Source organism: Bubalus kerabau, chromosome X, assembly GCF_029407905.1.
Source record: "Bubalus kerabau isolate K-KA32 ecotype Philippines breed swamp buffalo chromosome X, PCC_UOA_SB_1v2, whole genome shotgun sequence".
Lineage (NCBI taxonomy): Eukaryota > Metazoa > Chordata > Mammalia > Artiodactyla > Bovidae > Bubalus > Bubalus kerabau.
The window spans coordinates 93,080,217-93,224,395 of NC_073647.1; the positions used below are offsets into that span (position 1 = coordinate 93,080,217).

General features: G+C 45.1%; 2 protein-coding genes across 4 annotated transcripts; one reads left to right on the forward strand and one right to left on the reverse strand.

The window, feature by feature from the left end:
• Positions 1–16,240: 16,240 nt before the first annotated feature.
• On the reverse strand, positions 16,241–96,165 carry NHSL2 (NHS like 2). 2 transcript variants are annotated; one of them, XM_055563515.1, is made up of 8 exons: positions 95,768–96,165; positions 37,575–37,730; positions 34,585–34,712; positions 34,083–34,278; positions 32,160–32,291; positions 28,477–30,804; positions 26,307–26,439; positions 16,241–25,426 (listed from the first exon to the last, which is right to left on the reverse strand). In XM_055563515.1, exons 1-8 carry the CDS (start codon positions 95,808–95,810, stop codon positions 25,102–25,104), a joined length of 3,441 nt encoding a protein of 1,146 aa, XP_055419490.1. In that variant the 5' UTR covers positions 95,811–96,165; the 3' UTR covers positions 16,241–25,101. The 2 variants fall into 2 exon arrangements, with proteins under 2 accessions (XP_055419490.1, XP_055419491.1); XM_055563516.1 differs by lacking the exons at positions 32,160–32,291; positions 34,083–34,278; positions 34,585–34,712; positions 37,575–37,730.
• RTL5 (retrotransposon Gag like 5) lies at positions 37,895–42,386 on the forward strand. Of its 2 annotated transcripts, none has more exons than XM_055563517.1 (2): positions 37,895–39,788; positions 41,975–42,386. In XM_055563517.1, the coding sequence occupies exons 1-2, from the start codon at positions 38,216–38,218 to the stop codon at positions 42,205–42,207; spliced, it is 1,806 nt and encodes a 601-aa protein (XP_055419492.1). In that variant the 5' UTR covers positions 37,895–38,215; the 3' UTR covers positions 42,208–42,386. The 2 variants fall into 2 exon arrangements, with proteins under 2 accessions (XP_055419492.1, XP_055419493.1); XM_055563518.1 differs by having other exon boundaries at positions 37,895–41,530; positions 41,975–42,110.
• Positions 96,166–144,179: the final 48,014 nt, after the last annotated feature.

Genomic DNA, 144,179 nt, shown 5'->3' on the forward strand with positions numbered 1-144,179 from the left:
ACCAGAAAATTACTAGAACTAATCAATGACTATAGTAAAGTTGCAGGATATAAAATCAACACACAGAAATCCCTTGCATTCCTATACACTAATAATGAGAAAACAGAAAGAGAAATTAAGGAAACAATTCCATTCACCATTGCAACGGAAAGAATAAAATACTTAGGAATATATCTACCTAAAGAATCTAAAGACCTATATATAGAAAACTATAAAACACTGGTGAAAGAAATCAAAGAGGACACTAACAGATGGAGAAATATACCATGTTCATGGATTGGAAGAATCAATATAGTGAAAATGAGTATACTACCCAAAGCAATCTATAGATTCAATGCAATCCCTATCAAGCTACCAACAGCATTCTTCACAGAGCTAGAACAAATAATTTCACAATTTGTATGGAAAAACAAAAAACCTCGAATAGCCAAAGCGATCTTGAGAAAGAAGAATGGAACTGGAGGAATCAACCTACCTGACTTCAGGCTCTACTACAAAGCCACAGTTATCAAGACAGTATGGTACTGGCACAAAGACAGAAATATAGATCAATGGAACAAAATAGAAAGCCCAGAGATAAATCCACGCACATATGGACACCTTATCTTCGACAAAGGAGGCAAGAATATACAATGGATTAAAGACAATCTCTTTAACAAGTGGTGCTGGGAACTCTGGTCAACCACTTGTAAAAGAATGAAACTAGAACACTTTCTAACACCATACACAAAAATAAACTCAAAATGGATTAAAGATCTAAACGTAAGACCAGAAACTATAAAACTCCTAGAGGAGAACATAGGCAAAACACTCTCTGACATACATCACAGCAGGATCCTCTATGACCCACCTCCCAGAATATTGGAAATAAAAGCAAAAATAAACAAATGGGACCTAATTAACCTTAAAAGCTTCTGCACATCAAAGGAAACTATTAGCAAGGTGAAAAGACAGCCTTCAGAATGGGAGAAGATAATAGCAAATGAAGCAACTGACAAACAACTAATCTCGAGAATATACAAGCAACTCCTACAGCTCAACTCCAGAAAAATAAATGACCCAATCAAAAAATGGGCCAAAGAACTAAATAGACATTTCTCCAAAGAAGACATAAAGATGGCTAACAAACACATGAAAAGATGCTCAACATCACTCATTATCAGAGAAATGCAAATCAAAACCACTATGAGGTACCATTTCACACCAGTCAGAATGGCTGCAATCCAAAAGTCTACAAGTAATAAATGCTGGAGAGGGTGTGGAGAAAAGGGAACCCTCTTCCACTGTTGGTGGGAATGCAAACTAGTGCAGCCACTATGGAGAACAGTGTGGAGATTCCTTAAAAAACTGGAAATAGACATGCCTTATGATCCAGCAATCCCACTGCTGGGCATACACACTGAGAAAACCAGAAGGGAAAGAGACACGAGTACCCCAATGTTCATCGCAGCACTGTTTATAATAGCCAGGACATGGAAGCAACCTAGATGTCCATCAGCAGATGAATGGATAAGAAAGCTGTGGTACATATACACAATGGAGTATTATTCAGCCATTAAAAAGAATACATTTGAATCAGTTCTAATGAGGTGGATGAAACTGGAGCCTATTATACAGAGTGAAGTAAGCCAGAAAGAAAAACACCAATACAGTATACTAACGCATATATATGGAATTTAGAAAGATGGTAACAATAACCCTGTGTACGAGACAGCAAAAGAGACACTGATGTATAGAACAGTCTTATGGACTCTGTGGGAGAGGGAGAGGGTGGGAAGATTTGGGAGAATGGCATTGAAACATGTAAATATCATGTATGAAATGAATTGCCAGTCCAGGTTCGATGCACGATACTGGATGCTTGGGGCTGGTGCACTGGGACGACCCAGAGGGATGGAATGGGGAGGGAGGAGGGAGGAGGGTTCAGGATGGGGAACACATGTATACCTGTGGCGGATTCATTTTGATATTTGGCAAATCTAATACAGTTATGTAAAGTTTAAAAATAAAATAAAATTAAAAAAAAAAATAAAAAAAAAAAAAAAAAAAAAAAAAAAGAAATAACAATCACAAAAGATAAAAGGGAAGATGGCAAAAAAAAAAAAAAAAAAAAAAAAAAAAAAAAAAAAAAATGGATTAAAGATTTAAATGTAAGACCAGAAACTATAAAACTCTTAGAGGAAAACATAGGCAGAACAGTCTATGACATAAATCACAGCAAGATCCTCTATGACCTACCTCCTAGAGTAATGGAAATAAAAACAAAAATAAACAAGTGGGACCTAAGTAAACATAAATGCTTTTGCACAGCAAAGGAAACTATAAACAAGGTGAAAAGACAACCCTCAGAATGGGAGAAAATAATAGCAAATGAAACAACTGACAAAGGATTAATTTCCAAAATATGCAAGTAGTTCATGCAACTCAATACCAGAAAAACAAAAAACCCAATCAAAAAGTGGGCAGAAGGCCTAGACAGACATTTCTCCAAAGAAGACATACAGATGGCTAAGAAACATGTGAAAAAATGCTCAACATTGCTTATTATTTGAGAAATGCCAATCAAAATCACAATGAAATATCATCGCACCAGTCAGAATATCATACCCCAGTCAGAATGGCCATCATCAAAAAATTACAAACAATAAATGCTTAAGAGGGTGTGGAGCAAATGGAACCTTCTTGCACTGTTGGTGGGAATGTAAATTGACACAGCTACTATGGAGGAAAGTGTGGATATTCCTTAAAAAACTAGGAATAAAATTACCATATCACTCAACAATCCCACTACTGGGCATACACCCTGAGGAAACCAGAAGTGTAAAAGACACATGTACCCCAATGTTCATTGTAGCACAATTTACAATAGCTAGGACATGGAAGCAACCTAGATATCCATTGGCAGGTGAATGGATAAGGAAGTTGTGGTACATATACCCAATGGAATATTACTCAGCTATAAAAAGGAATGCATTTTAGTCAGTTCTAATAAGGTGGATAAACCTAGAGCCTATTATACAGAGTGAAGTAAGTCAGAAAGAGAAAAACAAATATCATATACTAACACATATACTTGGAATCTAGAAAGATGGTAATGATGAACCTATTTTCAGGGAAGCAGGGGAGACACAGACATAGAGAACAGACTTATGGATATGGGGGGAGGGGAAGGAGAGGGTGGGATGAAAGGAGAGAGTATCATGGAAACATATATACTACCATATGTAAAATTCTTAAAGAGATGGGAATAGTAGACCACTTGACCTGCCTCCTGAGAAATCTGTATGCAGGTCAAGAAACGACAGGTAAAACTGGACATGGAACAATGGACTGGTTCTAAATTGGGAAAGGAATACATCAAGGCTGTATATTGTCACCCTCCTTATTTAGCTTATATGCAGAATGAAAGTGAAAGTCACTCAGTCGTGTCTGACTCTTTGCGACCCCATGGACTATACAGTCCATGGAATTCTCCAGGCCAGAATACTGGAGTGGGTAGCCTTTCCCTTTTCCAGGAGATCTTCCCAACCCAGGGATCAAACCCAGGTCTCCTGCATCGCAGGCAGATTTTTTACCAGCTGAGCCACAAGGGAAGCGCATATGCAGAGTACATCATGCCAAATGCCAGGCTGGATGAGGCACAAGCCAGAATCAAGATTGCCAGGAGAAATATCAATAACCTCAGATATGCAGATGACACCACCCTTATGGCAGAAAGTGAAGAGGAACTAAAGAGCCTCTTGATGAGGGTGAAAGAGGAGAGTGAAAAAGCTGGCTTAAAACTCAAAATTAAAAAAACTAAGATCATGGCATTCGGTCCCATCCCTTCATGGCAAATAGATGGGGAAACAATGGAAACAGTGAGAGACTTTATTTTCTTGAGCTCCAAAATCACTGCAGATGGTGACTGCAGCTGTGAAATTAAAAGACGCTTGCCCCTTGGAAGAAAAACTATGACAAACCTAGACAGTGTATTAAAAAGCAGAGACATCATTCTGCTGACACAAGTCCATAGAGTCAAACCTATGGTTTTTCCAGTAGTCATGTATGGATGTGAGAGTTGGATCATAAAAAAGGCTGAGCACCAGAGAATTGATGCCTTTGAGCTATGGTGTTGGAGAAGACTCTTGAGAGTCCCTTGGATTGCAAGGAGATCAAACCAGTCAATCCTAAAGGAAATCAATCCTGAATATTTGTTAGAAGGGCTGATGCTGAAGCTGAAGTTCCAATACCTTGGCCACCTGATGCGAAGAGCCAACTCATTGGAGAAGACCCTGATGCTGGGAAAGATTGAAGGCAGGAGGAGAAGGGGATGACAGAGGACAAGATGGTTGGATGGCATCAATGACTCAATGGACATGAATTTGAGCAAACTTCAGGAGATGGTGAAGGACAGCGAAGCCTGGTAAGCTGCAGTCCATCAGATCAGAGTCGGACACAACTGAGCGACTGAACAACAACTATATGTAAAATAGATGGCTAGTGGGAATTTGCTCTATGACTCAGGGATCTCAGATCAGGACTTGTGACTACATAGAGGGGTAGGACAGGCTGAGAGGTGGGAGGGAGGTTCAAGACGGAAGGGACATATGTATACCTATGGGTTATTCATGTAGATGTATGGCAGAAACCAACAGAATATTGTAAAGCAGTTATCCTTCAATTAAAAATAAATAAATAAAAATGTTAAAAAAATAAATAGCATATCAAAAAAGGCCTATTAGTAATGTCTTATGTCTTTTGGGAAAAAATACTTCAAGAAATGCTAGAAGTTTTTTTGTTTTTTTTTCATGTTGCAGTATAATGGGGTGAAAATAACAGAATTTTCAATTCAGATAGATATGTACTCAAATCTTGGTTCTGTGCCTCACTAGCTGTGTGATCTTTGGCAAGTTAATTTGCTTCTCTGAGATTCAGTGTCTTCATATTTTAATGACAGTAACAATAAAAGACTTTGGAGTTAGCTGCATTAAACTAGATAAAGTAATGCACTTAGTATAATACATGTAAAGACATATCACTAAATAAATGTTAGTTTCCTTCCTTCCTATTATCATAATTATGATTTTTACTTAGTGGTGCTTAACAAAGTTTATTCAATGGTTTCCATGTTAAGGGATACTTGAGTCACTTCCAGATTTGTTCATATAACCTTTCCTTCCTTTGCATGATTTTCCTAGCACAGATTCCCAGAAGTAAGATTACTAAGATGGTATGAGCATTTTACAATTTCCTGATGCATATTGCCAGATTTTATTTTAATGGGATCGTGTTTTTTCATAGCATCAGCAGCCAGTAACTCCAGGCTTCAATTTGGTACTCTTTCCAGCCTGACATATTGTGATTTCTTCTGCTTCCCCTCAATTTTTGCTACTATGATAGGCAAAAAATGGCCATTCAGTTTTTAAAATCTTGTATGTCTTATCTCATTAAAAAAGAGTATGCATTTCCTCATATGTTTGCCTTCTAACAGGCTTCCCTCATAGCTCAGTTGGTAAAGAATCTGCCTGCAATGCAGGAGACCCTGGTATGATTCCTGGCTTGGGAAGATCCCCTGGAGAAGGGATAGGCTACCCACTCCAGTACTCTTGGGCTTCCCTTGTGGCTCAGCTGGTAAAGAATCTGCCTGCAATGCTGGGGACCTGGGTTTGATCCCTGGGTTGGGAAGATCCCCCGGAAAAGGGAAAGGCTACCCACTCCAGTATTCTGGCCTGGAGAATTCCATGGACTGTATAGTTCCCTGGGCTCGCAAAGAGTTGGACACACTGAGCAACTTTCACTTTTACTTTTCCTTCTAATAGTATTCCCATCTGTTTGTGCCTTCACTTATTTTCCTCTCATGTAAGCACATTCTTGTCATGGGTGCAAAGACCCAGAATGGTGGCTCTCAGACCTGCTTGCAATGCCTCCTGTGGAGCAGGGGTGAATAGGAGTTGGTGCTGTGGTCCACTCCCTTTGGAAATTTGGCAGCTTCTTTTCTGATTTGCTGCCTGCCCTATCTCTTTCCTATACTCCTTTTCCTGCAGCTTTTGTCTTAAATTTCGTGCAACTCAGAATTGTATCCTGAGTCTTTAAAAATGTTCTTATTGTAAAATATAACATACAGACATGCATACAGAAAAAAGTGTTTAAAACAAATGTATAGTTTATTTCTATGCTTATAATAATAGCTATAAGCGAACACCAGTGTAACTACTACTCAGTATCCAAAACTAGAACTTTGCCAGAACTCTAGAAGCCTCTCCTGTGTTCTCACCAATTACAGTTTCAGTTCAGTTCAGTTCAGTTGCTCAGTCGTGTCCCATTCTTTGCAACCCCATGAACCGCAGCATGCCAGGCCTCCTTGTCCATCACCAACTCCTGGAGTCCACCCAAACCCATGTCCATTGAGTCGGTGATGCCATCCAGCCATCTCATCCTCTGTCGTCTCCTTCTCCTCCTGCCCTCAATCTTTCCCAGCATCAGGGTTTTTTTCCAATGAGTCAGTTCTTTGCATCAGGTGGCCAAAGTATTGGAGTTTCAGCTTCAACATCAGTCCTTCCAATGAACACCCAGGACTGATCTCCTTTAAGATGGACTGGTTGGATCTCCTTGCAGTCCAAGGGACTCTCAAGAGTCTTCTCCAACACAACAGTTTAAAAGCATCAATTCTTCAGCACTCAGCTTTCTTCATAGTCCAACTCTCACATCCATACATGACTACTGGAAAAACCATAGCCTTGACTAGATGGACCTTTGTTGACAAAGTAATGTCTCTGCTTTTTAATATGCTGTCTAGATTGGTCATAACTTTCCTTCCAAGGAGTAAGAGTCTTTTAATTTCATGGCTGCAATCACCATCTGCAGTGATTTTGGAGCCCAGAAAAATAAAGTCAGCCACTGTTTCCACTGTTTCCCGATCTATTTGCCATGAGGTGATGGGACCAGATGCCATGATCTTAGTTTTCTGAATGTTGAACTTTAAGGCAACTTTTTCACTCTCTTCTTTCACTTTCATCAAGAGGCTCCTTAGTTCTTCTTCACTTTCTGCCATAAGGGTGGTGTCATCTGCATATCTGAGGTTATTGATATTTCTCCCGGCAATCTTGATTCCAGCTTGTGCTTCCTCCAGCCCAGCATTTCTCATGATGTACTCTGCATATAAGTTAAATAAGCAGGGTGACAATATACAGCCTTGATATACTCCTTTTCCTATTTGGAACCAGTCTGTTGTTCCATGTCCAGTTCTAACTGTTGCTTCCTGACCTGTATACAAATTTCTCAAGAGGCAGGTTAGGTGGTCTGGTATTCCCATCTCTTTCAGAATTTTCCACAGTTAATTACAATTTACCCTTCCTCTTATAAGAAGCCATTCTCTTAACTTTATAACAGTTTCCTTGCTTCTTTTACAAGTCTTTTTTAAAATCATCTATCTATGTATCCCTAAAGAAGAGTTTAGTTTTGTTTATTTTTGTACTTTATCTAAATGAAATAATACTGTATGTGTTCCTTTGTGCCTTACTCTTTTGTGTTTGTTTGTTTTTAAGGTGCATGGCATGTGGGATCTTAATTCCCTGACCAGGTATTGAATCTGTGCCCCCTGTACTGGACTGAACTGAACTCCTGTACTGGAAGCACAAATTCCTAATCACTGGACCACCAGGAAACTCCCCTGTGCCTCGATTCTTTTGATCAACTTTTTGTCTGTATGTTCCATACATGTTCTTGCATATGCCTATAGTTTAATTATCATTGCTGTATAATATTCCACAGTTTATTCATTCTCCTTTTGATGGACTGTTTGGTGGTTCCAGTTTGGGGTGTTACATGCAATGCTGCTATGTATTTTCTGTATATATTTTGGGAAAGATAGGCACACATTTCTGTAAGATGTATAGCTAGAGTGGAATTGCTGGGTCCTGGGGGATGTGTACCTTCAAGTTAAATAGATAATTACAAACTATTTTCCAAAGTGGTTGAAGCAATTCCAATCCCCACTGCTGCTGCTGCTGCTAAGTCACTTCAGTCGTGTCCGACTCTGTGCGACCCCATAGACGGCAGCCCACCAGGCTCCCCCATTCCTGAGATTCTCCAGGCAAGAACACTGGAGTGGGTTGCCATTTCCTTCTCCAATGCATGAAAGTGGAAAGTGAAAGTGAAGTCACTCAGTCGTGTCTGACTCTTTGCGACCCCATGGACTGCAGCCTACCAGGCTCCTCCATCCATGGGATTTTCCAGGCAAGAGTATTGGAGTAGGGTGCCATTGCCTTCTCTGCCAATCCCCACTAGGGGTGTATAATAGTTTCTATTTCTATACCTCTTCCTCAACCCTATTTATTGTCAGACTTGAAAATATTTTGCCATAAGATTTAGAAAACTATTATACATAGAATCTTTTCTTGATCTTTTCTGCTTCTATTAGGTCATTACCATTTCTGTCCACTGTTGTGCCTGTCTTTGGATGAAATGTCCCTTTGAGATTTCCAATTTTCTTGAAGAGCTCTCTAGTTTTTCCCCTTCTGTTGTTTTCCTCTATTTCTTTGTATTGTTCATTGAAGAAGGCCTTTTTTATCTCTCCTTGCTATCCTCTGGAACTTGAGATGGAGATCAAGAAGAGATGGAAAGAATACACAGAAGAACTGTACAAAAAAGATCTTAATGACCTGGATAACCATGATGATGTGGTCACTCACCCAGAGCCAGACATTCTGGACTGTGAAGTCATGTGGACCTTAGGAAGCACTGCTGTCAATAAAGCTAGTGAAGGTGATGGAATTCCAGCAGAGCTATTTAAAATCCTAAAAGATGATGCTATCAAAGTGCTGCACTCAATATATCAGCAAATTTGGAAAATCTAGCAGTGGCCACAGTACTGGAAAAGGTCAATCCTCATCCCAGTTCCCAAGAAGGGCAGTACTAAAGAATGTTCAAACCACCAAACAATTGCACTCATCCCCCATACTAGTAAGGTTATGCTCAAAATCCTGCATGCTAGGCTTCAGTATTACATGAACCGAGAACTTCCAGATGTCCAAACTGGGTTTAGAAAAGGCAGAGGAACCAGAGGTAAAATTGCCAACATTCGCTGGATCATAGAGAAAGCAAGGGAATTCCAGAAAAACATCTATCTTTGTTTCATTGACTACGCTAAAGACTTTGACTGTGTGGATCATAACAAGCTGTGGAAAACTCAGAGATGGGAATATCAGACCATCTTACCTGTCTCCTGAGAAACCTGTATGCTGGTCAAGAAGCAACAGTTAGAACCTTGTACAGAACAACTGACTGGTTCAGGATTGAGAAAGGAGTCCAACAAGGTTGTTTATTGTCACCCTGTTTATTTAACTTATATGCAGAGCACATCATGAAAAATGCTGGGCTGGATGAGTTACAAGCCGGAATTAAGATTGCCGGGAGAAATATCAACAACCTCAGATATGTGGATGATACAATTGTAATGACAGAAAGTGAAGAGGAACTAAAGAACCTCTTGATGAGGATGAAGAAGGAGAGTGAAAAATCCAACTTAAAAATAAACAACTAAACTTAGTTTTCTGTACAGCAGAAACTAACACAACATTGTAAATCAACTACACTTCAATAAAATAAAATATATTTTGCAGTCTGGTGGGTGTGAAATGGTATGTTATTGTGCATTTGTGTGTTTTACAGCTTATTGAGGTATAACTGATGTACACCAAACTATATGTATTTAAAGTGACAGTTTGATGAGTAAACATCTGTGAAACCAGAACAACAATCAATATAATGAACATACCCATCACCTCCTAAAGTTCCACTGCCCCTTGGTAATCTATCGCCCCTCAATCTTCATTTCTCTCTTAGATGAGGTTAAGCATATTTTAATGATTATTGGATATTTGGAGTTCTTTTATCATGAGTCTATACAGGTCCTTTACCTATTTTTTCTATTGAGTTTTCTTTTTATTACTAATTTGTAGGCGTTCTTTGTGCATTCCGAGTACCGATCTTTTTAAGTGTTGCAAATATCTTTTCTTTTACTGTGGCTTTCGTTTTCACTCTTTAAATGGTTTCCTAGTTTTAAAATAGTTGAATTTTATCAATTTTCCTTCATGGTTAGTGGTTTTGTATCTTATTTAAGAAATCTTTCTCGACTTTGAGGCATGAATATATTTTCCTTCATTATCTTCCAAAAGCTTTATATTCTTGCTGTTCATATTTAGGTTTTTGTCCACTTGGAACCAATTTCCTACTATGGTGTGAGGCTCACTTTTTATCACGTGAAATAAATAACAGAATGATAGGCTTCTAAGTATTTATTGAGCCCTTACAGCAATTAATAAAAATAAAGAATGAAGAAATACAAGAGATATTTATGTGGTAGAATCTGCAAAGCTTTTTGAATGTAGCTTATCGAATGTAAGAAGAGACATCTATGAAGGTGTCCAGGCCCCTGACTCATGCAAATGAGTGGATGATGACATGATTCACTGAGGAATGAACCACAAGAAGAAGGGCAATAGGTGTGACTGAGACAGCCCAGGGCAAATCTGTAAAGGAGAAGGAGGGGAAAGTCTGAAATACAGGCCTGAGGACTCCAACTCAAGAATGGAGGCTACTGAGAACAGCATGGAGGTTCCTTAGAAAACTAAAAATATAACTACCATTTGATCTTGCAATCCCGCTCCTGGACATAAATACAGAGGAAAACTTGGTCTGAAAGGAAACACACACTCCAATGTTCATTGTAGTGCTGTTTACAATTGCCAAGACATGGAAGCAACCTAAATATCCATTGACAAAGGGATGGATAAAGAAGATGTGGTATGTATATACAATGGAATATTACTCAGCCATTAAAAAGAATGAAATAATGCCATTTGTAGCACCATGGATGGACCTAAAAATTTTCATGCTGAGTGAACTAAGTCAGACAGAGAAGGAGAAATATTGTATTACATCCCTTATATGTGGAATCTAAAAATAAATGATACAAATGAACTTATTTACAAATCAGAAAGAGACTCACAGACTTAGAGAATGAATTTATGGTTACCAGGGAAAGGATGGGGGAAGGGATAGTTAGGGAGTTTGGGATAGACATGTACACACTGCTGTATTTAAAATGGGTAGCCAACAAAGACCTACTATATAGCACATGGAACTCTGCTCAATGTTATGTGGCAACCTGGATGGGAGGGGAGTTTGGGGGAGAATGGCTACATGTATATGTATGGCTGAGTCCCTTTGTTGTTCACCTGAAACTTTTGCAACATTATTAATCCACTATGCTCCAACACAAAATAAAAATTAAAAAAAAAATAAAGTGGAGAGAGAAGCAAGGGAAATTGCAAAGGAGTGCTCAGGTAAGTGAATGGGGAAACCAGGAGAAGGCAATGTCAGGGAGGCCAAACGAAGAAGCTTCTATTTTAAGAAGAAGCTTATTGAGAAGAAGGCGGTGCTCAATGTACCAAGTGCTTCAAAGGTATAAGGCAGAACTGAAAGCGTCGCTGGACGTTTTTGACATGGAGTTCTTCAGTGTCCTCAGGACAGCATGTGGACGTGGCGGAGGGAGGAGGGTAGAACTCAGATCACAGAGAGTTGTGAGAGGGTGACACATGAAGAACAGAGCTGGGCAGTGGTGACAGTTCTTTCATGATGTTAATTTTTTTTCTTGTTCAATATCTATTGGTTTCATATTTGTTGGTTTGATATTAAGCAAAACCAAAGAATAGATAACTATCCTTAGGAGAATTTGAGGTGTTATAATTTTAAAATATGTAAGTAAAATGACTTCTCATAAATTGCAAATGTTCACAAAATATTATTTCACACAGCAGTGCAGAGTTGAGACTTTTGACTCATGAAGGATCAAAAATTAAGATTTGTTTTCATTATCAATTCTTGAAAGAAATAAATTAGTCATGAATGTAGTTAATATTAAAGATTATCCTATCCTGATTTTTTTTAAGTTGAAGTATAGTTGATTTACAATATTGTGCTAGTTTCCAGTGTACAGCACAGTGATTCAGATATATGTGTGTGTATATAAACATATATATATATATACACATAACACATAATACATTCTTTTTCACATTTTTTTCCATTATAGGTTGTTACAAGATAATGAGTGTAATTCCCTGTACTATACAGAAGGACCTAGTTGTTTATCTATTTTGTGTATAGCACTGTGTTTCTGCTGATCCCAAACTCCTAATTTATCCCCTCCCCTTCTTTCCCTTTGGTAACCATAAGTAAGTTTGTATGTCTTTGAGTCTGTTTCTGTTTTGTAAATAAGTTCATTTTTATCATGATGTTAATTTAAATGACAGGAGATGAGACAAGGGATGGTAGCTGAGAAGTGATGTGAAGTTGAGGAAGAGTTATGTTTAGGATGGAGAGATATGGCTGTCTCTGTTCCATCCAGGAGTCAGGAGAAAGGAATCCCAGGTTACTGTATGACCTCCACATTGCCTTGTTATTTCCGGAGAGAGTGACCACTCCACCCAAAAGGCCACACTATCTCAGCTGATGGCTTTGCTTCCTATTTCACTGAGAAATTTGAAGTAGCCAGAAATGAACTTCCTCAGGCTCCTATATTCACACCAGTCCATAAAACCTGTGTTTATGCCCAAACACTCTGCTTTCTGTCCTGTTACTATGGAAGAACTCTCTTCACTCCTTATAAAAAGCCAGCCAACCCTTCTTCCTGTGTTCAGGGTATTATTCACTCTCACCTTTTCTTTCTTTTTTAAAAAATTTTATTGACATGTGGTTGATTTACAATGTAGTATTAGTTTCAGGTGTACAGAAAAGTGATTTAATTATACATATATGTATGTATTACATATACTATGTATATACAAATACATTCTTTTCCATTAGAGGTCATTGCAAGACATTGAATATAGTTCTCTGTGCTATATGGTTAGGTCTTTGTTGAGTATCTATTTTATATATAGTACTGTGTATCTGTTAGTGCCAGACTCTTAATTTATACACCCCCTTTCCCTTTTGGTAACTATAAGTTTGTTTTCTATGTCTATGAGTCTATTTCTGTTTGGCATCATTTTTTTAGATTCCACATATAAATGATATCATGTGATAGTTGTCTTTCTCTGTATGACTGACTATCACCCTCACCTTTTCAATGGCTCTGCTGCATCAACAGGGCTGTAGAGTGAACTAGTCTCAGCAGTGGCCCCAGTGGACTGTAAACTCCACGAGAAATGGGCACACTATCTGTGTTGGTCACTACTCTACCCTCAGCACCTAACACCCTGCCAGGCAGATTGCTGTTGTTGTTCAGTTGCTCAGTCATGTCCAAATCTTTGCGACCCCCTGGACTGCAACATGCCAGGCCTCCCTGTCCTTCACTATCTCTCAGAGTTTGCTCAGACTCATGTCCATTGAATTGGTGATGTCATCTAACCATCTCATCCTCTTTTGTCCCCTTATCCTCCTGCCTTCAATCTCTGGTGGCCAAAGTATTGGAGCTTCAGCATCAGTCCTTCCAGTGAATATTCAGAGTTGATTTCCTTTAGGATTGACTGGTTTGATCTCTTTGCAGTCCAAGGGACTCTCAAGAGTCTTCTCCAGCACCACAGTTCAAAAGCATCAATTCTTCGGCACTCAGCCAGGTAGGTAGAAGGAGCCTGTTACATTTTTGCTGACTGGATGAATAACAGAAGTGGCTGGGGGAGCACACAATGTTTGAGCCGTCTCAGGTGCTTGATAGATGCTGACACCATTTTATTCCTGGTATCTATGATGGATTGATCCATTTGCATCTATGACATGCCCTCAGAGAAAGTTTGCTAATGGGCATGAATGAGGTTTGTGAAACACCAAAGGCCAATTAAGGCTACTGGCATGTATCCTGAAATGGTGACAACAATTTAAGAGCTATATACCTCATCAGATGAACTGTAATCTGTCTGAGGTAACAGGAAATAAGAATTTGTGTGTTTTTTTAAAAGATTTATTTGGCTGTGCGGGGTCTTCATTGTTGTGTGCAGACTTTCTCTATTTGTGGTGAGCAGAGCCTACTCTCTAGTGCTCAGGCTTCTCATTGCGGTGACTTCTCTTGTTGTAGTGCATGGGCTCTAGAGCTCAGGCTCAGTAGTTGTGGTACAGGGGATTAGTTGCTCCATGGCATGTGGGATCTTCCTGGACCAGGGATTGAACCTGTGTCCCCTGCATTGGCAGGTGGATTCTTAACCACTGGACCACTAGGGAAGTCCCAGAATTTGTGTTTAACCTGCACTGTGCTTGTGAGAAAGACACCTGTGATGGATACAGAACTGTGTCGGCCAGATCCCCCTTCAAGGGCAGATGTTGCTCCAGCTGCTGGGAGTGCTGTCAGCCAAGAACTTTCTTTAGCTGTCCCCCACCTTTGGGGACTGCCTCTGCTGGAGAAAGTCATCTCACCCAAGGTCAGGCCCTTGGTGGGATGGCCCCATAGCCAGAGACTGACTGAAGCAGGGTGTGAAAGCCTGCCTTTGGCTTGTGCAGGACAACTCTGAGGGGTCATATTAGTGCCAGAGCTCTCTGTAGAGTCAGCCAAGGCTATCCGGCGCCTGCATTGCTGCTCTTTTCTCCTTCGGCCTAAGCCTGTTTCTTTCCCTTCTTTCCCACAGATGTCAATCCCCTGGACATTTCCTAACAAACATCCCACACACCAAACTCCATCTCTGAGTCTGCTTCCCAGGGAGCCCAACCACAACAAGGTGTCGCAGGCTCAAATGCCTTCAGGAGCCTGGCAGGTGATATAAATTAATGAAGCTAGTTGGACTTCATATAACAGGGAGTGGTGGGGAACTGGGTAAAGTGAAGACTTTGTGTCCCATCTACATTTTGAAAAATTAAAAACCAACATTAAGTACTCTGCTACTGCTGCTGCTGCTAAGTCACTTCAGTTGTGTCTGACTCTGTGTGACCCCATAGACGGAAGCCCACCAGGCTCCCCGGTCCCTGGGATTCTCCAGGCAAGAACACTGGAGTGGGTTGCCATTTCCTTCTCCAATGCATGAAAGTGAAAAGTGAAAGTGAAGTCGCTCAGTCGTGTCCGACCCTCCGCGACCCCATGGACTGCAGCCTTCCAGGCTCCTCCGTCCATGGGATTTTCCAGGCAGGAGTACTGGGCAATGTATAAGAACTCAATTCAGTCTGTGGGCTTCCTGTTGGCCTGTATGACCTGTGCTTTAAAGGTATGCTCTCTCTTTGGTTATACTGGTATATTTAAAGTATTTAAAGGCAAGTATCTCTTTGCCTTTAACATGTAGTTTGTGACTTTGGTCAATGTGGATCAATCCCTCAAAGCTTCCCCAGCTCACGGTGGGGGGTGAAAGGGGGCCCAGACCCTGCTGGGATCAACACTAGCCGGAACCACAGGGTCTCATTGAGGTACTGCGTCCCATGAGGCCCACATCGAGTCAGCCTCCTTCTCTGACCTTGGTCTTAAGTCTTGATACCTGCTATTGTCTGAGAGTAGCCCTGGCCCTTCTTCCTTCCCCTGTAAACTTCCTAGGTTGTTTCCAGCTCTGCGGTGTCTTTTCGGAAGATCAGTCAGTGGTATCAGGGGAGGTGAGCTAGCACGGGGACTGGGAAGACAAGAAGGCTGGTTGCAAGGGCCTCACCCTTAGAGGCCTGGGCCAACCGGGACCAGAGAACAAAGTTTTGGATGGGACTTGACCCATGAATATAGCTGTCACCACCAGTATAGTGGGACCATTCCCTTCTTGAGGGAGGAGGTGATCTGAGCCATATCTGGTCTGCATTTTTTGCTCCCAGTCCTGATTCACTCTAATCTGCCCCTGCCGGGTGGCTTCATTGAGCCAAAGAACAAAGAGGGAGTGCGTGCCCTGAGCACAGTTGCTATGGCAACCTCCTCCCCTCAGGAGCCTGGTGACTGCTGCCCACTTCAGCAGAGCTGTGTTTGTCTGAGACCCCTTGTTGCTTCCAGGAGTAGTTGAATGAGAATCCCTGAGACAAAGTCCTCAAGCATGGATTCCCTGCCCATATAACGTAGATTCACAGATGGATGGGTTATGTTTCTATAAGACACTGTCCTGCATATCTGTTTTGGGCTCTCGGGGGTTTGTGAGAATCAAAGCTCATATTTGTGGGCCCCATACTTGTGTTGTTGGGAAAAGGTACTCACAAACTAGGCTTAGCATCTGGATAAACGAATCATTGCTACAATGAGAACCAGAGGATGAAACAGAAAATTATTTTAACAGAAAAAATTTATTTTAAGAAGACACAAACAGCTCTAGCTATATAAAGAATACAGTTCAATTGCTGGTAGCAAGCCAGTAAGGAATGCTTTTTTTTTTTTAAGGAAAAAAGAAAAAGAAAGAAAGACAAATAAGACCCTTTGTAATATCACCCCACAGAGGGCTCCCTTCCATTCTGTGTTGTAATTCCAAAAAGACTGGGATGACACTCTTCTCCTAGTGTATGTTGCTTCTTGAAATTTCAATCCAGGGATACATTCTCATCACTGGGGGAATTGCCTCATCACTGTCTTTCAGTTTAGGATATTGGTCTGCAAGTTCCTGTCTTCCTTATTTTTCTAGAGCGCATCACACCCACTCAGTAAGCACTGAATGGTAAGCACTAACTTAACAAAAGTCCTCCTGACTGCAGAGTACGACTAGCCAATCCTCCTTCATCATTTTGTTTTTGGCAAGTGTGCTACTTTTGCTGCTTTAGAGTCCAGGGTACAAGCCTGGTTCCCTCAAGGCTGGAAATCCTAATCAAAATGCAGAAAGGAACTGTTTCATGAATGCTTTTAAATAGGGAAATCCTAAAGTTACTAGTGTCTCTGGTCTTTTAAAAATGTAGATTTTAGTAAGTGGGTAAATCCCTGGGCTCAAATGACAGAAAGCAAACTAAAGGTCCCCAGAAACAAAGTTCTTAGATTTAAAAAATCCTGCAGCCTGAGAAATACGTCTAAGTGACAGAATTCATAAAGGATTAAAGTCCTAGCTCTCTGTATGTTGGCTGTCCAAAACTGCCCCAGAGGAGTATCTTCAAATGGCTTCCTGGGAGAAGTGAGCATAAGCCAGTGGAAAGGAGGTTTCAAAAGACAAGAAAAGGGAAATGTCTCAGGAGCCCCCACTATCCCCTACTCCTTGGCCAGCCCCATCAGACCTGGAACTGGACCAGAGAACTGATGAGAGAACTGGACAGTGTATGTGTGTGTGTGTGTGTGTGTGTGTGTGTGTGTGTAAGATACACTAGCAAATGGGACCTTCACAGTCCAGGTGGCGAAACCATGCTGTTCTCATACACAGGCACATAACTTGTTATTCACTGGTATCCTCCAATATTTATATGAGCAAATGTGAAAATGTGAAACTGAGCTTTACACACCCAAGCAGCATGAGAGGTAGAGACAGGAGTGAGATGAAGAGAGATGTGGAGGAACTTTAACGAATCCTTTTAGAGGTTCAAAAAACAGGAGGTGGCAGTGTGCTGAATGCCTGCTGGCTGTGGTGCTGCATTGGGCATCCCAAGGAGCCTATTCCTGGGGCTGGGGGTCAGGGATGCAGGCGGTTTAGGCAGGGGAAAACTGTGGACATAGAACACCTTCCATACCTCACTGGTTTCATTGCTGGGGCTGAGTCTAGAACAAGTCCAAATCACATTAAAATGGGCACATGGACATTTCAGATTTTGAAACCAGCCATTAGAACCAAGAGAGCTGGTGATTTCCCTAGGAAACTGTAGACTGAACTGGAATCTCATGACCCGGGCCACCAGACTTTCCAGAGATGGCCCTGAACATGTGAGGGAAGTATTGGGCACAGTGGGACTGGTGACCAGGGCCAGGGGTCCCCGATCATAGTTTGGAATGAACGAAATAAGAAAACTCAGAAAACCATTCTTTCCTGCCAGCTTAACCCACACTCGAGGAAGCAGAGGCACATTAGATAACCAGTACAGGAGATCTGGAGAAAAGAATGAGGGTTCTACACTGAGGTAGTCAGAGAGAGAGAGGGGGACAGAGACAGAGACAGACTAAGAGAGTCTATGAAGGGCATCTGTCAGAGAGTACTGGTTGGCATGTGCAACGCCTTTCCACCCACCTCTGTGCGGGTGAGTCTGACATTGTGGTAAATGGAAGGGCAGTGTGCACATCACGCAGCACACAACCCAGTCATCACGTGGGTCACAGAAATGTCCGACCCAGGGGTCAGGAAACTATGACAGGCAGGCCAATTTCAGTCTGCAGCTTTGTATGGCCCAAGAGCTAAGAATAGTATTTACATTTTTAAAGTGTTGTAAAGCAAGCAAACAAACACTAACAAAGAAGAAGACTATGGTACAGAGACCATCTGTTCCCTGCCCACAAAGCCTGAAAGAGTTACTATCTGGACCTTTATGGTAACAGTCTGTCAAGCCTTGGTCTAGATGAAGAGGAAAATCCCATCAATCTCTGAGTATTCCTGAAAAGGGAAACCAGAGCAGGTTCAGGAGAAGGACTGGAACAATGGGATAACTGAAAACACCACTCCATCTGATGAATACTGCCTGCAACTCCACTAAACCACACTAGTGAGGTACACATGAGCTTTGGAAGGAAGCCTGAGAATAGCTAAAGAGAGAGTCATAATAAGGAACATTAGGCAAAGCATGTTCTGGAAAACAAACAGCATGCAGAGCTCAGTACGGATGAGAAAATTCGGTTATGTTTGATAAAATTGAGATAGAGTTTGAGCCCAGGGATTGATAAAATATCAAGAAGTTTCTAGAACACAAGTAAGTATCTCATGAGCATCTAACAGTCTGAAACTATCTTGTAAAGTTTAATAAGGGAAGAATAAAGTAGATTCTAGGAAAGTCTATATTGGTTTGCCCTACTTTAAATAAATACCAGTTACAAAAGTTCACACTGAAGAAGAAAATAGAGGCATTAGGGATATGGACAAGAGCATTTTTCATTTTTCAAAAGAAGATGCCCTTCTGTAAGAAGCTTATCTCTTAAAACATGGAATTTGATCTACAAAAATTCAGTTTTTCAAATAACTCTTAGAGAAAACATCCACTGTAAAGAGTAGGGCACATATATTTAATTTGGAGGGAAATGAATGTTTCTATACTAAAAATCAGATTTGTCTTTGGATTCACGAACATTTTCCTTAAAGCATATGTATTATTCACTGACATACCTGGGAAATTCATGTGTCATAATAGTAGAAGCCAGCTGTGGGTCTTCCATAAATGCAGTGACTTGGATGAAAAAACACTGGGCCCAGAGGCAGGAGAACTGGGATTGAGGCTGGGCCTGCCACTGCATGACTTTGCGTAAGTTATTTAACTTTCTGGGCCTCAGTTTCCTCATCTGTAAGAGGAGAGGTTGGTCCCTTTCAGCACTAACATTCCATGACTACAGATAAATATAGAAATAAGATCAATACAACAATCTAAAAATAAGAAATAATCCCCAAAGTAAGCTCTGGAGTCAGTAGAAAAAAGTAGCAATGAAATATAATAAAAAGAATTAAATTTTAACTACTAGCCAGAGTAAATATATCTCATTTAAAAATTAATGAAAAGATTTGTAATTTACAATTGATTAGGAGAGGTAAGAACATACATGTTGCTATTTCTTCACCATCATACATATGGAGGAGATGAGTGTCTGGTGACTTGTACAATGAGCACAATGCTGCGTTTGCATGCAGAACATTTTGTAAAATTGGACATTAAAAAGAGCTCAACACCACATAAGGAATAAAGAAAGAGTAGTTAACTAGTTGCTGCAGTTCAGATTTTTTTTGCAGATTTGTTGATATCAAATTCCACAAATATGCAAAATCTTAAAAATCAAATCTACTTCTATAAGAACCTCCCTAGAGAATAGCCACCACAGGGAAGATAGACATTTAAGGGTCGGCAGTATCAAACAAATGTAACACCTTTTATTTTTCCTATTTGTGGATTAAAAAATTGTTTTTAAACCAAAAACAGGCCAGATGTGCTGGCTAAGTCAAATCAAAAGTTTCTGCAGGTTGAGCAAGTAGTTGATTCAATATGATAATTACTTAACACCAAATAAACATATTATCTGACGAACATGATAACGTAAGTCACATGGCCGGAGATTGATCACTTAATGTAATGACAGCAGAAAAGATAGGAAAGGCTAGAATCATTTGGAGTCGTGGCTATAGTGACTCAGGAGCTTGAAGAAGTAACAGCACTAGAACACACACACACACACAGACACACACTATTCGGATACTGCTGCTGCTGGTCCTGGGACCATGCTTTGAGAACCACTGGGCTAGATTTTGGGCTTTACTGAACAGAAGTAGATACCTATTTCACATAACTCATTACTTATGCAAATTTTTTTTGCTAAACTTATTAAAAGTGCCTCAAATGTGTGCCTATGACCATTTCCTACTGTATTCCTCTACAAAATGTTTCAGATTATTAAAAAATTTATTTCGTATCCTTGCTAAAATCCTTATCATTTTTGCCGCCCTTTCACAAAGTTAGCTCTTTGCATCTCTTTCTCACTCTCTCAACATTTTAAATCCGTAATAGTTTAGTCACTTATAGCTGAAATACACACAAAGGCTTTGGAAGGACCGTACTCTGGAATAGATCTAGTCTCATTCTCACACCAAGAGGAAGTGGTAGCACAAAACACAGATAAGGGTTGGGGCCGAGGCTGCGTGCAGTAAAGTTGCACCTTGAAGAAGTTTAATAATCACCACTGATACCAGATGGCTGACATTGATCTGGCACTTATTGGACAGTTTCACCTTTCATAAACAAGACACATTTTCACAAACTCTTTAAGTCCTTGTGTTTTTTACTCAAATGATAAGTAGTACTAATTGCATTTGTGTAAAAATGTTAAGGTACAACAAGAATTATCTAGGCCTCCTAAATGTCTTGAGTAGCCATTTCTGAGACTCCGTTGGTAGAAACCATACTGAACAGCACTGAGAATCAGGCGAATTTAATTGACCATCAGCAATTTACTCAGATAGTTCCAGGAGATTAAGGTATTTTCTATATTTAGGAATTAGTTATCAGTGAATTTGACCTTTCCATGGTGAAAAATATACTTCTGTAACTGACAGATGCCTACAATTCTACAAGTAGAACATCATTCCTTTGGCTTAAGGCTTTTTCCCTGTTAAAATGCAAGTGACCCTCCAAAGAGGTTTCAATAAGCCTTATAATCTCAAAGTAAAGGAATTTATTCCTTTCCTGAGAGCATGCTTTCCTTAGCAAGGAAGAGGACAAACGAGGAGGCATTCAGGAGAGTTGGTACCAAGCAAGGTCTGCGGGGAATGGAGCAGAAAGAGGAGACAAAGGATGCCAATGACAGACCTCCAACTAATTCACTATTTTGCTGAAGGGCTGTCTCTGTCAGTATTCCTACTGAAATGAGTGCTAACTTGCCACTTGGAGCAGGTTACTTAGAAATCAGCCATGTTTTCTGATAATATTGAAGAGTCTTTGATGTATAGGCATACAAAGGTTTAGAACCATGGAAAAATTGATGGCAATGAAACATTTGGTGCAACAACAGATAGGGAGTTACCCTCCCCCCTCAAATCAGAAGAACCGTACATGTCCATAGGAAGAAGTTAAATTGATATTTCTTTACAGAGTGCAAATTGCAAGGCCGGGATTAGGGTAAGGCACTTACATGGCCCTGAGAGTGGGTGCCTCCTTAAATTTTGCACCCCAGGTGCCTCACTCACCCCACTCTAGCCCTGGCCCTGGCAAATCATATTAAAGTGAAGGCTGGCCATTGTGTTACATACTTGGTGATAATCGAAGGCTGCACTGGAGAACAGAGCACTGACTATGAACTTGTCCTTTTAGGGAACAGTTTGTTGATGAGGAAGAGAGCAGGTGCCTGGACAGATCTGCTCAGACTGATGGGTCTTGTGGGATCACAATCTGACCTGTGTCACTGGAGAATTAAAATGGGTGTCTGGTGACACTCCTGTTATAAGAGCCTTGCAGACTCTCCTCTGTCTTTGCACATTCAAGGTAATGTTTCCAGATCAACTGGTTGATTTGTGGTCAGTAAGCTAACATGAGCTTTTTTGCTTCCTATGATCTTGCCTCCTTAAAGGGTGAGCTGTTGGCCAGGGATGTAGTTCACAGGAATGCCTACTGAGGGACATGTTGGGGCCAGGTGGGAGGCCCAGGTGAGAGACTGAGGCAGGCAAAGGACAAGAGACAGCAGCAAAGATTCCTGTTGTGCTGAGAATGACTTGCTCTCCACACTCAACCTTTGAACCACAAACACATAATGAATACCCACCAAGGGCAAAGTGCTCTTAGCTACCGATTAACCTCCTCCCCTGGGGATGACTCCCTCTACTCCTGACTAGACAGAAGTCAGTCCAGCAGAGAACCCTGCTGCTATTAGTTGGAATCAGAGGAAACAAAGGGACAGAAACAACTTGAATTGGAAGTTGATTTCCTGGGGCTAACTTCATTTCATCTGAATCCCTTCTGTATTCCACCTTCAAAAATTATTATTTTTATTCACACTAGTAATAGTGGCAACAGTGGGTTTTCTGAAAGTCTTACTGGAAGGGGCTTTCTGCCTCTCTTCCCGTCTCGGCAGAGTAGGTGCAGAAGGCAGCAAAGACTGCAGCTTGTGCCTGGATGGGAGACAGTTGGTGTTATGATAAACAAGGGGAAGCAAAACGTTGAGTGCTAGGACTAGGAGAGCTGTCTGGTATGATGTTCATCAAAGATTGATAGAAATGCTATAGTTTGGTTGTTTGTTTAGGACTACGTCCACCTGTTGCAATATTAAATGATTATTACCAGCCTTCATTGTTACCTCTGACCACGCCATCTCTGCCCCGAATCCTTTTCTGCTAATAGGAACAACACTGGGTATTGGAGGGCCATAGTGAAGATGTATAAGACTTTCTAAAAAATGCAGGCATGCAGAATATTGCAGAGGAAAGCAAGGCTTAGGGTTATTGAAAAACGTCAAGATGTCTGGGTATTCAGCTTTAGAATCTTTGGGGAAAACCACCAGAGGGGAGAGACAAAAGTAGCAAACAAGAAGCTTCCAAAAAGTCAGCAGAAGTAACAAGTCTTATACGATGTGAGTCTCATACTCTGTTTTATAGCTCATAATGGTTCAAGAGTACAGGGCCCCGGCAGTCTTTCACTTTTGTTAGGCAAAAGAACGAACACTCCATTTCCCCACAGAGGAAAATGTTTCTGTCCTTTGACATTCTGAGTCGAGGGCAGACAAGTGTGGTATTTGTATATAAATTAAGGCTAGGAATGAATCTTATTTTACTTTAGGCAAAACCTCTGAAATCTGGTCAGGGCCTTTGAACCAACTAGTAGACAGCAAGGGAGTGGATGGGCCTGGTCTGCACTCAGAAGTCTAGAATTCAAAACTGTACCAACCAAGGGTCCAGGCCTAGGCCTTCTATGTGAGAGGCCCAAGTCCCATCAGCACTTAGTCTGGTTTTCCAGCTGCTCTGTCTGCTGTGTGGGCAGCTGGGCTAAAGGGTTTGCTTCTTATTGAGACCTATCAAAATCAAGATCTGCTTGTCTCTGGGGGGACGTTTCCACATCCCCCAAGAGGTTGACCAATGAATCTGTTGGGTGGGGGGGGCGGTGAAGGAGGAAGAGGTCAGGATACTGTCTTTGTGAATTTCATTTGACTTTCTTTTTTCCCTCTTGGGAATGGTGGACAATTAATTTTCCATTATTGGTCAGCTAGTTTTCTTTGTTCAAAGCTGTCTGTTTTCCCCCTCAACCTCTCAGAAACCAGACATATGAAAATCAAATGAATCACGGCTCTTGCTTTTCTTAGAAAATTGAACTGACAAGAATAGTTAATGTCTATAAGCTTTGGCAGGGGGTAGGGGGAAGGGGTCACAATGATTGTTCTGGTGCTCTGTCAGCATCCCATTTAACAAAGTTCTTACTTTCTCCCCTAGCATGGTTAATTGAAAATTGGTCAAACAGCAGAACCTAAATGGCAAAAAGTAGCCCTTTTTAGGGGGTTATGGACCATAGTAACTTGCAAGGCTGCCTTTCAGATTTTCGCTCTATCCTTTTAGTGTGTATGTTCTTGGGAACAGAGGAAGATCTCCTTCAAACAAAATCAAACCAACCACAAACCACAATCTGAACTGAATGGTGGTGGGCAAGTTACACTTACTTTCTCTCCTCCTTGAGCCTCTGAGGATGCTCTTCCTTCAGCTAATGACTTCCTGTAATGAATGCTATATGCAAATGAAACCAGAGTTCTTCAAATGCAGCATGAGCTGGGCACAGACACTAGCTATCGTTGGTGGCAGACACTTGAAGGATCTCAAAGTGCATGTGTGAGTTACCTTGGGTAGATGTGAGTGAACAAATGGCTGCCTTGTTTGTTGACTGAGATTGATTCATCCAAAGCAACCCAGTTCTGACCTTTTCTAGCAGAGGAGTGAGGAGGGGGAGGTCTATATGTTTACTGAAACTCATCACCCTGATCTCCGTGTAGACAATCAAACTGAAAAAGGCATGAAGTTCAGGACAGAGTCACATTCATATTTTGTACTACAAAAGCCATCCAATCAACCCCATGCCGAAATAAACGCACACCTGCAAACCTCTCATGAGAGAGAGTTATACTGTGGTTGAAGAGGCATTAGAGTCCTTCTGTTTCTCCATACAAGGTCATCAGGGCCTTGATGGGAAAGTGAATAATGAGCATTGGCACCCTATATCCCCTGGGATTGGCAGCCCTCAAACTGCTCTCTCACTGTGCCCCTCAGTGACAGGAGCCAGGGATGGAGCAGCTTGGTGATTGATTAAAGAGATGGCACATGTGCCCTTGCATCTGAGAATTTCTTCTAAGTGCATACCACTGGGGGAAATAAGGAGAAAATCGGTACTCAGTAATGGCAAGATTTTAAGTATGAAAATGTAAAATGTCTGAAGATGATTAAAGTGCCTGATAAATTTAGTTCTAGATGTGGCCTCTCTCCTGCTGTCCAGAGTGTAAGTTAACATCAAAGAAATGCAGGCTTTTTTGTTATGTTCTTTTTCAAAACCTTCTTTTCCTCTTCCCCCTTCTCTACTCAAGTTTAGTAACTAAACCTTGCTTGCTGAACCCAGGGCTTAGGTACTGGGGTTATCAGGGGTTTTGTAGTCTTTTGAAAATTGTGCAATAATTCGCCGAGCCAGTGGGTTAGTGGTCTTCAGCAGTTCGGCTGCTGAGGGGCGGGACCTTGGAGTTGCCTTGCTTCCCTTCTTCTGTAGCAAGGCCTTGAAATCATCATTTCTGCCAGCATCTAGGTTGGCACTGCCGCTTGACCCTGCAGAGGCAGCCAACTCACTGACCGGAGACTCAGGTGGGTTCCTTACTGGTGAGTGGGAGCTTGGTCTGCTGCTGCCAGCAAAGGTCTCACCAGGTTCCTTCCAGCCAAGCAGCTTTCTTTTGGACCTAAATAAGAGAAAGTGTGTTTTCAGTGAATTCATGTGCAAACATTTCCTAATGCTTCATATAGTGTCACGAGTGTCGGTGACATGATCTGGGAATGTCCATGCAACAGCTTTGTGAGCAGTTGTACCTCCAGCTTTCTCTCTCTCTGCTAAGTCCTCAGAGTTCCTCGTCTGGTCCCGTCCCTATACTCCTTTCAATGTCCACATCTGGAGTCACTGGGCCTGTGCCTGCAGGCTCAGTCCTGCCCAGGTTCTGGGACTCTGGGACCAATGAAGAATTTAAGGAGTCAAGGCTAGTACCTCAGTGACTCTGAATCAAGACAGCCTGGGAGCTGATCCTGTTATGAACTTGTGTTCCAACTCCAGTAACTAGGCTCTTTCCAGTTTCCTCACTATTGAATCCCTGCTTTGTGCCCCGGTCCAATAACTGGGTCCCCATGTGGTCATTCTTTGCTTATAACTGGGTCCCCATGTGGTCATCCTTTGGCTAAGTTCCTGCTCTGATGCTCAGCCTGGTGTCCCACTTTACTTTTTGATGAGGTTTTTTTTTTTTGGGGGTACAGGAATTCTGTGAAGGGTTAAATGTCTCTGACTGTAGGCAGAGCTGTGAGAGAGCAGATGGAGCCACAATAGGCCATGTGGTTGCTAAGAGACGAGGGGCCTCTCACTCCGCACCTGGTCCTCCCTTCCCTGCCTGCCCCTCCTCCACTTCACCCGAAGATGTCAGTGAATCAGAGACGTGAGGCCCTGCACTGTGTTCACATACGTGGACATCTGAACTTAGTCTCCAGTTTCCAATCTAATGCTTAGAGGTAGCAGTTTTTCTTCTGGTATAAGGAGGGAAGGCAATTATAGTGAGAATTAAAGAAATTGGTCCAGACCTGTGGATCACAGTAAATAAATCTTCAGTTGTACGTGAAGCCACAAACACATCATCATCATCTTCTGCAATCCATTCGGCTGTTTTATCACTGATTACACTTTTTTCTTCGGTGCTTGGTTCCATCAAACTCCCTAGGCATAAAAACCAGAAAGAATTATTTTGACCACAATCATTAGGACAAAGCACATTCTCAGATGTATTTTATCTGATGTTCAGAGCAACTCTGGGAGGGCAGCAGGGCAGAAACTTGTTGTCTGCATTTTGCAGAGAACAAGATGTTCCCAAGGTTAGTGATTTGGCCTGCACAATGTGGAGGGAGTGATGAAGACCAGCCTGGCTCCCTGTTTTCTCATGCCTTTTCCATTACAACAATGCTTAGGTTGCCTGAGCAGTCTCTTGTTTTAAATGTATCATTTTTAAAACTGGAGGAGCTGAGAACAATCTAAAGCAATGACTCAACCAGTGGGTGGAAGTGGGACCTATCTGAATCTCAGAGGGAGCCTGTGGAGTTTGAGGAAGCAGATTCTAAAATTACCTGTGGCTTTGACTTGTTTGCTTGTTTTAGTTACAATGATTTAACTTATGTCGAAAATCCAAATCAGCTTAAGGAAGGCCATAAGATTTTGATGTTTGTGTTAAGGGTTTCAAAAAGGATGAGAAACACAGATGAACCTGGAGGACATTATGTTAAATGAAATAGCCAGTCATCAAAAGACAAATACTATATAATTCCACTTATATGTGGTCCCTATAGGAGTCAAATTCATAGAGACAGAAAGTAGAAGAGTGGTTGCCAGGGGCTGCAGGGAGAGGATGATGGGGAGTTATTGTTGACTGGGTACTGACTTCAATTTTGCAAGATATAGAGAGTTCTGGAGATGGATGGTGGTGATGGTTGCTGCTGCTGCTGCTGCTGCTAAGTCGCTTCAGTCGTGTCCGACTCTGTGCGACCCCATAGACGGCAGCCCACCAGGCTCCCCCGTCCCTGGGATTCTCCAGGCAAGAACACTGGAGTGGGTTGCCATTTCCTTCTCCACTGCATGAAAGTGAAAAGTGAAAGTGAAGTCGCTCAGTCGCATTCGACTCTTAGCGACCCCATGGACTGCAGCCCACCAGGCTCCTCCGTCCATGGGATTTTCCAGGCAAGAGTACTGGAGTGGGGTGCCATTGCCTTCTCCGGGTGATGGTTGCACAACACTATAAATGCGCTTAACACCTACTGACCTGTGCACTTAAAAATGGTTGCATGCATGCTAGGTTGCTTTAGTCATGTCCGACTGTTTGCAACCCTATGGACTAGAGCACACCAGGCTCCTCTGTCCATGGAATTCTCCAGGCAAGAATACTGGGAGTGGCTTGCCATTTCTACCTCCAGGGGATCTTACTGACCCAGTCATTGAATGCATATCTCTTATGTCTCCTGCATTGGCAGGCAGGTTCTTTACCACTAGTGCCACCTGGGAAGCCCTCAAAATGGTTAAGATGGTAAATTTTACATTATATGTATTTTACCACAGTTAAAGCAAAAAGAGACAAGAAAGAAAAAAAAAAAAAACCAAAAGGATATGAAATATCATCCAGCTTGGTCTTATGGTTCCAGGCAGAGATAGGCTCAAACCATCCAAGAAAGTGAGCCCCCTTTCCTCTAGAAAACACTAAGAGAAGCTGCTGGTGGTAAAATATTACACTGCTTGAAGCCCGCCAGTCTGCCATGGCACTTGAACTCAGACTGGGAGGGTACTTAGTCCCATGCATGAAACTAAATTTAGTGGAAGCTGGTGAAAAGTGCTGTCTAGTGAGATGGAGAGACGGTTCTTAGGGCAGGAGGTGCCTGCCTGAGGAGGAAGATGGGTTCCTAAGGTCTTAGGGTGCTGAGACCTAGGTGATTTCATTAGCTCACCACTGGGGGTTCCAGGGTAGACTGTTCCATACTGTCCCATACTCCACTGATTGCTGTGGAGATCCCCCCGACCCCCGGATCAGTCCTGATCCCAAGGGCAGTGAGACCAATTTAGAGTAACTCAAACCTCAAGAGGTGTCCACTCTTGATTTGGTCGCCCTGGGATCAGGCTCATTATCTGGGGGCGTTTGCTTCTGCCTCTGGCACCCCATCCTCACTCTTGTCTCTTCTGGGATTGAAAGGAAAAGCCCACAGACACTTTACTAACCTGGAGGACTTGCTTCCCTTTCGCTGTTGGACTGTGGCCTTGAGGTCATCCTTGTACCAGCAGATGGCAGGTGATCATCAGTTGGGAGACACTTGGCCTCTTCCTCCAGGGTGATGATGGGGCTGAGGGGCAGTCTTGGTTCAGTCACATAGGCCTCCGCTTGAGCCGTGGGTGAAGTGAGAGGCAGGTACAGCACGCTGGGCTTTTTTGGTACAGGAGGTGGAATCTTGCCTTTCTTTTTCTCAGCTTCTTCTTGGCTCTGGAGGCTAATTCTTTCAGGCAGGGCTCTCCCCTTAGGGCCCTCATCCTCCATACTTCCCTGGGGAGGTTGCTGTGTTCCTGAGAAGAAAGCACCAGAGGAACTGGCAAAAGGCGTGAAAACAAGAGATGAGGGTGCTGTGGACTCCCCTGGGCTTCTGCTCTCAGGGAAGCTGGAGGACTTTGATTTCCGCACCACTGTGTAGATATCTTGAGGGAGTGGCCTTATGTGCTGAATTGAGCTCTTGGGAGTCATAGCCAAGGTAGGCGAAGTTAATGGGTACTCCTCGGGGACAGATGGTGGCTTGTGGACTAAGCTTGCAGGCCTTCGGGCCAGAGGGGGCTTCTCGGCTATGGGAGGTTTCATCTTCCTCTCTGGCAAGGTGAAGACTTCAGCTCCTGATTCCTCAGCATAGTCAGGGCTCTCAATGTCATCTTCCAGCTCAGACTTGCTGACTGACCTCAGGCGAACAGAACGTAAGTCAGACTGAGTAACCATAGGCATGATTGGCTGGTTGGGGCTAGTTTTCTGGGCCAGCTTGGCCCCCAAATTTGTGTCTGAGTGATGCTGGCTCACCTTGTTTTTGCTTCGGATTGAGATACTCATCCCAGACAGATCCAGGTTGGTTGAAGAGGTCAATGGTAGGTCAAACGATAGCCGTGACTTGGACATTTTTTCCATTGGTGATGTTGGGGGTAGTGATGACTTCCTCTCAGGTACCACTGGACGCACCCGGACACTGCTGCTTGGAGGGGGCAAGTGGCCCAGGGTCAAGGACATGGAGACAGTGGGTGTTGGCGTCTCTGACTGGCTGGAGTATCCACTGGAGGGTGACATCAGCCCAGTAGGCCTTCCTGGAGAGGATACCTCCCTGGCCTCCACCTCGATGGAAAGCTGGGAAGGCGTCGTGGCTCTGGAAGTGGAAGGGGAGGCAAGAGACTCTGAGCTGCCCTGAACTTGGGTGCACTCAATGACTGTGGTGCCAGTGGCGGTGCTGGAGCTGGACAAGGACTGGTAGGTGTCACCAGACTTCCAGTCAGTAAGATACCAGTGATGGGCGAATTGTGTACCTTCTGGGTCTTTGAAGGTTGGCACAGCTGGGTGACCCTGAGTATCTGGGTGGGATGAGTGATGTCCTTGGTGTTCCAAGGAGAGACAAAGGCTCCTGGGCCTCTGGTCCTTGGGTAGTACTGACCCACCTTCCGGCAAGAGGACTGGTTCATCTTTGACCAGTGAGACACTGCGAGTCGGAGGGGAAGGCTTCTTCTTGGCCTTCTTGAGTGAGATGCTCTTGGACCTCTGCCTTCTGTGATGGGCCTCCTGTTGGGCACTGAGGGAGGCAATGTTGTCAGCACTGTTACTGCCCTCAGAACTCGTACTGGCATAAGGTAGGGCACAGGCTTCACTGGCCTTCTGCTCCTCCTCATAGTCCACATCCATGGTACCTGTATCTGTGGGTACAGACAGTGACCGCTCCCGGAACCTGCTGGCCCCACCTGGGCCTGTCTCCAGCCTTGAGGTACCACCGGTCAGAAGGCCAATCTTGGAGGGTCGCTCAGATACTTGGCTTCGTTGAGTAGGATGCTGAGAGTAGCCAGCAGGCCCACTGCACCCTGCTGGGATATCACGAGTGACAAAGAGGGTAGCAGCCTCCTTAGGAACAAGAGGTGGCAGTGTGTGCAGAGAGACCCAAGAATTCCCAGAGGAAGGATTTTTTCCATTTTCATTGACTTGACTGCTCTGAGCGGTGGCACTTGGAGTCACATAGGTAAAAGCATCTCCCTTCCAGGAAGCAGAGAATGTCGATTCTGTTGGTCCATTGCAAGAACCAGGAATGCTGTACATCATCCCCATGCTCTCCATTCCAGGGGGTTTTGTGGCACCCCATGCCTGGGGAGGTTCTTCCGGATGACTAGAAGGATTTCTTAGTACTGGTGAGGTGAGATTTGGGAACCGAGCTTCCTGACCAAGTGCAACTCTTCCATGAACACTTTCTGGAACTGAATGGCTGGGCCTGATGTCTGAGGTGGTGGAGTGGGCCACACTGCCTGCTGGGCTGTTGCTGTGACCTGGAGGAGGTAAACACAGAATGTTAGTGGTGTGGTTAGGGATCCCCCAGCAGCAGCTGTCACCAAAGAGACGGGATCACCAATTTTTTGTCAAGAAGCATTTGCCAATAGCTTGGTCAGAATTCCTTGGTTCTTCCTTTCCATAGTTGAGGATGCTGGGGAAGTTGAGTCCTTACCCATCACCACACGGTGAGGCACAGGGTGCCCTTGAATTGTCCAGATGGCTGCCAAAGACTTTCCAGCTTTTTAAAATATATATATATATTTTTTTTAATTGAAGGATGATTGCTTTACAACATTGGTTTGATTTTTGCCATACATCAACATGAATCAGCCATAGGAGGGAGGTTCAAGACGGAGGGGACATATGTACATCTCTGACTTTCCCGCTTTGAATATGCCTTTCGGAGCTGAAGTAGCATGTGGGACAGCCATGGTCTTTTTTCCCCCAGGTTTTCACCCCAGGCTCAGGAAGCCACCACAGACAGCCCTCAGCATTCACCTCTCCAGAGATGAGAGCAGAGGCTTTCAAACTGATAAAGGACAGCAGTGTGACCTTCAGTTCCAGCAGCACGTTGGGAGTATGCCACAGCTGAAAAGTTGTTTGGTTGCATTCTTGGCTTTTTAGATTGCCAACAGGAGAAAGTGAGGATAACTTACAATGTGAGGAAACCATTCAGATGTTGAAAACCCCCAAAGGTTTTCTCATATACATAACAATTATTACTGTTATGAGGATGACTACTCTTATGATAATTTATAATAACGGCCACTGTTTACTGAACACATACTATGTACTGGGCACATGGTAGGAAAATTACATACAATAACTCTAATCCTCATGACCACTCCATGGGTTGGAATCATCATCCCCACTCACAGATGAAGAAGCTGAGGCTCAAAGAGGTTAGGGAACTTGGCTAAGGCCTCACAGTTAGTAAGTGGAGAGGCCAGAATTTGTATTCACATTTCTCTGGTCTGTGCTCTTTGGATGGCATTCATTTAATGGCAGTAATGGTTGTGTGAAGATGCTACTTTTAGTGATGATTTCCTTCTTTATCCACCTAAAGTTGACATATATAGCTATATTCTACTTATAATGGGAAACAATAACATAACAAATTTATTAGCCTGGAGATCTCCTGTCCATTTTCAGTTGCTGCCCTGTAAGCCTTGTTACAAAAGGCTTTTGGTTATCCTTAATTACTATTAATATATTGCCTTTTTCAAGATGTCCAGAGTCCCCCTCTCCCCCAATCACTCCTGTTGTCTGTCACAACAATAACACTTAGGTTGCAGAAATGGTAAGAGTGAGCAAGGGAAAAGGTTTGGGGGATCAGCTATGGTGGGGTCACCTTGGTCTCGCTGGGAATAGTTAGAGAATCCAATAATGGTCCGCCTCCGCCTCAGGGTGGACTTGGGGTTCACGGCTGTCTCTGTGTTAAACAACGAGTGTCGCAAACTTGCATGTTTATCAAACTGCTGCCCTGTAGCCAAAATAAAGACACTTGGGTGCATCCTGGTTTCTGTTCACAGTATGGTAGAAACTGGCCTGAAGTAGAGAGAAGGGATGATGGCAGTAGCGATGAGAATGAATAGCATTCAGGCAGGTGACCCTTCTTCCCCATCCCTCCCATCTTGGCCCTGGGCACGCGCAGCTCCAAAGCATGCATGCTGAATTTCAGAGGTCCACCCTGGGGTCACCTCTGAGTCTTAGGTGGCTGAGAGCTGTGGTTTTCAACCCTGGTTTTATATCGAAATAAACTGGGTGGCTTTTCAAACTCTAACAACTGGACCCCATCTCAGAACACTTAACACTCTGGGAATAGGGCCCAGGTAGAAGCATTTTCTCAGACTCCCCAGGTGACTGTTCAGATGTACAACCTGGGGTGAGAACCCTTGAAGTGGAGAGACAGGTTGAGACTAGATGTTGTTTGATTGCAATCTTTTCTCAAAAAATGCTGTAACTTGGGCCAATGAGTGTCTCCAAGCAATTGCCCCATCCCGGCATCCAGGAAGCAGTCAGATAAACCTGCCCTCCAGCCCCCTGATCACATTTGATCAAAGTTGGCCCTGCATGGTGACTGAGATCTACTTTTCTCAAAGCACTGGCTCAGCCTTTGCTTCTGTGGAATTGCTAGGGCAAGGACAGGGTGAGGGCAGTGGAGTGAAGTTTGCTGCTTCCCACCACTGTCTCTCTTACAGCGGCTGGCTAACCAAACCCTCCCCTCTCAGTCCCATGAACACATAGGTACCCGCCTCCCCAGCAAGTGGCTCTGTGGACAAATCACAGGGCCAGCCTCATTGAGGGCAAGGTAGAAGTTCAAAAACAAAGTGCCCACCATCACTGTGAGCTTTTCGTCTCAGCCCTCACACTTCTGGGTATATCTCCTGAGGCTCTGGGCTCTGTTTCCTGCCTGATTTCCTGAGATGACACCAGTGGCATTGGATGACCTCATATCCAGGGAGTATCACCACCTGTGGCCAGAGCTGTCCTTATCATCTTCATCAACTTTTTCCAGCACACCACAGGCCAGTGCTGGCGCACAGGGTGCCTCTGGTCCCCTTGGGTTAGGAGGTCTTGATCTCATCAAGTTGTTGGCCCTATCTCCTGAAATGGTTGACATTCCTCCTCTTCCACTTATAGCTGGTGAAGTGTGGTGAATGAATTAATAATGGGCACGGTAGAGGGTTCCACATGCCCCCAGAGAAAAAGCCAGCTGAGTTGTATACAGTATTTTTCCCATCTCAAGGTAGTACCGGGTTCCTCTTTGATCTTACACAATAGGAGGAGGCCCACCCCCACTAGGAGACGGAGTGACGACTCAAAGTGCTGCAAGGCCCTTGGTCTGTGCTCTGTGTCTGATCTTACTATTTACCACCAGCACCCTGAACCCCACACATCCCCTGAAACTCCTATCTGTGTGCTCCAAACCCAGCTTCTGGCACAAGTTTTCTTTCCCCAAACCAAACATAACTCATACACTCTTAAGTTTCCACAATGCTCCAAAGAGCACACAAATTCATAAAGTTTTAGAGTTTTCTGATAAGAGAGTTTCCTTTGCCATCAAATGGTCTCAGTTAGCGTGGCAGGGCCAGTAGAAAGTGAAGAAAGAGCATGCCTCCATTCCCTGGTGAGATCCACGATCTTGACAGTGCGGGGTGAGCCAGTAGCAAAGAAAGTCTTGCTCCCTCCCCCAGCACCCAGTGCATTTGGACAGGATGATCTATAGTTGGCATGGAGGGAAGCGAACAGAGGTGATGCTAAGCAACTCTACCGGAGACGTTGATGGGCACGATGTCAGAGTGTGTGGGGCAAGACTGAAGCCACCGCTTCTCCTCTAGGATGGGCAGAGGAAAGGGGCTATTCCAGGCAGCTTGCTTGTCGGCTGTGGTAGGCAGGCTCAGGGAGGCCTCAGGGGCCCTCACACCCTGCATGGTAGTCTCATCCTCGCTCAGCTGCCATTTTGTGGGCTGTTGGGAAAGAAGGTGATGGGAAGGGTGTGCTTCCAACTGGAGATGAGCTGTGCCCACAGGATGGCTGTCTAGGCAGGGTGGTCAGAGGCTTCATCTGGGAGGCAGGAAAGCGTGGATAGGCTGCCAGGCCAGATGCCTGCTGTGTAGGGCCCACCTCAGTGGGGCCTCAGGATGGCTCTGCTGGTGAGCAGAGGTAAGTAGCAGCTTCCAGTGGGTAATGAAAGTTGTTTCAGGTCCCCCGTCAAAGGGTGCAGGGCAAGCTCTGCATGCTGGCTCTCCCAGGTGGGGGAAGAGGCAACTCACCATCAGTACAAACTCCAGACGCCTGGCAGACTGGAGCCTTGGGCTGGGGGTGGGCTCAGGGGCCTCATCAGCAGAGCGGAAGGTCTGCCCCAGAAGTCTGGCCTCCGAGTACTGTTCCTCATATTCTTCTGAAAAACAGCACAGTGGATACACACTCTAGGGAGCCACGGCCAAGTGCCAGGCTGGGGAAGGACCACAAGCTGGGGGCTCCTGCTCTAGCTGCCAGGTCTGACTCTCATTGTTTCTTTAAGTTAGTTCCCAGCATCTGAGCCTCTGGATTCAGGAATGGAAAAATGCCTACTTCCTACGAGGAGAAAAGAGAGTCAATGGATTTGAGTTGTGCTGGTTCGGGGACTAAGCCTTTGTCTCCATGGCCCCCATGGTAAGTGTTCAACTCAGGGAAGAGGCTCAGGATGCAGATGCCTTTGGCCACTCTTTGCTCCAAGGCCCTCTCTTTGAAGCCCTTCAGCTCTCTAGGTTTTTACGCAACTCTACCAGGGACATGACCTGTGTGAAGCACAAAGAAATATGCCTTGGGAAGTCCAATGTTGAACATTTCCTTGGATGCCGAGAACTCTTACCTCAGCCTCTAAGGGCTTGGTTCCCTGCACCTTAGCCCCACTGTGGTGGGGGGCGATGTCAGTTCCAGCGGGGCTAAGGTGAAAGAGAGGGAAGGCGGAGGTAGTGGCAGAGGAGAAAGAGAAGTTTGGGGGCATTGTCAGGGAATAACAAGGATGCAGAAGATTTGAATGGGTTTTATTTAAGTGATGGATTCAATGAATGAAGGAAGTGAGGCTAAAGAACCAACAGTCAGAGCTTGCACATTTGAACAGAGACTTGAAGAATCATAGAAACTTGGAGTCAGGAGGGGCCTCGAGGGTTCTCTGGTCCAATGTTTCATTCTGGGCTCCCATTTCCTCCTCAGCAGCCCTTCTAGGTGTTTCTTCAGCCTCCACACACACCTGCCTGCAGAGACTGAAAGCAGCCTTCCTCCCAAGGTGGCTCATTCCATCCAAGGACAGTTGGGGCTGTCAGGCGTATGGAAAGTTCTTCCTTATCTTGAGGTGAAATCTACCTCCCCCTAGGTTTCCACCCACCTGTCCTCATTCTGCCCATGGCGGTAACACAGAGCACACTGACTCTTTCTGCATGGCAGCTCCTCTCATCAGAACACAAGGCTCACGGTGTCCCTTGGAATCTTGCTTCTCTAAGCTTGCCACTGCCCTGGCAGGGAGGTGGGGTTCATGGCTGTTGTCCAGTTTTCTATTCTCCATAAAAGTTAGCCTTTGTTGGTAATGCATAAATAACAGCTGGTAAGACCTCTTTTCGCTTTTAATGTTCATTCAACAAATGCCCTCCTGCGGATGCAGCCCTACGCCAGGTGCTCCCGGAAACCTGAGAGTTCTAAGAGATGTGATCTTTTACATTGAGAAGCCCAGTATGGTTAGGTGGACAAAATATATACCTGGGATTAGCAGAAGAATGAGTAAATGAACAAATGAGTAAATGAATGGAAAATCAGTTCATAACTATACAAGTCCTTTTGAGCTGGATGGTACAAAGGGCCTTGTATGAGTGCTTAGGGAGGGAATGATGCAAAGTGCAGAACTAGCGTTAAAGGTCTTCTTGGAGTCAGCAAGCATAGAACTTGGAAGAAAGTGTAAGGATTGGAGTGAGGAAGAGGGAGGAAGGGCTTCTCTGTTTGGAAAAGAGCCTGGAGTGGGGCAATGAGTGCCTGGAGGGTATAAGGAGCTTGTGACTAGCACTGGGGTTTTATTTGTATTTTTTTCTTCAGATCTAACTTACCTACAGTAAAGTACACAAATCTTCAGTGTGCAGTTCAGTGAATTCTGATATATGCATGCTCCTTGTAATCTCCATCCAGATATTTGCAGCACCCTAAGAGTTTCTCTCATAGCATTGAGTTTTAATCCTCTTGCTACTTACATTGGATAAATCCCACTGGTCAATGTGTATGTTTTTCATATTTTAAGATCTATTAGGGACCACATTGTTTTTTTCTTTACGTTAATTTTAACATTGTGTCTAGATCAGTCTGTGTTCCAAAGGACACCAATCAGGAGTTGATGTTGCATTTTATCAGTATCATTTTACCCAGATGCCAGATACTGTTGCTAACTGGTTTAGGAACACCTTATTTTTAATTCTCACAAGATTCTGCCATGTGGGGAACTGGAATCCCCATTTTAAAGATGACGGACTAATCTGAGGCTCAGAGAGATTGGGTAATATGCATAATGCCACACAGCTAGTTAGGTGTGGGATTCAAATCAGATTCTGGCTCTGTCTGATTTCAAAGTATGGGTTTTCTCACTCCACCTGGTGCGAGCAGTCTGACTGCTCAGGTGTTATGACTGGGATGTTTCTCTGGTTGTGTGGACCCAGATTTGTGTACAAGGTGCTCATCAGTATACCTCAAAGACACTGAGTTGGGAATTGGGAATGAGATGAAGTCTGAGTGCTGTGTATTGGGCTTACTTGGTGAGGCAGGAGTGACCCAGGAGACACATGAACAAGGCTATTTCAAAAGCAGAGAGAGTGAAGCCCAGAGAGGGAGACCCTGCTGATGTCTCATTTGTCTTCGGGTGCCAGAATTCCAAAGGCTTGGGTGATGTGGCAAGAGAAGACCTGAGGGTATGTGGACCCACATTCTTCGGAGTCTCTCATCTGGTGTTCTTCGTAAATGACTTGACTCATGGCTCTGTCTCGGCCTCTGTACCTTTTCCCCCAGAGACAATGAACTGAAAAAAAGTAAGGGGGGAGCAAGGGCTGTAAACAGCCTTAAAATTAGGGTCTTTTGGAGTCAGTAGTTTGGAAGGTGAAAGATGACAAGTGTGTCTGTTGTTTTTCAATAGGTTTTCTACTATTCTCTCTTTTTCTCTCGCGGGTCCCTGTCCTTTCTTCGTCGCCTCCCTCTAGCCGCTGCTGGGCCCGTGGCCTCTGGCCGCAGCCCCCCTCCCTCTCAGTACCTTGCAACAGGCTCTGGAGATTGAGCTGCGCCTCGCGAAGCAGCTCCTCTACACTCGGGGGCCTGCCCGAGGAGAGGAACACGTTCACTGGCTGTCGCCATGACGACCTCGAGTGGGCAGTCGCTGTCGCATTTTCCCGACCCGAGTTAGCTGCAGCTAGGGAAGGAGAGAGGCAGTGAGAGGCGCTGCCAAGCGGGGGGGCGGGGGGGTTTGAGGGGGGCGGCACGCAGCGGCCAGTGGGCTCCCGCGGTTCCCTAAGACCCGCCCTTGCCGGGGGTGGGGGGTGGTGGCGCGGGCCGCGCTTAAAAGGCGGGGACGCGCCAGCCGCAAGATTTTTCCTCGACAGATCGTGCCGCAGTCAGTTCCCTACCTCGCCGCCAGCCTCCACCCGCCCGATTGCCGCCTCGCTGCCTCGCCGCCCGCCTCCTACGCCTGGCGCCTCCCGGCTCCCGCCGCCGCCCGCCCTTTGCGATCCCCGGGACGAGGTAACGCGCCCCGGGCGGAGCCTCCAGGCCCTCCGAGCTCGCTCCAGTGGGTGTGGCTCGGCCCCCCGCGCGCCCCGCCGCGGCCCCCGGCTCCTCTCACGGCCCTATCTCCCCATCCCACCCCTGCTCACAGCCCCAGAGCCCCGGCTAGTCCTGATGTCCGAGGCGGCCGGGAATCTCAATAGCCTCCGCATGGCGAACGTGGCCCTGCGAGAAGAATTAAATGCCCTTCGCGGGGAGAATGCCAATCTGGGCCTTCAGCTCGGCAGAGCCCTGGCCGAGGTCAATTCCTTGCGGGGCAATGTCTCGAGCTACATGCGCTGGCCGGTCCCCGGGGTGCCCGCCCTTTCTGAGGAGAACTTTGAGTTCCCGCTCAGTGAGATCGACGCCACTCCCGAGGGAGAACTGCCCTTCCTGTGCTGGCCTCCCCCGCGCACCGAGCCCGAGTATGCCCCGGACGAGCTGTTGATTAGCGTGATCCAGGATTGCAGTACTTCCGGCGCACCCACCGACCCACCCCCGATGCCCAGTCCACCCCTGCCGGCGCTGCCCCCGCCTCCGGCCAAGGAGCTGCCCCCGCAGCCTCTTCTGCCGCCGCTGGAGCGGCCTGAGATAGAGCCCTTCTCGGGGGACCCAGTCTACCTGGCTGAATTCTTGATGCAGCTAGAGACTTTCATAGCCGACCATGAGGATCATTTCCCCGGGGGCGCTGAGCGGGTGGCCTTTCTGATCTCCTTTTTCGCTGGTGAAGCCAAGGACTGGGCCGTCTCAGTCACCCAGGAAGGAAGCCCCCTGCATGCTAACTTTCCGCGCTTCCTAGATGAAATCCGTAAGCAATTCTGTGGCCCCATTCCCCCAAGCGTGGCAAAAAAAGCCATCCGCAAGCTCAAGCAGGGAGACTGTACCCTGGGCAGCTATGCAGATGCTTTTCAGTTCCTGGCTCAATTCTTGTCTTGGGATGACTGCCGCCTTCAAAACCAGTTCCTCAAAGGCTTATCAGAGTTCTTCCGCAAGGAGCTCTTATGGTCAACTGAAATGGCCGACCTGGACGAGCTGATTCTCGAGTGTGTGGAGATAGAAAGAAAAGTGCGTGTCCCCAAGCCAATGCCACTCCCTGGGGTTCGCAATATCTTCTTCCCTTTTGCAGCAGACCGTAATCTCGAAGGTGAAGAGGGAGAAGAGTGCCACAGTGGGGATCAAGATGAAGAGGCACGCAGGCGCAGGATTCTCAACAAGGACCAGCGGAGGCGCGTGAGAGCAATCCAACAAGAGACCAGGGGGGAGGAGGAGGAGAAGAGGAGGAAGAGGGAGGAAGAGATGAGGAAGGAGCTGAAACAGAAAGGGGAGGAGGACGGGGAGGAGGAGGAGGAAGAAGAGGAGGCGGAAGAAAAGGAGGAGAAAGAAGAGGAGGAAGAGGAGGGGATGAGGAAGAAGAGGAAGAAGGAGGAGGAAGATCAGAGTAAGGATAAGAAAGAAGAGGAACATGAGGGTGGCCTCCAGGAACCAGAGCAGGAGCCTGAGCAAGAACCCGAGCAGGAGCAGGAGACAGAGGATGAGACCCAAGATGATGACCTGGATGAGCTGATGGAGATGGAGCCCACCTATGCCAACGCTTCATCCCAGACTTCCGGCTACTATCATGAAAACTTCCTAGATGTGACGCCTCCCATCATACAGCCCAGCAGACGGAGGAACCAGAATCGACTCCCACTTCTGGAGGGCCTTCCAGGTACCAATTCACCATTCTACAGTTCACCGCCGCTAATTCGCCGCGCGGGTCGCCTGGGGCAACGCCAAATTCGACGCCGTCCCCCAGTGCTATTTCGCCTCACTCCGAGGCAGGGGGGCCACCGGGCTGCACGGGGCCGTATTCGCGTGTGAGAGCTGGAGTGAGCTGCCCCCTCCCCCACAACACACCCTTCCACTGTGTTCCCTGCCCCTGCTTTCGCTGCCACACCTGCCTCATTCACTGACCAGTACTTAAAGGGAGTTCCGGACCTGCAGAACCCGAAGAAGACCTGGAGGACTCCAGACCGTCCTGTGACCTTGACTGGGGAGTGACACTCAGCAAAGGAGGGCGCAGTGATAGCTGTCCTCTTAGTGTGCACTCTGCTCATACCTGCCAGGATCTAGAGAGCAGGTTTCTAGGCCTGTTCTCATAAATGAACTGGTCACCCTCTTGTATTTCCCCTCTAGTTCCAAGCCCTCACCTCTCCTGTGTTAATTCACACTGTGTTCTATGGTTTAATCCTCTGGCTGGATAACCTGGACTTCACCCAATGGCTCACTGCTCTGCCCCGGACAGGCTCCACTGAACTTCTAAAGCCACTGAAGCCACTTACTAGGTATAATTGGTGGACAGCAGGATACTATCAAGAAACGTACCTGGAAGCCTACACTTGCTTCAGGTCACCCCTCCAGCAGGAGGGCCCTGAAAATGCCCCTCCAATTAGCCCAGTGAGAGAATGCAAAGCCACATGTCCAATGGATCACCCAGCTGAGACCTGTCTTCAACTGACTGAGCAAGCTGGTTCCACCTTCCCACAGACCATGGGCTTAGGGCCTCAGAGCTCACCAGATCTGGGACCCTTTCCTCTTACTTCACTGCTCTCCTGGGCATCCCTAGCAGACACAGCCCAATATTCCATGCCCTACTCCTTTCCTTGACATTGCCTAAAGGGTAGGCAGTTAGGTTGGGGAGGAGGAGGAGAAAGCAGCAGCAACAACTCAATTTTCAATTTGACCTTGTAAGGAGTGACTCTTTCCTTAGGGATGGTGGTCTCCTCTCCTGGCCAGGCCTTGGACTGCAGTCTCCAGCCATAGGTCTTGGCAGAAGATTTGCCATCCTTGGGGTTCCTTTCCTTCCCAGAATGCCAGAGAGAGAGAGGTCCAAATCCTGCTCTTCAACTCCAGCGTGAAGGACTCCTTAGTTCTGAGAGGAGAGAGGAAGGTTCTCTCTACAGAGACTGTGCCTCCTGCAGCTTTGCAACTGGGATGACCTCATGTCTCTCACATGAGGGGCGAGCCATAGCCTGATGCTGGGCATTGAGCAGATGGTGAGGTTTAAGAGGTAGACTGCCTCCTAGTAACTCCTGGGGCTTCTGGGTCCTAACCTAGGGGCCTTCACAGAGACCTGCTGCTGGCCTTGGGTCCAGCAGTGAAAAGTACATACTATGTTACTCTGGCCACAGAATGGCAGCCAGATCCACTGATAGCCTGAACTGCCCTCCACACGGGGCTTCCTGCACAGGGCCTGGTAGCTGGGCAAGTGCAGCCAAAGTGTCTGTGGCCAGACGGAAGAAAACATAGTAAATTAAACCTCTGTTCCTCACTGGAGTCTGACAGATAACCTCAGCCCAGCCTTAGGATTTTGAGCTCAGAGGCAAGAAAAAGGAGCAGGAGGAAGAGGAGTCACAGAGAAACCCAGTCCTCCGACTGGTTTCCGGTGAGGTCTCTATTCATCAGTCGGAGGTAAGAAGCACTTCTGTTGCTCACACATTTCTCAGCCTGGGGATTGGTGGAGCCAGGTTCCTATAACCTGTTGCTATCTTTTAAAAAGGCTACTCCCTTCTCCAAATAGAAAAGTAATACATAATCATTATAGAAAATTTGGCAAATAGAGAAAATGATGGGGATCCAAAAGCCACATGCAGAATCCCACCACACAGATGAGCCACACTCTTAACACTTTGCTGCCTTTCTTTCTAGTGTGTTCTTGCCATGTCTTTTCAAAGCTGAGATCTGTGAGCTCTTGATCAGCAGGATTTAAAATGGCTGCCACCTATGTAATCACACAGACAGAATAACATTTGAGCTTTCTCCTAATGTGTTGGACACGTCAATTGCCTGGTTTTCCCCGTCCCCGCCAGTTCAAAAGTAAATAACCTTGTAAAGAAAATTTTGTCTGTTTTTCAGCTATTTTCTCAGGAGAGAGTTCCAGAAGGAGGCCTGCCATTCTTCAAGGCTGTGGACTCTGTTTGCTGATGGTCAACATGCTGGCCCTGCTGCCCATGTCCCTGTCAGAGAAGTCCAAAGGACAGGTGCCTTGCACCCACACTTCCAGGGACCCCTCATCACAGGCCCTGCCTGTTCCCATGGTGCTTTTCATCCTGAGCCCATGTAGCCTCGGCCGGGGCAAGAACAGATGAGCAGTGAGCTGGTTTGTGGCCCTCTGGTGGCAAGGGAGCTTGGGCTCCCCTTTGACCCTCTTCCCCTCCTTTCTCAGATCTTCAATATTGTGATCTAACAGCCACAAGAGCTGTAAGAGGAACTACGGGCTTTGGGCTATTTCTTGGGTTTAAAGAGGGGTGGGTGGGGGTGGGCGTATGCATGCAGGGGTATGAGGGCAGCCCAGGGATTCCCAGAGACCCGGGGAGAAATCATTTGAAACCAATGTGTTATTGTGTTATTGTTGTTTTACTGTGTTGTGAAGATGAGAAATTGTTCTGTATGCTAAAGCTTTCTCCTCAATAAAAAGATAAAGGGTGTGTAAAGACTGTGTCTCTCTGGGTTATTGAGCAAGCACAGAAGACTATCTAGGAGGCATTAGGTACTTCCCAGGCACTTCACCTGGATCAACCCTAGCCTGAAGCCTGGAAGTCCTTCAAACTAAGGGCTCCAGCCTACTGAATCTGTGAATGGCAGAAGCTGTCAGGAGGGAAGTGGAGGGACTAGGCATCTTAAAAAACAGCATTAGTTCTCCACTAATATAAAGATACGAGTGACCTAGCCTTACCATCCTGTAACAGTGCAGTCCCCCTGGCCTCCAAACACAACACACACACACACACACACACACACACACACGACTTTGGAGGGAGGGAGAGGGGAAGGAGGAAGGCCCTTCCACTTCTTGGCACTAGATGGTGCTATGGGACATCAATCAGAAAGCTGGTGAAGATTTTTAAATACACTCTCAGAGCAAGTCCACGCAGACACTGTCCAGCAAGAATTCACTGCTCCTCACAGACTGTGGGGTCAGAAGAAACTGAATCCCATTCTGGGATTTGCTCAGGTTTCCCAGCCATGAGCTGAATTTTCCCCACCTGGGACAGTGGGTGAGAACGCTTATGGAGTCCCTACCAGTGGCTCTGCCAGGCACCTCACACACGTTATCTCACTCATCTCACTCTCCTCTTACAGATGAGGAGACTGAGGCTTAGAAACGAGAAAGCCTGGCCCAAGGTTTACAGCTGCTAAGTGGCGCTATCATAGCACCACAGCTGCCCATTCCTCAGCTCTAGGGATGCTTCACCCCTCTCCGCCTCCCTCTACTGGCCCTCCAACACGGTCTGTCCTGCCCTGCCCACCACCGTACAGACATGCTGTGAGAAACAAAGCCCGGCATCAGATGTGCGCTTGCTTTGCCTCTTTATGGGGAAGGAACAAAGGGAAGGAGGGAGAAAAGAGAGAGGAAACTAGCGTGTTTCTGACCGTGTGCCAGGCACTTTCACCACATTTCATTCCCACACTCAGTGAAGAAGGTAATGGTGTCTTCTTTTAGAACTGAGGGACCTGAATTTCAGAGATATTAGGTTGCATGGTGGACTCGGGTCATTGTGACTCCCAGATTTATACTCTCTCAATTCTGATACTCCAAGCCTTTTCCCAAGAAAGCCCCCCGACACACTCAAGCCTCAACCTGACCAGATTCTGGGTCTTTGCCAAAGCAACCAGGTGCCCGATCTCTGGAAGTTCCAGAACCAGCCAGTTCTGTCCTTCAGGGAAGGGCCTGAAGAGCAAGGCAGGGCAGTGGCAGGGCTGAGTTTATGGAGATGAGTATGCATGAGTGTGTGGCTGACAACTGCCCCTTTTGGGGAAGGACAAGGCTGTGGGGCCATGAGCAGCACCAGTGAGTACTGGAGCTCCCCTTTTTGCTTTAGGGGATCAGATAAAGTCTCCAGCACCCAATGGAGTTTCTCATGCCATTTCAGGGAGAGCTAGGTGATCCCAGATTGCATACGTGATGGCCTGTCAAAGGAGGCGGGGGCAAGTAAGAGCAGGCTCAGCCTTGCTAACCCTTGCAGTGGGGAGCCCTGTGAGAATAGGAAAAAGAGCCCTGTATTCCAGTCTGGTCACACCACTGGCTGGATTTGGGACCCTGTGTGACTCCCAATCCTGCTTAGGACATAACTTCCTCATCCATATGGTCCCCTGGACCCAGCACACAGCTATCCAGCACAGGTATTAGCATTTCATGATCCACACAGTAGGATCACAACCCTAGTTTAGTACATAAACAAGTGAGTGAATACATGGGCTGCTGGATGGAGACCTAGAGGTAGGCTGCCAAGGGCATTAGCAGATGGTATTAAGTTGAAGGACTAGAGGACCCCCTCCAAAATGGAATCAGGAGCCACCCGCTCCCAGTCTAGCTTGGAAGGATGTGCTGAAATGATCTTTACTAGGTGCACCGGTGAGATCTTGCAGTTAAGTTCACAAAACCATCTGCAGAAACCTGAGTGGGGAAGATGTGGATGAGAAGAAAGTTGTGGAAAAAAACTGAAAGTTGATGGGGGCCTGAGGTGATGGGGGCTCAGGATGAATCAGCAGAGTGCCATGGGTGCCAGAAATGCTAATACCTTCCAGGGCTGCTGCAACAGAGTGCATGCAGGACTCAGGAAATAGCAGGCCGTACCTGGGATCCGGGCTGCCCAATGGAAGTGAGCAGGTTGTATCTCACAGAAGCCCGTTTGCATGCCCCAAACAAGGAAATAGAACAAAGGCCCAGAAGAGGCAGCTTAAGGTCGCTTGCTCCATCTGCAGAGTTCAACTGTGAGGTCTAGCAATGACATCCATAACTCAGCCTCCACCCTCCACTCACACCCACACTGGTGGAATCAGAATCTCCAGGAATTTGTATTTCTAAAAAGCTCCCTAGGCAATTCTAATGACTAGCCCAGCCCAGTGCAGAAAAGAGCCTTGGAGACCAACCAGCTCCGGTGACATTTAGTGGCCAGTTTGGTTCTGAGCCTTCCCATAGAGCTTCCTGGAGCAGGAGCCAGCCTGGAGATCCTGCACTAGCGTGCAGTATGGGATCAGGAAATGTTTGTGCAGTGATCCCCCAGCATGTAGCATGGCTTGGTATGAGCTTCCCCCTCCAGGACACTTGATCAGATTGCACTTCCTGAGAGAGGTGTGCCATAAGATGGGCCCGGCCTTGAGAAACCAGGTCCACCAGAGCCTAGGCTGCCAGAACTGACTTCCCTGGGGCCTTGGCCCCTCCCAGGGGATGAAGAAAGGCATTAACAAGGCAAGAGATTATCTCTAAATGGGAGTAGGGGCTCCACCTCCAGCTAGCACTTCCTGCTTCCTGCCTAGACTAGGGAAAGCTCCGCAGATCACTTCTCCCCAGGGACTCCACAGACAGAAACACAAAGCCCAGGGTTCTTCGTTGCCCTGGTAACAGCGGGACCTACTTGGAAGAAAACAGTCTCTGAAAGGCTTAGGAGGGTGGATATTTCCTTTGACTGAGGGCAGGCTCTGACCTGCTCTTCGAGGCCCCTCTCTCCTTCCTGCCTGCCACGCAGAGGGGTAGAGCTGGGGCCCCTCATCTCAGCTACTCTCCTAGGAGGGCAGGGCCAGAAAGTAGGACCCTGGCTATTTATTTATTCTGCTCTTGGAGGTGTTAGCCTGTGAATTCATGGAGATTGTCTTCTGGCATGAAGAAGACTTTCCAAACACAATGAAACTTGAGGAGGGCAAGCACCCCCAGCCATTGTGGTCCTGATCCCACCTCCTCCTCACCACTTAGTGCAGAGGCTGAGCCAGAGGGAATGTCAGAAGCTCCAGACTCCTTCCTTCCCAGTTTAGCCCTGCCTCATCTCTCCACCTACTACTGAAGTAGCCTCCCGATTGGTCTTGTTTGTTGTTGTTTAGTTGCTCAGTCGTGTCCGACTTTTTTTGCAACTCCATGGACAATAGCTCACCAGGCTCCTCTGTCCACGGGATTCTCCAGGCAAGAAAACTGGAGTGGGTTGCCATTTCCTTCTCCAGAGGATATTCCCGACCCTAGTCTCTTTTGTCTCCTGCATTGGCAGGCAGGTTCTTTATAGTAGCGCTACCTGTTGGTCTAAACAGCCTCTAGTCTCTACCCCTTCTAATCAATCCACCTTCTGCAAGCTTGCTTGTGGGGTGGGTGGGCATGGTTCTTTGAACAGGCAAATCTGGTCCTGTTGCTGCTATATAAAAACCTTTCAACGACTCTCCTTCCTCTATTGGAACATTTGTGGACCAGGTTCTGACCTTCCTCACTCAGTTCAGTTCAGTCACTCAGTTGTGTCCGACTCTTTGCGACCCCATGGACTGCAGCACACCAGGCCTCTCTGTCCATCACCAACACCCGGAGTTTACTCAAACTCATGTCCACTGAGTCGGTGATGTCATCCAACCATCTCATCTTCTGTCATCCCCTTCGCCTACCACCTTCAATCTTTCCTAGCATCAGGATCTTTTCCAATGAGTCAGCTCTTCACATCAGGTGGCCAAAGTATTGGAGTTTCAGCTTCAGCATCAGTCCTTCCAATGAACACGCAGGACTGATCTCCTTTAGGATGGACTGGTTTGATCTCCTTGTAGTCCAAGAGACTCTCAAGAGTCTTTTCCAACACCACAGTTCAAAAGCATCAATTCTTCGGCACTTAGCCTTCTTTATCATCCAACTCTCACATCATACATGACTATTGGAAAAACCATAGCTTTGACTATACGGACCTTTGTAGGCAAAGTAATGAATGTCTCTGCTTTTTAATATGCTGTCTAGGTTGGTCATAACTTTTCTTCCAAGGAGCAAGCATCTTTTAATTTCATGGCTGCAGCCTTCTTCACTATCTGGTTATAAATAAACTGCCATCTCATCTGCCCATGCCAACCTTCTTCCCTCTTCCATTCAATCCAAACCCCAGGCATCCTGAATTACTTTCTTCTTTCCTTACATATCAGACTCTTTTATGCCTCTTGCCCTTTGCATGGCCTATTCCCTCTGCCTTAAAAATTCATAAGCACTCCTGGCCCCACTCCAACTGGTGATCTCCTCTGCTCCCAGACCACTTCCTTCTCAATGCCACTTTCACTGCCCAGACAAGCTCATCCATTTCTGAGTCCCCAGTTGCTCCCCTACCCCCAACTCCAATGCTCTGTAAGGCTTGAGTAGAGGCTGGTTCACGACCCCAAATGAGCTTGGTATTCATTTGTCCCTTTCACATGTAGGGGCTGCACTGGCAGTAGACTTTGGGAGGATGGGAGGACTGGCCTCCTGAGATCTGGCTGAGGGCTGATGGTATATAAGTGGAGCTGGGAGCACCCCCTCCCCCCCATCAAGCTGGAGGTGTGGACAGTAGGAATAAGTTGGGGAAGAGAAATCAGGAGTGTGCAGAGCTTGTTGTTCATTCCCAAACGACTCCCCCCTTGATGGTCCCCATCTGTTTGGGGGAGACGGGGAGTTGCTTCTAATCAGCCATGTGGTGAAGAGAGACCTCTGCTGGCCTTGAGAGTCACACAGACCTGGCTCTGAACTCTGGCTCTACCATGTCCTTGTGTGTATCCTTGGGTCAGTCATTTCACCTCTCTAAGCTCCAGTTTCCTTTTTCTAAAAACAGAGATAGGAATAGAATATATCTCTGTTTTTAGAAAAAGGAAACTGGAGCTTAGAGAGGTGAAATGACTGACATATATATATTAGTGAGATAATCGATATGAACAATAATAAAAATAACTAATACTTATGAGCAGTTACTACTTGTTGGGGACTAAGTGCTTTACATGTATTAACTCATTGAGTCGTTGCAACAACCCTATAAAAGTAGGTAAGTCAGTAGTGTTATCATTCCCCACTTTGCAGATTGAGAAGCAGCAGGGAAATTTGAATTTGTCTAACGTCACAGCACTAGCACATAAGTGTTTTTGGGCCCTCCAGTAAGATAAGGAAAGTTTTGTAGATCAGAAATGAAGCCAGTGGAGTAGGAGAGCACCAAGATATAGGGCGAGCATCTCAGCCTCTTTTTGGTCATCGGTCCCTCTAGCAGTTTGGGCAAACCTCTGGACCTCAGAATATGGTTTTCAGATCATAAAATATAATACGTAGAATTCCAAAGGAAATGAATCATATTGAAATGGTTATAAGAATACTTTTAAGAAATTGTGATCTAGTTATATTACTTTAATAATGCATTAAGTTACAAGACTGAGTGGCAAGTCTATAGATTAGAAGTTTTGAAGTGATGATGAGCATAAATAACTTTTCAGAGATACAATAACTGTAATCTGATATGAAAATATTTGTGATTTCTATTGCAGATAAAGTCCCAGATACTGTTAATACTATTATGGCTTGCTGCCTACATTCCAAATTTGAGGAAATGCTCAATTTCTGTTAGAGATTAGTGGAAAAGGATCAAATAGTTTTCCCATCCAAGTTCATAGACCCCCTAAATTCTTTCCACAAACTGCTTGGAGGTCCACAGAGCTCAAGTTGAGAAGCCCTGCCCTACAGTGTCACAGAAAAGACAATAGCTGCATTTTAAGCTCTAAGGAGAAGCTGGAGGCTGGCAGAAAGACAAGTGTGTGGTTTCTCTTTCAAGAACTGTTTACAGAAATCATGAAGTCTGGCAGCTCCTTCTTCCTCTTGGTCCTGAGTCAGCAGCCCAGGGTGGGGCTGAGGCTGTCACACTTGGTTTGAATTTCAAGCTCACCACACACTCATCCCTAAGAGTTGATTTGTTGCCACTTCCTTTCCAGTGAAATCTCAGTGGGTTTTGCTCCCTTTTAAAATTTGGACTTGCTTGCACATACAGATTTCCTATTAGTCTGGAAATAATCTTTAAGTGAACATTTTATTGGCTCAAAGACATTTTCTGAGATAATAGATACTTCTAACCCCAACACCCCAGCCAGACTTAAGGCTTGCAGAGAGGGGAAAGATCACCAACTGTGCTATGCACCCCAGACCACCAGTCAAAATTGGCACTTTCCCAAAACACCAAATGCCTTTTCCTGACTTCCTGACTTTGCCACCTGTCAGCTGAATCCCTGCCAACCAGGGCAGCACAGTCTGGGTGCCATGGCTAAGGAGACAAATGGTCAGAACAGCAGTAGGCCTCTGGCCTTTCTAACTTGCCTCTGTTCCCATTCAAGACTCAAAGAGCACTGTTTATCAAGACCAGGCCTCAGGTCTACTCACAATGCTTTGCTTGGGGCTTCTAGCTAGCCAGGGTCTGCTGCCTTCTGCTCTTCCCCAGGTCCCCATATTTATTCAGAAATAAGCAATACTTGGCTGATGGCCAGTGTGCTAAAAGGGCTGCAGCTTAATTTCTAAAACGAGCAGTTGAGATTGTGATAGTCTTATGAACTATAGCCAGGGGCTAATAAAGAGGCTGGTTCACAATGAATCTGCTTCAGTTAGGCAAGGGAACAGAATAGTATGCTTTGGGGGTTTAGATTGAGAGCTTCATGTGCTGGAATGTGAATAAGACTTATTCTTTTGACTATAAAAGAAATATATATATGTTCTTAGGTCTCCAAGAACTCTTAGGCCAAGTCTCCCAAACATAGGCAGAAAGAAACTGAGGATCAAATGAGAATTCAAAAGAACTTTGATTAGCTAGACTGACCAAGAACAAAAGTGAGAAGATCCCAATTACTTGAATCAGAAATTAAAAAGGGGACATTACAATCCACCTTACAGAAATAAAAAAGATTATAAAAGAATACTATGAACAATTGTATGACAATAAATTATACAAGTTAAATGAAATGCATAAATGCTTAGAAAGACACAAACTATTGAAAAGACACAAAGAAGAAACAAAAGCTCCAAATAAATTTGTTGTAAGTAAAGAGATTGAATTAATAATCAAAAGTACCCATGAAGAAAAGCCCAGACACAGATGGCTTCTCTGATGAATTCTACCAAATAATTAAAGAAGAATTAATGTCAATTCTTAAAAAACTCTTTCAAAATGTAGAAGAAGAAGTAATACTTCTCAACTCATTCTATGAGGCCAGTATTATCCTGATAACAAAAATAGACACAAAACATAACAAGAAAACTACAGACTGATATCTCTTCTTATTATGGACACAAAAATCCTCAACAAGATATGAGCAAACCAAATCCAGCAACATACACATTACCATATGTAAAATAGAGAGCCAGTGGGAATTTGCTGTGTAACTCAGGAAACTCAACCTGGGGCTCTGTGACAACCTAGAGGGGTGGGATGGGGTGGGAAGTGGGAGGGAGGTTGAAGAGGGAGGGGACATATGTATATCTATGGCTAATTTATGTTGACATATGGCAGAAACCAACAGAATATTGTAAAGAAATTATCCTTCAATTAAAAATAAATAAATTAAAAAAAGAAGGATCACACACCATGGCCAAGTAGGATTTATCCCAGGAATGCACAGTTGTTGTAACATTTGAAAATCATTTTATGAAAAACAGCATATCAACAGAATAAAAAGCAAAAACAATTATTTCAAAAGGCACAGAGAAAGGACTTGACAAAATCCAACACCCTTTCATGATAAAAAAATACTCTCAACCAATAGAAATAGAAGTTGACAAAGGGCATCTGTGAAAAACCCACAAGAACATCAAAATAGTGAAATGCTAGAAGTTTTCCCTCCAGACCAGGAATGGACAAGGGTATCCTCTCCTGCCACTTCTGCTTGACATTGTACTGGAGGTTCTAGCCAGAGCAATTTGATAGGAAAAAGAAATAAAAGGCGCTGGAAAGACTGGAAAGGAAGACGGACAGATGACATGATCCTGTATATAGACATTCTAAGGAATCCACTAAAAACTATTCAAAGTAATGGATGAATTCAACAAAGTTGTAGGATATGAAATCAATATAAAAATTGTATTGTTATATACGTGTAATGAACAATCTGGAGTAAAATTAAGAAAATAACTCTGTTTACAATATCATCAAAAGAATAAAACACTTAGAAAAAATTAAACAAAAGTGGTGCCAGACTTGTACACTGAAAACTTACAAAAGAAAGAAGACTGAAACAGATGGAAAGACCAAATACTTAACATTGTTAAGACGGCAATACTCTCCAAAATGATCTACAGATTGAATGCAATTTGGATCAGAAGTCCAGTTGAATTCCTTGTAGAAACTGACAGGCCGATGTTAAAATTCATATGGAAATTCCAGGGACCCAAACAAACTTAAAAAAGAACAAAGTTGGAGGACTCACACTTCCCACCAATTTCAAAACTCTATGCAAAGCTACTGGGAGTAGGAAATGGCAACTCACCCCAGTATTCTTGCCTGCAGAATTTCACGGACAGAGAACCCTGGTGGGCTACAGCCCATGGGGTTGCAAAGAGTCGGATACAACTGAGCACACATGCACAGTAGTTAAAATAATGTGCTACTAGTATAAGGACCGGAGAAGGCAGTGGCACCCCACTCCGGTACTCTTGCCTGGAAAATCCCATGGATGGAGGAGCCTGGTGGGCTGCAGTCTATGGGGTCGCTGAGGGTCAGACACGACTGAGAGACTTCACTTTCACTTTTCACTTTTGTGCACTGGAGAAGGAAATGGCAACCCACTCCAGTGTTCTTGCCTGGAGAATCCCAGGGACGGGGGAGCCTGGTGGGCTGCCGTCTATGGGGTCACACAGAGTCGGACACGACTGAAGTGACGTAGCAGCAGCAGCAGTATAAGGATAGCATATAGATCAATGGAACAGAATTGAGAATCCAGAAATAATACTCATGGCCAACTGATTTTTGACAAGAATGCCAAATTCATTCAATGGGGAAAGAACAGTCTTTTCAACAAGTGGTATTAGGACAACTGGATCTCCACATGTAGAAGCATGAACTTGGGAATTCTTTCTTACACTTACACAAAATTAAACTCAAATTAGATCAAATTAAACTCAAATTAGATCAAATTAGATCATAACAACTAAAACTATAAAACTGAGAAGGAAATATAGACGTAAATTTTTGAGACCTTGGATTATACAACAGTTGCTTAGTTGTGGCACATTGCACAAATAACTAAAGAAAAAATAAACTGGAATTTATTAAAAATGAAAAAAAAATGTGTTATAAATAATGCCATTGAGCAAGTAAAAAAGCCTGGACTTCTCTGGCCATCCAGTGGTTAAGAATACACCTGCCAATTCCAGGGACACAGGTTCCATCCCTGGTCCAGGAAGACCCCACATATCATGAGGCAGCTAAGTGTGTGCCCCACAACTACTGAGCCCACGCACAACTACTAAAGCCTGCACACACTAGAGCCTGTGCTCCACAACAAAGAGAACCCACCACCACGAGAAGCCCACACACCACAATTAGAGAGCAGCCCCCACTTGCCATAGCTGGAGAAAGCCCATGCACTGCAACAAAGACTTAAGGTGGGCACCAATAAATAAATAAATACATAAAAGTAAATAGCCTTCAGAATGCCAGAAAATATTTGCGAACCATGTATCTAATAAAAGACTTGTATCCAGAATATATAAACATCTCTTGCAAATCAGTAATAAAAAGACAAATAACTGAATTCAAAAATGGGTAAAAGATCTGATTAGACATTTCTCCAAGATATACAAATGGCCAATGAGCACATAAAAGATGTTCAGCATCATTAGTCATTAGGAGAACACAAATAAAAAACACAGTGAGATCCCACTCCACACCCTCTAGGATGGCTAGAATCAAAAAGTCAGACAAATGTTGATGAGGATTGAAAAACCTGGTACTCTTACACATTGCTGGTGGGGATGTAACATAGTGCAGCTGCTTTGGAAAATGGTCAGTCCCTCAGAATGTTAAACACGGGGTCATCATACAATCCAGTCCTTCCATTACTAGGCATACCCCCAAGTGAAATCTTGGTGTAAAAATACACATCCACACAAAAACTTGTAAATGAATATTTATAGCCACATTATTTACAATAGCCAAAAGAGGAAGCAACCTGTGTGCATCAGCTGATGAATAGATAAAAAAATAAACAAAATATGGTGTAATCATACAATGGAATACGATCCAGTCATATGCTAAAGCCTTTGACTGTGTGGATCACAAACTGTAGAAAATTCTTAAAGAGAGGGGAATACCAGACTACCTTACCTGCCTCCTGAGAAACCTGTATATAGGTCAAGAATCAACAGTTAGAACTGGACATGGAACAACAGACTGGTTGTTGTTGTCAAGGCTGTATATTGTCACTCTGCTTATTTAGCTTATATGTAGTGTACACCATGTGAAATGCCAGGCTGAATGAAGCATAAGCTGGAATCAAGTTTGCCAGGAGAAATATCAATAACCTCAGATATGCAGATGACACCACCCTTATGGCAGAAAGCAAAGAGGAGCTAAAAAGCTTCTTGATGAAGGTGAAAGAGGAGAGTGAAAAAGCTGGATTAAAACTCAACATTCAAAAAACTAAGATCATGGCATCATCACTTCATGGCAAATAGAGGGGGAAACGAAGGAAACAGTGAGAGACTTTATTTTCTTGGGCTCCAAAATCACTGCAGATGGTGACTGCAGCCATAAAATTAAAAGATGTTTGCTCCTTGGAAGAAAAGCTGTGATAAACCTAAATAGCACATTAAAAAGCAGAGACATTACTTTGCTGACAAAGGTCCATATAGCCAGGGTTATGGTTTTTCTAGTAGTCATGTACAGATGGGAGAGTTGGACCAAAAAGAAGGCTGAGCACTGAAGAATTGATGCTTTTGAACTGTGGTGTTGGAGAAGATTCTTGAGAGTCCCTTGGACAACAAGGAGATTAAACCAGTTAATCCTAAAGGGAATCAACCCTGAATATTCATTGGAAGGACTGATGCTGAAGCTGAAACTCTAATACTTAGGCCACCTGATGAGAAGAGCTGACTCATTGGGAAAGATCCTGATGCTGGGAAAGACTGAAGGCAAGAAGAGAAGGGGACGACAGAGGATGAGATGGTTGGATGGCATCACCGACTCAAAGGATATAAGTTTGAGCAAACTCTGAGAGATGGTGAAGGACAGGGAAACCTGGCATGTTGCAGTCCATGGGATCACAAAGAGTTGGACAGAACTGAGTAACTGATTTGAACTGAAGTGATCCAGTCATAAAAGGGAATGAAGTACTGAGACATACTACAACATCAATAAACCTTGAAAACATTATGCCACACCAAAGAAGCCAGACACAAAAGGCCACATAGTGAATGATTCTATTTACATGGCATGCCCAGAATAGGCAAATCCATAGAGATAGTAAGTAGATTAGTGGTTATCTAGGGCTGGGAAGGGGGTTTAAGGTTTCTTTCAGGGTATTGAAAATGTTCCAAGATTGGGGTGATTGCTGCAGAACTCTTGTTCAGTTGCACAACTCTTTAAATATACTAAAACCCGCTGAATTGTACATTTAAAAATGTGTGAACCGTATGGTAAATTCATGCATTATGTCTCAATAAAGCTGTTATATACATGAAAAAGAACCTTGGTAAGTCAGAAGGGTACCACAATATCATACTCAAGTGTCAAAGGCCACAAGATGAGATCAGCGTTGTTGTTTAGTGACTAAGTCTTGTCTGACTCTTTGCAGCCCTTTTGTGCCAGGCCCCTCTGTCCATGAGATTCTCCAGGCAAGAATACTGGAGTGGGTTGCCAATTCCTTCTTCAGGGGATCTTCCCAACCCAGGGATCAACTGTGTCTCTTGCGGATTCTTTACCTTTGAGTCACGAGGGAAGCCCAAGATCATGGTAGCTAATTGATAAACTGCAGAAATTCTAGTATGTCTTAGTAGATTCCATAGTGACCATGTATCAACAGATATGCTACCATTTAAAAGTAAACTGGTTACCAAGGTACAAAGAAATACTGCTTGTAGAGATCTTAGTAAACTCTAACTGGAGAGTCGTTGTTCTAAGTAGCAGAGTGTAAAAGAGGAAAGTAGAGCTGAGAGTAGCACACTTGCCTGAAGTTTCCAACTTACTACATACTACCCCAGCAATCTGACCTCGACCTTGATCCTAAAGTCAGCTATTTTGACCTTATGCTAGGATTTTACAGTCCAATCAGGAGTCCCCTGGTACCTAAATATATATGCAGGTGGAAAGATGGGGATATAGACATGCCAGCTAGCTGGACTTATTCCCTTTAGAGATGGAGATCTAGTTGAAGCTCTCACCAAATATTCAGATGTTTCCAAGAAATCAGCGAGGTCTGAGCTCCCAAGGCCATGCTGAGTCTCAGCTGGAATGTTTCTCCCTTTCTGAGGATGAGTTCACTGTCCAGCCCTCATGCCCACCTCCCAGCCATCTTTGGTGCCATTATTGAGGTTCTTTATTTGGACCAGACTCTGGCTCACATCTCTTCCATTTTAACCTTGAGGGACTTTAGTTTTGCCCTCCTGTACCTGAATGGAGATAGGGACAAATGGCAGTCCTATACCTTGAGTGCTCTAGAGCAGTCTTTTCTTCAACTCCACCCATTGGTTGTCTATGATGAAATACATTTTTCTTGTCTAATCTGATTTATTTAATATTTTGATTCCAAAGATATATTTAATCACATGCAAATGTTTGTGATTAGAGAAAGAAATCGCCCATGATTTTACCCTGTTCATGTGCATACACAGTTTTACATAAGTACAATAACAGTAAAGATACAATTCTGTACCATTTTTTTTTTTACTTACCAAATCATAGAAACTTTACGACCCTGTTTTTACTTAGAATCCCTGTCATGCTGAATGAGCAGACAGAAGCCCTAGGCTCCATTATTTCCAACAATAACAGTTGTTAACATATATAAATGTTACACCAGGCAAAAGGAGAAGAGGGTGGCAGAGGATGAGATGGGTGGACGGCATCACCAATTCAATGGACACAAACTTGGGCAAACTCCGGGAGATGATGAGGGACAGGGAGGCCTGGTGTGCTGCAGTCCTGTCCTGCTAAGTCACTTCAGTCGTGTCCAACTCTGTGTGACCCCATAGACAGCAGCCCACCAGGCTCCCCTGTCCCTGGGATTCTCCAGGCAAGAACACTGGAGTGGCTTGCCTTTCCTTCTCCAATGCATGAAAGTGAAAAGTGAAAGTCAAGTCGCTCCGTCGTGTCTGACTCTTAGCGACCCCATGGATTGCAGCCCACCAGGCTCCTCCGTCCCTGGGATTCTCCAGGCAAGAGCGCTGGAGTGGGGCACCAGTGCTGCAGTCCATGGGGTCACAAAGAGCTGGACATGACTTAGTGACTGAACAACACAAAAAACAACATTTATAAATATAGCTCCTTACCATGTCCCAGACATTGGTCTAGGCACTTTGCAAGTTTAATCTTGCAGGATTGTTGTGAACCCTGTAAGGCAGGTACTATTACGGCCCCCTTTTCACAGATGAAGAAACTGAGATACTGAAAAGTTAGGTCTTTTGTCCAAAGTCATAGCTAGTAACGCAGGCTGCCTGGTGCCAGAGTTTGTACTCATAACTCCTTCAGTGAGTCTCAGACTTTACTGAGAATCAGAATTCCATGGAGGGCCTCTTAAAATACAAATCGCTGGGCCCCACTCCCAGAGTTTATAATCTAGTAGGTTTGGAGTAGAGTCCAAAATTCTGCATTTCTCACAAGTCGCCAAGGGATGCTTACCCTGCTGGTGTGAGGATCACATTTGGGAACCACTGCCTCCTGAGAGCAGCATGCAACTTAGGTACCTGGGTCTCCAAACCAGTCCTTACAGTGTGCTTACAGGAAGGGGGCATTACTTGCTACCTGCTTCTTCTTCCCTTACTATTCCCTCTGTAGGACATCCACCCAGGAGCACCATGTCACAAGGGGGTTGCCTGAAGAGAGGGCATATTCACACCAGTCTCAGACTCAATTAGCTAAATGCAATCCCATCCATTAAAAGGACTGATAAATCAGCCCCTGGCCGTCAGGCTACTCTGGTCACTACTGAATCAATGCCTGTGCTGTCACTTGCCTGGTGCCTTCAGCCAATTGATCTCACAGGTTAATAAGATTAACTCAAGCTTAACTCAGCCAGACTGGCTTCAGCCTCCCATGTCCCCCCAAACTGGGGAGGCTCAGGTGCAAGAGAGCTCTGCTCCTCTCCAAAGAGAGCAGCTTTCCAGGAGAGGAAGGGTGATTTTATATTGCATCAACTAAGTGAAAGTGCACTTTGTGATTTGCAGGATTGAGGTGGGCCCATCTGGAAACTGATTGGTGGGCATGGGGAACAAAGTGGTTTGGCAATAATGAGAAGGAACAGATTTGTCCATTTGACCACAAAACAAATCACTTGAAAGTCTGGGCAGCTGTGTCACCAGGGACACAGAGGGTGGGACCTGGGGCTGGACAGAGCTGGCTCTGAGCCTACGTCATCACAACTTAGCTGGGTCTCTTCTCTGAACCTAGGATTCCTCATTGATAAAATGTGCTCAGAATATTTCCATTCTGTCTGTATTCCAGAGCAATGAAAGTATCCTAGGAGATAAAGTTGGGAGTAGTGTTGTGGATCGTGGAAAGCACCTAAACTAAAGGCTGGCCCATCAGTGGCCCTCAAAGGTCACTGCCTGGGGAGACAAATTGGAATAGAGATTAGAGCTCAGAATAGGAGGGCAGCCAGGCATCTGAATTCAAAAATGATGCTTTCCTCTTTGAAAATCCCTCTGACCTACAGCCTTGCCCTTCATGGAGGTCTCCTTTGCCAGGCAGTCTCCTAATAGCAGACACTGATGTCCTGCCCAGATCTCACCTCAGGGACAAACAATTTAGTCTCCTAAGTGTTTACAGAGCTGCCTTAGGCAGCATTGTACTGCTTTGGGGATTCCTTTGCTTTCCTTGGGGATTCCTTTGCTTTGGGGAATCTGTGGGGATTCCTTGTCAAATGTCACACCATCTTCCTAGGGTGGCTCTTTCATCCCCATTCAGGCCAACTCTGAATTGCCGGCTCAGAGCCAGAGACTCCCGCTTAGGTTGACTGAGCAAGGCCTTAGGACAGCAGTGCGCTTTGTCCCACCTGCACAACCCTGCTTCTTCACCCTCTTTCCAAAGCTGCAGATTCTGAGATCCTCCCTAATAAACCTCCTGCACACTCATCTCCATCTCAGAGTCCAATTTCTGGGACATGCAACCTCCCTTGGTGGAGAGCGCACCTCATGTTTTGAAAGGTGTGTTGGCACGTGCTCCTACTGACTCTGGTAGAGACTACCTTTTTTGCTCCCTTTCCCTGTTAATGACCTCTAGGCAATCTCTCTCTTTAAGAAATGTCAATTTTAGCATTTCCCTGGTGGTCCAGTGATTAAGAATCCACCTGCCAATGCTGGGGACATGGGAAGATTCCATATGCTGGGGACATGGGGAGATTCCATATGCTGGGGACATGGGGAGATTCCATATGCTGGGGACATGGGGAGATTCCATATGCTGCAGAGCAACCAAGTCTGTGTGCCACAACTACTGAGCCCATGCCCTAGAACCCACACACTGCAGCTACGGAAGCCCCCATCCTACAGCCCGTGCTCCACAACAAGAAGCCGTTGCAATGAGAAGCCAGTGTACCGCAATGAGAGAGTGGCCCCGCTTACCACAACCAGAGAAAAGACCGCAGAGCAACGAAGACCCAGCACAGCCAAAAATAAATAAATAAAATTTAATTTTAAAATGTCAATTTTACTTTCTTTCTCATATGCTTTTCTTTTTTTCCTTGTTACAAAAGCAAAACATGTTTATCAAAGTGAAAAATCAGAACATACAAGCAAACTGAAAGAGGGAAAAAAAAAAAAAACACATCATCTTCCACATGCCAGAGACAAGCACTACTGATACTTTGGGTGTACCTCTCCGGAAGTTTTCCAATGCCAAACAAAGCATGGGATCATACTGTAAATACTGCTTTGTGGTTTGCTCTCACTCCCACAACAAATCTTTCCTGCCAGCCTCACTTAGCTACCCTGTGAGACTGGGAAAGCAAAGACCCAGAAGCCTGTGGGCGGCCAGAGACGTGGAAACTGGGGCCCAGAAAGAGGAAAGGTGTCTTCTCAGGTCCTACACTGAGTTAGTGTGAGAGGGGCTCCTCCCCGGCCACCCAAGGCCATCCACATCTGAGCCTATTTTCCAGACATTTGAGTTGTCCAACCAGGTGCATGCAGGATTAGCATAAAAGAAAGGCAAGAAAATGAGGACAGCATGTAAATGCTTGTGTCCGGGTCTGGGCTGTTTTGTAGGCTTTGGAGCCCAGCCCTCAATCAGGAGGTCGAAGTTCTGCATTGAGTGCTCAGAGTGACCCCTCATGGCCACTTTCATTCTGCCTCTGCTCTGTGCTCTGCGTCCCTGCCTTCCATCTGTTCCCAGCGTGGTGGCCAGAAGAGTCATTTTCAAAGCTAAGGGACAAGGAGATGGGTTCTTAGATATGACACCAAGAGCACAAGCAACAGAAGAAAAAAATAAGATAAACTGTACTTCATTAAAAAAAAAAAAACCTTTTGTGCTTCAAACAACACCATCAAAAAAGTGAAAAGAACAACTCACAGAACTGGAGAAAATATTTGCCAATCATCTACCTGATAAGGAACTTGTATTTATCAATAGAATATATAAAGAACTCTTACAACTCAATACTAAAAAGACAAATACTAACATAATGTGCACACGGGGAGACATTTCTCCAAAGAACATACATAAACGGCCATCCACGGCCAGTAAGCACATGGAAAGATGCTTGACATCTTTAGTCATCAGGGAAATGCACACTGAAACCACAATGAGATCCCACTTCACACTCACTAAGATGGCTAGAATCAGATAGTCACAAGTGTTGGCAAGGATGTGGAGGAATTGGCCACAGATACATTGCTGGAGGAAATATAAAATTATGCAGCCACAATGGAAAACAGACTGCAGTTTCTCAAATGATTAAACACAGAGTTATGACATGATCCAGCAGTTCTACTCATAGTTATCACCCGAGAAAATTGAAAACATATGTCCATAAAAAATCATGTACATGAATGCTTGTAGCAATACTATGCATAATAGCCAAAAGGTAGAAACAAACCCAATGTCCATCAATGGATGAATGGATAAACCAAATGTGATATATCCGCACAATGATACATTATTTGCCAGTAAAAAGGAATGAAGTTCTTATACATGTTATAACATGGATGAACTTTGTTGACATTATGCTAAGTGAAATATGCTAGTCACAAAAGGTAACACATTGTATGATTCTATTCATGTGACATGTCCAGACTAGACAAATCCAAGAGACAGAAAGTAGATTAGTGATTACCAATGGCCAGGGTAGGTGATGGTGAGAGTAGGACATGATTGCTAATGGGTGAAGGGTCGCAAACTTTCTGGAATTAAACTGTTGATGGTTGCACATATATGGGAATATACTAAGAACCAATGAATTATATGCTTTAAATGGGTGAACAGATACATGCACCCCAATGTTCACAATAGCCAAGACATGGAAGTAACCTAAATGTCCGTTGACCGATGAATGGATAAAAAGATGTGGTATACACACACACACACACACACACAATGGAATATTACTCAGCCATAAAAAGGAATGAAATCATGCCATTTTAGCAACATGGATGAACCTAGATAGAGATCCTCATACTAAATGAAGTCAGACAGAAAGACAAATATCATATGATGTCACTTATATGTGGAATTTAAAAAATGATACAAATGAATTTATTTACAAAACAGAAATAGACTCACAGACATAGGAAACAGACTTACGGTTACAAAGGGGAAAGGGTAGGGGAGGGATAAATAAAGACTTTGGGATTAGCAGATACAAACTACTATGTGTGAAACATAAACAACAAGAACCTACTGTATAGCAGAGGGAACTATATTCAATGTATTGTAATTATAATGGAAAAGAATCTAGAAGAGATATATGCATATATTTTCATACATATATAGATATAACTGAATCACTGTACTGTATACCTGAAACTAATACAACATTGTATTAATAAATCAACTATATTCAATACAAATAAATAAATGGGTGAATTGTATAGCATATGAATTATATTAATATCTCAATAAACCTGTTACTAAAGAAAAAAGTTTATTGTATTTTATTGTTCCCCAGCACACCTTCCCATTGCTTCTCATCACATTATATGAAGATGAAAAGTCCCTACCATCATCTGGCCTCTGGCTTCCTCTCTGGCCTCATTGCTTACCACTCTCCTTGCAAGCTCTTTTTGGTCACTGCTGCCTTCCTGCTGCTTCTCAAATATGCCAGGCCCATTCCCACTTCAAGGCCTTGGTACTGGTTGCCCTCTGCCTGGGAACACTCTTCTACCAGGTAGTCACATGGTTTGCTTTCTTCTTTCAGCTGGGTCTTCACTCAAATATCACCTTCTTAGGTGATAAGGACCTTGGTTCCCCCATCAGGGATCAAATCTGCTGGGTCTTCACTCAAATATCACCTTCTTAGGTGATAAGGACCTTGGTTCCCCAATCAGGGATCAAATCCGCACTCTTGACAGTGGAATATAAATGGGTGAAAAAATTTTATTTTATTTAAATCTTAGACTTTCTTTCATCCTGCAATCCTATGGTGCCCAGATCCTAGTCATCCTGGCCACATCTCTGCTTGCTTTCCTTCATAGTGCTTCCGCCATTTGAAACTTTTCTGGTTTATTGATTTTATTGTTTCCTATCTGTTTGTCTTTCATTGGAGGTAAACTCCCCAAGGCAAGGGACTTTGTCTTGGTCACCTGTGTATCCACAGTGCCTGGCATACAGTAGGTGCTCGGTAAATGCATGTTGAATGAATAAACGAGTGAATCTCACTCCAGCCAACTGAGCCACAAGGGAAGCCCAAGAATACTGGAGTGGGTAGCCTATCCCTTCTCCAGGGGATCTTCCCAACCCATGAATCGAACCGGGGTCTCCTGAATTGCAGGTGGATTCTTTACCGACTGAGCTATTAGGGAAGCCCACTCCAGCCAGCTGTCCTTGCAAATATCCACTCCTGATGCTGAGGGGGGCTGAGTGTGAGTGTGCAGAGGGTCAGTGCAGCCCCTCCTCACTGCTAACATGCTACTGTGGAGCTGCTACTTGTTGCTGGATTTGTTTGTTTCTGGCCCCCTGGCATGGCCTGTAGGACCTTGGTTCCCCAATCAGGGATCAAATCCGCACCCTTGGCAGTGGACTCACAGAGTCTTAACCATTGGACCACCAGGGAATTCTCTGTAATGCTTTAATTTAGCTTTAGATGGCGCTTATCGCCTGCAGTCAGCTGCAACCCAATCCTTGTCCCAGTACCAGGTTGCAGTCCTGGCTTCTATGGGCTGTGGTTGCTTGCCTCTGTCTTTTCCATTTGTTGGGAGCTCCTTGTGAAGAGGGGCCATGGGCATCATTCCTGGAACCCCACTTGTACCTTAGAGCCATCTGCAGAATTTAACAATACTAATCCCTGGGCCCCACTTTCAGGGATTTTGATTTACTTGGTCTGGAGTAGGGCTCCAACATGGGCTATTTTCAAAAACTCTCCAGATGATTCTTTTATTTATCCCTTTATTCGGTTCCTGTTGTATATCAGGCATTAGGAGCCTGGTAGGCTGCAGTCCGTGGGGTCACTAAGAGTCGGACACGACTGAGTGACTTCACTTTCACTTTTCACTTTCACACATTGGAGAAGGAAATGGCAACCCACTCCAGTGTTCTTGCATGGAGAATCCCAGGGACGGGGGAGCCTGGTGGCTGCCATCTATGTGGTCACACAGAGTCGGACACGACTGAAGTGACTTAGCAGCAGCAGTGTATATATTATCTCTAATTCTTACAACAAACTTTCATTTAAAAATGAGATTGAGAGGCTCTGTAAACCACCCAGCTAGTAAACAATAGCCCTACACTTAAATTCAGGTCTCTCTGACAGTTAATTTCCCAACCTAGTTTGCAGAAACAGATATGATTTCTTAATCAGATATATCCCCAGTGATTCCAGTGGGCAGTGGCTTTGCTAACGCTGAGCAGAATGTAAATAGTGCTTGGGGCTGCTGAGGCAGTCAACAGAGTCATAAGGCAGTTTTCTGGGGGGTTCTTCAGCCCAGGAAGCAGTAAGGAATGAGAACCTCTGTGGTTCTTAGTCCCAGCTCTGTGACTTCCCATCTGTGTGACCATGGGCATTTCCCTAGCCCTCTGAGAGTCTCCATTTTATCTTCCATAAAATGAGGAAAATAGCATGTACCTTGCAGTGAGGAGTAAATGGGAATGGAGATGTTTAATTTCTAGCAAATTTTATTCCCCCACTCAAAACTGCACAAGACGTGGTGTAAGCGTGTGTGTGTGAGGGTCCTCAATGAGTCTCTGGAGTGCAGATGGAACCCCTCCGTATTCCCTGCTGAGCACTGACTAAGCTGTGCTGGGATAAGGGTGTGCCCACTGGGTCTCAGGTTGGTGATCCTCCAGGCAGGCTCTGAAGGCTTTGTCTTGGGCTGGGTTAGGGGCTCTTGCTTAAGTTGTTATTCAGCCAGGCCCCAGCCTATGCTGACAGCAAACTGGCACACAACACACTGGTGATGATCTCACAACAGTAGCCTATTTGAGGCTAGAAAGAAAAGAGGGCAAAGTGCCTCAGCACTATTCACATAATACTAACTGGCAATTTAAGAAGCAGCAACAAATTTCGCTACGTGTTAAGAAAAGCTTTGGTGCACAATGACTCGGTTTAGCCAGATGGAACCCGCTTTTTCTAGTGGGACCAGGACACCTCACAGCAGCCTCCTAGCCTCCGTCACTGTGAGGTTTATGGTGCATTCCCCAGACTTGTGGGGAAGGAAGCAGAAAACTTGACCAAGGCTGGGTCCTCTGACTGGCCTCCCTTCCTGACTCTTGGAGTCTCAGGTGCTCTTGCCCCTCTCTTCTGTTGGCCTGAGCCCCTCAACCTCTCTGCTTTCCATGCCAAAGGACAGTGTTTCCGGAGTCTAAGGAGCACTTTGGAATATCTGAAAGGGAGAGGGAAGCAGGAAGGGAGAGCAGGGCCCCTCTGAGGAAGGGCGGATTTGCCATTTCTTCTGTTCAGGGCTCTTGGGCTCTCTGACTGCTTAGCATCTTGCCTGGGGCAGCCTGTTGGCACCCACCTTATTGCAAGGTTTCCCCCACAAGGTTTCTGACTCCTTGAAGGCAAGAAGCAGATGCAATATGTGTATGCTCTTCTCAGGGCCTGGCACAGAGTAGGTACTCCATAAATGATTTTTAACTGAATGAATGAATGAGGGCTTAAGATAATACCTGGTTTCTTGTTTCAGGTGATTAGTCCTTTGACTTTGCAGCAGAGGCTGCAAACAGTGACTTAAGATTCCAATCCCAGCTCTGCACTTCCTGTGTGACCTTTGACAAGTCACCCCATTGACCTAATACTCCGTCTCCTTATTTGAAGAACTGAGGTAATAATACTACCTGGCAGGGTTGTTGCGAGGATTGAATGTGAAAGTGTCAAGGACTTAGCTCAGTGCCCAGCACACAGTAAAGACCCAGTCAAGAGTAGCTATTGCGATTTTTCTTCAATTCTCCCACCTTTCCCTTACTCCAGGAAGTTGCAGCACTCCCCTGGCAGCAGAGTAGTGGGCTTGCTTGCACATGCAGTTCTGGACCTCTGGTCAGGACATCCTCTTCCCCAGTAGTTTCCTTTCCCACATATCCTTTATGACCTCAGCCTGCATCACCACAGGCAGGGCCCCTGAGAGTGGCCCCCAGTCCCCCTGCACAAGCCCATCCAGGTGGGACGGGCTGATTCCCAACTGGCCCTCCTCTTCCTCCCCCTCTCCCTCCTACTCTAGGCAGAGCCAGGAGACAGAGAGATGAGCTCACAAATTGTTTTCTGCTCTTCTGAAAACTCTCAGTCCCAAAACGTTGAACATAACCTCCTTGGCCAAGTAACTTTCCTAATCCCAGTTGCCATAACAACGTGACTTAATGAAGGAGCAATTTTTTTTTTCTTAAAATAATTCGACCCGTTTCCATATCAACAGAGGTTTATTTTGGTTGCACACTCAAGGAGGGCTTGGTAGCCAGCACCTGGCAGCACCTTCTGCACCTTGGAAGGGATCTGGATTTCCAGGAGGGGAATGCCTTTGAGAAACGACATGGGGATGGTGGCGGTCACTTGTGCTGAGGAAGCCAGGTCCTCTGAAGAGAGCAAAAAACAGAGTGTAGGTGTCTCAGAAGTTCCTCCTTGGGGTTTTCAGGATGGGAGGATGGAGGAAGCAAGCCTGTTTGGCATCCTATCCAAAGTCTAAGGCCTATAGAGACAAACCTCCGGTTGGTGGGCCTCCCTCATGGGACCACAGGCTGGGAGGGAGCCTCAGGGCTGGACCCTCTGCCTTGGGCAGCTTACAAGAGCAGGTGACAAGTGCAGGCAGGGCTGCACAACCTGCCTGGTACATGATTCTACCTGTACTTAAGCTGGCTAGATTCCTTCAGAAATTTACTCATTCAACACACATCACTGAGTACCTGCTAGGTGCCTGGCACTGTGCAAGGACCCTGGGGGCACAAGATGACACAGTTTTGCCCTGAGGGAGCTCCCATCTGGTGAGGAGTCAGGTCAATTCTCAAAGGTTGCCCCCTAGGTCAATGCTTCTCAACTTTTCATGCATAAGAATCCCCTGAGGGTCTTGTTAAAATGAAGGTTTGAATCAGTAGGTGGAGAGGGCTATGTGCCGAGATGCTGTGTTCCTGAGAGCCAGGTGTTGCTATTGCTGCTGGTCCTCATATCACACTCTGAGTAACAAGAAGTTGGTTGAGAAAAGATACCTGGGCCAGAGGGAGGCATTTTGCCCTTCTGTTCCTGCATCCTCCAGGGGATGCTCAGTCCTTTGGGTTTCAGCTTCATCTCCCATGGGGGTAGGATGACTTTCTCACTGACTGGGAACTCTGCTTTGCATTCTGAGGGGCAAATCTAACTTCTCTAAATTAGGTTTTTTAAATAAACAAGAATGAAAAAATGGAACAACCTGGACCTTCTCAGTTGAGATCCTGTTTGGATGCATACTTTGGAGCAATGTATTGTAGGGGAAGCAGCATCAATCAGGAGTCAAATGCCAGCTCTGTCTCTTCCTAATCCCCATGATCTTGGGCAAGTCTCTCCACCTCTGCATGCCTCATTCTCCTCATCTTAAAAATGGGAATCATAGGCATACCTGGCTTCTTCTCATGGGGATATTTCAAGAATGAAATGAATCAATATTTGTGAAGTACCTGACATACATGCATGTGTGCTAAGTTGCTTCAGTCGTGTTCAACTCTGTGACCCTATGGACTGTAGCCCGCCAGGCTCCTCTGTCCATGGGGATTCTCCAGGCAAGAATACCAGAGTGGGTTGCATGCCCTCCTTCAGGGGATCTTCCCGACCCAGGGATTGAATCTGTGTCTCTTACATCTCCTGCATTAGCAGGAGAGTTCTTTACCATTAACACCACCTGGGAAGCCCACCTGATACACATTAGGTGCCAAAAAAGTAGTTCATTCATTCAGCACTTATTGGGTCCTTTCTGTGTACTGGGGACATAGACATTGGGGCATACAGTGATGACCAGGATTGGGCACAGTCCCTGCCCGGGACATTGCTTTGAAGCAGAGGAGATTGTCCTTACAGCTAAGGTCAGGATGGGTGCCAGGGTATCAGGAGTGACACTGGGGAGCTCCTCAAGGAGCAGGTTGCCTTGTGGGATGATAGTTCATTCGCTGTTTTTGGCTTTGAGGTCGGAGTGCATTAACAGATGGATAAGTACTGAACGAAGGGCACCCGCTACAGCGGCCACCAGCAGAGCTCTGCGGTGCACTATGGCGCACAAGTTCCCATCCACCTTGAGGAATCACCGGGACCTGGCCGTCTGACCTCCTAAATCCCTCATGAATCCCTTCCTTCCTTCATTCACTGGCATCTCCTCAAATAAAATCTCTATGACTTCTCGCTCAAGCACTGGCAAGAACCTCCTGCCTGCCCTCCCTGCCTGGGATGTTGCTCTCCACGGGGCCACCACAGTCATATTCTGGTCACACAAGTCAGATCAGCTCATGCCTCTGCCTTAAAACCTCTGGAGTAAAATGCCAACCCTCAACCTGGCTGGCAAGACCTCTTCCACTCCTCTCCATTAAACACGAGCCACTTCATTTAGAAACGCCATTCTCCAGGCATTCCTTTGTACTGACATGCCTCTTTCTCCCACCCCCAGCTTTTTTTCCACCCATTAGAAGTCTATCGGTCCTCCTAGAATCTCTGAAGTTTTCCTAACTTCTCTTTACCACATCAGTATCTTCTTCTCCAAAGCCCTGTCTATTGGTGCATAACAGATCTGCAATGTCTAGGTTGGTGGGTCTGAGTCCCACACTAGGTGAGGAGTGGAAGAGGGCAGAGACAGTCCTGGGAGCAGAGCTATAAAACTCATCCAGCATTGCAGCCTCAGCATCCAACTTTGCTGGCTCTAGTGTTCATGATCAAACCAGTCAATCCTAAAGGAAATCAACCCTGAATATTCATTGGAAGGACTGATGCTGAAGCTGAAGCTCCAATATTTTGGCCACCTGATATGAAGGGCCCACTCATTGGAAAAAACCCTGATGATGGGACGGATTGAGAGTAGGAGGAGAAGGGGACAACAGAGGACAAGATGGTTGGAAGGCATCATTGACTCAATGGACATGAGTTTGAGCAAACTCTGGGAGATGGTGAAGGACAGGGAAGCCTGGCGTGCTGCAGTCCATCGGGCGGCAAAGAGTCAGACAGGACTGAGCGACTGAACAAGTGTTCATGAACATGAATGCTGGCATGCAGGGCCTCTACGCAGGAGAGCAGGGGACTGAATGGTGCCTGACGTAAACTAGGGGATAGGAGGTATGCCCATTCACAAGGCGACAGGACTTCTCAGTTCTAACTGACAGGTTCATTGTGGTCAGATCTTAGAATTTTTTAAAAAGTGAGTTGGCAACTAACAAATTATTTTTAAAACTATGCACAATAACAAGAAAAAACTGACCTTCAGGCCACAGTTGGCCTATCATTTTGCAAACTCAAAGCCTGTTATTTTTTTATGGAATGAATGAGCAAATGAATCAATTTTTCTGGATTTTGCATTTTGGGAAGAGCTTGTGCCTAATAAGTTTGGTTGCTATTTAGTTTGCTTTTTTGGTCTTCGGACATAAATGTCAAAACCAAAAGTCTAGTTTGTACATGTGTCACTTTCAAAATGAAGCCCAACCTCCTTTTACTTGGCAGCTCTAACAGGATCATTTCTTGGACAGACTGCAGGCTTTGTGAGTAGGGCTCTCACCTCAATTGTGGTGACATCCCCTTTTTGAGATGTGGGTCACCCCAAAGGGAAGGGAGGGACCCAGAGGCCACAGAACTTGTTTCTGCTGCGGTTGGTTTGCTCAGTTTGGTAACCTCTTAAAAACAAACAGCGGAGGATAGCAATGGCTCAGCTCTCTCCAACTTCCCCCCAGCTTAGCCCCAAATGGGAGAAGTGGGAGTAAATACTGAGACCTCTGTATTACAGGCACCAAAGACTCAAATTCCTTTTAGGCCATGGTTCCCTGTCCCTAGAGTCCTACAACTGGCTGTAGACTGCAGGATGGGACTTCCTCAAAGGCCTGTGCAGGGTTAGGGGTAGTTATCTGCACTTTCTGTAGGGCTGGGACAGCAGACTTGAAGTTTTTCCCTTCCCTCATTCAGGAGCAAGGAACTCATCCCCCTAGTTGCTAGGGATGTTGGCTGGTAGCTCATAGTTGAGTCCCTATCCAAGTAAATGCCCCAGGGGAGGGCAGCCTATATCCAAAGACTAGTCAAAATATGGGGGCAAGGGTGGTAGGAAGAGAAAGACCCAGCCACCCGGCCACATTTGGGACCCTATGAAGGACATCCCAGTTCAGAACTCCTCATGGGATCAGCTAAGGTCTCCAGTGTGACTATGTTTTGCAGTTCAACTCTTCCTTTGACCAATCCTGCTTCAGTTACTTCTTCATAGGTGCTGTTCTAGAAGCCATTCTCCTTGCATACCTGCATGCAAATCTCTGTCTCAGAATCTGTTTCCCAGAGAATCCAGCCTATGACAGCCTCTTGCCTTGGCCTCTTTTCTCCCACTGTCTTTTTTCTATTGAAGGCTACAATTACTCTAAACTCTTCTATGACCATCTTGAAGGATGACCCCCTCAAATCTTTTCTGTTGCAATGGCCACTCTCCCAGTCTGCCCACTTGCATTTTCCAGAGCTGGGTGGACAATTTCACGTAGATGTCCAATTTTTAGTCCCGATTTTTTTTTTTTTTTTTTTTAGTCCCGATTTTAATATGTTTAAAACAAAAGTCTCTCCCACTACCTTAATTGACCTTTCCTCCTGACTTCTCTATTTCTGTTAATGCTACCACCATCTCTGGAATCCCAGGCTGGACACCTCAGCACCATCTTGGGCAGTCTCCTGCTTAGAAACCTTTAGTATCCTCTTGGTGCCTACAGAGCACAAGCCTGTGTTGCCTCTTCTGGCATCCAGGCCTCCCCTGTTGGCCACAATTGGCCTGACTTCCTGCCAAATCTCAAACCCAGGAGTTCTTAACACATTTATGGCTTGGACCATTTGGGGAGTCTGATGATACCTACGGACCCTTTCTTGAAATGTTTCTATGAGCATAAAATAAGATACATAGGATACCAAGGGAAGCCAATTATTTTTAAAGATTATTATAAACATGTATGCTTTAAAATTTGTGATATAGTAATAGATATTTCATTATTAGCATATTGAGTAATATGATCTAGTGGCAGGTCCAGTAACTACCACACTCATGGCTATGAGTGTAATGATATTTCAAGATATCTGCAGCAAGAGTGATGTGGTGGTGTGTGTATGCTCAGTCATGTCCCACTCTGCAACCCCATGGACTGTAGCCTGCCAGGCTCCTCTACTCATGGGATTTTCCAGGCAAGAATACTGGAGTGAATTGCCATTTCCTACTCCAGGGGATCTTCCTGACTCAGGGATCGAACCCACGTCGCTTGAGTCTCCTGTACTAGCAGGCAGATTCTTTACCACTGTGCCACCTGGGAAGCCCACAGCAAGAGTAATGAGATATAAAAATCTCTGCAGTTTTAATTGGAGACAAAGTCGCTGGTAGTGCTAATACAACTGCAGGGTGTTGCTGCATTCATAATGGAAGGGAAGTCAAAATTTCAATTAGAGGTTAGTGAAGATAAAGTTGTAATTTTTTTCCCATCCAAGTACATGGACTCCTGGTCAAGCACCTCTGTGCTCTGGCGGGGTCAACGCTGTAGCTCAGCTTGGAGATTCATCATACTTTCCTGAAAAAATTTCACACATCCCACTCCCATCCTGCCTGATGCTGGGTAACTGGCACTTGGGCCTGGGGTTGAGTTGGCCCCACCCTCTGTGTGGACTCTTTGGCACAGGCTGGCCAGGGCTTGGGTCCCTGAGCAGAGTGGTTCACTGCCTGCCAGGGGTATAACCCCCATTCGGGCAGCTCCTGGGGGAATATCTTTCCTGGCTTTTCTACCCTGAGGTCCCAGGCCCCATCTGACTGATTTTACACGTCTCCACTGGCCCAGTCAAGATTACCCAGTCACTGGGTTCATGGGCTAGCTCATGGCCATCAGGCCAACACACAGTTGTGGAGCATCTACTTTAAAAAGTCATCTTCAAGGTGCCATTCAGAGTGATGGAGAGGCCACCACTCTGCTGGGGCAATTCTCCTGAGCTTCAGTGACTGGGACTCACTTGGCTCTTAGGCTTACAAGGTGCACCCTATCCTTATCTTGCTGTCAGATGCTACTCGGCCTGCAATGCATGGGACAGTCCAGTACAATGAACTGTACTGACCAAAACGACAATTGTGCCCTCATTGGGAAACACTGAGTAGGCACTCTGTAAATATCTGCTTAGTGCCCCTGTGGTCTCCATCGGCCTGGAGTGCTGGTATCCAAGGCACAGCCAGTCACTGGGCATTTCTTTGGACTTCTCCCATGCCCCTCCCACTTGAAACCCCATGAATTTTACAGATAGAGCTGGGATTGAGTAGCAGATATGTAGAATGGTGAGAGGGCTTTCCCTACTGTGATCATCATGGCTGTTGGTTCCAAATTGGAGCTTTGTCAGGCCTGAATCTTTGCTGGATTAAGAGAAGCTGGGCTTGACAGCTGCCACTAGGCAGAAAAAAGCTGGCAGGCAGCTGCTTTCATTTTCTCCCAAATGCCTGATGGTCTGGGACCCCTGTGGCTCTGCTCCTGGGAAGGAAAGCCCGTCCTAGGCCATCTCTGCCTTGGAACTTGACTTATGAAGTGAGCACTCCTGCCCAGGTCAGGAGAAGCTGCCAACTCCTACTGTGCTCTTCTGGGTAAATCATTCCCAGGTAGGAGCTGCCAGAAGTCACCCTGTTTCTCACCTCCTTTGCTTTCCATGAACCAGTCTAGTCTCTTAAAAATACCTGGTCCCGATTTCCCAGGCCAAAGTACTCCAGGAAATGCCTGCAGCTGTGATTGGTGGAGGAGTAGCTGCTACTATTAGTTTGACCTGCATTCTGATGAAAAGGAGGAAGCACTTTATATATTAGGTTGAATTGTACAAAACTGCTGGTGTTCAACTGTTTTGGGGCAATTTCTTAGGGTTCATCCTAATACATTTTCTCATTTATTCCTTACCACAATCCCAGATAGGTATTTTCAGCTCCACTTTACAAAGCAGAGTACTAAGTCTTGGAGAGGCTATGTAACTTTTGATTAAGGTCATGTAAATAGGAAAAAGCAGGCTTGAGACTAGAATCCAATCCCATGCTTTTGATTCTCAAAGTAGGATGATTCAGCCCAGAGGACCCTAAAAGCAATAACGTGAAGAGAGAGAAGCAATAATGCACAGTGAGATCATTCTCCCAGCCTACCCTCAGGAGTCCTTGGGTTGGCTGTACTCATGACTTTTTCTTAGTAGAGATTTGTGGCAGCTGAGGTGCCTGGAGTAGAAGGAGCAAAAGTGATATGAGAGACTTTAATTTGAGGGCTTTGGGAGCAAGTGGTACAGCAAAGACAAAATCTAGAACATGATCATTCATCCATCAATCCAAGAAAATACTACTGGGTAGCTCCCATGTATGTGCCAAGCTCTATGCGAAGCTACTGGCATTCAGGGATGAGTCTTAATTAGCAGGGTTCCACCCTTTGGTCAGCTGGAGAAGGGGACTGGCACAGTGGAACTGGGGGGAGGCCACTGTATGCATATGGGACTTTGATTTGCTGTGAAGCTGCTCTGTCTTCCTGGTACTTTTACTCCGGCCCAGGCTCAACTTGTTGGGAGGCCTCAGCTTAGAGGATCAGGCAGAAAGCTACCAAAATCAGACTGATTATATTCTTTGCAACTGAAGATAAAGAAGCTCTATACAGTCAGTAAAAACAAGACCAGGAGCTGACTGTGGCTCTGATCATAAGCTCCTTATTGCAAAATTCAGACAAATTGAAGACAGTAGGGAAAACTACTAGGCCATTCAGGTATGATGTAAATCAAATCACTTATGATTATACAGTGGAAGGGACAAATGGATTCAAATTAAATCTGATAGAGTGCCTGAAGAACTATGGACAGAGGTTCATAACACTGCACAGAAGATGTTGACCAAAAACATCCCCAAGAAAAAGAAATGCAAAAAGCCAAAGTGGTTGTCTGAGGAGATCTTACAAATAGCTGAGAAAAGAGAAGCAAAAGGCAAAGGAGAAAGGGAAAGATACCCAAATGAAAGCAGAGTTCCAGAGAATAGCCAGGAGAAATAAGAAAGCCTTCTTAAGTGAACAATACAAAGAAATAGAGGAACAAAATAGAACAGGAAAGACGAGAGATCTCTTCAAGAAAGTTAGAGATACCAAGGGAACATTTCATGCAAAGATGGGCACAATAAAGGACAGAAATGGCAAGGACCTAATAGAAGCAGAAGAGATTAAGAAGAGGTGGCAAGAATACACAGAGGAATTGCACACAAAAGGTCTTAAGAACCTGGATAACCACGATGACGTGGTCACTCACCTAGAGCCAGACATCTTGGAGTGTAAAGTCAAGTGGGCCTTAGGAAGCAGTACTACAAACAAAGCTAGTGGAGGTGATGCAATTTCAGCTGAACCTCTTCAAATTCTAAAAAGATGCTGCTAAAGTGCTGCACTCAATATGTCAGCAAATTTGGAAAACTCAGCAGTGGCCACAGGACTGCAAAAGGTCAGTTTGCATTCCAATCCCAAAGAAAGACAATGCTAAAGAATGTTCAAATCACTGTACAATTATGCTCATTTAACATGCTAGCAAGGTAATGCTCAAAATCCTTCAAGCTAGGCTTCAACAGTATGTGAACAGAGAACTTTCAGATATACAAGCTGGATTTAGAAAAGGCAGAGGAACCAGCGATCAAATTCCCAGCATCTGCTGGATCATAGAAAAAGCAAGAGAATTCCAAGAAAACATCTACTGCTGCTTCATTGACTATGCTAAAGCCTTTGACTGTGTGGATCACAACAAACTGTTGAAAATTCTTTTTTTTTAAATATGATATTATACATGTTTTAATGCCATTCTCCCAAATCATCCCCCCCTCCCTCTCCCACAGAGTCCAAAAGACTGTTCTATACATCTGTGTCTCTTTTGCTGTCTCGCATACAAGAGATGGGAATACCAGTCCACCTTACCTGCCTCCTGCGAAACCTATATGCAGGTCAAGAAGCAACAGAACCACACATGGAATAATGGACTGGTTCAAAATTGGGAAAGGAGTATGTCAAGGCTGTATATTGCCATCCTGCTTATTTAACTTATATGCAGAGTACATCATGCAAAATGCCAGGCTAGATGAATCACAAGCTGGAATCAAGATTGCCAGCAGAAATATCAATAACCTCAGATATGCAGATGATAGCACTCCAATGGCAGAAAGTGAAGAGGAACTAAAGAGCCTCTTAATGAGGGTGAAAGAGGGGAATGAAAAAGTTGACTTAAAACTCAACACTCAAAAAATTAAGATCATGGCATCTGGTCCCACTTTGTGGCAAATAGATGGGGAAAAAGTGGAAACAGTAACAGATTTTATTTTCTTGGGCACCAAAATCACTGAGGATGGTGACTGCAGCCATGAAATTAAAAGACGTTTGCTCCTTGAAGAAAAGCTATGACAGACCTAGAAACAGCATATTAAAAAACAGAGACATCACTTTGCTGACAAATATCCGTTTAGTCAAAGCTATGGTTTTTCCAGTGGTCATGTACAGATGTGAGAGTTGCATCATAAAGAAGGCTGAGCACCCCCATGTAAGGCAGTCGCTGGAAACTGGGAGAGGGGCCAGTGAAGAAGAGCTCCCTTTCTCCTGTTTCAGAGTCCACTCTGAGCCCCTGGAGCAGCTCAGCACCATGCGTGGCCAGCAGGGAAAGGCTAGGCTGGGGTAGGGCTGGCTTGGAAATCAGTCAGGCAGGGGGCATTGGGGCCACTGCCTTTGCCCAGGGACAGCATGCTGTGCTGCAGGAGATAATCATATTTCTCAGTTTCCTGCCAACCTGGGGGCAAGCCCTCAAGCCTGCTGGGAAGTCCAAATGCTTCCCAAACCTGGCCAAAGATGGCCTCCCCGTCCTCAGTGTCCTCCAGCCACCTGCCTCCTCCCATACTGCCAGCACCCATCCAGGCGCCAACCTCCAACCTCCAACCCCATTGCAAATCCCCTTGCAGTATGAAATCATGCCCGTGCTCACCATTCCATGCTCTAGGCTGGGCCACCATCGCTGTTGCCACTGCCACCAGGGAACACAGTAGCTCTGGGAGCTTCTGGGTTAAGATCTTACAGTTGAGTAAGCCACAGTGTGGGTTCCTCCCACCACACCCTCTCTGACACCAGTGAAGGGCTTTCCTCAGAGCCCCATTGGCACATCACTCTACTTTTGAAAAAAGGAAATGGAGCATTGGGTACAATGCTCATTAAATGCAATGAGAAGCTGCGAACAGATGCACTTCTGGAAGCAAAGAAAGGGGAACCTGTGGCAGGCCCCAGATAATCACTTCCTGAGCACTCAAGGTCGTTTCTTTATCTCTGTGGCCAGCAGAGCTAGAGCCCCTCAGGGGGTAAGGAGCTGGGCTTTTTGTGCATGGGTCAGCTATTTTGCCTTGCACCAGGGCAGCATACAGCAAATTTATGGGGATCCACACACAAACGACCCAAGAGGGCCCAGGAGTTGTCCCAAGTGGTGACACTGAGGTTTTCATCCTCAGCTTCTGCCATTCTAAGCCATTCCTACCGCCACAGAGACACACAACTTGGGTGACATTTTGGGCCTCTGTCTGGTTGACCTCCATTGTCCAGGACCACAGCGACCAGCCATGTGTGGCTCCTGAGCACTTGAAATTGGCTAGTGTGAACTGAAATGTGCTAGAAGTGTAAAATTCACACCTGATTTTAAAGACTGAGTATGAAACAGAGTGTTAAATATCTTACTAATAATATTTACTATTGATTTCATGTTGAAATAATATTTTTGATACATGGGATTCAATAAAATATATTCTTAAGATTACTTTCATCTCTTTCTTATAAACTTATGATTACTGAAAAGGAAAGGGTGGGGAGAGGATAAATTAGAAGTTTAGGATTAACAGATACACACTAATGTATATAAAACAGATAAACAAGGACCTACTGTATAGCACAAGGAACTATATTCAGTCTCTTGTAATAACCTATAATGGAAAAGAATCTGAAAAAGAATATAAATATACATATATACATGCACACACACATATATGTAACTGACTCACTTTGCTGTATACCTGACACACAACATTGTAAATCAACTATACTTCAACGAAAAACTATCTTATACTAAAGTATTTTAAAAATTTTCATAAAAGTTTCATCTCTTTAGTTTTGTTGAGTACGGAAATGAACTGAAGCAAGATATATAATGGAAAAAACCAACTATGCTAAAAATTGTTTCTAGAAGTTCTTTTTTAATTTTTACTTTTTAAATGTGGCTACTGGAAATGGTGTAGAAATAGGCAAATTGGTGAATGAAATAAAATAGTCCAAAACAATTTCATGTATAAAAGTGGCATCTCAAATCAGCAAGAAGAAAATATGGCTACTACTAGAAATTTCAAAATTCTATAGGCAGCTCACATTTGTGGTTCACATTTTATTTCTATTGGGTGGTGCTGCTCTGGGCTCCCTATTTCATTTAAATGTCTGTCAACAGGGTTCCACACACCACAGGGCACACATACAATGGGATGTCATGCAACCATTAATAAGAATGAAGTAGATCTCTATGAGAAGAAATGGGAATACGTCAAATATTGTAAATGAACCATACTTCAATGAAAATAAATGAGAAGATGTGGTACATATGTACCATGGAATACTACTCAGCCATAAAAGGATGAAATAATGCCATTTGCAGCAGCATGGATGGATCTAGAGATTATCATAAAAAGTGAAGTAAGTCAGAAAAAGACAAATATCACATATCACTTATACGTGGAATGTAAAAAATGATATAAATGAACTTATTTATGAAACAGAAACACACTCACAGACATAGAAAAGAAACTTATGGTTACCAAAGAGGAAATGGTAGGGGAGGGATATATTAGGAGTTTGGGATATATAAAATAAACAACAAGGTCCTACTGTATAACACAGGGAACCATATTCAGTATCTTGTAATAAACTATAATGAAAAAAATATGAAAAAGAATATATATATATGTATAATGGAATCACTTTACTGTACACCAGAAACTAACACAATATTGTAAATCAACTATACTTCAATTAAAAAAAAACCTTTGTTTTAAAACTACCCCAAAATTAAATTAAAAACGAAATGGTAAAATTCCAGATAGTTATTATTAATTTTAAGGAAAAAAGGGCTAGGAATGGGCCATAATAAATAGTATGATCTCATTTATGCATCTAGAAAACACACTTAAGTTTGCATATGAACAGAGCTAGTCTGTCTGCCAAGGACGCACAAAAACTGTTACCACTAACGGGCCTCTGGGGGCCAGAGGAGGGCTTTGAGGGAAGGGGAAGGACTCCGACCCAGATTTTTCACTTTAAACTCTTCAGTGCTATTTGAAGTTTTAACGACAAATGTGATATTTTTACAATAATGAAACCATTACATTCGTTTAAATTTTATATGTTGGAAAATAATTTAGTATAATAGTTTATATAAAAGTATTAATATTTTTCAACCAAAAAAAATTAGAGGTTCTATTATTCTTTTCATAGCTTTATTTCTACTTGCAAATACCCCTCTCACCTTACTCTTTCTTGTTCCTCTTTTTCTGCCCTTTTCTTTCCTCACCTTCCCTTTCCTCTCACCCTCAAAACCCTGTGCATGGGGAGCCACTCCACATCTGTTGGCTCCTTGCTCAGCTTGAACCTGAGGCTCCCTCTGTCTTCCCATAGAAGAGGAAGGCACCATCCTGGATAAAGCTCAATTACCCACAGCATTATCAAAGACGGCCAGGTCAGCCCCATCCACTATGGCGAGAAAAACCTACTCAGTGGAGATACATCCTACCATTTCTCCCTAGGAGTTTGCCACATTCATGTTAAGATGAGATTGCTTACAAAAGAGGAAAAAAAAAACAACAACTTAGGAAAACGTGTGTGGTTTTTTTCTTTCCTGGTTCAGGGATGGGTGGAGGCAGGGTTGAAACAGTGGGCTTTGGAGAGCCTTGCTCAAAGTTTGGGAAACCAATTTCATGCACCATCTGCAGTTGAGGGTCAAGTGTTTTGAAAAGAGAACTACAGAGGTTGGAGAAAGCAATAAAGCTCTTCAGCTTCTTGGAAACAGGTATAACAAAAGATTTGTCTGCTCCAGGGCAGATGGGAACCTCAATCCTTAGTGTTTAATTGAGAGAGGAAAAGAGACAAGAGGTCTCAGCCAGTTGTCAAGCAGATAATAGCTTCTGAAGGGTGGGCCTGCAAGGACTGAGAAATGAAAGCCCTGTTGATGTGTGTAGCAGACAAGTGGTGTGGGAAAATACCAAATTTTCTTTTAACAATCATTCTCAATGCAAATGAAATAAATTGCTTCGATAAAGAAGGGCCTTGTACGTCTACTGAAACATTTTTGTTTTTCATGGAGAGCTCTGCTCCTCCCCCACCTAGCCCCCAAACTTAAGGACTTGGCAGTGCTATAAGTATCAAAATCACCAGACTGGGAGTCAGGACATACCTCTGGTCCTGAATTACAAAACACGACAACAAATAATTGGCATGAAATTCCTTTGAAAAGCATAAAGTATGGTCCATTATTGTTATGAAACTCAACCTTGTCTTTGGGCCTTCCTGTTTCCCCCTTTCCTTTCAGGCCCTCTTCTCTCCCAGCCTCTCAGAACAAAAAAATACCAAGCCAGAGCTTTGAAAGGAATGCAATTTAAAGAACATATGCTGGCCCTGAGATCACCTAGATTGAAGAAGTTTTTCAGCATCCTGAATGAATGGAAACTATGTTGTTTTTAAAGTAACATTCCATTTGATGGAGCCATAGAGAAAGGACTTGCAGATGCAGAGGGTAGGGAGAGAGTGGGACGAATGGAGAGAGTAGCGTGGAAACATATACATTACCATTTGTAAAACAGATAGCCAGTGGGAACTTGCTGTATGACTCAGAGAGCTCAAACCAGCGCTCTGTGACAACCTAGAGGGGTGGGATGGAGTGGGAAGTGGGAGGGATGTTCAAGAGGGAGCGGACATATGTATACCTATGACTGATTCATGTTGATGTATGGCAGAAACCCACACAGTGTTGTAAAGCAATTATCCTTCAATTAAAAATAAATTAAAAATTTATTTGGAAATAAAATTTCCATTTGAAATTTGGAAGCAAAGGATTTCCCATTAAGAGGAAATCTGCATTCATTGTAAAGACAGAATGCCATATATTTGCCTATATTATCAACTATAAAGCAAAATTTTAAATACTAAACGATTAAGATCAAGTCTAGCAAACAGATTTGATGGGAACTGCACCATTCTACAGAAGGGTGATTGTGCTTCGTTGCTCAATTGTGTCTGACTCTTTGTAACCTCATGGAGTGTAGGCCGCCAGGTTCCTCTGTCCATGGGGATTCTCCAGGCAAGAATACTGGAGTGGTTTGCCATGCCTTCCTTCAGGGGATCTTCCAACCCAGGGATCAAACCCATGTCTCCCGCATTACAGGTGGATTCTTTACCGTCTGAGCTACAGAGAAGAGAGGAAACCCAAGCTTCACATGGGCTCCCTCGGCAGCCTTGGGACTGTCTTTGTGGCTCCAGTGGCCCCAGTCCTGGGGACACAGCTAGCTAAGATACCTCCTTGCTTCTTCCTTGCTCTGAAATGTCGGTCCATCATCCAGTCTGTTGCTTCTACCTTCAAAATAGATCCAGAATCTGACCCCTTCTCACCGTCACTGCCACCACTGCCACCACCCTAGCCCACGCTACTGTGGCTGGCAGAAGCCTCCTGAGCGGCCTCCAGCCCCTTCTCTCACTGCCTCACTCTACAAAGCAGCCAGAGCCAGCTTTTAGAAAGAACAGCTCTACCTCATCTCTCCGCTGTGTGAACTCTGAATGGGTGATTCTTTGGCTAATGTCTGCCATCTCCCCTGGGCTAAAAGTTCCATGCTAGCAGGGACCTTGTCTGTTTTGCTCATGTCTGTACCCCCAGGACTGGCCTCATATAAGCCTCACATGTAGTAGACACTTACTGGATGAATGAAGGGATTAATTTTAATAACTAACTTTTGTTTGAACTTTAAAGGTAAACATCTCATTTGATGTTTGCTTGGGCTTCCCTGGTATCTCAGATGGTAAAGAATCCACCGGCAATGCGGGAGACCTGGGTTCAATACCTGGGTTGGGAAGATTCCCTGGAGAAGGGCATGGCAACCCACTCTAGTATTCTTGCCTGGAGAGTCCCCATGAATTGAGGAGCCTGGCGGGCTGTAATCCACGGGGTCGCAAAGAGTCAGACACGACTGAGTGACTTCACTTTTCTTTGGAATAAACCTGGTATTGTTGTTCTTATTTTACAGATGAGGAAATTGGGGCTCAGAGCACTGCCCAAACTGACAGAATAAATGCAGAGAATATTGAAACCTAGGTTTATGGGGGTCAAAACCTATCCCTTTCTGGCTACACACCCTGTAGAGAGCTACAGGGGTGTGGAGGGCAAGGAGGCACTCTGATGCTTGTTGGCAGTATAAAAGGCCACATTACTCAGGTCTTTAGTGCCCAGGGGCAGGCACTGTGGGGATTCCCTGCCACCCAGTGGGGGCAGAGTGAATTCTAAGTCAGCTTTTCCTGGATAATTTAGAGAGCTACTATAACTACAGTGACCTTATTTTTCTGAATCTCAAATCAGGATCCTGGGTCTGACAAACAGAACCCAATACTTTAAACTGGGACTTTTCTGGAAAATCTAGGGCGCAGAGTTGCTATACTTGAAACCCAAAGCAGCTGCATAATGGGCACTTCTCAGCTAATTCTGACCCAGCCACCTCAATCCATCACATCTCAAGAACAGTCCTTAAAAGAAACTGTTTTCTCGGCCTCATGTTTCTATACACCAAATTCTTTTCATTTGTTTAATTACTTCCCTACTCACTCTTACCTTTTCTGTTAATCACTTTCTCCCTGGTCTGCCTCAGAGAGCTTCTAGGTCCTGCTTGCTGATGGATGCCATGAATGGTTGAAAGAAATAGTAAGCAAACGTGCTTGGGAACCATGGCAACAGGGGCCATGGCAACAGGGCCAAGCACTGAGGACTGCCCTTCCTATTCCTCCTAGTTTCTGTTTTAGACCAAGTGCTGCTGATAAGGGCTAATGGTTCCATTGTGTCACCTAATCAGGGCAATGCTGCTTGCAGGAGGCATTGTGGCAAAACTTCAGTTCTAGGAAGAGCTTGGCAATATTCCTGTTTCCTTGCATCTGTGGTGCAGTTGTAGGGTAAAGGGTGTTACCAAATCAGGATTGGATCTAACATTTGCCCCAAACACTTGATTTGAGTACACTCAGAATCCCTAGATGGGTGGGCAGGCAGACTCCAGCATTTAAAGGCAATGGCACCCCGCTCCAGTACTCTTGCCTGGAAAATCCCATGGACGGAGGAGCCTGGTGGGCTGCAGTCCATGGGGTCGCTGAGGGTCGGACATGACTGAGCGACTTCACTTTCGCTTTTCACGTTCATGCATTGGAGAAGGAAATGACAACCCACTCCAGTGTTCTTGCCTGGAGAATCCCAGGGACGGCGGAGCCTGGTGGGCTGCCGTCTATGGGATCACACAGAGTCGGACACGACTGAAGTGACTTAGCAGCAGCAGCAAAAATTCAGTGGTCACCCTCTTAGGTCAGGAAGTCAAGCATCATAATGTTATCACCCAAGCAATCTACTTCAAGGATTTATACTGGAGTCTGAAACAGAAGGAGGTTCTCAGTGAGTCAAGGTGCGAGCTCCATTCTCATAGGGGTTATTGGTCTCTCTGGTGTACTGGTTGCTCCTGAACGAAAGGGTGAACTCCAGAGGGGCTGTGAACCTGTCTCAGCCTCAGTTTTCTCATCTTCACAAAAAGAGTAGAGGGAATCTTTGCCCTGCTTTTCTCTCCTTCTGTTTTGAAGATGTTGAACTATTTGAAACATACAGAAAAGTATTAGGAACAACACATTTCCCAGTATTTGTCCTAGAATATTTTCTTGAAATAAAATATTACAGGGTCAGTTGAAGCCTCTTGTGTCCCTCCTCCCAAAGGCAGCCATCCCCTGAATTGAGAGGCTATGATTCACATGCATGTTTAAAAATATACTCTGCATATGCTCATAAACAATACACAATATACAGTATTGTTTTGCACATCCTTAAACTTTATACAAATTATTACTGAACTGTATTTATCCTTCTACAGTGTGCTTTCTTTGTTCAACATTAGATATGTGAGAAATAGTCACACTGATGTTGGTTCAGACATTTTTATGCTGTGTAGTATTCCACTGTTTTAATCCACAATAATCAATGATTTTATTTATCTGTCCTCCTGCTGTTTCTCAAGCTTTTACTCTTGTAAACAACATTGTCATGAACATTCATGGCATATGTGTCATTGTCTACCTGTATGAGAGTTTCTCTAGGATATATACCTAGGCATGCAATAGTTGAGGTAAATGATGGAAGTGTAAATTTTAAAAGGCTTTTTGAGGCAATATTCTGATATTTATCCAAAGTAACTATTCATACTGTATTTGACCCAGTAACTGCACTTTCATAAAGCTAGACTAGGTAAGTATTCATACATGTGCATGCTCAATTGCTCAGTCATTTCTGATTGTTTACAACCCCATGGACTGTATACAGCCAGGCTCCTCTGTCCATGGGATTTTCCAGGCAAGAATACTGGAGTGGGTTGCCATTTCCTTCTCCAGGGGATCTTCCTGACCCAGGGATGGAACCTGAGTCTCTTGCATCTCCTGCATTGGCAGGCAGGTTCTTTACCACTGCGCCACCTGGGAAGCCCCAGTATATACACAGATATATGTACGAGAATGCTTATCACCCCGTTGTTGGTACTTGGGTGAAACTAGAAACATTCTCAACATCCATCAGTGTAGAGCGGGGCAGATGAACAATTTGTGGGATCCCTACCCTAGAGAATAGAGTTTGGAAGAAAGCAATGTTAAGTGGTCCCTTTCTCACCTACTACCTTGACTCCTGGACTGAAGAAATAATGTTGCTCACAGCACAGGGCCAGGCACCAGGGAGGCGACATAACTGCTGATGTATTAGATGGAGATACCCTCACTCCTGCCATTTGGAGACCTGACTAGAGTTCCAGTCTGCTGGGAAGGTGCCTTTCTTGGAAATCAATTTTAAAAAAATAGGGAAGTAGTCCAAGGAATAAATTAGAACTCAGGTTGTGGAACTATCAGAAGGAGACAGAATTCATAAGTATTTGAAAGGAACATTTGCAAATTGATGAGATGACTTGCCTTGTTTCAAAGCTAAATGCTGAACAGAAAGAAAAGGAAGAAAAGGCTTTTTCTTTTGGTAACAAACATCAATAAGAGGAAATGTTTGTGGTGCCTGGGAGAATTTGACTTGAGACATTCAAGCATATCTCTAAAATTGCAAGCATGCTCTCATTTACTGGGAGCTTAATGGATAAAGCCAGAAGGTTTAACTTTTTAAAACGACTTTAATAACCACAATAGATAATGCCTCTTAAACACCTTTAAGTACTAGGCACTGCATTCTTTGTCTAGACTAGTTTTCCTAATAATACCATAAGATAAATGTATTATGAAAGTGAAAGTGTCAGTCGCTCAGTCGTGTCCGACTCTTTGTGACCCATGGACTGTAGCCCATCAGGCTCCTCTGTCCATGGGATTCTCCAGGCAAAAATACTGAATGGGTTGCCAATCCCTTCTCCAGGGGATCTTCTGACTCAGGGATCAAACCCACGTCTCCTGCACTGAAAGGAGATTCTTTACCATTTGAGCCACCAGAGAAGCCCCAGATATACTATGAGGCTCATTTTTTGGTAAGGACATGAAGAGGTCAAGGAACCTGCCCAAAGCTGCAGAGTTAGTGATAGTCAGGATTTGAGTTCAGGTCTGTCTGTATTCTTCTCCTTATAATATTCCACCTCTACATTCGAGACAGAAGTATATCAGAAATCCAGGTAATTAATTTGCTAAATGTGACCTTAGAGAGGGGTCCCACAGTGTTTTGTGTGCCTGCCTCACCTATAGCCCCTTCTGAACAAAGTATACAGAAGTGATTTCTTGATTCTGGATTATTATTTATTCATTCAAGAAATATTTTATTGAGTGGCTACTCTGTGCCAGGCACTGTTCTTTTGGTTGTGACTGAATAATTTAGGAAGTCTGTGCTTGAGTCAAGGGAAGTCATCTGCCAGCTGGCTCTGAGGGCACACAGTGGGCTGTGAGGGTTCTGCAGTGAGGACCCAGACAGACAGGTACTCCAGAATGCAGAGGGACCAGCTGACCCTAGAGATGCCTTCCCTGGGGAACACAGACAGGAGAGCACAAGCTGTGGGGGTGGTCCAGAAGCCCAGAGAGATAGCAGTAAGCAGAAGCCACAGGGAGCAGGTAAAGCACAGCCACAGGGAGCAGCAGGAGAGGGAACGGCAGAGAGCAACTGAGTGGGAGAAGTGGCAGACACTGCTTGTCTTGTAAAGCACTGCTGAGGCATTAGGTGTGAAGAATAGTGGCTGCTGGAGATGACTTCCTCTCCTTCACTTACGCATGAATCCTCACACTCATGGCCTGCTGCCCAAGGAAACTGAGGCACACCCTTGTTCTTGCAACTGATTAACCTCAAGTGTCTGGGAACCCAGACCGCACGTGAGCTGTGCTTCCCAAGGCCTGGGCTTGCATTCTGAACCTGGGTGTTGAGTTCTATAGGTAGTCCTTGTGTGTGTGTGTGTGTGTGTGTGTGTGTGTGTGTGTATGTGTGTGTGAATTTGGGAACAGTGGGTGAAAAATTCTGCTCACTAGCAGAATGTCATCCAGGCTTCTCGGTCCTGGCTGGTGATGTACATGAAGAAGTCCAGAAGAGGTTCTGTGTGAAGCTGTAAGAGGGTGGCAAGAACCACAAAGGATCTCTTTGGGCAACCCAAGACTGCATCACATGGGTTTGTGGATCATGGGTAATTTCTGGGTGCCACTAGACACCTAAGGTCTTGGGGACACAATGTTTTTGAGTTACAAGCACTGTTGGGCTGTTATGAGTCTCAGCCATACCCATCGGGAATATGGGGAACAACCGGGCCATCTCTGCCTTTCCTGATGACACTCGCACCTCATCATCTCAGGCTTTCATCCTGTTCCTCTGGCACAGATGAAAAAATTTTTATTACCCACTGTGATGGGGAGAGGGTATATGGGGACAGGATTCACACAGCTAGTGGAAGGGTTAACTGGAACAACTTCTTGGGAGGACAGTTTGGCATTATCTGTCAAAAGTGTAAATACGTGTTCCTTGTACCCAAATATTGAAGGCAGAAGGAGAGGGGGACGACAGAGGATGAGATGGTTGGATGGCATCACTAACTCAATGGACATGAGTTTGAGCAACCTCTGGGAGTTGGTGATGGACAGGGAGGCCTGGTGTGCTGCAGTCCATGGGGTCGCAAAGAGTCGGACATGACTGAGTGAGTGAACTGAACTGAACTTTACCCAACACCGTCACTTCTAGGAATTTACACTAGAGGCAAAGTACACATGAAGGCAAGTGAACAAAGGTATACATTATACTACTATGTACAGATTTTTTTTCTTGGGCTCCAAAATCACTGCAGACAGTGACTATAGCCATGAAATTAAAAGACGTTTGCTCCTTGGAAGGAAACCTATGATAAACCTCGACAGCATATTAAAAAGCAGAGACATTACTTAGCCAACAAAGATCCATACAGTCAAAACTATGGTTTTCCCAGTAGTCATGTATGGACGTGAGAGTTGGACAAAAAACAAGACTGAGCACCAAAGAATTGATGCTTTCAAATTGTGGTGCTGGAGGAGTCTTGAGAGTCCCTTGGACAGCAAGGAGATCAAACCATCCAATCCTAAAGGAAATCAACCCTGAATATTCATTGGAAGGACTGATGCTAAAGCTCCAATACTTTGGCCAGCTGATGCGAAGAGCTGATTCATTGGAAAAGACCCTGATGCAGGTAAAGATTGAAGGCAAAAGGAGAAAGGGGCAGCAGAGGATGAGATGGTTAGATAGCATCACGGACTCAATGGACATGACTTTGAGCAGACTTTGGGAGACAGTGGAGGACAGAGGAGCCTGGTGTGCTGCAGTCCATGTGGTTGTGAAGAGTCGGACATGACTTAACGACTGAACAAACAAATAAAACTATGTACAATAGCAAACTACTAGCAATAACCCCTTCAATAGAAGATACGCTAGATAAACAGTGGTTTAGCCACATGATAAAACACTCTGCAGCCATTAAGAAGAATCATGCAGCTAAAATATGCGCTGATATAGAATGTTCTCTCCTTCTCTGCCCCCCTCCCTCTCTCCTTCTCCATGTGCTAAGTCACTTCAGTCATGTCCGACTCTTTGCAACCCTATGGACTGTGGCCCGCCAGGCTCCTCTGTCCATGGGATTTTCCAGGCAAGAATACTGGAGTGGGTTGCCATTTCCTCCTCTAGGGGATCTTCCTGACTCAAAGATCAAACCCACATCTATTACATTTCCTGCATTGGCAGGCAGGTTCTTTACCACTAGTGACACCTGGAAAGTCCCTCCTTCTCCATACACACACACACACACACACACACACGCACACACACACACTCTCGTACATAGACGTGATCTATGTATATGCATAGATCATCTCCAGGTACATAGATCACTTCTGGAAGGACACACAAACTACTGGTCTCTGTGGTTGCCTCTTGAAAGGGGAGCTAATAAAGTGGGGGTGGGGGTTAGGGATAGTCAGGATAACTGCTTTTCCTGCTTTTTACTGTTGAGTTTCTTTTGCTACATGCACATGTTACTTAAAGACATGAAAGTAAAAAGAAAAAGCAAAATTAATTGCAGAAGTCTTCATCAACAAGGGGTTGGTTAAACAAGTTGCAATATAGTCTTACTAAGGAATGCTACACAGCCATTCAGAAGAAGAGATTCTGCCACAGAAATTGTCCATAGACATATTAGGTTAAAAATCTCAAGGCTCTGTACAAGATGCATAAGAGAACCCCACTTACGTAAAAAGATACACATCCACGGGCGTGTTCATAGGAAAAGATCTAGAATGAGTCACAACATGCAAAGAACAGATGTAGTCTCTGAAAGTGACTGGGAGTGGCTAGGGGGAGAGGGAGGAGAGATAAGAGGGGAACATTTTTTACCCCCTAAATACTTGTTGATTTACTTGTGATTTTTTGGTATAATGACTATATTTTATCTCATAATAAAAACATACATATGGTAAATAAATCATGAGGAAAACAAGAAATCCGATCTTAGAGAAAGCTGCATTCTAAAGCTTGATTTAGATTGTTCCTCTGTTCAAAAGCTGCCCAGTGACCTCATGGCGGGAAGGCCCAGCACCTTAGCCTGGCACTGGAGGCCTCCAGGTGTGGCTCACCTCCCCGTTTCTCCCACTGCCCCCACTGCCCCAGTTGGGATATGGCTTTGCATATCCCAACTGGCCTCCTCACTCCTCATCAGCCCCAAGCAGGTGTCTGCTTTTCTTCCCTATTCAATTTGCTTCTCTCATGCTCCACACCTATCTCTGCTCCCCTTCCCTACCTCCACTCCTTACTGACCTTCTGCTCTTGCTTCATGGCCCATCTCAAGAAGCCTTCTGGAACCATTCTGCCCATTAGTAAGTGAGTACCAGAGGGACTCATGTGGAGCTTGGAAAACTGCCTTATGACATTTTTCATTTGGCCATCTTGTATTGTTATGGAAACTTTATGGAAATATTTAACGAAAATATAGATATCATGTTCTTATGACTTATGATACATGACTTATGATACATGACTATCACTTCATTGGAGCCTCCCATCCATTCTACGAGGGAGGCAAAGCAGGTATGATCATTGCTATTTTCATTTCATTGATGAGGAAACTGAGGGGCAGGGAGGTTTCTTCTTCAAGGTAACATAAGTAGAAAATGGACAAGGGGGAAGCTACATTTGCTGGACTCACCAAGAACACCTAATTTTGTTTTTCCAGCCAGAATATAAGTCCCTGGAGGACCGGGAGTACATTTTCAACATTTCTCTGCACACTAAAGGGACAGAGGGAAAGTCAGCAGTGTTCTGAGAAGAAGTTTATCAAGGAAGACAGCTACTCAGTCAACCAAAGGTTTTGTGGTAAGTACATGCCAAGGGCTTAGGCCAGCGCTGTATGATGAGGGACACCAGAACCATAGTACTTGTCCTCAAGGAGTTACCATCTTCAAGTGAGGCCAAACACACTGAACAATTAGAATACAACCACATATGAAATAAATGTGATTTGAAGCGGTACACCAGTGAATTTTTCTTTTTTAAACAGCCTATCAAACCTGCAGCTTTGGGCAAATAACTTTTTAAAAGAGAGTCATTTTTTTAAAATCAGAAAACAGTACAGATAGCAAACAAAATTTGTGACAGCTGTACATGGATGACTGAATTTGGGAAACTGCCATAAGCCCATTAGGATAAGAGATGGGCCAGAGACATAAAATGGGAGTGTCTGCCTAAGGGAAGGTCAGAAACTCAGCAAGGAGTTTGGAGAGACCCACCTGATTGGGACTGAGGGCAATGAAACCAAAAAGCTTTCTTTCAAATTTCGAGCCAGGCTAGATTCCAGAGACTTCTGTGAACCAGTCTGGGAAGTGTGGACTATATCAGGAGTGATTTCAGTTTTGTGTGTAGGAGGGACACAGTGAAAGTGATGTTTTGAAAGACCAGCCTGGTGGATTCATACTGGATTTAGCATGGACTGAAGTGAGCCTGACAAGTAGCCAAAGACTGTACTTGCTGGGTGCCACCCAGAAGATGTCACCAAGATGTTAATGCCATGAGAGTCAGGCCTTGAAACTAAAGTTAAGTTTTCTTCATGGAGACTTATATGAGAGCTGTGGTTCATCATGTATTATTTGAAGTGTTAAGAATTATCTGAAACTTGACACGGCAAAAAATATTACTGAATGCCCTTTCAAGAACACAGGAGAACATCATCTATGTGATTGTTTGACTATTCACTACTTAAAAGTTTTTAAATTGAAGTATAGTTGATTTACAATGTTGTGTTAGTTTCATGTGTACAGCAAAGTGGTTTGGCTATACATATATCTGTATATATCTATAGTCTTGTTTTCCAATTCTTTTCCATTATAGTTTATTACAAGATACTGAATACAATTTCCTGTGCTATACACTAAATCCTTGTTGTTTGACTGTTCAGTATTAATTAAGGCCCACTCTGTAAAGTTAAACATTAGCTAGTAGAAGATTGATAAGTTACAAGTGATTTTTGCCTGGTAGAAATGAAAATTATTTCTGTCTAGTAGAAAAAATAGCCCCAAAGATTACAGTTTTATTATCTTGTAGAACTAGTTTTGTATCCAGCTTTTTATCTTATCCCAGCATTCTTTTGAAAATTCCAATATCTTTTGGCCTCTCACACTTTTTTTTGCTATTTTTAATGAAGTTTTATATATATATATATATATAGCACAAAATTGTCAATAAAATCATTTCAAGCATATAGTTCAGTGGCATTAATTATACTCATGATATTGTACAACCATTGCCACTATCCATTTCCAAAATTTTTCATCATCCCAAACAAGAACATTAAGCAGTAATTTCCCTTTCCCTCTTTTCCCAGCCCCTGGTAACTTCCAGTCTACTTTCTGTCCCTATGAATTGGCCTATTCTAGACATTTCACATAAATGGAATCATACAATATTTCTTTTGTGTTTGGCTTCGTTCACTGAGCATAATGTGTTCAAGTTCATCCGTACTGTGCTATGGATTAGCACTTCACTCCCTTTTACTGATGGATAATGTTTCGTTGTATGGATATACCACATCTTGTTTATTCATTCATCTATTGGTGGGCATTTGGGTTGTGAACAATGGACCTTTTGGCTATTGTGAATAATGCTGTTATGAACATTAATGTACAAGTATCTGTTCAAGTCCCTATTCTCGATTCTTTTGGATATATACCTAGAAGTGGAATTGCTAGCTCATATGGTATTGGTAACCCACTCCAGTACTCTTGCCTGGAAAATCCCATGGACGGAGGAGCCTGGTAGGCTACAGTCCATGGGGTTGCAAAGAGTTGGACACAACTGAGCGAATTCACATCATCACATGGTTATTCTATATTTAACTTTTTGAGGAACTGCTAAAATCTCATTTCAATTAAAACCAGCTTTACCATAATGCTGTTTATTTCATCAATGAGTTTAATAAAATTTTGATAGGTGATCACTATATATTTCAATGAGAGTCATGTTTTTAATTTTTTGAGAGTTACACTTCAATAAGGGTGATCTATCTACCTTGCTAATCTTTAAAACAAAATTGACTCCTGTACCTCACTTCAGCTTCTATTGCTTATTGCAAGCTCCCTACAAGGAAGTCAAGGAAATGAGTAGAAAGGACAGCTCTCTTTAGCCCATGAGGCCAGCATGGTATTTTAGCAGTTATAATGAGAGGGGAAATTTTAATTATGGTTCCATAATAGTGATGGCAAATAGTATCACGCAGGGCTAGGCATGGACACAGATCGTGTAAATCTTTGTTTTCATTGGGGACATATGGAGACTTTTCTCCTGCGCAACACAGAGCAACTGTTGGTTCTCTGCAATGTGACAGCTTCTGCTTGGAAAACTCTAGAGAAAAGCTTTGCTTTAGATGAACTCTGGGACCAGAGAGACTACAATAGAATCTATTGGGAGAGATGCTAGAATTGCGGGGGGGGGGGGCAGCTTCAAAATTTGCCTTCATCATCATTTGACAGAAAATCTTTAAGGCTGTGAATGAAGAGAAGAAAAACCTCAGCCTGGAGCTTGAGGAGGATGGTGGGCACAAAGGTGGAGAGAGGGCACAGCCTGGGGTGGTGAGAGAGGGAGCAAGGAGCAGCAACCCTGCCCAAGACCCAGCTCCTCAAGGGGTATTTTTAGTTGCTCCTAAGTGGTCTTTTATTCAAACTCTACAGTCTCCCCCACAGAACATTTCTCCTAGAGTATTAATCACATGTAGAATCAGAGATATTCTTGGTTTCATACATTTTTAACATTTCAAACCAAGAAAGTTTTGCCTTTCTGAGTAAGGCTGAAAGTAAAAAAAAAAAAAAAAAAAACCCCATATAATTCCCCCACTCACAGTACAAAAGGGATGAACTGGATTTTGATCATAATTTTCTCATTTTTGAGATAAAATATGGAAGAACAGATGAGTGTAGTGGAAGAATTTCACAGGTGGTTAACAATGTGTAGGGAAAAAACAGAATAAAAAAGAATGTCACTGTTACAAATATGATCAGAATATATCTGAAAGCATACCAGGCAGGTTAAGAAAATAAAGGTAAAAAACAGCTTTTTTTCTGGCACCCTTATTTTGCTCCCTCACAGTGCTGTGACAAGATAGAATATATGTAATAAGCACTTTGTAAAGGACTGTACGTGGCTTGGAGAGGGGCTGGGTGGTTCAGGGCTGCTTGCTTGGGGGATCTGAGCGGCAGTGAGTTTTAGAGCAAATCTGGGGCTCTCAATTTTCACATGCCTAGAGTGAGGACAAGAATTCATGCCTTAGAGGGTTGTCAGAAGAGTGGTAAGCTAAAGCCTCCAACAGAAGGAAGAACGAGATGCTGTGGCAACATGGTCTTTGGTACACATTGTTCTACACATGTTGTTCTGGAATAGGTTTTTTTTTTTTCCATATCTGTCACCCTAATTCTACCAGAAGTTACCTGTGACTTGTTTGCCTCTAAGCACATTGCCTTGAACCTCATACTTGGACATTCATTTTTAAACGAACATTAATAGACTCTTCCAGTTTCCAACTCTTGACAGCTACATTCTGCCCTTTAAACCACTGCAGTATTCTCCCTGTCCTCCCAGCACTGAAGTCCCGTGGGGAAGACAAGGTCCTGTCGTGAATACAGTGATACCCCTCCTTCACATACTTGCCTAGGACTGAGTGTTGTTGGCTGACAGTCCTCTTCAAGGATTGCCCAGCAGCCTCCTCAGACCCATGCTGCCTTGCTCAAGACTGTGCTCCCTCCCTGGGGCCAGCCTGCATCAAATAAGTGGTCCATATGGGCTGATGTCAATGTCTGAGCCCCTCACCCTAACTCAGAACAACTCTGAAGGGCCAACCCAGTTCCAGAGCTCCTCATGGTCAGCTGAGGCTGTCATGAGCTATGCCAGCCCAACTTCTTCCTTGAACCAATCCTGCTGTCTTCTCTTGGATCCCAGGTGTTGATCTCAAAGGCACCTGTACCCCAAAGAGCGTTCTACATGTGGCCTGCAACTGTCCCTCAGAGGCAGCCCCCAGGTCGGCTTTGTGGCCTCTGTAGGCTCTGGATCAGCATTTGGGAAGCCTCAAATCCAAGTGATCCAAGGAGCTGTGCACACGCCTCTCTCACAGTTACATTTTTCTTTCTCTCTCTCTTTCTTATAAAATGCATTTGGAACCAATAGGGTAGAAGATATTAGCCTAGAAGAAAATACACATAGCCCAGAGAGAGACACTATAATAGAGAAATAAATGAACTTAGTGCTTAGCTGAAGGAAAGCTCCCTAGAGGAGGTGCCATTTAATCTGAGTCTTGAAGGCTGAGTTAGAGTTTGATGGGTGGACAGGGGATGTGGGAGAGGCACTCTAGGCACAGGGTACAACATGTGCAAAGGCTGGCAGGCATGCAAGGGAATAAGGTGCGGGAGGAAAGGGAGTAAGGGACAACAAGTCCGGGATACTAGCAGGGGCAAACTGTGCAGGGCCCCACGGGCCACACTGAGGATCTTGGTGTTGAATGAATGCCGCCTTTCAGTGTTGCCCAAGCTTCCACCATTTAGGAACCACTTCCACAAGTTTTGCCATATCTAGGCACCGCTGGTTGTATTTACTATTAATCTTTTTCTCAATGTGAGTTTTTTTTTTTGCTTAAAGAAATATATATTAATTTTTTATATGGCACCCAAGAACCAAAAAGAATAACACTTGCCAGAAATAGAAAGTAACTGTAAAAATAAATACAAAGAAATAGAACAGAGTAATTAAATTCTATGTAGATATCATTGCCTGTCACTGTCTTTGAGCCTGAGGCCTGCTCTCGTTCTGTTCCGAAAGAAGATTAGCAAGCATTACAGAGGGTGAAGAATAGCATCACACTGAGCTTTTTCCCTTGATGTAATCAGAAAGCTGGAAAAGAGAAGGAAGCAAGAATCATTTTCTCACCATGTAATTTAGTGTTTTTAAATGTACCATGTACCATCACAATCACCTTGGAGTCCCCCTCCCTAGCACTCTGCTGGCTGTGAGAGCAGTTGGTATAAACCATAAAGTGCCCTACAAATGTGGTTGTTAGTGCCACTTGATTGTTTTGTCCATTGGCACTGGGGCAGTTACTTTGATGTAGCTGTCCTTTCATTCAGCTTAGTGAAGGTTTCCAAACCAGTGCCTGTGGTGACCAGCATTCCCCACACTGTGTGAGAGAAAGCAGCAGGGTGGGGCTGGGAGAGGGGCAGAATCTTGGGCAACCCGGGCTCTTAGAACTGGGAGTACTTTACAGAACATCCTATCTTCCCACTTTACATCTGGGGAAACTGAGACCAGAGCAGGGACACAATCTGTCTAAGGCCACAGAGGGTGTTAGTGTTAGCAGTCTAGGGGGCAGACATGGAAGAAAGAATTGTATTTCTTTCTCAAACAAGCTTATTGTTTGAGACTCCTGGTCCTAATAGCTGCTACCTGCAAGGCAGAAGAGAACAGAATGTGGAAGCAGAGATGAAGTCAGCCCATCAGGCCTGAGAGCATGGGGGCACCATCAAAAGACCGGATCTCCTGGGCTGGGTTCAGCAGCTAGGGGTGGAGGCTGAGGTGGGCCTGGGGCCTGCGTGATGGGCAGCGTGGACAGAGCCTTCAAGAGGCTCTAGCATTTGCAGACATGCAAGGAAATGAGGGAGAGCTGCTCCAAAGGGCAGTTCCTACTCAGCCGGGGAGGATTTGGAGCTTGACAGGCCTAGGTTCAATGCCGGTTCTGTCACTTTCCAGCTATGTCTGACTTTGGGTAAAGTCACTAAACTACTCTGAGCCCATCTCCTCACTGGAGACAATGGTGGGTACTATCAGTACCTACCTCCTAGGATTGCTAGGAGGATCGCACCAGGCAATGTATGCAAAATATCGTATACAGGGTCCACAGCACATTACTCAGCACTACTCCCTTCCCCCTTTCTGTGTCCACAGCAAGATATCTGATGAGATGTTTTCTTCACTACTGGTTCCCCTACCTAGCCCAGCCCATGTCTCCTGGCCCTGTCCTCTGTCCTATTCTTGAGCTCATCTGCTGTCCCACATATTGGGTTATAGGTTTCCTAAAGAGTCTTTCAGGTATTTGCAGATAAGAAAGCTGAGGGGGCACACTCCAGGGGGTGGGACAGGGATGTCCCTCACCTAGAGACAGAGGGGAGGGGGGGTGCTCTGGGGCAAATGGCCTGCCCCCACTGGAGGGAGAGGCTGGCTGTGGTCTTAGTCTTACAGAGAACAAAGAAAAGGCACTGGTCTCCTGCAGCAGCATTAGAAGGCAGCGCCTGAAGCGAGTCCCTCCATTATAAGCTACAAGGCGGAAGGTTAAATATAGCCCTTTCCAGCTGTCTAGGACATAGATTTATGAAATGTCAGATCTGCGTTAGAGTGAGAAACGATCTTATCTCTGCACTGTTTTTAGAGAGTAGAAAGGAGGCAATAGAGAAGAGAAATAAATCTGGACTTGCACCAGTGGGTGGTGGGCGGTCATTGGAGGATTTTTGAGCAGCTGGGGCTGTTTTATAAGGTCGCACTCTGGCCGCAGAGTGGAGAATGAGCTGGAGAGAGGCAAGAGTGAAAGCAGGGAGCCCAGGTAATCCTGGTGCCCCACTCACTCCTCCTTGGAAGAAGGCCAGCTCTCACTTGCCCTTGTCTTCTCAAGGGCTCACCCTGTGATTTCCCAAAGGCACTCAGACTCGTTACTTCTTTGCAAGGCAAGAGTCTGTTAGAAAGTTGTCCTTGTCCATAGGTCACACAGCTCTGTCTCCTGAGCCCCCCTCAATTCCCTTCACCCTGTGACAGACCCTCAAAGACCTGAAGACGAAAGACCACTTTCCCTCTGCTTCTTCTCCATGCCAAACAGCATGTAGTCCTCACACAGTGCCATCACTCTGCTTTTCAAACTCCTTTAGCTCATAAACTCCTTTGAAGTCTGCCACAGAGGGCCAACTCCTGCTCCTGTTAGCTACCTCTGCAGCTGTAACTGGATCTTCAGGAACATTGTCAAGGGCAAGCAACATCCTTGTCACACAAAAAGCCCCCTGGTGTGGCTCAGGACCCTGAAATTGATTCCACCCTACTGCCACTACTTCCAGCTTGACCTGCACTTAGCAAGCACTTGGTCCCTTAGTAGTCACCTGTGTTGACAGATGACTAGCGACAGACACCGCTTTCCTGCCCCTCCCTGTCTTCCCTGTCGGTATTGTGAAAAAAATCAGCATTTTAGCAGCAGTCCAGGAGCTGGGTAAAGCCCTGAGGGTGACGGAAACAGCATTTTCCACCATGCAAGGGACAAGGCTTCAAAGAGCGTGCTAAGTCGATTTATAGAAGATGAGAGAGTGTTTCTTACACACACACTTAACAATTCTTCAGTCACTTTTCTTATCCCTCTAGAATGGCAGATTATCAGGGTTGGGATGTGATCACATCCACCCTCCCCTCCTCCAGAGCCACCCAATTTTTAATTCCTTTTATAGCCCCTCTGCCAAGTGGTTAGCCTGTCCCTCCTCATACGCCTCTAGGACTGAAAAGGGACCTATGTTCCCCCAAACAGTCCAGGCTGCTTCAGGACACCTCCGAGTGCTCAACCCTCTCCCTCAGCGAGCGCTGATTCCTCCCCATGCCACCTCTGCTGAGCCCGTGAACCTGCTCCTCCTCCATGCGACTCACCTCCCCGGCTCCAGAAGAGGGTGATAGCCTCGGCTCTCTCCATCCTAGCGGTGTGGACGACTAAGACTCCACATCCGGCAACTCCACACTGGGGGCAGGGAGCCAAGGAGCTCCACGCTGTTCTGAATCCCTTTCCTGGGCTCCTCCGTGGGCACCCAGAGACTCCTCCTGAACCCCGTTTCCCAGCACCCTGGCCGGGTCAGTTTGGCCCCTTCAGTCACATGCTCTGTTGCCCGTAAAGTTGTTTCTAGGCCGCCCAGCCCAGGGAAAGCAATGCAGGATTCAAAGAGTGAGTTTCCTCTCTCTCTTTTTCCACTCCCCACTGCCCCCACTTGCCTGCCCACAGCCACACTGGTCCAGTCCGTCCTCTCACAGAGAGACCTGTTTGTGAGTTGGTCTCGTCTTTCTCTAAGAAAGGTTCTCAGCCAAAGGCCTGAATCAGAGCCCCACGGAGGGCTGACCTCCCGCTCGGTGGCCGTCCTGCGGCGAGGGGAAATGAGCAGGAACTGGCTGTCTGAGTCAGCGCCCCTGGTCTATTGTCACCGTGCGGGCCCCTTCCTTTCCAGAGGAGAGACGTGCAGAGAGATAGGCCTTGTTTTTTGCAAATCTCTCTTGCACACACACACTTTCTCTCTTGGCCTAGAACAAGTCTGTGCATGATGGCCAAACACAATTCAGTTCAGCTTCCACAACTCCTAGGGAGTGCCTACTCCAGCAGAGTATCGTGCCTCCAGCAGGTAGGGGTCATCTCCCAGCATCCTTGCCACAGACAGAGGAGCTAATGATGATGGGTTCCAGTACCAGGGGAGGAAACTGAAGCTCTGAGAGGGAAAGGGGTTTTCCCAAGGCCCAACAGCCAGAGAATATGCGACTCAGAGTCCACCTTTTCTCTCCATAGCATCGGGTGGAGAACCCTGCTGGTCTCCCTCACTGCTTCTCCCATCTCCACCCTTCCAGCATTCTAGAATCAGTACTGCAAATGCTAGCAAAGCCTATTTTCCCAGGACACAAAACAGGAGAGAATCGCTGGTTTTAAAACATTTAAAATGCATTTTTGTTCAATTTGTTTCTCTGTGTTTAGAAACACAAGGGCCCAGGAAACAATCCGTGCATGCCAGAAGCTCATTGCAGAGGGACTCCATGACTCTTCTGGCAAAAAGAGCACAGGCATTGGCCTGCACCCTGTCCCAGTAACCGGCTTTTAACTGGAAGAGAAGTATTGAGAGTTCTCGCTCACAGAGTGAAAAGACCTAGCCAGAGCTTTGTTCTCTTTCCTATTTTTGCCAGAAGTACAAAGAGACAGGGAAGCAGCTTGAGGGAAGGAGTTGGGCGGCTCCCCTTGAGGAACCACCTTGTCACCTCAAGGACGAGGATACTGAATCCCTTCTGTGCTGACTTTCAGCTCCTCAAGGGCAGGGTTGTGGGTCTCTGGAGGCCCTGGCCCCAGGAAATATTTGTATGGTTTGAGACAAAAAGCCATCTAAAAAGACTGATGTGAAATTTCCAGACAAGGACAATGGGTTTGTGACCCCGAGGTTGGGAGAAGGTTAGCTTCTAGGAGCAAGGACCAATTGACATCAGGAATTGCATTCCAGAATTTAAGTAGGCTGAGGACCAAGCAGTGAATGTGTGCTGCGGCAGTATCAAGAGGGGTAGTAGCCTTGGCAAGGCCAGCTTGCAGAGGCCAGACGGCAGCAGGTTAAGGAGGGAAATGGGAGGGGAGGGGGGACAACTCTCAGGAAGTCTGGCTGTGGTTAGAGAGGAAAGAGAGCCATAGCTGGAGGGAGTGACAGAGCTCTGGCTGGGAGTTAGATGTTTGTCAGGATGGGAGAGGTGCTGTGTGTTTTTAAGTTGAGGACCTTTCACCAAAATTGCTGCTCACCCTATCCTCCATATCCCCTGTGTGCTGGACTTCATCTCAGACCAATTAAACCAGAATTTCTCAGGCGTGGAGACTAGGCATTGATGGTGTTCTAAATCTCCTCAGGTTGGGAATCATTACACTAATTCTTAGTAGAGACTGAAGTCTAGCCTTAGCCCAGCTAGTGGGTTGAAGGCAAATTGGCCAATTCTTAGTAGAGACTGAAGTCTAGCCTTAGCCCAGCTAGTGGGTTGAAGGCAAATTGGCCTGACTGGTTTAGCTCTCCTATGTTGGCAGCTTAGCAGAGTGGTTAAGAAGACAGACTTGAGATACCTACTATCTGCACTCGAACCCCAGTCTCACCTGTGTGCCCTTGTGCAAGTTACCCTCTCTGATCCTCAGTTTCTAATCTATAGATTAGTTACATAATAGACAGTTTCTAAACTATATATCCCTTTAGAAGATAATAAAAGTACCTACACCATCAGGTTGTTGTGTGGATCAAATGCGTTAATATCTGCAAAGTGCTCAGAATGCTGCCTAGTTCGATAGAAGCAATGTTGGGGCTGGCCTATGTCTTCCACTGTCTCTCCCTAAGGCTCAGGAGGGCCCCCCTTCAAAAACATTGATGGTCAACTTGGTCTCCCATCGGCTATCATCCCTGGCCTGCCTGGCTCACGCTGGCATCTGTCATCCCCCTTGGCAGCTTCTTCTCACCTGGGTTCCTCTAGGCTGGAGCTATAGCTGCTGTTGCTGTGATAGGGGGCCACCACCACGCATAACTGAAGCCACATTGTTTGGGATGGGAAGACTCCACAATTAGAGTCTCAGCTGATATCTGCCTTTTGTCTTCCAACTCAGGTTTTTGTGTTCTTCTGGCTGGAGTCAAGGCAAACAATTGCCCCTGGGCGGGGAAATGATTGGTGTGTGTCAGTTTCTACAACATACACTTCATTTTGGGGGGTGGTGGTGGAAGCCTGAAGATGATGGGCATGGCGGTTGTCTTCATCCTCAGAACAAGTGGTGTGACCTTGGGCTCTCTGGATCAGGACTCTGGCTTGGATGGCCACCAAAAGAGATCTCACCCTTCCCCCTTTTGCCCTTTACCTTAATCAGACAGCTCCTGTCCCCTAGGCCAGGCCCTGAAGTATCCAGAGAAGAGGAAGGAGTTGGTGACAGAACCAAAGGTGGGAGTAGATGTCCAGGAAGACATCCACGGTGCAGGGACAGGGGTAATCAAGAGTCTGGAAAAAGAGATGGGGGAAGCATCAATGTTCTGCAATGAAAGCAAGTCAGAAATCCCAGGAGTCAGGCCCCTGAAGTTAGGTTCTCAGAAGCAGGAGTAAGGTCCCAGGCTGCTAGGTGGGTGAGACTATTTCAGAGGAGCACTATGCAAGACATAGTATGTGCCTTTTATCTCCTGTGTGGCACTGGAGGTGGGAACATCTCTGAGTCAAGCCTAAAGGGCCTAATCAGTAAACTGCACCCACTCCCCACCAACCTCCAAGTCTACAAATTCCACAAAAGGAATTCACAGAGGTGGTTCTGTGCTACCCTCCCCAATGCTAGAAACCAGACGTGGATAACATGCTCTACTCGAATGGCAGGGAGCAACTGGGAGCCTCATCTCACTTCTGGGATCCCACAGCCCTCCATCTGTGCTCTTGGAGAATTTGATAGGAGATTGACTTTTTAAATAGAAAATCTGCTGTTGAGAAAGATGAAGGTTTCATCTTTCTCCAAAGACCATTTACTCTACAGGGATGCAGATGGCACTTAGGAGGCCATGTCAGCCTAGATTGTTTGGAAGTACCACCTGGGGATGATGCAGAGCTGACCTGTCAGCATGCAGGACCACCTTGCAGGGGCATCTTTCTTCATCATCTCAAGCATCATTCTTGCCTCTTCTCCATGTCAAGGCTTTGTCTGTCTTCTCTTAGTTTGGTCATATGGCTGTGGCTATGTGGCACAGGGTGTCTCCACCAGGGTGATGAGGAAATCCCAGAGGCCATGAAGACATCTCGTGGGCAGTGGTAACAGCAGTAGGGGTGAGGGCAGGGGCAGAGAGCAGCTGGACTGTGGCCCACATTAATCTCATCTCTGTAGTTAGGTGACTGTGGGCCCATCACCTCACTTGTGTGGGTCTATAAAATGCAAGGTTTGTGGGAGTCTACTGGGTTAAAATAACCAGGTCTCACCATGATACACAAAAAGTCTACTTTTCCCATAGAAGACTTTTCAACATTGACATGCAAATATTATAATATGTACACACTGTGCTCCCACAAGACTCCCTCCACACCCCTCTCAGCACCCATTGAGAAGCTTGGAATCGGGTGATCCCTAGAGACCTCTCTTCCTCTGGCAATTTCAGACAGTGATGACGGCAGCACACCTGTTCTCCTTGCTTATTATGTGCCAGGGCTTTTGCACGCAGCATCTTATTTCATCCTCACAACCACCCTATGAGGGAGACACTGTGAATCCTGCCAGATAAAGGAGGCAACAGAGACTCTGAGAGCTTAGGTCCCTTGCCCAAAGGCCTACAGCTAGTAGGTGGCCAAGTCTGGCTGAGAACCCAAGGAGCTGTGAAAGTCTTCACCAAGTTGTACATCCATGATTCTCATCTCTCCATGAATTTTAAACATTTTAGATGAGAAAAACCTATAACATTGCCCCAGATATTCCCCAACTATGGCTAAAACCAGAAAGCTTCACATGCTTGACCACATTTCACTGGCATTCTATAATCAGAGAAGACATCTGAAACCACCCAGCGGCACAGGCCCAGCCTGGCTTTGTTGTCAACTGAGGTGGAACAGGGACAAACAATACCTATTACTTTTGTTTCCAAGTCTTTCTATCTCTACCATGATAAGGCTTACACTGTGCAGCATTTTTACACCTCACGAAAAGCCCTTTAGAACATCCTGCACCATTGGTTCCTTACCACAGCCCTGTAAAGTGGTGGTGGTGATTACGATTATCCTCTTGTGGCAGATGAAGAAATTGAGGCTACCGCAGTGAAATTACTTCTGCTAAAGACCCTAAGTAAGGGTCAGAGCTTGGATTCAAACCTGAGGTTTCCCACACTAAACCCACACATTTCCCCGTTCCCTGTGGCTGCTTCTTTCTGTAAAAAGAGGCGCAGACTTTTGCATTTACGTCTTTCAACTCTGTTTGTTGGCTCAGGGACATGATATGATTTGGTCTCTCAGCTTGACAGAATGATTTGCCAGGGTGCTTGTTCTATATGTTAATGGTTTTTCTTTTTCTTTGCACAAGCATTATAACAACGTTAATAGAAGTCTAGAAAGAAAAATTCACCAATAAGCCTGCCACCCACAATAAATTAAGTTTTGCTTTTTCCACAAATACCATTCCAATCCTCGCTCATGTGCAGACATGCTTTTTTTTACAGGGTTTGTAAAGCTCAGCCTCGATAAAATTTTGTATCATGCCGTTTGCATGTTACATTGCGCTTTACTATAAGCACTGTCCATGTTGCTCAACTGTCTTCATAATTAGCTCTTTAGCACTCCACCGTGCTTCAGTGAGGTAGGCTGCATCAGATTTACTTAGCCATTATCCTATTATTTGACAATGGGGGGTTACTGTAATTTTTTATACCCACTTTTTGTTTTCTTCTAGTTCTGGCCCAAGGAATGTGGGAGTATCACCATTGGCCTTAAGCCCAGGGCCCATGCCATACCTTCAACGTGTCTCTCATTCGTGGGAGGTGAGGAGTACCAGGAAATATTTTGTTTGGTGGCCTAGAGTTTCAATTTCTTCCATACCTTCCAATGGGCTCATTAAATTGGATTAGGAATTATGCCTTTGGGAAGAAGTTTTCCCAGGGGAATAGAGGCTGCCTGACCCCCTTATAAGTCTCTGCCACTTCAGCATCCATCAAACTGAAATCAAAGATTTTGAGGATTCCATAAGCTTGTGGACTATGAAAGGGTTAGGTCAACTACAAAAATGCCTGGTAAATGCAATGAGATCATTTCTCCATTGTTTTTAGGTACAGAGGAGAGAATGGTGGACTCATCTTCATCTTGAAGCACAGGTCACCTTGCTGCCTGACAATGAGCAAGGTGAGGTGGAAAGGGAGGTGGAAATCGGTATGATATCAGTTATCTCCACATTGGAAGCCCTTCTCAATGCCCAATTTGGGCTTAAACTCAAGAATTCCCCTACCTTCTCACTAGCTCAGGAATCAGCTCTAGCTTCTGGAACCAACATGGAGCTTCAAATTAGTTCAGTTATTCCAACAACCAAAACACGTCATTAGACAGATATATGATGGGACTTCTACAAGGCTGGGAATTGCAGTCCTTGTTGCTATAGAGATCTGCTAGCCTTATCAGCATAGAACTGCAGAATCCACCCTTCACCACACCCGGTCTCCAGGGTTACTAACTCCTATCACAGATGCAAAGATGCTGAAAAGCACGTGGCATGGTGCAGAAGGCACAAGCTTTGACAGTCCAACAGGCTTGGCTTCCAGTCTTGCCTCTACAACTTCTTTTTTATTGGACCATGAGGCAGCTCACCCCTGAGTCTCAGTGTTTTCCTCTGTAAAATGGCGTCAATAGTCCCTGCCTGCCCAGCAGAGACAAGACTACCCATGAGCAGAGGCTAGCTCCAGCTGGTACAGGTCAGAGGCATTCTGGGGGAAAAGGTGAGGGATACCTGGAGGAGGAAAGTGGGGATGGGGGTGGGGAGGGAGCAGTAAAACTTGGTGTGGGTCATTTACAAGGAGAGATTGATCAAGTCCAAGACTGTGACTTGTCATCTCACCTTCAGGTGAACCATTTTTTAAAACTGTTTCACAGAACAAATAGGAGCTATACTAATGGGAAGTTGAATGCAATATGTGAGAATTATCAAAATAAAAAAAATGTTTCTCTATCGTTTTCCAAAAAACAACCCCCCCCGCCGAAAAAAAATCAGTCCCTGCTTGGAGGTTGTTCTGAGAGTTAAGCAAAGTTGTAAATGAGACATGCTGGCATTTATATACAGAATGGATAAGCAACAAGATCCTACTGTATAGCACAGAGAAGTATATTCAATATCCTATGATAAACCATAATGGAAAACAACATTAAAAAAGAATGCATATATATGTAAGACAGAATCACTTTGCTGTACAGCAGTAATGAATACAATGCTGTAAATCAGCTATACGTCAATAAAAAATGTGCTGGCATACAGTACATGTGTGATATTGGTTCCCTGTCTCTTCTCTGTGGGATACTTGTTCATATAGATGGTTCATATGTGCACAGCTATGTAAATGCTGTGTAGTTAGGGTGGCGCTAGCATGTATCTCCCCTAAAGTCCATACATATTCATAGGGCAACATGGTTACACTCACTCAAGAAGTGAAAGGGGGTGTGAAAGTTGATGAGAGGTCAATTCCAACTCACGAGCCTGGTAGACAAGTCTTTTCAGAGTCAAAGCAACCTACGCTCTAAGGTCATGGTGGGTTTCCACATGCTGTGACTACCCTGCCCCCACCCTCCACTTCCATTTGCTTTGCAACGGCACTGGCTGCTCCCCATGGTCCCCCAAACATACAAAGCTCACTTCCGGTTCCATTCTCAGGGCAAGACCCATGCTATTCTTCTATCTACAACTACAATTACTTGTTTCATTTGAAAAGCAATCTCAACTTTTTAAAAGCTCTCCTAGCATCTCATATCATATCTTCCCAAGCTCCCTTGGCAGTTTTGGGGAGAGGTGTGTGTGATAAGAATCCCCCTTAACGATTTACAGCTTTATAGCTGAAGGATGGGAGTAGCAGAGGTGAATTACTTGCCTAAGATCACACTGCTCGTTCATAGCCAAGAGAGATCAGAACCCAAGCCTTTCAAGACCTGGTTAACAGTTTTCCTCCAACCTCTGGTAAATAAGATTTTTGCTATGCTGAGCTTAGTTGTTCAGTCATGTCCAACTCTTTGAGGCAGCATGGACTGTAGCCCACCAGGCTTATCTGTCCATGGGGATTCTCCAGACAAGAATACTGGAAAGGGTTGCCATGCCCTCCTCCAGGGGATCTTCCCAACCCAGGTCTCCTGCATTGCAGGCAGATTCTTTACCAGCTGAGCTACCAGGGAAGCTCAATTTTAGGCCTTATCTTAGAAAAGCTCACATTTTAGTAGGGCATATAAGCATGTAACAGCAACCATAAAAATGACAATGCTGGAAGGAAACCATCTGAAAAGGCTACATACTGTATGATTCCAGCTATATGATATTCTGTAAAAGGCAAAACTATGTTAATATTATAATGATCAGTGGTTGCTAGAGGGATTGGTGGTGGTGGAGGGGAGATGGAGGTGAAGCAGAGAGGACTTTTAGGGCAGTGAAAACATTCTGTATGATACCGTAATTATAGATATATGTCACTATACCTTTGCCCAAACCCATAGAATGCACAACACCGAGAGTGAACCATAATGTAAACTATGGACTTTGGGTTATTATGATGTGTCGATGTAGGCTCATCAATTATAACAAATGTACCACTCTGGTGGGGATGTAGACCATGGGGGAAACTATGCATGTGTGGGGGTAGGAGGTATATGAGAAATCTCTATACCGTCTCTTTAATTTTCTGTGAATCTAAAACTGATCTTAAAAATAAAAGGCCTTACTTTTAAAAAGACAGAAGAAAAGCACATTGGAAAAAAGACAATGCCAGCAATGATAAAATTATGTACAAGTTCCCAAATCAGTACAGAGGAATGAAGGATGAACTCCGTTAATTAATTCTGTATGGAGGAAGGAGATTGGTCAGGTAAGGTTTTAAAGAAGAGGTGACACCTAATCAGGGTTTCGAAGGATGGCTAGGAAATTGCCAAGAGAAGATAGGTGGTTAGAGGCAGGGATCCAGGCAGAGCAAAGTGCACTTGTAAAAGCACGGACATGTTGAATGGGCATGGTGTATTTGGTAAACCACAAGTGATTCAAGATGGGTGAATCATCAAGTTCAACTGGAAGTGAAAGGAGGTAAGGCCAGAGAGGTAGGCAGGGTCTAATCATGGAAGGTCTCTAAGTTGTGCTAAGGAACATATATTTTATCCTAGAAACTGGTGCTTCCCAAACCTCAGGCAATACTGTTTTGCATTCTCAACTTTTTTCATGCACCACCTATACTACTATTTACTTACTTGGCCATTTTATTAAAAGAGATTTACTCTAAAAATGCTTAATCTTGCCCTAATTAAAAATATATGAGTAACTGTGGGTTGGATTTACTAGTTGTATTTTTCCTAGTGCACATTAAAATATGCCCAGAACTCTGAAAGGCAAAAAAAGTTTTGTCTATACCACCTGCAAATGATCTCCTGGGCCACCTGGGATGCACTGGGTACATGCTGGGAGCAATCCTGACCTCCCCTCCTGAAATTAGCAAGCTTTGGGTTCATAGCAAGGGAGTGCAGGGCAGATCATTCTGGGGACTTTGCTAGGCATGGCCGGGAGAAGGGCAAATGTGGAGGCAGGGAGCCTAGTTCTGGAATGGGCCAGAGATAATAAAGGCCTGGACTCAGACACTGACAGTGTGATAAGAGGAGGGGTTTCCAGGTCTCAGAGAAGACTCGACAGTAAAGACTTGTTGAATGGATGGATGGATGGGTGGGTGGATGAGTGTAAGTATGAGATGAGGCAGCAAGAGGAGCTGACTCCCAGGTGTCTAGTTTGGGTTCCTGGAGAGATGATGGTGTCAGCAAGTGAAAATGGAAAAGAGAAAGGGGAGCTTCTCTGCAGGGGCAGAGGGTGGAACAAGAAGATGTGCTCGGCTGAGTGTGAAACCCCTGTGTACTATTCAGATGGAGATGGAGCAATCCACTATGTTAGTTTGAGCTGGAGGTAGAGATTTGGAGGCCAAGCTTCTGGAGGTGGTCTCTGGGTGTGGTCTTGACCACAAGGGGAGAGGGTGTAGAGTAGGAGGAGACACAGGTCTGAGACAATGCTCTGAGGAAAGAAATCTGCATGTAAGGGTGGGCAATGGAGGAGGTGTTTTTTTCTCCATGAAGCATTTCCTAGTAACCACAGGACAGACTGCCTCCCATGGTTAAGGCATTGCTCCCTCCCTTAGACCACTAGCTGACTGTCTCCTGTGCTTCCCTCCTCTCTTTGACCAGTCTGTGGGCAGCTTGGGCCCGGGAGGCTAACCAGCCTTTCTCTAGCTAGCCCGGTGAGCATGAATGTTCAACCAAGGCTTCTGGGACTGCTTGGGGATGGTGAGTGTGCAAGTGCAGTGCTGGGGGAAGCCAAGGGCTGAGAAGTGAAGCAGGGCAGGAGGTGGAGCGAGAGAGAGAAGAATCGGTCATGAGACTCCCTTCTCAGGCAGCCAGAAGCTGGTCCAGTAGTTACCACTTCCAGGATGACCTTGGACTGGAGCTGGCACTGAAGATGCAGAGCAGTTTTTAAAAGATGAAATGGCAGCCAGTAACTGTCCTGAGCTGTAGCACCAGCAGTTACATAGAAAGTTACCCTCAAGCTCCCATCGTGGCCTGTACAGAGCATCTCTATTGAACACCAGCAGGTCCCGAGCTTCTGTGGCAGAGATGCAGGATGCTAGCGGCTGGCGGTTGGGCCATTCACCTAATGGTGGCCTTAGAAGAGTGTGTCCACGGAAGATTCCAAAGAAACTCCAATGCCCAGAACCTTTGCTCCTGGCTCAGTCCACCATAGGGGCCCCAATTCAGCCCATCCAGGAGGCCAAACCAGAATCTGCTCTGACACGTGGGCCCCCATGGCCATCAGCCTGCATGGCAGCACATCCCAGGTCACTTTTTGTAGCTTCCCTCCCACTACACCCCATGAGACTCCCATTCTAGGGCTGCCCCTAGGACTGCTTGGCTCTGGACAACTTCCTTCAACCTGATGGCCAGCTGAGTCCCCAGGAAAAGGCTGGACAACCCTCTGGGCCTGAGCATAGCAGGCTTTCAGCAAGACACCTATTTGCTGCTTTCTGATGGTAAACTGGAATTAAACTTAGCAAAATTTTTTTCTTTCTTCCCACTGGCCTGAATGGTAGCTGAGGGCCTCCCCAACAGGTACAGAGGAAAACCACAGGCTTCTCTGAGAGGAGAGACGCTGAGAAGGGAGGGGGGCACCATCCAGACAGAGGAAGGAGGACAGGGAAGGTACCCTCAGCTTAATTGCTGCTGCCTGATCGGGTGCTTCCCAGTGACCAAGGGAAAAGCAGGAAGGAAAAGAGCTGGTGGGGAGTGAACAGGACAAGAGAAGTTGCGTCCATGTTGCTCTTGCACTGTCTGGGATGGTGGGCTAGGAAAAGTTGTCTGCAGATCCCGTCTCCCTGATTTCCATGCTGGTAGCATCCAGGAAGGGGTTGTTGGGGAGAGCTATGCCAGCACCTTTGAGTGAGTCCTTGTCTGGAGAGGGCCCAGGGGCGAAGCAGGGCACACCCAGGGTAGGAGGGCAACAAGCTCAAGGCTGGCACATGCTCCTCTCACCCTTGCGGAGAGGAGAGCTCTCTGCCAGGGCTGGGGCAGGAGGTGGGGGCAGGGCATTACACAGCAAGAAACAGATTCATCTGGATCATTCCGTGCATGCAGCATAGGAGGTAGAGGCAGGAGAGGTGTAGGTGTTCAGTGCAGGGTGGGGGCAGCTGGGGGAGATGAAGGTTGGAATAACAAAGGAGGCTCGTAAAGGATAAGCCATGCATGGTTCCAGGTCTCTGCTTACTGGATGCAGACAGAAAGCACAGTCTTAGCAATAAACTTCAGTCCATGGCACGTTGCTCACTTCCCTGACGCTCCAGCTACCCTCCAGAGGCTACATGGGGTTGCTGGCAAAGAGGCTGGCCCCTACCAGCTTGGGGAGCTCTGACTTATGCAATTCGGGCTGGCGCGGGAGCAGGGGAGCTGGGAGTTCACCGGCATCTCCCTCGAGCTCTCCCCGCCCCCAGCCAGCCCCTGAAAGTCACGCCAAGGGTCAGGGGCCCCCGCGCGGCTGTAGCTGGGGAGGCCCTGGCTGGAGGGGCCCCGGAAAAAGGAGGGAAGGGAAGAGAGTACCTGTTGCTGAATGCATCCCGCTTTGGCTCTTACTCCTCGGTTGCTTGTGGTGAGAGTTGCCCATCATTCTGTTCTGGACTGGCAGCCGCCCTGTGGCTGCCGCCGCCGCCTCCTCCTCCTCCTTTTCCTCCTCCTCCTCCCCCCACCTCCTCCTCCTCCTCCTCTGCCTGTGCTCCTCCCCAGGTGCTTACATCACCTCAGCTTTGCTTCTCACACACATGGCTCATCCAAATCCCACTTGTGCTCCTGGCACACATTTGTCCAGACCTGACCCTCTCACTTGGACTAGAGCCTGCTAGGAGCTTCTCCCAGCCTCTCTCTCTCTTCTCTCTTCCTCCCTCTCCTCTCTCTCTCCCTCCCTTCCTCTCTCTCCCCCTTCCTCCCCCTCCTCCTTGCTTGGTGCTCCACTCAGGTCGAGCAGCCCAGGTTCCAGGAGAACCCTAGTGAGCCCCCACCAAATCTGCCTCTGCAGACGGGGCCAGCACGGGTGCCCTTGGGGACCCACCTTGCCAGCCCTCACCATCCCTGGCCGCCTGTTCCCAGTGCTGTCATTTCTGCTGCCGCTAGCTCACAGCTCCGTCTGCAGAAGCTCGCAGGACTGAGGGGCCAATAACAGAGCCTAATCCGGGAGTGTGACAGCGACCAGTGAAGGAATGTGGTACTCGGGAGTTCTAAGTGACACAGCTCCCTGCTCCGCTGGGGGACGGATCCAGTTCTGTAAGTGACAGCTGCCAATAGACTCTGGGCTCCAGTCCTGACCGAGACCTGGGGAAATCTGGGCAGAACATGAGGCTGCCAGGCTGCAGACTGGGAACGAACGCAGCCAGATGTCTCTTGCATGCCCAGTGTGGCCACTAGGCGTACCTGGCTCCTTGTCAGACACACCTGGAGTCTCACTCCACTCTCCCCTCTTTCTCCTGCCTTGCCTTCCCAGGGGAGGGTAGTGCTGGCAGCCCAGAGATTCACAGACTGGAGCCGGGACCCTTGGCAGCCAATGAGAAAGCTCTGTCCATGAGTCACATTGTAAATCCTCTCTCTCTCTCTCTCTCTCTCTTTCTCTCTCACACACACACACATGCAGCTGCTCACTGAAAGTGCTGCAGCCCCATGGGATAAATGACATGGGGCAGGTTGTGCTGGATTGGCAGCTCATTCCAGCCTCAATAGCCTGGCAGTGAGGAAGGGCCATGACTCCTGGAATCAACTCTGCCAGAGCCAGAGAGCCTTGAGTGACTTCACTTACTTAGCGGAGTTGTAGTACTGTCCAAGGCTGATGTCATCAGACCCACGCTCACAGACACAGGGGGCCTGTCTGTCACGGTCACAGAGCACTGTGGGTGCAGGTCCAACTAGAGCCTCAGCCTGGCAGAGTTAGGGCTCTGTGCTACCCAGAAAGCAGAACTTTCTGACTTTGGGACAAGAGGTCTAAAGTGGGATCCATCTATCCATCCATCCATCCATCCATCTACTCACCCACTCTCCCATTCAGTCATTTAGTCATTCTTTCAACAGTCCCCAGGGATCTGCTCTGGCCAGGCAGGCCTCATGTTAGGTGTTGGGGACACAGAGGTATAAGTCACCATCTAGGAGGGGTGACCAACATATCCACAGACAACAGTACAGTGTGATCACTGCTATTCCAGGGAAAGGATCACGTGTTGGGGGAACACCAGAGAGAAATTTCTTTGGTCTGGAAGAGATGGAGTTACCTTCTCAGAGGAAGTGACTCTTTGAATGGGTCAAAAAGGATGAAGAAGAATTGGTCAGATCCAGAAAGGGAAAGGGTAGACTGCTAAATTGGAGAAGGAAATGGCAGCTCACTCCAGTATTCTGGCTTGGAGAATTCCTTGGACAGAGGAGCCTGGTGGGCTACAGTCCATGGAGTTGCAAAAAGCCGGACACAACTGAGCAACCAACACTACTAGACTCTTAAATATTTGGTATAGTTAGTACCTGTGTGGCTTCCCTGGTGGCTCAACTGGTAAAGAATCTGCCTGCAATGCAGGAGACACAGGTTTGATCCCTGGGTCAGGAAGATTCCCTGGAGAAGGAAATAGCAACCCACTCCAGTATTCTTGCCTGGAAAATCCCATGGACAGAGGACCCTGGCAGGCTACAGTCCATAGGGTTGCAGAGTCAGACATGACTGAGCAACTAAACACAAGTACCTGTGCTAGGAACATCTTCTGCCAGGCCCCTAGACATCAAGGATCTCTTCAGCTTTCTTTAATAATTCCACACACATCCCTTAAGCTCCACCTTTGTGCCAGAACAAGGCTACAGAGGGAGGCAGACACTGACTTTAAGGCTCCCTAAAGCCTTGTTGGCGGAGAAGGAAATGGCAACCCACTCCAGTGTTCTTGCCTGGAGAATCCCAGGGACGGGGGAGCCTGGTGGGCTGCCATCTATGGGGTTGCACAGAGTCGGACACGACTGAAGCGACTTAGCAGCAGCAGCAGCAGCAGCAGCAGCAGCAAAGCCTTGTTGGGGAAATAGATAATTATACTGAGAAGTCACAGGATGGTGTGATCCTTGCTTGGGCTTTGCAGCTAACTGTAGAAAGTGTCAGGAGGCCTCCAAGAGGACCTACTGGAGGTCAGAAAAGAGGTCTTGGGAAATAGAGGTCCCAGAGCAACTGTGAAAGACAAAGAGTGAAGCATCTTGGGAAAACAGATTAATGCAAAAAACCTTAAAGATTTATGAACATAGCAAAACTTGAAAGTAAGGTTTGGGGACAGTTTGGTCCCTGCCCTCTTGTTCACTTATGCTGGGTCCAAGATACAAGTCTTGGTAGGTTCAGAGTTGTAAATATGGACTGAAAAAAGCTTAGAGAGACTGGAAGAGACAGAACCATGATGTCTTGAGACAGTCCTAAAATGCATGGGATGCCCTGAGAGTCAAAGCAGAATCGAACTCAACTGGGCTGTGCACGTGGGACTCCGGATGATATTCTCAGGGGTCAGGTGAGGAAGTCTGAATAGGGACAGGCATGCTTTGGAAGCATTTGGGGAGTAAGGGGAGGGAGGAAGCTGCTGAGGAATGAGTGAATGATAAACTAAACACACCTGTGTACACACTACCCAAGTCAACAAGTTTAGCCTAACCTGGTCTACAAAAGCCCCCCTCTAAGCAGTTTTTAAATCATCATTGCGATCTCACAATAGCCCTGAGTATATATCAGTTGAGTCCACTTCATGCATGTGTGCTCAGTCGCTTCAGTCGTGTCGGACTTTTTGCGACCCTATGGACTGTAGCCCGCCAGTCTCCTCTGTCCATGGGATTCTCCAGGGAAGAATACTAGAGTGGGTTGCCATGCCCTCCTCCAGGGGATATTCCTGACCCAGTAATCGAACCCGCATCTCGTGCACTGCAGGCGAATTCTTTACCCACTGAGCCACCCGAGAAATCCCTTGATCCACTTTATAGATACCAAAATGGAAGCTAAGTGAGAGGAGGCAGCTTGGCTGAGGTCTCCACTGGCCTGTTCCACTGGGCCTACACGCCTTTGCTAGTTGCCCCCAGAGAAGAAAAGCCAACAGAAGAGAACAGATCAGCAGGCAGAGAATCCCTCTTTTCTCCCAGGGTCCCTTGATGTTTTCATTCCTCTCCCTCTTCTTGTCTGAGCTTCTTGTAAGGAGAGTCTACAGCACGTGTTCCATGTCCTCACGTCCTCCCCTCTGCAGTTTCAGCCCTTCTTCAGCCCTTACCCAGTCACCAGTGTCCCCATGGCCACAGCCAGGATGCTTCAGCATCTTTTCTCATTGGGACTTCCTGCTTTATTTGCCACTGGGAGTCACATGCTCCTTCTTGACTAAATGAACCTAACCAGTACATGGGGCAGCCAGTATTTGAATCGCTGTCTGGTTATCTCCAAATTCAGCACCTTCTCCACCATATCTCTCTTTATCATCCAAGGGGGATGGACATCTTTACTGCGTTCCTCTCCCTCCCTGATCCATTCACTGAATCTTGTGAGTTGTTCCTTGTGTGCATGTGTGCATGCGTGCTCAGTTGTGTCCAACTCTTTCAGACCTCATGGACTGCAGCCTACCAGGCTCCTCTGCCCATGGAATTTTCTAGGCAAGAATACCGGAATGGGTTGCCATTTCCTATTCTGGGGATCTTTCCGACCTAGGGATCGAACCCGCGTCTCCTGTGTCCTCCATTGACCAGCAGATTCTTTACCACTGCACCACCTGGGAAGCCAAGCAGTTCCTTAGAATTGTCTCATATCTAAGCATTTCTCACTGTCACCTCCATTTCTCTCACCCTGACCCCAGCCACCATTACCTTCTCCCCAAGAACACTAAAGTGAACATCTTCTTCACTGGGTTTTCTTCTTCTATCTCTGCATTTTATAATCTGTTCAGCATCCACAATAAGCTTTTACAAACATAAAGCAAATCATATCAGTCCGTTGCTTGGAACTTTCCAATGATCTGGTTGTTAAAGTGTCAAGTACATGCTCTCTAGCAACACTCAGAACCTGTCCCAGGTAATCTCTTTACCTTCTCTCTCTTTGCTCCCTGAAACAAACCCCTCTGCCCATTCAATCTATGGGGTACTCATTATATTATTTATCTTGTCCTTGTGATTTATCACTCCATGGTGCAGCCATGGAAGTAACTTTGCAAGGTCACACAGGTAGAAATGGCAGGTTGAGGATTTGAATCTACATTTCCCTAATTCAGAATCAATGTTTTCAGAACTATGGAATTAACCAAAAGCTTACAGCAATCCAAGGATTATTATTTATTAAAAATGGCTGAATCTTGATAAAAAGAATATCTTTGTGACACTTTAACTTGCCCTATTCTCATCCCCCACTCCCCAAGTCCATGGTGTCTTGAAAATCTGAGCTTGCAAAGTTATTCAACCTCCCCAGCCTCAATTTTCCATATCTGTATAATAGAGGATGAAAACATCTAACTTGCAGGCTGTTGACAGATTTCTGTTAGTTTAACAGGCATCAGGCACATGGTAGTTAAAAAGTGCTTCTCATCCCCTTCTCACTGTCTCTCCTTACTGTTCCCAAACCCTACTGCCCCTCAAGCTTCAGCTCAATCTTCATTGTGCAGTGAAAGCCCACTCCTCATCCATCCTCAGTCTGCAGTCTCACTTCCCCCTCCGTGGGTGTACAAGTCACTCACTTGTCCCTAAACACAGATGTCCTGGAATTGTTACAAATCTTCCATGTTCTCATGAACCTTCTCTGTCCCAGCAGCTTGTGAGTACCTTGAGGGACTGGGTGGAATTTGTGTTGAGTCTGCTAGGTGCAGTGCCTGGCACAGAGGCTGTCTCAGTGTTAGCCCATGAATCAGCAAGCTACCTTGCTACTTTGCCCTGCAGAGCTTCTTTCCTCCTCTTCCTCCACGTTTCCTTAGCTCCTTGACAATCTCTCCAAAAGCTCCACATGCTTGGTCCTAGTAGTCCCACTAACCCAAGAGTCTTTTGAATATGTCCTCATCCTTTCTTACTTAGCAGGGTGAGCCTCCTGGCTGTATGGTGCTTGTGGCTGCTCTTCCAGTGGGTCCACTGATGCGAGATCACTGCCCATGGAAAGGTGCCAGGAAGATCAGCTACCCGTTGTGCTGAGCACTGTGCTGGAGGGGGGGTGCAGCGGCTTTAGGAAGGGGTTAGACTCACTATGGTGTCTTCATGTGGAGTTTTCGAGGGGAAAGGCCTTCTCCCCAGCATGCACATAAGCTGAGCCAGGCCAGGAGCAGCTGTGTCTATGGTGGAAATGCAGGTCCTCACCTGAGGTGGAGCCTTAGAGACACCAGTAGAGGTGACAGAGAGGTCCAAGGCCTGAAATAAGCAAGTTTGGGGTCCATTTCCCCAAAGTGAAAGCGTTTAAAGCTCATTGCTGTCTCCTCACCAGCCACATCCAGCTGTACTTGGAGGTGGAAGAGGGGTGGACAGGGCTCAGGGGTCCAGGAGTTGGGACTAGAGGTGGCTTAGGTCATGCTCTCACACTCTTCACAAGCCCCCTGTGGCCTGTGCATTATCAGGCCCAGTTCTGTAGACGAGAATATGGAGACTGTGGAGAGAAGTGGAGCTGCTAAGTGGCATGGTCAGGACTAAAACCCAAGTTAGACCAACTCCAAACCTAGTTCTTCCTTCCTCTGGCCTGTCTGCCATGACCTACATGCACGCTCCTGCTGTGGGCGAACCTTCAGGCGCAAGTTCCACAAGGAGAAGTGGATTCTAATTTCCGGCTCAGACTCTGGTGGGCCCATAGCCGACCAAATGCTGGCTCCTGGCAGTTCACTCAGCGCCCTGCCCTGGGGACACTTTCCCACTGCACATCAGTCACAGTCCCTCAAGCCTGAAGCACCAACTGCTCTTCCAGCCCCAAACAAGAGCTGTCTGTTTTCTGTTTCTTCTGCCAGGAATGCCTTTCCTTCCACTTCCATCTCTGCTTGTGAAAAGTCATACTCATCTGTCAAGACCCAGCCTTCTCCTCCATGAAGTTTACCCTCAGCCTTGCAGCCACAAGCAAGCTCCCCTCCACGAGGTCATCTTAATTTATTTATTAAACTTTTCTTTCCAAATTCAAGTTATATACGTTAACTATGTACAGCTTTTTGCTTGTCAACCATACCTCAATAAAGTGGTTAAAAAATATCCTCTTCACAAATGTTAGGTTCACTGCACATGCCGCCTCATCTTGCTTCAAGCCTCTCCTGATCTTCCCAAATGTAAACAGCTTCCTCCTTGCATTTATAATGTTACAACAGTGTTCCCTAAAGTGTGGTACACATTTTGCTAGTGCATGTGAGGGAATGGTAGGAGAGAGGGAATTTTCAATATATGTGAAGGATCCCTTTTAAGGTTTAATAGTCATGTATTTATTCTAATGCATATTAAGTTCTAATAATATTCAGAGGAAAAAAATCTAATGGAGAAAATGTGTAATTTCCTGAGTACCCAAGGCTCAATTAAATGAGTTGGCTTAAAGAAAAATACTCTTGACACACTGAACTACAGAGTAGGACCCCAGCCAGGGGGGCCCCTCTATACACCTGATGCACCGAACAACAGAGAAGGACCTCAGGCAAGGGAGCCCTCTAAGTTCTAAGCCACAGAGAAAGACTGGCCAAAGAGGCCTTCTGATGGCCAGCTACAAGAGGCTCGAAAAAAGACTCTGATAGGGCCATAGCTCCTGTGGCGGAGGCAGTCCGTGTCCCTGCACACTTGGTGCTGCCAGGGTCCCTGCAAGACAAGCAGCTGTGCCACCTTCACGCAACTCTCACTGGGGCAGAGCTGCCACAGGCAAAAAAAAGTCTCGTGTCTTGCATGCAGGGTCGCTTTGGTTGTGTCCGACTCTTTGCAACCCTGTAGACTGTGGCCTGCCAGGCTTCTCTGTCAGAGAGGGGGTTCTCCAGGCAAGAATACTGGAGCATATTGGCCAATACTGGTTGCCATACCCTTCTAGAGCACTGTATTTCCTGCTGTCTTAGCTGCAAACCCCCTGAGTACCTGGTGCAGCCAGAACCCCTGCGACCCAAGCAGCTCCACCACTTCCACACCTGGCCCTCACAGGGGCAAACCCAAGACCTCCAGGGCAGCCTCAGGAGTTACACCCCAGTGGACCACCCACATGTAGAGCTGGAAATAAAACCACAATTGAAACCCAGGGGCAGTGTGGCTAAGGAAGAAGACCCGAAACCTTCCCACCAGCTGTACAAGCTGCAGATTAAATCCACATGACCAACTAAGCAGACTCTGTGTCGATGGAATATATAAAAGGCCATTGAGAGCTCCCACAAAAGAAAATGCACTAGGCTCTCATAGCTGTGTGGACACTGGAGACAAGAATACAGAGGAGTAGGACCAGATTAGAATCTGAGCTGCCCCCTCAGCAGGTCCAGAGATCAGCACAGTGCTGGAGGGCATCCTAGGGAGGTGAGGTGGACTGTGACCCCTAGTGAGGGAAAGGACTCTGACAGCAGTGACTCAAGAAAAACATTTATTATTCATATTTTTTGACTTGTTCTGTAGATTCTTTAGGATTTTCTTTTCTTCCTCCCCCCCCCCCCGTTGTAGTTGTCGATTTTATTGGCACTAAGAAATCCAATTAAGCTTTTGAGCTTTTTCTCCCCCTCAGTCACATTTTTCATTGTTGTCATAAACCTCTGCCTCTACATTGGGCTTTTGCAGTTCTGTGGAGTTTTCCTTCTTCTTTTTTCTTTTCTCTTTTAAAAATTTTAATTTTCTTAAACCTATTATTATTTTTTCTACATTTATTCCTTTGACTTTCCTACTGCTCTTTTACCCTTGCAGTTAATCTTTAACGTATATAAATCTTCTTCAGTTCAGTTCAGTTCAGTCACTCAGTTGAGTCCGACTCTGCAACCCCATGAACTGCAGCACACCAGGCCTCCCTATCCATCACCAACTCCAGGAGTCCACCCAAACCCATGTCCATTGAGTCGGTGATGCCATCCAGCCATCTCATCCTCTGTCGTCCCCTTCTCCTCCTGCCCCCAATCTTTCCCAGCATCAGGGTATTTTCCAATGAGTCAGCTCTTCGCATCAGGTGGCCAAAGTATTGGAGTTTCAGCTTCAACATCAGTCCTACCAATAAACACCCAGGACTGATCTCCTTTAGGATGGACTGGTTGGATCTCCTTGCAGTCCAAGGGACTCTCAAGAGTCTTCTCCAATACCACAGTTCAAAAGCATCAATTCTTCTGCGCTCAGCTTTCTTTATAGTCCAACTCTCACATCCATACATGGCCACTGGAAAAACCATAGCCTTGACTAGATGGACCTTAGTTGGCAAAGTAATGTCTCTGCTTTTTAATATGCTATCTAGGTTGGTCATAACTTTTCTTCTAAGGAGTAAGCGTTTTTTTAATTTCATGGCTGCAATCACCATCTGAAGTGATTTTGGAGCCCCCAAAAATAAAGTCAGCCACTGTTTCCACTGTTTCCCCATCTATTTGCCATGAGGTGATGGGACCGGATGCCATGATCTTAGTTTTCTGAATGTGGAGCTTTAAGCCAACTTTTTCACTCTCCTCTTTCACTTTCATCATGAGGCTCTTTAGTTCCTCTTCACTTTCTGCCATAAGGGTGGTGTCATCTGCATCTCTGAGGTTATTGATATTTCTCCTGGCAATCTTGATTCCAGCTTGTGCTTCTTCCAGCACAGTGTTTCTCATGATGTACTAATAAGCAGGGTGACAATATACAGCCTTGACGTACTCCTTTTCCTATTTGGAACCAGTCTGTTGTTCCATGTACAGTTCTAACTGTTGCTTCCTGACCTCTATTTAACTTTGCATATCTATTCTCTGTCTTTTCTTTCTCTCCTTTATTCTCAACATATTTGTTAGTCTTATTTCCATTGCTTTATCCCCCACTTGGCACCTTGCTTTAGTTTTGTTTCCAGTTTGTGCTTAAGTTAGTTTTGTTCTTAACTGGTAGATATAATTTTTGGTTTCCTTTGTTCACCAGGTCAATCTACTGTACTTTATTTTTGTTGGACTGTTTTGACTTTGCTTGTGTGTGCATATGTATATGTTTATGTGTATATTGCATTATTTTAATTATTATTTGCCTGATTTTGTAACTGCCATTTGTCTGGGGTTCATCTTTGGTTTCTCATTTTGGGATATTTGTTTTAATCTCACTTAATGCCATAACAAAACACTTGTGGAATCTTCATTCCTGAACAGAGATCAAGCCGTGAGCCTTTGGAGTAGGAGCACTGACTCCAAGACCCTAGACTACCAGAGAACTAGCCCTAGGGAGTATCACATAGTGAGAACTCACCCAAAGGAAACCACTTGAATACAAGACCTGACATCACCAAACCACTGGTAGCACCCTGTGCCGGATGCATCATCTAAACAATAAACAAAACAAAAATACAAACCCAATCATCAGCGGACAAGAGTACCACCTCACTCAGCCTTGTCCATCAGAGGAAAAACAAACAAACAAACAAACAAACAAAAACTCAGCACAAATCTCACCCTATATGAAGCTCATACAAACCACTGGACCAATCTTAGGAGGGCGGAAACCAAGAGGAAGAAAGAATTCAATCTTCTTCAAGGAAAGAATTCAACTTTTCTTGAAGCCTGGTAAAGGAGACCTCAAACACAATAAGCTAAAAAAAATAATGAAAAGGCAGAGAAATACTGCAAAAATGAAGGAACAAACTAGAAACACCAAAGTCCAAATAAATGAAGAGGAAATAGGCAAACCACCTGAAAAAGAATTCAGAATAGTGATAGTAATGATCAAAAACCTTGAAAAGAAAATGGATAAAATGCAAGAATCAATTAACAAAGACATAGAAGAATTAAAGAATAAACATACAGAGACAAATAACACAATTACAGAAATTAAAAATATTCTAGAAAGAATCAATAGCAGAATATCTGAAGCAGAAGAACGCATCAGTGAACTGGAAGATAAAATGGTGGAAATAACTTCTGAAGAGCAGAATAAAGTAAAAAGCATGAAAAGAGCTGAGGACAGTCTCAGAGACTTCTGGGACCATGTCAAACGTACCAATATTCGAACTATAGGGGTTCCAGAAGAAGAATAGAAAGAGAAAGGGTATAGGAAATTTTTTCAAGAGATTATAGTTGAAAATTTCCCCAACATGGAAAAGGAAATAATCAAGTCCAAGAGGCACAAAGAGTCCCATACAGGATAAACCCAAGGAGAAACACGCCAAGACACATACTAATCAAACTAACAAAGACTAAACACAAAGAATATTAAAAGCAGCAAAGGAGAAGCAGCAAGTAACATACAAGGGAAACCCCATATGTTTAACAGCTGATCTTTCAGCAGAAACTCTGCAGGCCAGAAAGGAATGGCAGGATATATTTAAAGCATTGAAAGGGAAGAGTCTACAACCATGATTACTGCACCGGGCAAGGATCTCATTCAAAACTGATGGAGAAATAAAAAGCTTTTCAGACAAGCAAAAGTTACAAGAATTCGGTACCACCAAACCAGCTTTACAACAAATGTTAAAGGGACTTATATAGCCAAGAAATACAGCAGAAGAAAAAAGATCTACAAAATCAACCCCAAACAATTGGGAAAATTGCAATAGGACAGATAATCAAAACAGAAAATTAATAAGGAAACACAAGTCTTAAATGCTACATTAAGTGAGATGGATCTCATTGATATCTTTAAGACAGTCTATCCCAATGCAGAAGAATACACCTTCTTCTCAAGTGCACATGGATCATGCTCCAGGATAGACCACATTTTGGGTCACAAATCAAACCTCAGTAAATTTAAGAAAATTGAAATCATATCAAGCATCTTCTCGGACCACAATGCTATGAGATTAGATATTAATTACAAGAAAAAAACTAAGAAACACAAATACATGGAGATTAAACAACACGTTCTAAATAACCAACAGGCTACTGAAGAAATCAAAAGGGAAATAAAAAAATTTCTAGAAACAAATTACAATGAAAACACAGCAACTCAAAATCTATGGGATGCAGCAAAAGCAGTTCTAAGAGGGAAGTTTATAGCAATACAATCCTACCTCAAGAAACAAGAAAAACATTGAATAGACAACCTAACTTTACACCTAAATCAACTGGAAAAAAGAACAAAAAACCCCAAAATTAGCGGAAGGAAAGAAATCATAAAGATCTGAGCAGAAATAAATGAAAAAGAAATGAAAGAAACAATAGTAAAGATTGATAAAACAAAAAGCTGGTTCTTTGAGAAGATAAACAAAATTGACAAACCTTTAGCCAGACTCATCAAGAAAAAAAGAGAGAAGAATCAAATCAACTAAATTAGAAATGAAAAAGGAGAGGTTACAACAGACAATGCAGATATACAAAGGATTATAGGAGACTATTATGAACAACTATATGGCAATAAAATAGGCAACCTGGAAGACATGGACAGATTCTTAGAAAACCTCAATCTTCTAAGACTGAACCAGGAAGAAATAGAAATTATGAACAACCCAATTATAAGCACTGAAATTGAAGTTGTGATCAAAAATCTCCAAAAAAACAAAAGCCCAGGACCAGATGGCTTCACAGGAGAATTCTATCAAACATTTAGTGAAGAGCTAATGCCTATCCTTCTAAAACTCTTTCAAAAACGTGCAGAGGAAGGAACACTTCCAAACTCATTCTACAAGGCCACCATCACCCTGATACCAAAACCAGGCAAAGACAACACAAAAATAGAAAACTACAGGCCAATACCACTGATGAATATAGATGCAAAAATCCTCAACAAAATTTTAGCAAGCAGAATTCAGCAAGACATCAAAAAGCTCATACACCATGATAAAGTTGGGTTTATTCCAGGGATGCAAGGAATTTTCAATATATGCAAATCAATCAATGTGATACACCATATTAACAAATGGAAGGATAAAAACCGTATGATAATCTCAATAGATGCAGAAAAACCCTTTGACAAAATGGTCATAGAAGGAACCTACCTCAACATAGTAAAGGCCATATATGATAAGCCTAAAGCAAACATTATTCTCAATGGTAAAAGACTGAAAGCATTCCCCCTAAGATCAGGAAAAAGACAAGGGTATCCACTTTCTCCTCTATTATTCAGCATAGCTCTGGAAGTCCTACCTTCAGCAATCAGAGAAGAAAAAGACATAAAAGGAATCCAGACTGGAAAAGAAGAAGTAAAGCTCTCACTGTTTGCAGATGACATGATAGTGTACATAGAAAACCCTAAAGAGAGTATCAGAAAATTACTAGAGCTAATAAGTGAATTTAGCAAAGTTGCAGGATACAAAATCAATACACAGAAATCCCTTGCATTTCTATATACTAACAATGAAAAGTCAGAAAGAGAAATTAGGGAATCAATCCCATTCACCAGTGCAACAAAAAGAATTAAATATCTAGGAATAAACCTACCTAAGGAGACAAAAGAACTGTACACAGAAAATTATAAGACACTAATGAAATAAATCAAAGACAACATAAACAGATGGAGAGATATTACATGTTCCTGGGAAGGAAGAATCAATATTGTGAAAATGACTATACTACCAAACACAATGTAAGATTCAGTGTGATCCCTATCAAATTACCAATGGCATTTTTCACAGAACTAGAACAAAAAATTTCACAATTCATATGGAAACACAAAAGACCCCACATAGCCAAAGCAGTCTTGAGAAAGAAGAATGAAGCTGGAGGAATCAAGCTTCCTGACTTCAGATTATAGTAAAAAGCTACAGTCATCAAGACAGTATGGCACTGGCACAAACACAGAAATATAGGCCAATGGAACAAGATAGAAAGCCCAGAAATAAACCCATGCACCTATGGGTACCTTATTTTTTTTTAATTTATTTATTTTAATTGGAGGCTAATTACTTTACAATATTGTATTGGTTTTGCCATACATCAACATGAATCCGCCACAGGTGTACACGTGTTCCCCATCGTGAACCCCCCTCCCACCTCCTTCCCCATACCATCCCTCTGGGTCATCCCAGTGCACCAGCCCCAAGCATCCTGTATCCTGCATCGAACCTGGACTGGGGATTCGTTTCTTATATGATATTATACATGTTTCAATGCCATTCTCCCAAATTATCCCACCCTCTCCCTCTCGTACCCCAATGTTCATTGCAGCACTGTTTATAATAGCCAGGACATAGAAGCAACCTAGATATCCATCAGCAGATGAATGGATAAGAAAGCTGTGGCACATATACACAATGGAGTATTACTCAGCCATTAAAAAGAATACATTTGAATCAGTTCTAATGAGGTGGATGAAACTGGAGCCTATTATACACAGTGAAGTAAGCCAGAAAGAAAAACACCAATACAGTATACTAACGCATATATATGGAATTTAGAAAGATGGTAACGATACCCCTGTATGCGAGACAACAAAAGAGACATAGATGTATAGAAGTCTTTTGGGTACCTTATTTTTGACAAAGGAGGCAAGAATATACCATGGGGCAAAGAGAGTCTCTTCTGTAAATGGTGCTGGGAAAACTGGACAGCTACATGCAAAAGAATGAAATTAGAACACTTCCTAACACCATACACAAAGATAAACTCAAAATGGATTGAAGATCTAAATGTAAGACTGGAAAATATAAAACTCTTAGAGGAAAACATAGGCAGAACACTCGAATCAAATCAAATCAAAACAAGATCCTCTATGACTCTCCTCCTAGACTAATGGAAATGAAAAGTAAAGTAAACAAGTGGGACCTGATTAAACTTAAAAGTTTTTGCACAGCAAAGGAAACTCTAAGCAAGGTGAAAAGACAACCCTCAGAATGGGAGAAAAGAATAGCAAATGAAACAACTGACAAAGGATTAATTTCCAAGATATACAAGCAGCTCATACAACTCAATACCAGAAAAACAAACAACCCAATCAAAAAGTGGGAAAGAGACCTAAACAGACATTTCTCCAAAGAGGACAAACAGATGGCTAACAAACACATGAAAAGATGCTCAACATCCTCATTATAAGGGAAATACAAATCAAAACTACAATGAGATATCATTTCACACTGGTCAAAATGGCCCTCATCAAAAAGTCTACAAACAGTAAATGCTGGAAAGGGTGTGGAGAAAAGGGACTGCTCTTGCACTATTGGTATTGATACAGCCACTATAGAAGAGGGTATGGAGATTCCTTAGAAAACTGAATAAAACCACCATATGACCCAGCATCTCCACTCCTAGGCATATACCCTGAGGAAACCAAAATTGAAAAAGACACATGTAACCCATTGTTCATTGCAGCACTATTTACAATAGCTAGAACATGGAAGTGGGAGAAGGCAATGGCAACCCACTCCAGTACTCTTGCCTACAAAATCTCATGGACGGAGGAGCCTGGTAGGCTGCAGTCCATGGGGTTGCACAGAGTCGGACACGACTGAGCACCTTCACTTTCACTTTCATGCACTGGAGAAGGAAATGGCAACCCACTCCAGTGTTCTTGCCTGGAGAATCCCAGGGATGGTGGAGCCTGGTGGGCTCCGTCTATGGGGCCGCACAGAGTTGGACATGACTGAAGCAACTTAGCAGCAGCAGCAGCAGCAGAACATGGAAGCAACCTAGATGTCCATTGACAGATAAATGGATAAAGAAGTTGTGGTACATATATACACAATGGAATATTACTCAGCCATAAAAAGGAATGCATTTGAGTCAGTTCTAATGAGGTGGATGAACCTAGAACCTATTATACAGAGTGAAGTGAGTCAGAAAGAGGAAAATAAATATTGTATGCACTAATGCATATATATGGAATCTAGAAAGATGATACCAATGAATTTATTTGCAGGGCACCAATGGAGAAACAGACATAGAGAATAGACTTAGGGACATGGGGAGAGGGGTGGAGAGGGTGAGATGTATGGAGAGAGTAACATGGAAACTTACATTACCATATGTAAAACAGATAGCCAACAGGAATTTGCTGTATGGCTCAGGAAACTCAAACAGGGGCTCTGTATCAACATAGAGGGGTGGGAGATGGGAGGGAGGTTCAAAAGAGAGGGGATATATGTATACCTATGGCTGATTCATGTTGAGGTTTGACAGAAAACAACAAAACTCTGTAATTATCCTTCATTAAAAAAATAAATTAATTAAAAAGAAATAACTCAGTATCTCTAAAGTATATTGAGTTACTTACACCTTCCTCCCAGGGCTGTGGCCAGACCTGCCATAATGGCCAAAAACTGCTTTGAGAAGGGTACTTTAGTCCTGGTCAGGCTCAACTTCTTGACCAGTGTAGTGGATACACGGGTGCGTTCACTTTGTTATCAATGTGAATACTTTTTGATGTGTACTTCTGATGTATGCATTTTTGGTGTGTATGTTAATCACCCATAACATTTATTTTTGAAAATGCAGCTGACATATTTTTTAAAACGGGCCCTCACTCAAGGGGAGCTTTGTATTTTGGGCCCATGTGACAAGGTTGGTGATGCCATTAACATCCAAGTAAGGGAGGGTGTGGCTATATAGAAAGTGGGTTTAGGGAAAGCAGGAGGCTGTGGATGTGTAATTTGGAGCATGTTTTCTTCTTTGGCTCCTGTCCCAGGAAGAAAACCAGAGCACCTTCTGAGAGCTGGTGCTGATGAGTCGCAGGCTAAGGAGGTGGAAGCAGCCTGGATCATAAACGTACATACATCCCAGAGGCTGAGCTAAGAGGCTGGCATGGGGGACAGAGTGCTGGCTGGATGCTTCATAATCTTGGGTGGGTCCTGGGCCTCTCTGAGCCCCATTTAGTTTCCACTTGGTCCGTGAAATATATGGACCTAATTGCTTCCTGAAGGTCCTCTAAGCTCTGACATTTGGAAAGGGCTTGTCCTAGGCACTGAAATTTGTCAACAAATGCATTCTTGAATGATCTGAGCACTCATGCTGTTCTAGGCAGTGTTCTGGTCACAGAGGATGCAAGATTGAAAGGTCCCAGCTGCTGCCCTCAGGGGGCTCCCAGACCTCAGTTTTTCCAATATACTTGCCCCTGGGAATAGACCAGTACCAAGTTCCAGAGTAGAAGAGTCTCTAGAGACTTGCGAGGGAAACCCCAGCCAGGGCTGGAAATGTGCAGAGAAATGTGTGAAGTAGACTGGGGGAAGCAACAGAGGGTAGTGGAGAGCTGGAGTGTGCATGCTGCCCATGTCTGACCCTGGCTCCCAAGCACTCAATGTCCAATCTGGGAAACCTCTCTGCTGGCTCAACCCAACCTATCTGTGGTCCACAGGCTGCCAACAGCTTGACAGTGTGCCTCCCACCAGCTGTGTCTGCCAGTCCTCTTAAGCCCATACTCCATCATCTGTATACTGATGCATAAATGGTATTCATGTAATACTGTGCTAATCAATCTTATAAATGATAAAACATTAACAAATATGGAAATTCAGGTATGATTAAAATGAATGTTAATAGGAATGCTAATATTCTGTTCCTGCCTCGATGGATTATGCGCCCACTTTGGAAGTCCCAGGTCTAGTGAACCACCCAGCCTTACAGCCAGGTGATGGAAGAAGGACCAAAGGAGAGGAATAAGCATGTGTTGTTTCAGGCTTTGTTCTCAGTGCTCTGCATGCCCTCGTCATTCATTCATTCAATAGATTTCATTGAGCTTATTATGTCCAGGCCCTGTGCTAGGCACTGGGAGACAGAGAGATAGACAGGACACACACAAGGAGTTTACAGTCCAGTCAGAGGAGACAAACAATAATCAAAGACACAAATGACCAAGGTAGGGCTGCTGCTGCTGCTGCTAAGTCGCTTCAGTCGTGTCTGACTCTGTGCGACCCCATAGACGGCAGCTCACCAGGCTCCCCCGTCCCTGGGATTCTCCAGGCAAGAACACTGGAGTGGGTTGCCATTTCCTTCTCCAATGCAGGAAAGTGAAAAGTTAAAGGGGAGTCGCTCAGTCGTGTCCGACTCTTCACGACCCCATGGACTGCAGCCTACAGGCTCCTCCATTCATTGGATTTTCCAGGCAAGAGTACTTGCCATTGCCTTCTCTGAAGGTAGGGCTAGCTTGTGAAAAATGCTATGACACGGCAATACGATGGCAAACCATGGATGAGGGTGTGGGGAGCTAGTTTGAATAAGCTGTCAGGGAAGGTCTCTCTGAGCTAAGAACTGAGGATGGCCAGGAGCCAACAGAGGGAACAAAAAATGCCAAGTCCATGAGGTGAAAAGGATCTTAGTGTTTTTGAGAAATGGAAAGGAGGCCAGTGTGTCTAGGGTGGAGGAGGTGGGGGAGGGGGATTTTAAATACAATGGGAAACTGTTAGAGTTTTAAACTAGAGAGTGACAAGATTTGATTTAAAAAAATTTTTTTTAATTTATTTATTTTAATTAGAGGCTAATTACTTTACAATATTGTATTGGTTTTGCCATACATCAACATGAATCCGCCACGGGTGTACACGTGTTCCCAATCCTGAACCCCGCCGCCCACCTCCCTCCCCATAAAGGCCACCATAGGGGCCTTTATAAGGGCTTCCCTCCTACCTCAGTTGGTCAAGAATCTGCCTGTCAAGGAGGCAGTGCAGGAGACCCCGGTTCGATTCCTGGGTCAGGAAGATTCACTGGAGAAGGGATAGGCTACTCACTCCAGTATTCTTGGGCTTCTCTTGTGGCTCAGTTGGTAAAGAGTCCACCTGCAATACGGGAGACCTGGGTTTGATCCCTGGGTTGGGAAGATCCCTTGGAGAAGGGAAAGGCTACCTACTCCAGTATTCTGGCCTGGAGAATTCCATGGACTGTATAGTCCACGGGGTTGCAAAGAGTCAGACATGACTGAGCGAATTTCACTATGGGGGTTCGAGTAGAAATGGGGCAGTGAAGAGGCTACCATTCTCGTCCAGGCAAGAGATGAAGGACTAGGGTCAGGGCAATGAAACCAGCAAGAAGCAGGCAAGCATAAGATATATTTAAACCTTGTGACACCCTTACAGTAATGCTCTTGAAAGGCCAGTGTTATCATTCCCACTGCATTTATGAGGAAATGAGGCCAAGAAAAGTTAACTTGTCTAAGATCACACAGCTTGTAAATGATAAAAGCGGGATTCAACCAGGTCTGCCTGGCTACACATTTCCATCCTACTCAGAATCCTAATTCTGTTTCCTGCTCCAGGGACTTGTTCACCAAGACAACACAGGGTCTTCCTGTTTCAATCCTAAAAACCACAGTGAAAAGGGGATTGAAGACTATTTGACCCAGCACTCAGCCAAGGGTATATAAATGATTAAAACAGTCCATTTGTCCTGTTTTCTTAAACATGCTGAGTTCACCAGAGCTCAAAGTAAGGGAAAAACCATTCTTTCCTTTAGAGGGGGAGTGGACAGGAGGACGGTGGTGATGGTATATTTGGAAAGAGAAAAATAAAAAGCTGCCAACTTGTGCCTTCAAGGAAAGCCCAGGGATGCAGGCCAAGGCAGGGGAAATGACTTGCCAAATCCCTTTCAGTCCCCAAAGTTGTACATGTGAAAAAGAAGGCGGAATTGTTCCTGCCAAAGACATGAAGTCCTTTACAGAATACTTTGTTAGCAAAGCCTAGCATCCCTGTCACTATGCAAAGCACGCTGGAACATTGCCATGGCAACAGGCAGCCAGGCACCTGAATCAGCTCAAGGGCTGCCTCAACAGAGAGGCCCAAGCCCGTGGGGATATCTCCCAGAGGCAGGGGGCAGAGAGGTGTGAGCTGGTTTTGTGTACATTGATGAAGATCCCTGAGCTCACTTCCAGGTTCCCAGGGTCCAAAGCCTTTGTCTTGGGGGAAATACCTTTGGCTGGCAGATTTGCCTAACTTCCCTAAAACACAGGACCCTAGGTTGGCAGGATCTGATTCTTTCCCCTGGTTCTCTCCTGGCATTGCGGTAGAGAGAAGAACAGACAGCAGTAGTGACATGAGGGTAGAATGGGTGGTCCCATTCTCCAAGTTAGGTGGCTCTGGAAGAGGGGCAGGTGTAGGGAGTTGGGAGAGAGCTCAGCTTGGCCACTGGGTGTGCATGGTGCCTCTGGGCACAGCTGTCTGGGAGGCAGTGAAGATGTGCAGTCTGGAACTCAGAGGAGGTCAGGGCTGGAGCTCAATATGGAGCAGTCACTCCCTCTCAGGATATATGAAGGCAAAAATTAGATGAGCCAGTCCAGTGTGAGTGGGAAAAATGGGAAGAGAAGGGAGTACTGATGTTTACGTTTGGAGTCCGGACTTTTTGTGTCTCTCCCTGGCTCTCCAGTGGCACTAGACAAACTTTCAGGGAGGCACCTACCATGCAGACCAATGCCCTCCTGCAACTGGGTGGACAAAGGCCTAGTATGCATACGGCCCTTGGTAATCAGGCAGGCAGCTGGCACCCTTGACACGAGGATTTTCTGGAGGAGGGACTTGATAATCCCAATGGGTCATAAGGAATTAAGGGGCAAGCAGAGAAAGCCTTCAAGTATTGAGAAGCTATCAGGCCAGCTGTGGCAGAAACAAGTTTTCCAAAATTCCGATTATCACTTGAAAGTTCACATTTTATCTTTAGTAACAGACACTGTCAGCTGTTTTCCTTGAAGTGACAGGCTCACTCCGTTCATTTTTGAGAAAATGTCTGCCAAGTACCCAAGTCTGAATAACCATGGTTTGTCTGTCAGTTGTCTTTTCAAGTAAAAATGATGTTCTGTAAAAAGAGAGGCCTGTTGAGCTCACACCTCAAACAACCGCACAAGAGATTTTGCTCAAGACCAACATCAGCCTTCGGCATCAACATAAGTGCTTTATGTGTTCTTCCTGTTCTGTCACACAGAAAAGTATAAAGATCTGAACTCAAGGGTCAAGATTTAATCAAATTAACAACTTTTACTGCTTTATCAAAGCCATTCTTCAGTATAACTGACTTTAAAAATAACTGAGAGTGTGTGGTGATGAAGTACTCAATGACCGCTAGTACAAGTTGGCGCCACTGCTCTGATCCACACTAACGAGCCAGCCGTTTTGCCTTTGGTGCAAACACCAGCCTCATGAAAAAGGCAAATGATGCCTCAGTATTATCTTGAAAATAGCTCTGACCTTGCACATCCCTTGAATGTAACTCAGTAACTCCAAAGGGGTCTGTGGACCACACTTTAAGAACTGCTGGTTTAGAGAAATTCTTGCCCAGGTCCATGGGGTAACTTAAGGATGGTTTATTGCAGTATTATCTGTGGTCATAGCAGATTGGTAGGACCAAGATGTCCAGTCTTAGAAGAACAGAGAAGTAAAATGTGATGGATGCATGTTGTGTCAGAAGTAATAAACTAGATGTGCATATAGTAGCATGGGGAAACTTTAAAAACTGAGTGGTGAGGGGAAACAAGAAACAGAAATGATGTATGGCTCAATACTACTTATGTAAATTAAAAACACATATAAAAATAAAACACTACATATTTTTCAAAGACATACAGCTTAACCTCATTTTATTGTGCTTCACTTTATTGTGCTTTGAAGATGGTGCATTTATTTAAAATTTTATTTATTTAGCTGTGAAGGGTCTTCATTGCAGCACGTAGGCTCTTTAGTTGCAGTATGTGGGATCTAGCTCCTTGACCAGGGATTGGACCTGGGCCCCCTGCATTGGGAGCGTGCAGTCTTAGCCACTGAACCACCAGGGAAGTCCCCAACAGTGAGTTTTTTGTTTTTGTTTAACACCAACAACAAAAAAGGTCTCTGAAGGTATGTGGCAACTTAGCATTGTCAGACAATGGTTAGCATTTTTAAGTCATAAAGTATTTTTAAATTAAGATATGTACCCCTTGTTTTTTTATTTTTTATTTATTTTTTTTCCAATGGGAGAAAATATTTTATTTTATTTTTTTAATTTTATTTTATTTTTAAACTTTACATAATTGTATTAGTTTTGCCAAATATCAAAATGAATCCACCACAGGTATACATGTGTTCCCCATCCTGAACCCTCCTCCCTCCTCCCTCCCCTAACCCTTGTTTTTTTAGACACAACACTATTACACACTTAATACACTACAGTATAGTGTAAACAGCTTTTATATGCACTAGGAAACAAAACAAAAAAAAAAAACCCAACCCTTTGTGTGACTCAATTTATTGTGATATTTGCTTGATTGCAGTGTTCTGGTCCTGGACCCACAACATCTCTGAGGTATGCGTGTATTTCCAAGAACATATACCAACCCACTAGGGAGTGGATGGTAATGGGGATTCAAGGTGAAAGGGAAAGATAAAATAAGAGTGAACAAAAACTTAAAGAACCTTGCATGGACAGATAATAGTGTGCAGAGCAATATATTTAACTGTGCCCTTGAAGGGATAGGACAGAGTGAATGCAAGGTGGAAAATAGTCTACTCTTTCAAGAGCTTCCATGGTGAAAAGCAAGGAGGATGGCTGGAGAGATGTCCTGAGAAAGAAGTGGATGGAACATATGTGTTTTGCCTTCTATCAATCTACCAAGCATGCATCAGCTTGGGTTACCACTGTCCTCTTATCCAGAAAGGCAGGGGAGGGCATGGAAGGCAGTTCCACTTGCTGGCTCCTATTTTCTCTGGAAAGTAGGAAATGAGATCATTGCTAGAAGATGGTATGTAGTTGGGGTCTGAAGAGCCAGGGAAGATGTGAAGCAGCTATAGAGACTAGAGAGAAAGAAGCAATTCCAGGCAGCACTGAAGGCCCAGCTGGAGACTGAGGAACCTTTGAGATGGATGGGAGGAAAATTGCCTTGGTTTTTCATTCATTTATTTAGTCAATTAGTCAACAAATATTTATTGAATGTCTGTTATGTGCAAAAAGATTACAAATCTTGGGATATCATAAAGAGTAAAATAGGCATAGTCCCTATTCTCATGGATCTGCCAGCCTAGGAGTGTGTGTGTGTGTGTGTGAGAGAGAGAGAGAGAGAGAAAGAGAGAGGTGGGAGGAGGTGTGTGTTAAGTGAGCACATAAATACCAATATAATTAAACTATGATAATTGCAAGGAAAGGAAGAAGGTACAGGATGTTGAGAGAATATACTGATGAGAATATAGTCTGGGAGCTCTGCTGGTAAACAGAGATCTCCATCCTCATTTTCAACAGCTGCACAGTACCTCACTGTAGGATTGCTCCGTAACTAACTTAGCTAGTCCCCTACTGTAGGGAATTTAGAATTTGTTCCCTTTCTCTCCTCATCATAGCCAACATTTTGATGTACATCTTTGTATGAATCTTCGGGCATTTGTTTGATCATTTCCTTAGCATGCATTTCTAAAAGTAGAATTGCCAGGCCAAAGGGTATACATGTTTTAAGGCTTTCCAAAATGCCCTGCAGAAAGGTTGTACCTATTTACAAGGGGAAAAGTCTGCATTAAAAAATAAAAGATTAACAGTAGTCAGATGTAAGTGGTAAAAATTCTGTAAAGATTATTTTATTTTCTACATTTAAATTTCTCCTCATTTATCTACCTTCTAACCACTCCTAAGTGCATGTGTAGTACTCATTTAAAAATGTTTTTTAGAATAGTTAATGCATATATACTGCATAAATATTAAGGGAGTACAAAAGTGAATTCAGAGAAAAGTGAGTCTCCTTGAGCCCTTGCCCGGTTTTTTAGACATCCTGCCAGAGATGTTCTGTGCATACACAAGAAATTAGATGGTAGCATCTATACACATTTTTGCCACCTTACACTTTTCATTGAGCATAGTCACCTCATTTTTTAAGGCTGCATAGTATTCTATGGTTATTCAGACCATTTCTACTCTTTTCCTGTTACAATTTTTTTTTACTTATTTAACAATGATAATAACAAAAGTAGAAAAGGAAGAAAAAAGGCCATCTACTAAGATTAGAATATGTGTCCATTTGTTCAAGTGCTGGGTGACAGGAATAAAAAGATAAGTTTTTGTCAGAGTCTCCAGAAAAAAAGCAGATTTATTTTTAGTCTCAAGGTTTGGAACACTTGTGCTTTTACTAAGCAGTTGATTTACTTTTATCTGTGAATCTTATAACTGATCGGGGCTTCCCTGGTGGCTCAGATGGTAAAGCGTCTGCTTACAATGCTGGAGACCTGGGTTTGATCCCTGGGTTGGGAAGATCCTCTGGAGAAGGAAATGGCAACCCGCTCCAGTATTCATGCCTAGAAAATTCCATGGACCAAGGAGCCTGGTGGGCTACAGTCCGTGGGGTCGCAAAGAGTCTGACACGACTGAGCAACTTCACTTCACTTCTTTACTTTATAACTGATCATGCCTCTCCTTTCTGTTATCTGACATGAAAGCTTAAAGCCAAATTTCAAGATTCACATTTATTAAGAAGGGACTTCTTTACTGGTTACCCTTGTTTTCCCCTTGCCTCATCTTTCTCTCACACAGCTAATTTTTAGTCTCTTTCTAAGTACTGGGTGTACCTTCATAAGCCACTTTAAATCCTTCTTGGAATAAGTCAAGGTATAAATCATTTTCTACAAAAATTGAGCTAATGCTTGGGTCTCCCTCCAACGCAGTCCTCAAGAGGGATGGGCAAGATACAACCAAAAGATGCCTCAAGAAAACAACAAAAACCTAATGGAAGGTCAATCGATTCCTGGGCTACATGCGTCAAAGCTGAGGTCTTCAGCTTCCAAACACGGAAAGCAATTTAGTGCTCCAGTTCCCATGGCAACTGTATTGGAGAAGATGCAGGAGCCTGGCCTGGCGGTTGCTGGGGGAGCTCTGGCTGCTGGCCATGTGACTTCGATTCAGGCCTGAGTGTTCAGATGCTCAGGGACTTTCCATTAACAGGGAGCACTGGATTTGAACCTAATTGAAAATGTAGTTACTGGGAAGAAAAGCATACACTGGAGATGGGGTAATAGCAAGATAGCCCTCCAATACTTGAAGTTAGTTCTCACTTTCCTTTTCTTCCCTCTCCCCACTGAGAAGGAGGTTAAAAAAGCAGGAGATAGAAAGTTAGTGGGAGGGATCCTCACCACTCGGTCCTTTGTCAAAGGGGCTGAAAGAGTAACTGGGGTATAGACCCATTAGCATATTTAAAGCCTCAGCCTAATTGATTGCTTTGGCCTCCATTGAAGAAAGGTTGTGTTTGTCACAGGGGGAGGGGCTGCCTGGAGGCCAGAAGAGGAGTAGAATGGGTCAAGGTCGGTGAACATTCCCCTCACCACTAAGGGAGAATATAGATGAGTATTCATCTGATCTGGGAGAGGGAAGAAGAGCTTTAAGTAATAAGTTCTTTCCCAATAAGTAAAAAGAGGCATATTTTACTTTTATAATTAGGAAAATCATCTCTACTTAAGACAAGGAGGGGGATAACCAGAAGAACATGTCATTCTCTGAAAGGGAAGTGATTAAGAATCACAGAACAAGCATCATCAGTTCAGACAACTACAAAAGTGGCTCACCGAAAGGACAGTTTGAAAATGTCCTGCTTATTGTACTGGGGAGGTGGGAATGGAGTGTCTCCTAAAGCTTATTGAACTCGCCTAAAAGCAGCCAGTTTAGAACAACCTACCAAATGGTACTAGAACTTGTCATTGACGTGTGCAAGCAGGATTACTCTGCCTCCTATACAGCAAAAAGAGAGGACTAGGGCAGAGAATGGGTTGTGGAGTCTCTTTGAAAGAGGGCTATGCTGTACCCCCCAGTACCCAGAGCAGACCTGGGTGCTCAGTAAGAATGTGCTCAGTAAGGCCTTTCTTGAGAGTCCCTTGGACAACAAGGAGATCAAACCTGTCAATCCTAAAGGAAATCAACCCTGAATATTCATTGGACGGACTGATGCTGAAACTGAAGCTCTGATACTTTGGCCACCTGATGTGAAAAGCTGACTCACTGGAAAAGACCATGATGCTGGGAAAGATTAAGGGCAAGAGGAGAGGGGAAAACAGAGGATAAGATGGTTGGATGGCATCACGACTCAAAGGACATGAGTTTGAGCAAGCTCTGGGAGATGGTGAAGGACAGGGAAGCCTGTTGTGCTGCAGTTCATGGGATTGCAAAGAGTCAGACACGACTTAGCGACTGAACAACAACTACAATAAGTGAGGCCTTGCTGAAGATTCTGTGAGGCTCTTTTAATGATGACCAAGTCCTTAGGTGGGGTCTCTGCTCTCAAGCTGCCTTCAAGGGACTCACCAGAGGTGGGGAGCAGACATATTCTGTGTTTCTGTAGATGGTAAGACTGTTCACTTCTCCCACAAACATTGCTTGAGACTTATTATTTGTTGAGCATGAGATGGGAGTAGAGGAGTGGACCCCCAAATGAGAATCTTATTACAAAAAAGCCTATAAAGTTCCCAGTTTGGGAAAGATTATATGCCACTTGTGAAAGAAGCTGCTTTTGAGATGGGCTTTGAAAGTTGGGTAGAAGTTCAAGAGGCAGATGTAGACAGGGATGTAGACATGAGAATTGAAGTGAAGGCAAAGACACGTGAGCGGGTGAGATGATCTCCTAGGCCTTTTTCAGCTCTGCCAGTCTGGTTCTGAATTTCAGCTTCATCTTAAGCAATAATATCTCTGTAAAATCATGGCTTTGATATGCTTCTTATTATTTTCTCTAGTGTACAGAAAAATATAAGGAAAAGTTCCCCTATACCTCTGGGAGGCATTTAAACTCATGAAAGTGGTTGAGGTTCCAAGTTTTGGGAAATTGTGCCAAAGGTGATAAGGAGCCACTGAGAGCTCTATCTCCAGAATTGAGAACACTGGATGGGGAGAGAATGAAGACAGGTAACTTGGTCGGGAGGCTCTTGTAAGAATCTAGTGAAGGGTGGGGGGAGGGCGGAGCGGCCCTCAACTCTGAAGAAATGGCCCAGAAGCCTGGTGTGTGTGGAGAGAAGTGACTGGCTAAAGAATAGGTTCCTAATTCCTGGTTTGCTGCACTCAATTCCTAATGAGGCAGGGCTCACATTCAATTCTGGCCATTATGTTCTTTCCAACATGGAAGAGTATTGTTTTTCATTTCCCTTCCCCAATTTGGGACATACTGTTACAGCTGTTTAAATAAGGTGCCAATCGGACTGGGCAATGGCAGGAAATGTTTCCCCACAGGAAAGGCTCACATCAGATCCCTGCTGCCTTTGGCAAGTAGAAATCAAGCCATCTCCAAAAGAGGCCAAGAGGCCAGACCACAGCAGCACCTTCAACAGGTGTTAATAAGAGAGAAAATTCTCCTTTTCAGTTAGCAACCTGGAAATGGAGTGTCCGCAGAGGGGCTGCAGGGAGCAGGGTGGTGACATGTTCCCAGTTCTGCTACTTGAGCAGTGTGGAGGGAAAGCCCAGAGAGATGGGTGGCTCGGGGGAGGACACCAGCTGCCTTTTCCATTTACAACCTGGAGGGGGGGCTTCCCTCCTCACACACAGGAAAATGCCAAGCTTCAAAACCACTAGGGCATCAGCCTGGAGTTGGAGAGGCAGGTGACAGTGACCCTGGAGGAATGGGAGAGGGACATGGGGAGAAGATGGACTGGCAGGGCAGGAGTGGGGAGGGTCACAGAGTAGCCAGGTCCCTGTCCCACTCTCTCCTGCACTTCCAAGCCCACTTCCTTCAGTTGAGACTCCTAGCTTTGTTCCAAAAGTTGTGTGGCCTCCAGGCAGCTCCCAGGAGGGTTGGCTTGGTGGCCTCCTGGCACCTCTGTGAGGCTTGCTTCTCTCCCTTTCAGTTTCCAACCCTTTCAGTGCCTGACCTTGCACACAAGCAAGCTCACTCTCATTCCTCCTCAGTGTCAGGCACTGGGGACAGAAACTGGGAACTGGGCATCCAGTCAGGCATGCCTCCAGAGGTCCAAGAGCCCAGCTTTCTCAGAGGGTGATAGGCACACATGTTGCTCTTCGTTCCATCACACTGGAAGCACCAGGAGGGCAGGGCCCCAGCTGGGCTCAGCCACGAGTCAGGGCCTGGCCCAGACGTAGTGGGAATGTGATTTATATTTTTAGTTTCTTGAAGAAATTATTAAAAAAAATGCAAAATGAAATCCACGCTCACCAAACTTCCTTTCCAAGCAAGAATCAAGAGGCTTTCTTTATGTCGGAGATTTTTCAAGCTGCTGCGGTAACTACTGTATCAAGTGCCTTAAGAACCAAGAGGGGGCTTTGCCTAGAGGTATCTGGGATGGCTTCCAGAGAAGAGGTCACTGAGGCAAACTGTGAGGAATAAATAAGGTTTTCCAAGGTGGAGAGGAACACTGTGGTTAGGTGTAGGGAATGGTAGCATGACCAACGGTGTATAGGTAACAGATCAGGATGCATGGTTGGAGACCTGCAATTAGAAGACTCTGCTGGAAGCAAATGGTAGGGGATGATATAGGAAAGGTTGCCTGGACGCATCCTGTGGAGGGCCTTAAATTCCAGCTGGAGGAATAAACCAGGAATGCATTGTGGAGAAGGAAATCTTAACTAAAGACTGACCTGGCAGTGACATAGGAGAAGCAAGAGAGAGCTGGGTCAGCTAGGAGGTGATCCTGTGGCATGACATTATCTGGGATGTGCTGTCATTGTGGGAAATGATGTCGACATAGGGGAAGAGGTTCTCTCATATGTTACTGGTGGAAATGTAAATGGGCACAGCCATCTTAAAGAGCAGTTTTGCAATATGTAGACATACCCCTCAAGCCCGCAATCTGACTTCTAGGTACATACAGATGAAATTTCTACATGTACGTGGAGAAATATGCACAAGAACATTAACTGCAGCATAGTTCGCAATGGTAAGAAATAGAAACAACCTAAGTTTCTGTCATTGGAGATTAGAGAAGCAGATTTTACTATGCATTTGATGGTATACCATGTAGCAGTTACCATGAACAACCTACATCTATATGTGTAAAAAGAATAGAGACCAAAAATACAGTGCTGAGTAAAAAAGGTAAATTTTAGAGAGCTACTTCACAAAGAATATTACTTATGACAAATTTTAAATGTATAATATACACACCATATATCGACACATAAACATGGCCGAGATACACATTATGGTCAAGGCAATGAAGGATGGGACTGAGAGGACAGGACAGGGACTTGGGTGGGATATGTAATGTGTCATTTTGCTAGAAAAAAAATCTCAGGCAAACATGACACAAATGTTAACATTTGTTCATTTTGGGATGAGAGACAGAGCTGCCACTACCACATTCAACCAGTTAAAAGCCCACAGACCTGTACTGAAGGACATCACAGCCACAATTAGGAAAAACAAGAGGAAAAATGATCCCACAGTTTCTAATAAAAGCCATTTTACAGAGCCTGAGTTCAGTGCCACATGTGCCTGCACCCAGCTTCATTAGCTTTCAGTCAAGAAAACAATAAATAAAAAGTGAACAAAAGTGACCCAAGGTGGAGAACTATGATTTGGAACATAGTGCCAGGCCTGGATGCAAAGGCACTTGGAGGGCAAAATGTACACATATATTCCCCACATGAGATCAGCTTCACCCTGCAGGGTGTCTGAGTGCCATAGCCAAGGTGGCAGGTCCAGCCTTTGCAGGGACCATGAAGAGGGCTTCTGGAGGAGAAGGAGAATAGGAGAGCTTTTGGGTCATCAGATCAAGAGAGAAGGATGGTGAAATCAAAGGGAATGTGATCTCTCTAGAACTAGAAGGTGAGCTCCAGCAAGATGTGCTCACTGATCTGTCCCCAGTGCCTAGAAAAGTGCCTGGCACAGAGGAAATGCTCACTATGTGCTAAGTGAGCGAAAGGGAGTGCTGGAAAGGAGAAGTCTTGAGTGTCCCCAGCTCTGTGTCATTTTGATTGCCTAAGTCACTGGATTTCAGATGTGCCAAAGCAGCTGCTCACAGTGTTTCCAGGGAAGGTTTCCTGCTGCCTAAGATAGGAGCTGGAGACCAGGTTTGAGGCATCAGCAGAAGGAACGGTGATAGAGCTACAGAGAGTAAGGCTCCAGGAAGAGGAAAGAACCAGTAGGCTCAGGCAGGAAGTGTCCCTAAAAAATGTATGGGGAGGGGGCTCTTAGAAGCAAAATGGATACCAGAGAGAATAAGGGAGGAAGGACGGTCTTATGCCCATAAGGCACTGCTAGCTCCTAATGGCACCCTTGCACAGATTTGAGAAAGGTGCCTTCTCTAGGCGATGCACAATTTAGAGAGCTGCTACGCTTCAAGGAGAGTTTGGGTAAATGGCCCCCAGAAGCAGGCTGGATTTCAGTCCCTATTTGCTTGGGCACCCTTGTGCAGGTGCAGGGCACAACTTGCCATAGGCAGCAGTCCTGATCCCCATACCAGCCCTCAAGACAACCAGTTTCTTCCTAGTCTCCCATCATTCTGCAACTCATTGCCACCTGCCGAGGGAACTGTCACCATCCTTGCTGCCATCCCTGTTTCACAGCCCCTGCCAGGCCATCTTGCCCTGGAACACAGCAGGCCCTTCCTTGGCACGAAGGTAGGTGAAGTCAACATATGAAAATCAGTTCTTGGGTGAATTTTGAATATTATTCTAAAAGCAAGGACTCTGTGTTCTATTATCAGGAACATCTCAACTGCCTCTGTTAGGGAGGTACACGCTTCTCTATCCTCCCAACAGAGGTCAAGTAAAGTCCAAAGAGGCAGAGGCTAGAAAAAGCTGCTGCACTCCCTGGTGTTGCCTAAATGAAATGCTGATGACATTTCTGCCACTCTGAAGAAGAAATAAAAGGCTCGCCTACCGCCATCCCCATGTGAGCTTTTGAGGGTGCCAGAACATCTACATTGGAAACAGTGGGCATAGAGCATCAGCCCTCTCCCCAATTGCAGTAGGACCATGTCGTCCCTTCTCAAGCAAGAGAATACGAACTCTTAATTCTGAGAAAGTGGTAGCCATCAGATGGGAACTCTGTCACTCTGCCCCTCCCACCAACAAAGTTATCTGTATTTGCTTTTTGTGAGTTCCTTTCTTCCCGAATGATGACAGATCCTTCATCTTTTCTCAAGGTTGCCCCTGCTCACCTTTATTTTGGATGGCATCCCATCCTATTAACTACCTTTCCTTAAACCCAAGTGGTGGAAAGTGAATCCCTGTGCCTCCACTTCCTCTTCTGTATTATGGAAAGAAAAGAATATCTACTGTATAGAGTTGTTGTGAGGATTGAGTGAATTAATCCACATAAAGTGTCTAGCTTAGTGCTTGTCATAGAATAGGCACTCAATAAATATTGCTTATCATCATCGTCATCATCATCTTGAGTGTGAAGGGCACAGTGAAGGGCAATGAAGTGTCAGTGGCAATGAACCAGGGTCTGGACAGCCAAGTCTGGGTTGGATAGCTCAGGGTTTGTTTCAGGATGGAAGCCCTACACCGAAGGCTCCTGGCCACTGCCAGGCTGGATCCTGGTGCCCTCAGAGTGCATTCTTCTGCATGCCAAAGTTGGCAACCCTTTCCTCCTGACACTCTTGGCTTCCCATCTTGCCTCCTCTTCACCATCCTTTGACTTAATCTCCTGATCTGAACTGACTGGGCAACCAAGGGCAGCTAGCACTAGGAGCTGGCCTCAGGTGCCATGCTGCATCCAGCCACACCTTCTCTGTGCCCAGTCCAGCATGCTGTACCTCACAATGGTTGGGAGAAATCTACCAATGCTTCTCATCCTGAGACACTTGGGACTCTCTGGAACCCAATATGGGGAGACAACTAATGAGCTAAAAAACGTACAGTCAGGGCCAGGCTCAATATAGGCAGAGAAGATTTGGAGAGCAAGTGAAAGGCCCAGAAGTGTCTCCTCTATTATTCAGTGGCTGTTGCCTAAAGGTCTACCGTTAGAAAGCTTTATTCTATGGCCACATCCATTGTTCCCAGTGAGAATGCAAAGCCCTGAGAATGGGAACACAGAGAACACAGCCAATGTTGATGGCTTTAGTAGAACAGTTTACTGAGCAAAGTCTTTGCAAACTGAGACACAATGGATGCCAGCTCCCTTCTCCTCATGCTTGGTCTGCCAACATTTACTGAGAAATACTCAAACACAATTAAGGGCAGTATAATGGAGGAGATCCCTTGGGGGAAGCATGAGGGAAAGTGGGCTCCTGGGTATGGTTTCAGGATGGTGGGCAAAAAGGATGATGAAGTGAGTGTGTATAAGAAGGAGGGAACTAAGGGGGCAGCCATGTTTCAGCTTTACCACTTTCAGGATGAACAACAGCTGGAGTGTACGCATGTGACATTGCATTTTGAAAAAAAAAAAAAAACCTGGAATTTTAATACCAGCTCTGCCACTTATTAGCTGTGTGACTTTGGGGAAGTCATTTAACCTCTCTGAACCTCTGTTTTCCCATTTGTATAACCCTGATAATAATAACAATACTAAATTGGTAACATTGTTTTTGGGCTTAAATTTGTATAAGAGAAACTAGCCTGCACAGGAGAACTCATTTATTTGTTACATCTAAATTTTGTTCTGAGCCAGCACTAGGGGCTTTGCCAGCAAGGTAAAGACACTGAGAAGCAGAAATACAGGGCGAAGGTGACCCCTAAACCCCTCTCTTTGTAGTGTCTGTCCTTGAAATGTCACCAGAGAAGGGAACATAATCCTCAGCCCAGGATTTGGGAGCCAGAATCCAGACGGCATGGCCCATTTATCAGTGCCACCAGACTCTCAACTTTAATAAGCTTTCTGCATTCGTAACCACAGGAAGAGGAGGAAGTCGGCCAGATTCCTTAGTGATCATGAACACTGCCAGCTCACTTTTATATTGGCAAAGTGCATTCGTGATCACTCTGATTAGTTCATTCTCACATCAGCCCTCAGGGAGCTCAGAGTATTTTTCTTTTTGTTTAAAGATGTGGGAATTGGGAAGCACAAGATTTCTGCCATTTCCAAAACCTGGCCTGATCAAAGCCTTCTTCTGGGTATGTGGAGTTGCCTTAGTACTGTGAGAATTTTAGGGATGGCTTTTTAGGGTCGATACTTTTCCAGGAAGATAGGCTGCCTTGTGTTGTCTAAGAGACTCGGTGTTTTACCTATCACATGGGGCTGTGGGCAGGCCTAGGAGAAAAGAAACTCCAAACCTTAAAAGGCTAGGAATGCAGGGCCCAGGGAGATAGGGGAACAGACCAATGAAAGCACTTAGCAACATCCAAAGACCAATGGTGGATGAGCCCCACTGTTTCCATGAGGCAGCCTTGATTATCATTGGCTATGAACAAGAAACTGTCTCCCTGGACTGGGAACAGGGAGGTGGGGTCTGCAGCTCTCTTTAGGTACTTATACCTGTCCATGGAGGGGGCTTAAGAAAGCTAGGGGAGCTCCCACTAAGACCTTGGCATCCATAAGTTCTCAGTCATATTAAAACAAACAAACACACTAGAGCAGTTTTAGCAGACTTTTGCCATTGCCAGGTCTGTAAAAATGCAAATTGTGCAGGCCATAGGCATGTGGTCTGTACATGATATAAAAAGGCACACATGGTCATCTTTAAACTCTGAGTGAAGGAAAAGCTATTCATATGTCAGTCCCTGCCTGCCCCAGGCCTACCTCAGTCAGCAAGGATGATCAGCTCAAACTTGGCCCAGCTCTGCAATCAATGTGAACCCAGCCTGACAGGGTACTAGGAGGTTCCTCCTCAGCAAGCAGTATGAGGGGGCACTGCAAAAAGCATGTGCTGCCCTGGGCAGTGCACCTAAGGCTGGGAATGAGCTGAGCCCCAGAGACCATGGGGGCCTCCCAGCTTCCACTGCCCCTGTATCCCCACCAGAAGGGGCTGGTTTTCCTGACCAGCCATTGTGCCTGGGGCCACTATCCTTGATCTATCTATCAGCTTCACCCCCTACCCAGGGGACCTGCCGTCTAGTCCCGCGTCTCAGCTGGCTGCTGGGGAGCCAGTTGGCAGGTTTGGCTCCTGCCAGTCCCTTCCTTCCCTCAGTGTCGGAACTGTGCTTAGACCCCATGCCCTGTGTGGGCTTGTGGGATGGGTGACTAGATTCCCACTGAATGCCAAGGCCTGCTCCCCACCCTTCCTAGATATTGCATTCTGTATCAAATCTGCCTTGAGTTTCCCCTACACCCTTTAGGCATTGTACTCAGACTGATTCTCACGCCCTGGCTGGGTTGTTTTTTAATTTCAGCACCTACTGTGTGCTAGAAGGGGCTTCCCAGATGGCTCAGTAGTAAAGAACCTGCCAGCCAATGCAGGAGACATAAGAGACGTGGGTTTGATCCCTGGGTCAGGAAGATCCCCTGGAGGAGGGCATGGTAACCAGCTCCAGTATTTTGCCCAGAGGATCCCACAGACAGAGGAGCCTTGGGGGCTACAGTCCCTAAGGTTGCAAAGAGTCAGACATGACTGAAGCAACTTAGCACGCATGCATGCATGTGCTAGAAGCTGGGAAGGTTGCTGGCTTCTAGTTGTCCCCGCCCCCCGCCCCCCCCATCCAGAGCCAGCTTGGACCCTGATGGCCACAACGTAGGAGTTTCTAGCCTGGTCTATAGCCAGAGCCACCCCATTTAGGAATGGTTCCATGAACCATTCTCCTTATACAATCTGGAGAGTTCTGTGGGGGCCCAAGACACACTGGGATGGGGGTGGGAGGGGGCCACTGACAAGGATACTGCTTGATTCTCACACTAAAGGGGGTTTGAGTCCTTGTTTAGGGAGCAGTACCTTCCCTCCCATTCAATGGGAGGAAGAGTTCCAAAACTGGGAGGGACTGGGATTCAGTCTGATGTCCTAAATCCTGGTCTCTTGCTGTGTTGGATGGGTCCCTGAGAGGGTAACAGGCAGGAAGGCCAGCGGTCACCAAATGGAGGATATAGTTTGCAAGCGTCAGACATTTTTTATCTCTTTCTTAAGCGGTAGGAGGAAACAAACTAGTGTTATATTTTTTCCCCTTCTCTATACACATTTAAAAAGGGGTTTCTCTTAAAATTTTGTGTTGCCATAATGACACCTGGTTCCACCTGAACTCAACTTTTTTCAAACGTTGAGCTAACCAATGCATTTTTCTTATAGAAATGTTTGTCTTAAGCCATGTTAATGTACTATGTATTTACCCTAGACTCTGTCTTCAAGTTGCTTCCGCCTAAAGGCTCAGAACTGACTTGACAAACCAGTATGTTATACTCATACCTTGTTCTCCTAATCTATGTTAATGAAACTATATATTTGTATGGAAATCTGCCTTTCTTCAAGATTCATGTCAATCTTTTATGGCCGGGATGACTCACCTGGTGCCAATGTTATCTCAAAATACATGTTGTGGGTGAGGGGCCCTGTGCCATTCCCTGAGTTCTGAGACATTTCCTTTCTTTAATTAGCAGATTACTGCTGCTGCTGCTAAGTCGTTTCAGTCATGTCCGACTCTGGGAGACCCCATAGATGGCAGCCCACCAGGCTTCCCCATCCCTGGGATTCTCCAGGCAAGAACACTGGAGTGGGTTGCCATTGCCTTCTCCAGCAGACTACTAGTAGCTATATAATATCTGGCTAAAGAAAGAGGAGAGTGAAAAAGTTGGCTTAAAGCTCAACATTCAGAAAACGAAGGTCATGGCATCCGGTCCCATCACCTCATGGCAAATAGATGGGGAAACAGTGGAAACAGTGGCTGACTTTATTTTTCTGGGCTCCAAAATCACTGCAGATGGTGACTGCAGCCATAAAATTAAAAGATGCTTACTCCTTGGAAGGAAAGTTATGACCAACCTGGACAGCATATTAAAAAGCAGAGACATTACTTTGCCAACAAAGGTCCATCTAGTCAAGGCTATGGTTTTTCCAGTGGCCATGTATGGATGTGAGAGTTGGACTATAAAGAAAGCTGAGCACAGAAGAATTGATGCTTTTGAACTGTGGTGTTGGAGAAGACCCTTGAGAGTCCCTTGGACTGCAAAGAGATCCAACCAGTCCATCCTAAAGGAGATCAGTCCTGAGTGTTCATTGGAAGGACTGATGTTGAAGCTGGAGCTCCAATACTTTGGCCACCTGATGTGAAGAGCTGACTCATTTGAAAAGACCCTGATGCTGGGAAAGATTGAGAGCAGAAGGAGAATGGGACAACAGAGGATGAGATGATTGGATGGCATCACTGACTCAGTGGACATGGGTTTGGGTGGACTTCAGGAGTTGGTGGTGGACAGGGAGGCCTGGTGTGCTGCAGTTCATGGGGTCTCCCAGAGTCGGACATGACTGAGCAACTGAACTGAACTGAACTAAACTGAAAGACTAGCGGGGGGGGGGGGTACTCTTTCTGCCCCCTTCTGATGTCTATGTCAGAAGCTTTCTCTATCTCTTTTATACTTTAATAAAACTTTATTACACAGAAGCTCTGAGTGATCAAGCCTTGTCTCTGGCCCCAGATTGAATTCTTCTCCAGAGGCCAAGAATCCCAGCGTCTTTCATGGTTCAGCAAACAACCTTTCACCCCAAGTGTTAGGGGAAGCACACTGACTGAAACCGCCCACACTGGCCAGGCACCATAGTAACCATTTGCATGAGTTGTTTTACAATAGGAGGTCCTGGTAAGGCACGCAGAACTAATAAGCCACCACCAACCAGAAGAGTTTGGGAAAGGTCAAAAAGAGACGCCACACGTCCGACCACCTTCCAGAATCCTTCTCTCTGGCATCCATCTTGGCTGAACAAGGCGTGCACCACCAGGAAGGACTCTGAGTCAGAATGATTGTCTAAAGACAACCCGGAAACTAAGCCCATCATTATAAAACCCGAGACTGCAAGCCATGTGGCAGAGCTGTTCTCCTGGGTTCCCTTACCCTACTGCTCTCCATCCACTTGGGTGCCCTTTCCCAATAAAATCTCTTGCTTTGTCAGCACATGTGTCTCCTCAGACAATTCATTTCTGAGTGTTAGACAAGAGCCCAGTGTCAGGCCCTAGAAGGGGTCCCCCTTCCTGCAACACAAGCATGTGAGAACCCAAAGAGCCATGATGTCTTCCACTGCTACCATGTTGGCACCAGATATCTGCTTCTGCTTCTTCTTTGGATTCATGATTGGTTCTCACTTTCCCCACTGTGCTTGTCTGCCTTGAGTACCAGTCTGCCAGACCTAAGGTTGACCTGTGTCCCTTCAGCTCCAGTCTCTTGTCTTCTA

Excerpts from the sequence above, each read along its gene's own strand:
- RTL5 (XM_055563517.1), top strand. The coding sequence starts at position 38,216 with ATGTCCGAGGCGGCCGGGAATCTCAATAGCCTCCGCATGGCGAACGTG. Across the intron at positions 39,789-41,974 it reads ACTTCTGGAGGGCCTTCCAG|CTATTTTCTCAGGAGAGAGT; the intron begins GTACCAATTCAC and ends TCTGTTTTTCAG.
- NHSL2 (XM_055563515.1), bottom strand. The coding sequence starts at position 95,810 with ATGGAGAGAGCCGAGGCTATCACCCTCTTCTGGAGCCGGGGAG. Across the intron at positions 34,279-34,584 it reads GTCTGGAGTTTGTACTGATG|CCCACAAAATGGCAGCTGAG; the intron begins GTGAGTTGCCTC and ends CTTTCCCAACAG. Across the intron at positions 30,805-32,159 it reads CTATTCCCAGCGAGACCAAG|GTCACAGCAACAGCCCAGCA; the intron begins GTGACCCCACCA and ends TACCTCCTCCAG.